This window comes from Hyperoodon ampullatus (genome assembly GCF_949752795.1).
Source record: "Hyperoodon ampullatus genome assembly, chromosome: 8".
NCBI lineage: Eukaryota > Metazoa > Chordata > Mammalia > Artiodactyla > Ziphiidae > Hyperoodon > Hyperoodon ampullatus.
This window is the reverse complement of record NC_136921.1, coordinates 35,980,817-36,098,219: the sequence shown is the minus strand read 5'-3', so window position 1 is coordinate 36,098,219 and position 117,403 is coordinate 35,980,817. Positions and strand designations below refer to the sequence as shown.

Genomic DNA, 117,403 nt, shown 5'->3' with positions numbered 1-117,403 from the left:
AAAATAAGTGAGGGAAAGAAATATAGATGTAAATAGCATAATTAATAAGGTAGATCTTATGGATATTTTTACTTTGGACCCTGAAAGCAGAGAATACAGTAGTAACAGAAGATAAAATGTTTTAGAATTAAGTTATCAAGAAATGTGCAAATCTTATATGAGAAAAATTTTATAGCACTCCTGAAAGATAAAAAAACAGACTTGAAACAAATGAAAGACATTCCTTAATGTCATAAAGATACCAGTTTTATCTAAGTTATTTTATAAATTTAACAAGTACCAATAAGATTTTTATGGAGTTAGACAAGTTGTTATTAAAGTTTATATGGAAAAATAAGCATGAAAAAATAGCCAGGAAAACATTGAAAAAGAAAAGTTTATGAGGGATACTAGCCCTACCAGTTGTTAAAATACACTATAAATCTGGTTTGTTTATCTACTCATGGTGCTAGTGCATAAATTGACAAATAGACCACTGTAATAAAATAGGATGTCCCAGAAATATTCAAATACATATGGAAATTTAGTATGTGACAAACATGGTATCTCAAATCACTTGGGAAAAGATGGACATTTTAATAAATACTGGTAGGACAACTGGTTTGCTATTTGGAGAAAGATAAAATTAGAACCAAGTCTCACATTATAATCAAGAATAAACTCCAAATGGACCAGGGATATAAATGTCAAAGATGAAACCTTGTAAGTACTAGAAGAAACCATGTATGATTTTCTCTATAGCCTGGATGTAGGAAAAGACTTTCTAACTATGACTTGAAATTCAGATGCAATAAAAAATAAAACTGATACATTTGACTATGTTAAAAAAAACTTTTGAACAACAAAAAATAAACAATGATAAGAGACAAATTACTAACAGGGAGACAATTTGCACATACACATTTCTCAAAAATATGAAAATATCTTCAAAAATCACTCATTATAAGTGAAATGCCAATTAAATCTACCCCGATGCTACAACTCCAACAGTATGAAAATTCTATACACAAAGTTAGTCATTGTAGTATTATTTGTAATTACAAAATATCAGAAAAAACCTAAATCCCTATACATAGGAGAGTGTGTGGATAAACTGTGGTACATCCATACAACAGAGTACTCTGAAGGTGTAAAAAGAATGAGGTCATTTTCTGTGAACTAATGTAGAGTGATTTCCAGGATATTTTGTTAAGTGAAAAAGACAAAATGCAAGCGTTTTTATACTATGTCACCTTTTGTGTAAGAAAGAATGGGAAATGAGAAAACATACATGTATCTAATCATTTGTACAAATAGAAACACAGGAAGCATAAACAAGAAACTATTAAGATTAGATACCTATAGTTGGCTAAGTAGTGGCCACCAAAAATGGCTACCCTGGAACCTGTGAATGTTTACCTTATATGGAAAAAGGGTCTTTGTAGATATCATTAAATGAGGTATCTTGAGGCAATTCCCTGGCAGTCCAGTGGTTAGGGCTCCACACTTCCAGTGCAGGGTGCAAGGGTTCATTCCCTGGTAGGGGAACTAAGGTCCCGCATGCCCTGCGGCACGGCCAAAAAATAAATAAATAAACAAATAAATAAGGTATCTTGAGATGGAGACATTATCTGGGATTATTGAGGTAGGTCCTAAATGTAATCACAAGTATCCTTATAAGAGGCAGGCAGAGGGAGACTTGACTACAGGCAGATGAGAAAGTCTTGTGATGGAAACAGAGGGAAGCAGAGTCAGAAGATGTTATGCTGTTGGTTCTGAAAATGGAGTTGCGGAATGTAAGGAATGCAGCTCTAGACACTGGAAAAGGCAAGGAAACAGATTCTCCCCTAGAGCTTCCGTGGGAGCTTGCTCCTGCTGTCACCTTGATTTTAGCCCCATAAGACTCCTTACAAACTTCTGGCCTCCAGAACTATCAAAGAATAAATTTCTGTTATTTTAAACCACTAAGTTTGTGGTAATTTGTTACAGCAGCAATAGGAAACTAACACAGGTGGTAAGGAATTAGGAGTGAGAAACAGAAAGAAGAAAGGAAGAGAGTGACACTTTTGAATACACCTATTTATAAACTTCTGGCTTTTGAAACTAGTTAATGTTTCGCATACTAAAACATAAGAAAATAAACGTACATGCACATAAAGATAGGGAAAAACTCTAAAACTATATACAAGTAGACCTAAGTAAACCTAACCGTAATTCAAATGAATAGCGTAGTTACGCTGAAGCGAGGGGGAAAACTTGGGAATCCAAGTAACTTTAGATCACTGTATTTGATGACATACCCGTAAACTTAAGATTTTAAAAAGAAGAGTAAATAAATTTTGAAGTCTACTTAAGTTTTCACAGAGGTACGGGGTAGCAACTCTGAAGTTGCTTTGTATGTATTCTAGGACTGAGCAAAAAGTAAATATATTGTAAATAATAGGAACCAAATTTCTCACTGTTAGAAAAGTAGTTATATACATTAAAAAGGAAAATGCTAGAATGAACCCTACGGTTTTTATTTGGAATGGAAAGTATTGGTGTGAATGCATGGGTTTTAAAATAGATGATGGATAGGTGGATCGATAGATAGGAAGAAAGAAATGTGGATATGCTTATATTCATGCATGTATGTATATACAAATGTATATAGATTTTCAAGCTCTGTCCCCTGAGTGAACCTAGAACCAATGGCACCCCAGTAGCAATGGGCATATCGAGTGCCTAGATTTTGGTTTCTAAACTCATTCTGCCCCATTCTCCAGGAAAAGGAAACAGAGCTTCTTGGTGAAATGGTTGATTGACTGAGGCTGGGACTGAGAAAGTACAAAATGAGGCAGAAATATCCTGCTGTTTCAGAAAGTAAGAGTGTTCAGTGAATGATGGGGACTGTCAAAGGGACACAGGAATCATCTTGAAGGGCTACTGGCCAAATATGGGACCATTGGCTTGTGAAAATTAATTATGATAGTAATAGATTATAATCTATTGAATAAAATAAGAATTCATGAGTCCATACTGATAAATACTGATAGGTGGTGATAAATACTGATAGATGAGCCCATATTGTTTGATGGATATGTATACAGACAGATAGGGGTGGAGAGGAAATCTCTTGCCAATCAGTAAAAGAAATAATAAAATTAGAAAAATCACCATTTGGCAACTATCACAGAAATACCTGATTCAGGCAAGATACATCAGTAGAGGTTAAAACTACTGAGTGAAAATTTTGATTAGTAGCAGAATAGTTATATACACTCAACATGTCTCCCTACCAGATTCTTATTAATCATAAAGGAAATAATAGCAAATCGACAGTGGAGAAACCTGGCAGACGGTACTTAAATCAAGTGATCAAGGTCACGTTGCAAACCAACATTATGTGCTCTTGATATATACCGAGAACTCAACATCACTTCCATGCTACTTTTGCCCAATAAGAACCTGAATTTAATCCTGAGGAAATATCAGACAATCCCAAATAGAATGACAGTATAATTTAGTTGGCCTGTACTCTTAAAAATGTCAAGGTCGTGAAAGACAAAATAAGAATTTGTAACTTTTCCAGATTAAAGGAGTCTATAGAGTAAAATTGTCAGAATAAAAAGTATCATAATAAAAATACAAGTTTATTTCAAAATAAAAGGTTAAAAAATGTAAATATAATTCCATGTTATATAGACTGTCTGTAAATTATTCCAACAAGTCCAGAAACCTTTCTGCAAGCTGATAGAAGTATATCTTCTGCATAGGACTGATTATGTCCTTTTTCTGCTCAAAAAATGTACCTGTGTCCTTATTGCAAAATAACTGCCCCATCTTTCTTTTCCTACCTAGCCCTCTATATTTACATCATACCTGAGCTGAACTATTCGTTAGAAAATATACTCATTTTTGTCCATATTATTGCCTTTATCCTACCCTTCTCTCAAAATAAACTGCCCCTTTCCACATGCTGTAGTTCTCATCTGGTGAAACCCTCCTCATCCTTCAAGACCCCCGTATTAGTTTCCTGTGGCTACTATAACAGATTCCCACAAACGGGGTGGCTTAGAGCAACAGAAATTTATTCTCTCACAATTCTGGCAGCCAAGAGTCCAAAATCAAGGGGTCAGCATATCTGCACTCTCTCTGAAGGCTCTAGGGGAATCTGTTTCTTGCCTCTTCCAGCTTCTGGTGACTGTTGGCATTGCTGAGATTGTGACTGCAGCTCTTTCTGTTCCATCCTTCTCTGCATGTGAGTTTGTGTGTCAAATTTCTCTCTGCCTGTCTCTCATAAGGACACTTGTGGTGAGATTTAGGGCTCATCTGATAATCCAGGATAATCTCCTCATCTCAAAATCCTTAAATCTTCAAGGACTCTTTTGCAAAATAAGGTAACATCCATGATTTTGCCTTATAAGGTAACATTCACAAGTTCCAAGGATTAGGAAGTCAATATATCTTTGGGGGGGCATTTTTTCAACCTACCACAACCCCCAGGGCACATGAACTGTCCCCTGTGTGGCTTCCTGGATCTACAACCAAGTAGGAATCATTCTTTCCTTTGCTACTGTCGTGGCAATGAACCTGGACCACCTTGTGTTGTTATCATTGTATGTGTCAGATCTCGTTGTCTCTAAAATTCTTTGACAGCTCAGACTTTCCATCATTATAACCTCATAGGACCTAGCACCTATTAGCCGTTTATCCTTTTTTCTAACTTCTACCGCTATTTATATAGTGCATTACTTACACATTAAAATGGCAAATATGATCGTAAGAAAACCACCTATGTCATCAACCCTAATAAAATTAGGATGATAGAGAAGATACATGATGTTTTGTGAGTTTAAAAAATTGAGTTGTCCTTTAATTGAGAAAAGTACTTCATATTTGCTTTAACGGCGAATGTAGCAAAGTTTTCTACAGCCAACTGTTACGATAAATATTTAGCTACTTATAGGCTCTCGCCTTGGCTGAGAAAAATTTGATTTGATGACCCTATTTGTTTGAGTTTATTTATACTCATTGTCTAAATTTTTACTTTGGGAGAAATCTGCAATCTAGTGTATTTATCTTTTCCCTCTCAAATTCCACAGTGTTTTAGTCAGCAGGCAACCGAGTTTGAACCCAGTGCTTTTTATATTTCTTTCCATGACTAACTGTATCTTAAGAGATCCTAACCTTGTATAGTGGTTGATATGATAGCAGCTGAGAGTTTTAGGTGCAAACTAATTATTTCCTTTCATTCTGTTAGAGAAACTGTTTACAGAGATGGGGAAGTTTTGGTTCTTATCTAAATAATGTCCCTGACCTTAGTTTTTACTAAATTAAAGCATCAAAATGTTTTAAATGTAGAGATGGCTTTTTAAGGAAGCAACTGTTTTAAATAAAATGATAGGTAATAGTCTTATATTCATATGACTTTGAAAGCTTACAAAGCACTTTTGTTTTTAAACTCATCTATGTCTACATCTGGTCTTTCATCTTTTCTTCCTGCCCCAGAGGAAGAGGCAACCCTTCAGCCCATGGCTTAGCCCTTGTTCCAACCTCTGCATCCATGGAACTCTGCTCCACCATCCTGTATCATCCAGTCTCCTTTTCTACCAACCCTTCCTCCAGCCTATGCAAAGAATACAAACCCTCCTTCCAACTGGATGCCCCAGAGCTATTGTCAGTTCTCTTTTCATCTTCAACGAATTGTCTGCTCCCTCATCTTTGCATCCTCTCTGCTGCATCCTAACTGTTGACCCCGGAGCTGTTTGTGCTCACATCTCCAGCTGCATAAGACAAAGTTGGCTGTCTCCTCATTGAAATGAGCTCCTCTCTTGGTCTCTTTCACTGCCTTTCTTGCTGCCCTTTCATCTTTCCTCCTTGCACTGATGCTTACCAGGGTTCTACCTTCTACTCTCCCTGGGCTTCTAAACACTCTCCCTCCTTAACTTAATCGATTCCACTGATTTCTGTTACTGTTCACTGCCGACTCCCAAGCCCAGACATCTCTTTTGAGCTCCACGTTTTATACCTATGTGTCTGCTGGACGTTACCTCCTACACATCCCAAAGGGACTTCAAAACAGCAGAATTCATTATTATCCACAGCTGCTATTCCTTTGCATTTGCAGTGAGGGGTAGAAGGGAGATGGGATATGTGATAAGGAAGGGTGTGGACGGAGACCTCTTGGGACCCTCTCCAACAGCCAGGGGAATGTCCTCATGGAGAGAACTCTGGAGATGTGGGCTTCAGGGTCCTGCATTGTTGGATGGTGCATGTAAATGTAAGCCCCTTAGTAAAGCTAGTGAGCCCAACAGCTGACTTTGCAATCCCTCCCCAAGTTTCCAGCTTGTATGGTTTGCATTTTATCACTGGAAATCTTGAGGAAAGAAATGCTTAAGTCTTTTTGGAATTCCCTGTGGAGGCACAGAGTAGAGGTTGGGAAGTAGACACTGCCCCCACCCCCTCCCTCTCTCTCAATATAGTCCAGCACGTGGACTAGTGTTGTGTAGGTGAAACAGCTGCAGTGAGAACTACTGCTAGAGGTTATGCGGCCAGAAATGATAGACCAAGACCCCTGATTATTTTATCCTTCCCCAGAGAAGCCTCCTTCCACACATACATATACCTCGAGCAGAGAGAAGAATGCTTGGTGTCCCTATTACATCTTCCCTGTCCTTGCCTAAATCAAAGAAACGGTCTCAAATCACCTCCAGTCTCTACTTAATAGAAATGTATGGGAATGGATAGTTTGCCTATCAGCCTCACTGATCTTCACCTCTAGCATAATGCCAAAAGGGACTCCCCAAAAATGTATACTGAAGAAAAAGAGGAGGCTGGCAAGCAGGCAGCCTGATGAAATTCACATGATGGACACCATGCCTCGAAACCGAAGTGGCAGATGACAAGTCACTTATCCTCTTTCAAAGAGGCCCAGGCCAGACTGCCTGGGTTTAAATCCCAGCCTATGCTGCTTACTAAACTTTGCAGAAGTTACTCAAATATTCTGTGCCTCAGTTTCCTCAACCATAAAAAGGAAATAATAGTACCTACCACATAGGATCGTTGTGACAACTTAAAAGCCATATAAAGGGCCTGACACAGGGCTTAGGAAATGGTAAGCACTTGATAAATGTTGTCTGTTGCAATTATAATTATTACCTGTCCCTCACCGGGCATAGCAGGAAGTCTTCTCATCAATGAGAATAGAAATAATGGTTGTAGTAAGGTAGCATCAAATACTGAAACAAACCTTTGTCATTCTTTTGGTTGCCCAGCTCAAAATGCCCTTCCTGAGTCTAGGTGGGAGGCAGAGATGGCCTCTCACTAAGAATCTGATAAAGCCAGATACAGGCTGAATGTTCAGGACTCCCTTGCAGCTAGGGTTTGTAGTCTGTGATCCAGACTTGACCAGTCAGGCACACCCAACCCAGGCCTAGCAACAGGAGCTAGTGATGCCAAGTGGCAGGGGTGGAGGGCACTGCCATACAGTATGCCCACTTTTCCCAGACATAGCAGCAGTGATGGTCCCAACAGCAGCATTCAAAGCCACTTCTGGCTGTGCAGTGACAGCAGCATTCAAAGCCACTGCTGGCTTCACAGGCTGTGACTGTGGCTGGGTCCTTGTCCGCTGCCAGAGCCCCTGTTCCTGCCTGTTTTCCAAGCCTGTATCTCTATACTCTCCAGAAATGCTTTAAATAACCCAGTGTCCTTTTCTGCTTCTATCAGATTAGGTTAATTTTTCTTGGGCTAATTTTCAACCTGCCAGACTGATATGGATTATCGGATCAGATGGTTTAATAAAATACACGTACACTATTTCTACTTTGTTTTATTGGCTTATTGATTTGCAGTGTGCTTCTGTGTGGCTCCTGTTCAGGGACTGTTTTTCCTGGATGATTTTTGTTTTAGTAGTGCTGAGATGGTAAACAGGATTGTTCATTCTTATTGTTGTTTGGCAGGAAGCTTTCCTCTTCTCCCTTTCCCTCCTTCCTCTTTTTTGGTGTGTGTTTGGGGTATGGGTCAGGACAATCAAATTTTAATTGACTGGAATCTACTTCTAGGTATAACTAATGAGTACGAAAATTAAGGAGATGGAAAGGAGCAAAATCAGTGCCCTGTGCAAGAGAGTATCCCAACACAACTGTGAGCTCATTTAATTTATAGATAAGGAGCTTGGAACAAAGAACCCAAAGGTAATGTGTATTCAAGATTACAGCTAACTGTATCTTCAAACTCCTAGCCCAGGGCTTCTGGCTCTATCCACTTACCTCCACCCAAGAGGCAAATGACCTAAAAGCAAGCTGAGGTCAGGTTAAATTCAGCCCAGTCAATTACACTTTTTAGGTTTATGATTTTGTATGATAAGAATTTACATTTTCAAGAGCTTTTTATAATTCACAGGCATTTGGTTCATGAAATTCCCTGAACTGCTCTGAAATAAGGTACATATAATATATATTGAGCATTTAATGTGTCAGGCTGGGTACACACGATAGAGAGCTAGTTAACCCCTTGATAACCAGAAATTTCTATAATCGATATATTTCATTTTAAACCACTATTATTGAAGTTTTTACTGTAGTATAGACTTATTATAGCAGGCGGCCAATCAATAAAAACTGTTCTACTTACACAAGACTCACGTAGCTAGATCTCTATGGAGACCAATCTTGAAATATATTTAAGATCTAACTCAAAACCATGTTTTGCATCATTTGTCTAGATTCTGTAAAGTAAAATGGAAAGTTGTGATTCTCAAATGTCCCCAAATGAACAAAATATTGACAAGAATATGAAGTTGACTGCATCACTGTATAATTAATTATTAAAATCTAGATTTAACAAGCTATTTTCGTTTTCAGTCTAATGGCATACAAAGAGGAAATTTTATTCTCTGTATAGTTTTTCTAAATTCTTTGTATGGATTATGAAAGTCACTTGTGAAAGGAAACTAAGCTAATTGACCTGTAACATAAAGTGAGTAATATATATTTTTGTGTAGCTCTGAATCACAGAAAATGCCATTCTTGTACATTTAGCTAAAACAAACCCTTAGTATAAGACCTAAGTATTAATGAGATCCAGGATTTTCAACGAAATTTCATTGCCGCTCTCCCCTCGAAAAGTTAAAAGAAAAATGGAGAGGGCTTTTAAGTGTAAACTAAATGACGCTGCTGGCATCATAGTGCAAAGATGCAGAAGAACTGGTAAAATGTGGGCGGGCAGTCTCACAGTAACGTCAGAAACAACAAAAACTTTCCAACAGGCTTCAGGTGGCTGTCAAGCCTTTTAAACATCTGACTGACAAAGGTAGCTTTGTCAAAGGAGCGTTTTCTTTTTCAAAAACATTAGGAGACAGCGCAACAGAACCTGTTCAAGGCCTAGCACCCAAGGTGAGTCGCCCCTGGCTTGCCTGGCTACGCCCCCTTCCATCGCCCGTTGCGAGATCCCGCCCCTTCCACCTCCCACTTCCTGGTAACCAAGCTGCTTTGCGCCGCCTTCTCGGGACCTGATTGGCTGACGAGGCAACCGCTAACGGCTACGGAGTTTAAACCCAAGCCCTGGCCCCGAGCGCCGGGCTCCGGGAGTTGAGTGGCGGTCCCACCACGCTGAAAAAGCGGTAAGTCCATGACCTGTGACATTTGGCGTGGCCTTGCCCTGTCTGGCGGGACCCATGCCCTTCCCGAGCCGAACCTCCGGCGCTGCCCTCCCGGGTCTCTGGTCCGCCGAGCCGCGGGCGGCCCGCGGCCCCGCCCACTCCGCCTCGGGTATCCCGGCCCCCGGGCCCAGTGCTGGCTCGGAGGGGCTTCTTGAGGAAGGCCCTGGTTTGGATCTAAGTCACTGCTTCTTGCCCCTGGGATTTGAGCTCTCGGCTCCGTGAGGGGGGCCAGCCGCCAGGCAGAAACCCAGCTCCTGTAGGAAGGGATTTCTGTCTATATGACTGCTCTACTGCTTTTAGAACAGTATCTGGCTCACTGTGAGCGCTCAGTAAATAGGCTGAATGAATGTTAGAGACTGCTTACTCAAGTTCTTGGAGGAGCCCTTTCCTTTGGAGTGCTCGATTAAAAGGGAGACTGACTGAAGGCGAAGCGGTGATAGACGACTGCGAAGAACTTAGAACCAGAACTGGGTCTTGACGCACAGGTAGGATTTCGGTAGGCAAATAGGGACTATGATTTTTCTAGATGAGGAATCCAATTCAGGAGAATTGGATGTGGGATTGAGTAGTTCTGCTTTAGCCGAGTTGCTAGCCAGACAAGAGCTACAGAGTAATAATACATAGGTAATGTTAGTGAGCGCTCTGTGCTATGTCCAGTACTAGGCACTGTATATGCGTTGGCTCATTAAGTCCCTACAATGAGATGCTCTGACTTTTTATAATTTTCTAAGTGTGGAAATTGAGACTTGGAGATGCTAGGATCACGTAGCTATGAAATATTAGGACTGGGGCACCAAAGCAGTCTAACCACCATTTATAATACAGTCAGCTCTCCTGTCCGACTCTCGGGTTCCGAATCATCTCCTTCAACCAACCGAATCACTGAAGAAAAAAATTGGGGGAAATTCCAGAAAGTTCCAAAAAGCAAAGTTTGATTTGCTAATTGCCGAGCAACTATTTACATAACATTTATATTGCATTTACAACTATTTACATTGTATTAGGTACTATAAGTAATCTAAACTATGCAGAAGGATGTGCCCAGGTTATACGTAAATACTATGCCATTTTATATAACGGACCTGAGCTTGGTGGATTTGTGTATCTGTGGGAATCCTGCAACTAGTACCCTGCAGATACCAAGGAATGACTGTACCTCAATCTCTGTGTGGTAAGTCACCCTGGAATGGGTACTCCAATACAAAGGACCTGAAGCTGAAGAATGCCTGGCATATGTCAGGAGCAGTTAGATCTTGGTGGCCACTGTGGCTTGAGAGGAATGGACTAGGGGGGAGAGAAGGAGGAGTTTAAAGTTATAGAAATGGGAAGAAGAGCAGATGGTGGAGAGTTTTAGATAGTATAGATTAATACACTGTAGTGAGGGCAGGAGTGGAAGTAGGGAGGTAAGAGGCTATTGAAATAATTCAGGTGAGACATGTTAGTGCCTTAGTCTAGGTTGGTAGCAATGGAGATACTGAGAAGTCGTCAGATTCTAAATGCATTGTGAAGGTAAATTGGGATGTGAGAGATTTTTGACTAGAGCAACTGGAAGGATGGAGTTGCCATTAACTGAAGTGGGGAAGGCTCTGAGTGAAGCAGGTTTGGGCAGGTTAAGTTTGATGTGCTATTTTAGTTATCCAAGTGGAATTGTGGAGTAGACAGCTATATGAATCCAGGGAAGTTCAGGAGAGAGATCCAGACAGAGGACATAAATTTTGGGGCTCTTGATATCTAGGTAGTATTTTAAGCCACTACTTAAATACATAAAATACACCAAAAGATTGAGGGTAGATAAAGAGAAGAAATCCAAGGAGAGAACTTATGGAAGAATCTGTAAAAGAGACTGGAAAGAAGCAGCTAGTTAGCTAGGGAAAAAAAAAAAAAAAAAACACCCAGGAGTTTGGTGTTCTGGTAGCTGAGGAAATATCGTTTTTGAGGAGGAAAGAGAAATTAACCACATTAAATGCTGCTCTTAGATCAAGTTAGATGCGGACTGAGAACTGACCATTAGATTAGCAGTGTGGAGGTCATTAGAAACCTTGGCAAAAGCAGTTTGGTTGGAATTGAGTGAAAGCCTGAGTGAAATAGGGTTACAAAAAGATTGGAAACTGAGTATAGGCAATTTTTTAAAGGAGTTTTGCTGTAAAGGCTGCAGAGAAATGGAGTGTATGTCCGAGGATGAAGTGGGAACAGTCCCCATAGGATTAGGTATATCTCTTCTGTGCATGTCTCTAAGGTTACACTTCTTACGTTGCATCACAATTGAGTCTTTGCCCACACTGGATGTGCATTCCATGACTGTGCATTCCTATGCAGCTGTATCCTGTTTTTTGTCCCCAGTGCCTAGCCTAACTCCTGGCAGGCAGAAATAATGATATAGGTTTGAACGAAAAAACAAAGTCATTTACCTTTTTAGGATTCTACTTTTAAACCACTTTTGATTATATTCATACTCTCAGATTTTATATGAAGGGTTCTGCAAATACTTATGTACAAAGTATATTATTTAAGTCATGATTTACTTCTTAGAATGTATTTATCAGTTATCCTTTTTCCCTTTATTAATCAATACTATGATTTCCTGCTTTTTTTCTTTTTTTACTTCAGTGATGGAGTACCCAGTGATGGAAACTGGTTCACTTTTTACCTCAGGAATTAAAAGACATGTGAAAGAGAAAAGAATGTCAAAGGCTGCTAAGTTGAATGTTTCTCTTGCTTCAAAAATCAAAACAAAAATAATAAGTAAGTGTTACTAGTCTTAAAGTATACTCACATTTTTACTTTTTTCTGGAGAATTGATATAGTATTTGATACTTTTTCAAGTATAGAAAATGACTATTTTGTTAAATGAGACTTTCTCTATTCAATTCTTCCTGTCTCCTTCAACTCCTGTTGGGTGGTTATGATGATTTACTGTCAATGGTGACAGCTGAATTTTCAGCAGTGAGGCTGGGGTGGCCCAAGGCAGCTACCTCCTACACTGCAAAGAAAATACCAACGTGACATTTCTGAAAAAGAGCTGAAAAAAAAGTGACGGATTGTCCTTCTGACATGTTGCAGCATTTGGATGATGGGTAATCTAGAGGTGGTTGGCCCAGTTAGTGTGCTGTAGTGGGTGATTTTATGTAACCAAAGCTCATCATGAGGGCACTGAGCTCTTTGGAGATGGTGTTTCATGGATTCTGGAGCTAAGATGTCAGAAGGCAAAGAGAAAAAAAAAGGGAAATGCCCCAAGATAAATTTTCATTACTTCTGAAAATTATCTCAATGGTTCATTTCCATCGTAGCAGGATTGGGGGAGGTTTCCTGTTGATCAACACGTGTGAAAAGTAATTGTGCCTTGTGAAATAGCCCAACCTCCTGAGTATCTTTAAATCGTAATGTTGCTCCTACCCAGGTCTCTAGGACCATCTTTTGTATTAGACCACTTTCTATAGTGGCAGTTTCCTATTCTCTTTGGCAGGACCATTGCACGCCCACTGCTATGAAGGAATACACTGAGTCTGAGGAGTGCAACAGGAAAATGTTATTAACCCTTAGCTTCTGGAAGTCCTAAACTGGTTCTAGTCTATTTCCACTTGATATGTCAAAGGTGGCTGTCTGAATCTACTTTCTTTGTGCTAAAAATAAAGTACTTTTTGCACTCTGTTTTTTTTAGACGCCCAAGCTTTCCCTGAGTATTTAAAAAAATATTATTAGTATTATAAACTATTACTACCATTACTATTACTATAACTATTAATACTATTGCATAAAAATATATATTACTATTATAAAACATATTACATATACTATAACTTTAAATCCACGGGATGTGTTATTGAAAAGTGGCATGTAAATCAAAACTATGAAAATATAATTATGCTTTAGGTGTACTAAGGGAACACTATATGTAAGGTGAGTGTTACCAAGGAATTCACAATTAAATTTCTTTTGCTAACAACGGGAAAGCATTCTGATTTAAATTATATTTACATAGTACTTGTAAAGAGAAGAGGTCAAGTTTAGATTGCAATAGATGCCTAGAAATAAGAGATAGGATATCTAAGGTGGAGGTAGAAGGTCCCCCAGGGTTTAGATGATCTGTCCAACATTACAGTAAGTATGCTGCCTTTCTACTTGAGGTTTTGAAAAATGGACTTTGGGAGCATTAATTCAGTTCTGGAGCCACAGAAACTGGCTCTAAAATTTTCACAGATTGGCTACCCTAATTCCTCTAGGACATCTTTAGTTAGAGCTGTGGGATCAGCTTCTCCATTTTACCTCCTAGTCAAAGGTAGGAAGGAAGGCAGAGCAACAAGTATCAAGATTTAGTTTTTGTGACTGATCTAATTATCTAGAGTACTGTGTCTATATTAGAGTCCTCTTTTTTTTTTTTCTTTTTTCTTTTTTTTTGTGGTACGCGGGCCTCTCACTGTTGTGGCCTCTCCCGTTGCGGAGCACAGGCTCCAGACACGCAGGCTCAGCGGCCATGGCTCACGGGCCCAGCCGCTCCGCGGCATGTGGGATATTCCCGGACCAGGGCTCAAACCCGTGTCCCCTGCATCGGCAGGCGGACTCTCAACCACTGCGCCACCAGGGAAGCCTTGTATTAGAGTCCTCTTATTCCTAACTCTGTATTCACAAACATTCTGCATTTCTCACAACTCTTATTCACCTTCTATCTAGCTTTTATTTCTTCAGCTCCAAACTCTGGGTACATTTTTTTCAAAATTCCATCTGTGTTGTCATGCTCTTCTTTTCTAACTTCAGCTAAAACTTACAAACTGAAATATGTTTTGTCCAAAGTAGTTTTATTAAGGAATATGAAAATGAATTAAGATGTTCAATATTAACTCTTACAATTTTTTTACAGACAATTCTTCTATTTTCAAAATTTCTTTAAAACACAACAACAGGGCATTAGCTCAGGCTCTTAGCAGAGAGAAAGAGAATTCTCGAAGAATTACAACTGAAAAGATGCTATTGCAAAAAGAAGTGGAAAAATTGAATTTTGAGAACACATTTCTTCGTCTAAAGCTAAATAATTTGGTATGGAAACTATATTGTGTTTGAATTCTAACACTGTATTATTTTAGAAGCTCTAAATGTTTTTCAAACCTGTAATTAATGTAAAAAAATTATTGAAAGAGTGTGCCATGTTAATGGACAAACTGTTAATGGGTAATAAAATAGGTGTCTTGAATCTACATTCTAAATGTGTACTTGTGGCTCTGCAAACTAATATAATACCTTGATCAACATTTGATTGCTTATCATAAGCAAGACTTGATACATTAATTTTTTTTTTTTTGCGGTACGCGGGCCTCTCACCGTTGTGGCCTCTCCTGCTGCGGAGCACAGGCTCTGGACGCACAGGCTCAACGGCCATGGCTCACGGGCCCAGCCGCTCCGCGGCATGTGGGATCCTCCCGGGCCGGGGCACAAACCTGCGACCCCTGCATCGGCAGGCGGACTCTCAACCACTGCACCACCAGGGGAGCCCTACATTAATATGTTTTAAGAAGATGGGCATAATTCCTCCAGTGAATTGAAAGGAGGGAAGTTCCCTGAGTATTTGTATTCTCTCTTAATGGCAACATTCCACTGGCTACAAGCCAAATAGAAAGAAGATTGTAGTCCTTGCTTTTCCTTCCAACTTCCAACTCTGTCCACAGCAGGGCAGTTAGAGCCAGTGCTTAGCTAGGTTACAGCTACAGCTATAGCTCTAACTCCAAAATGAGTAGAAATTAATTTAAAATGGAAAAATGACTTACTCTGCTTCTTGGAGGTTAAATTCCTGTGGCTGACTAACTGTGTTCAGTTGCCACATGATGTATTATTATTATGAGAAGATTAAAAACTGTAGGAAGGGACTTCCTTGGCCGTTCAGTGGCTAAGACATTGTGCTTCCAATGCAGGGAGCTCGAGTTTGATCCCTGGTCAGGGAACTAAGATCCCACATACCGCGTGGTGCTGCCAAAAAAAAAAAGTAGGAAAATTTATGACTGATAGCTCAAAAGCATTCAAAACGTGTGCGTATGTGTCTGTGTCTGTGTCTCTTTGAACTATGCAGTGTAGCACCTTTTTAGCCTAATGTGATTTTTTAAGTCTTCTCAACTGATGGTATTTGTAAATGTATGGTATAATAAACTCCAAATCTTAGTTAATTAGAAGGCTCTTTATTTCAGAATAAGAAGCTTATAGAAATAGAAGCACTCATGAACAATAACTTGATAACTGCAATTGAAATGAGCACGCTTTCTGAGGTAAGTAGAATTTGTGTCTAAATAGTGTAATATTTTTAGCATTACTGAGGATAATTGAGATTAGTTAAGTAGCATCAAGGTTAGAGATGCATATCTTAAACTTTGTACCAAGGAATGGAGATAATATTAATTTTAATTGGCTAACAGCACATTATTATTTGATATAATTAGTTATTGAAATTTTTATATAAAAATTAGCTTTCGATTAAAAGTAACACAGGATTAGACAGCTCATGGAACACAAGACAAAACAGATTCAAAAACATAAAAGATATTAGTAGAAAAGTCATATTTCAAATTAGGGACGAATTTGTATTATTTTTAAAAAGATGTACACAATCGAAAAACTATTGGGGAAAAAAATAGAGGTAGATCCTAGATCCCCATGTTCTTCAAGGGTCAAATGTATATGTAGAAATATTGTATATGCATGAGTATAGACATGTGTATTTATTCATAGGCATAGAATAAGGTTTGGGAGGTTATATACCAAAATATTAGTAGTGATTATCTTTGTATAGCATGATTAAGGATGAACTGTGTTTAACCTTATCATCACATTATTCTTATTAAACTATTGAAGGCTACACGTAAGAATTGTTCTATTACTGTTAGTATCCTTGTATAATTTGGTACTTTAATGACAAACATGATCTAATGAGATTAGAAATTTCATTCATTTTCATTTTCTTTGTCCTTTTCAAAAATAGTTCCATCAGAGTCCCTTTCTTCTGCCAAGTAGCAAGAAGAAACGGGTTAGTAAACAGTGCAAATTGATGCGTCTTCCATTTGCAAGGTAATTGCTTCAAAACTTGGTTAAATACTGACTGGTGCACTTTTACCTGAATTGGACTTCGAAAAGTTTTTATTTGGTTTGCTTCCTTGAAACAGAAAAACATTTAAAAATAAATAATGAAATACTTGTCAATATTGTACCAGTGAAAGAAATTGAAGATATAATCTAATAGAATTCAGTTTTAAACTTTGAAATAATATCCAGCTTTCCCATAGTTTCTAGAGAAGAAAGAGGCACAGGTAGACCTTGAGTTACATAGGTTTGAATTACACTGTTTCAGAATACTTAGATTTTCATACAACATAATCTGTGTGTGTTATGCAATGTTCAGGTTTCATCAACCTGTAGTTGCCTGTTAAGGTAGAAATGAGATGGTTTGTGGTATCTTGCTACAGGTTGTATTTCCAGGGCTCCAAGGAAACTTACCCATCAATTCAATAACCAAGGTCATCTATAGAACCCTGCTACTCTTCAGTTCTTTCTTTTCCTCCAGGTCACCACTGGCCTCATGTTTTCTGCTGGGTAAATCTGATAACTATTTCTACCTTTATTATCTTGCATACTACTCAGACTTTAAAATAAACGTTCATCATTACTATTCTCCTGACCAAAATTCCCATTTCTTGATTAATTTGATTATAATCTTAGTAAATACCCTATTTCAAACCTATCACTTTTAAAGGCAGTTGCTGAGGTCCAGAGAGGTAAAATGACTCATTGAATTAATAGCATTGATCAGAATTGTCTCTTTTAGACAGTATTCTTTCTGTTACATAAATTATAGGTTTAATGCATTTTTAAGTGTACAAAGTGCACTTATGTATTGAAGTGGTATCTGTACTATAGTAAAAATTCTTTTATCCACTTTGTCATTTTCTATTCATTCCCGTTTGTTCCATTGTTTTTTCTATTCTGTACTGGCGCCACATTGCACCTGTACATTTTAATTAATATAGTTTTAAAATAGTACATTTTGTTGTCTTGTAGGTGCTCAGTTCTTTTTCAAGAAAATCTTGGCCGTCATTATGCATGCATTATTTCATCTAAATGTATAAATCAAGTGTTAACTTGCCCTCCAGAAAATTTTATTTTGTTTTCTTAAGTAAACTTTTTTTTCTTTTTTTTTTTTTTTGCGGTATGCGGGCCTCTCACTGTTGTGGCCTCTCCCGTTGCGGAGCAGGCTCTGGACGTGCAGCCTCAGCGGCCATGGCTCACGGGCCCAGCCGCTCTGCGGCATGTGGGATCTTCCCGGACTGGGGCACGAACCTGTGTCCCCTGCATCGGCAGGCGGACGTCAACCACTGTGCCACCAGAGAAGCCCTTAAGTAAACTTTTGTTTGAAGTATAATGTACATTTTAGAAAAGTGCAAAAATCTTTAGAGAATGGTGAATTTTCACAGTGAACACTATATGGTATAGCCAATACCCAGACCAAGAAACAGGTTATTACCAGTACCTAAGATAGCCTTGTGCCCCTTGCCAGTCACTACTCATCACCCACCCAAGGATAAATATTATCCTGACTACTGACATTGTAGATTAATTAATTTTGCCTAGTTTTGAATTTCCTATAATGAAATCATACAGGATGTATGATTTTGGTCTCTGGCTTCTGTAACTCAACGTTGTGTTCATGAGATTTCATCCGTATTGTCCTATGTAGTTGTAGATCAGTCATTCTCATTGCTGTGTAGTGTTCCACTGTATGATTATTCCATAATTTATCCATCCTTCTGTTATTAGTTTTTTTGCTAGGTTTGGTCTATTATAAATAATTCTACCTTGTATCAGCTTTTTGATTAATATATGTATACATTTCTGTTGGGTATATACTTAGGAGTAGAATTGCTGGGTTTACATGTATTTGGCTTTGGAAGGAACTGCTAAACAGTTTTCTAAAGGGATTATGCCAGTTTTCCTTTCTAACAGCGATATATGAGAATTCCTGTTGTTATGTATCTCCAGCAACACATGTTATTGTCTGTCTTTTTCATTTTAGCCATATGGGGTGTAGAGGTATTACGCTGAAGTTTTAACTTCCCGATACTTAATAAAGTTAGGCATCTGTTTATATGTTTATTTTCTTTCTATCAGGTTATCTTTTCTTTTTTTGCAGATATGTAGGAGTTCTTTCTATACATTGTGTATAAATTCTTTGTGCATACAAATGTCTGTTACTCTGTGGCTTGCCTCTTTGCTCTCTTAATGGTATCTTTGGATGAACCCAATTTATGTATCTACATCTATTTGTCCCCCTCCCTCTTATGGTTATGCTTTCTGTGTCTTTTAAGAAAGCCTTTACCAATTGCAAGGTCATGACGTGTTCTCCTATGTATGTTTTCTTTTAAAAGCTTTATTATTTTCCCTTTCATGTTTAGATCTTCAGTCTACCTAGAATTTTGGGTATGATGTGAGAGAAGAGTCATTTATTTTTTTAGTGTGGAAATCCTGTTGACCTTGAACCATTTATTGAAAAGACCATCCTTTCCCCATCTCATTGCAGTGTCATCTGTATAAAAACTCAAGTGACTGGATATGTATGGGTCTATTTCTGGACTCACTATTCCATTACATGAGTCTTTTTGTCAAAACCACTATCTTAATTACTAACTTTATAATAAGTCTCGATATTTGATAGTTTGAATCTCTATTTTAGTTACTTATGCTTTAAAAAATATATTAATTGGCCATTCTTGGCCTTTTGCATTTCCATGTGAATTTTAGAATCAGCTTGTCAGTTTACATACACACACACCTGGAATTTTGATTGGGATTACGTAGAATATAGTTCAGTTTGGGAAAAATTGACAGTTTATAAAATTGAGTATTTCATCCATGACCATGGTATATCACTCTGTTTTTTAGATATTATGTATGTAGTTTCAGAGCTTTTAGAATACAGTTATTGCACATCTTACATTTATTCCTACTTATTTGATGTTTTTAGTGCTATTCTTGATAGTTTTCAAATTTTCTTTTTCTTTTTGATGATAGTATATAGAAATACAACTAATTTTTGAGTATTAACCTTGTTTACATTGACATTGCTATTTTAATAGTTTATCCATAGTTTTTTTAAAATTTTCTATTGATAGAATTTTATTATTTGTAAATAAGAACAGTTTTCCCTTCACCTGCCTCTCCAGTTTATAGGCCTTTTATCTTTTGTTTCTTACCTTGTTGGACTGATTATTTCTTGTTCAGTAATGAATAAAAGTACTAACAGTGGGTATTCTTATTGTATTCCCATTATTTAATATGTTTTCTCTCAGATTTTTATAGATTCTCCTTATCAGATTAAAGTAGTTCCATTGTACTCCTAGTTTGCTGAGAGTTTTTTCATCAATGGCTGTTGGGTTTTATCAAATGCTTTTTCTGTCACTATTGAGAAGATAATATTTTTCTCTGTTTTTTCTATTAATGTAATGAATTTTTTATATTTTTTCTACTAAGGTAATGAATTATAATTGATATTTTTAATGTTAAATCACTTACAATCCTGAAATAAATTGCTCCTGATGATATATCCCTTTGATATATATCACTAAATTTATTTTGCTAATCCTTTAAAGGATTTTTGCATATATTTTAATAATGAAGATGATGTATAATTTCCTTTATTATAATATATTTTGTCAAGTTTTGATATTTATATTATGCTGGTCACAGTAAGTGAATTGATAAATACCCCTCTTTCTAGTTTCTGGAAGTATTTGTGTAAAAAAATTTTTTTTCTTTAAATATTTGGGAGAAGTTATCTGGACCTGAAGTTTTTTTGTGGAAACATTTTTGATAACATCCCATTTTAATAGATGTAAGAATATTCAGCTTTTCTATTTCTTCTTTTGTCAGGTTTGTTAATTTTTAAAAAGATTTGTCCATTTCATTAAAAATATCAAATTATTGGCATATAATCATTCAGAATAGCTTTAGTTACACGTTTAATGTCTGCTGTAGGGTACAGAATGATGTTCTCTTTCAATATTGGCTATTTGTTTTTTCTCACTTTTTTCTTGATTAGTTTTGCCCTAGAGATTTATCAGTGTTATCATCTTTGCAAAGATGATTAATCTTTGCAAAGATGAATCATTTTTGGGGTTATGTTGATCCTTCTTTTAGCATATTTATTTTCTATTGCGTTTATTCTGCTTCTTATTATCTCTTTTCTTTTTTAAATTTTATTGAAGTATAGTTGATTTACAGTGTTGTGTTTATCTTTTCAATTTAAAAGTTTTACTATTACTGTAATTATTTGTTTCTTAAAATGGTTTAGATTATTGTTTTTAAGCCTTTTCAAAAATATGAAGTTGTTGGGGCATAGCTGCCTACATTTAAGGCTATATTTCTTTAGCTGCATCCCACATTTTTTGATAAGCTGTATCCTTATTATCATTTATTTCAAAGTATTTATTACCTTCGGTTCAGACACATTGTTTGACTCATGGATCATTTACAAGATTATTTAATCTCCAAGCAGCTGGGTATTTTCTTCTAATTACTTTTTCTTGGTTTCTAATTTAATTCCTTTGTGATTACAGAATATAGTTCAAGTGATTTTAGTCGTTTTAAATTTATTGAGACTTGCATTAGAACACAGCTTGGTCTAATTTGGTAAATATTTTTGGTACACATGGAAAGAATGTGTATTTTGTGGCTGTTGGATGCAGTATTTTTTTATACGTCAATTATGTCAGGTTTGTTGATTATATTGTTCAGACTTTCCATATCCTTCCTGCTTCTCTTGTCTGTTTATCAGCTGTTGAGAGAAGTGCATTAAAGTCTACCACTGTGATTATGGATTTATCTATTTCTCCTTGTAGTTCTGTCAGTTTTCTGCTTTATATATTTTAAAATTGTTACTAGATGCATATAAATTTAGGATTGATTTGTTTTCCTGATAAATTGTTTTATCAATATGAAATATTTCTGGAAATGATACTGCTTTAAAGTCTACTTGTCTGATATAACATTGCCATGGTATGTCCTTTTCTATACTTTCAAACTCTCTGTTATATTTTAAATGCATGTAGGTTTACCTTTTTAAAAAAATGACTTTAATGTAATATCATCTCTTAATTAGAATAGCTGTTATGTTTACATTTAATATAATTCCTTAGAGAGTTGGATTTATATCTGCCATCTAGTTATTTTCTATCTGAACCACCTGTTTTATGTTCCTTTTTTGTCTTTTCTTTATTTCATTTGAAATAAAATATTTTTCATAATTTAATTTTCCTTGTCTATTAACTTCTCTTCCTTTATGATGACCCTAATGATAGTAACACTCATCCTTCATTTATTATACTCTAATACTGATTATTATATTAACATTCCTCAGTAATGCTATCACCTTCGAACACTTCAACTCGACATTCCTGTGTCCTGCCTTTATGTCATTATTGTGTATTTTCATTTTGCATATATTTTAATCCCACAAATTAACTACTTTCACTGTTTTGTGTAGTCAATATTCATTTCCAATTTCTTCATATTGCTTCCTGCATTTTTTAATTGTATGCTCCTTTTTAATTGTATTTTATTTTTTGTTTTTCCAGCTTTATTGAGGTAAAATTCACAAATAAGCTTCTTGCATTTTATTTCCTTCTGAGATAATTTTCCTTCCACCTGAAGAAATCCTTTATTATTTAGTGCAGGTACTAGCAATGCATCCACTCAGCTTTTATTTTTCTGGAAACATATTTATATCACCTTCATTTTTAAAGATTATGTTTGCAATTATAAAACTTCAGGTTATTAAATTTTAGCAATTTAAAGGTATCATTTCATTGTCTTCTGTCTTTACTGTTGAAAAGTTGGCACCGTTTCTGCAAGCTGAGGAAGTTCCTTTTTATTCTGGTTTGCTGAGAGTTTTAATAATGAATTTGTATTGAATTTTGTCAAATTTGTTTTTTCTGTATCTGTGGAGAGAATCATAACTTTTCTCCTTTGTTCTATTAATGTGACTTTGATTTTTTTAATGTTAAACCAACTTTACATTCCTAGAATAAATTCCACTTGGTCATGGTGTATAATAATGGTGTATTATTCTTTCTGTGTGTTGATGGATTTGATTTGCTAATATTTACTTAAAGAATTTTGTACTTATTTTCATAAGGAATATTGGTCTATAATTTTCTTATTATATATTTGATAGGTTTTGATAATGGTTATGCTCGCTTTGTAAAATGAGATAAGAAGCGTTCCCTCTTCCTCCATTTTCTGAAAAAAATTGTACAATTGGTATTTCTTCCTTAAGTATTTGAGGGAATTCATAAGAGAAGTGGGTCTGGAGTTTTTAATTATTAATTTCATTTCTTAGATAGATATGGAGGGCTTTTCAGATTTTCTGTTCTTTTCAGGTCAACTTAGAAAATATTTGTCTTTTTAGAAAATTATCCATTTCATCTAGACAGTAAAGTTTGATCAAACTAGTTAGAGTATTGTCAATTTTACGGATCTCTTAAAAAAACTCAGCTTTTGGTTTCTTTGATTTTTTTTCCTCAATTTTTTTCGGTTTCATATTTCTTTGGTGTCTGCACCTTATTATTTCCTTTTTTCTACTTATTTTTTAAAAATTGAGATATAGTTCACATAACATAAAATTTCTCATAATATGAAGTTTATTTTTTAAAGTATACAATGCAGTGGTTTTTAATATATTCACAAAGTTGTGCAACATTCACCACTCTCCAATTCCAGAATATTTTCATCACTCCAAAAAGAAAACCTATATCCATTAGTGGTCATTTCTCATCTCTTCTTCCCCAGCCCCCAGCAACCACTAATCACTTTCTGTCTCTATGGATTGCCTATTTTGGACATTTCATATGAATGGAATCACACAATATGTTGCCTTTTGTTTCTGGCTTCTTTCACTTGGCATAACATTTTCAAGTTTCATCCATATTATAGCACGTATTAGTATTTCATTCCTTTTAATGACTGGTTAATATTCTATGGTACGGATAAACTACGTTTTGTTTATCCATTTATCTGTTAATGAGCATTTGTGCTCTTTCCACTTTTAGGCTGTAAATGAGTAATGGTAGTATGAATATCCATATAAAAGTTGTTGAGTGGACATATTTTTCACTTTCTTGGGTGTACCCTTACCAGTGGAATTGCTGGATCATATAACTCTATGTTTAACTTTTGGAAGAATTGGCAGACTGTTTTCCAAAGGTGCTGTACTGTGTTACATTCCCACCAGCAAAGTATTTGGGTTCCAGTTTCTCCATATCCTCACTAACACTTGTTATTACCTATCCTTTTGATTATAGCCATGCTGGTGGATATGAAGTGGTATCTCACTGTGGTTTTGATTTGGATTTTTTGGGTGACTAATGATACTGAGCATGTTTTCATGTGCTTATTGGCCATTTATTTTTGGATCATTCTCTGTTGATTATCTTTTTCTCTTGAGTTTGAATCATGTTTTTCTGTTGCTTCATATATTGAATAATATTGGATTGTACCCCCAGCATTGTGACTCCTGTGTTGTAGAAAATCTGGATTCAGGTATATTCCTCCCAACAAGTTTCATGTTTTATTTTAGTAGATAGTTACCTTATCTAAACTCAGTCTTGTTATTACTTCCCTGTGATGAACAACATATGAAATCTCAGTTCAGTTCTATAATCCTTAGCTGGGCTGCTTGGAATCTTTCTCATATATGTGATTCAGGAATGAGCTAGAGATTTGGAGAGAGTTTATGCACAAAATTTGGGGCTTCCCTGTCTACTTTCCCTGTTATTTCTCCCATCACACACACTTTACAGCAGTTGTAGTTGCCCTGAATTCTGACCTTGAACTAATAATAATAAGACTGGATTTCTAACTTCTAGAAAATGTGGCACTGACTGAGGTTTGTAAACAGTGAGAAGCTCACCCTTTTTCTAAGTGCCAACCCCTCTTCTGTATCTAGTTGCTTTTTATTCACTCTCCAGTGACTTCGGGTAGTTGTTTTTTTTATATTTTGTCCAGAATTTACATTCATTATGTTTGATAAGGTTGATTCAATAGTACCTATTTGGCCATTACCTGAAGCAGAACCTCTCCTCTGTAAAATAAACAATTTTTGCTAACCTGTTTCTTCAAGTGGTATAGACATTTCCTCCCAATGGCTATTCTACTAATAGGTGCCTTTAAATTTTTAACAAATATTTTCTAGTATTTATTTTTATCATTATCAAAAATTTTGAAATATCTATGATTTGTGTGGCATACAAAGCAAAATCCTTATCATTGGAGCATATTACTCTTTCTTCTTTGAATTCAAAAAGGTCATTTTGTCTATCTCCATAGATTTCTTTTTACCCCCATAGATTTAACTACTCTAGGAATATGGCTTTAGTTTACATGGATACCTTTTGGAAACATAGCAGACTTTATTACACACAAAACTTTACATACAAGTTGTACTTGTTTGAAACCAGAGGAAGAGTTTTGGCTTTTCCATAGAATTAATTACAGGAAAATTATAAATATTATACATGAATATTTATAAGTATGTTTGAACTTTATTCATTTCATTAATATTATTGTCCTAATAGCTCAACCAGTGATTATATCATTTATCTCCTTTTGAAGTCACTGGAGTTAAGGGGATAAGAAGCATTCCTGTTTTACTCCTCTGTACTATTAGAAACTACCATTTTCTACCTTCATTGAACACAAAATGGTATAATTGCCTTCACTGAACACAAAATGGTATCAGGGTGGGTTTGTGGTTGGATCTTAAATAAATGGAATATAGAAAGAACTATCCATGTAATTTTCTAAATAATTTTTGTAAAATACAAAATTCCTCATTCATTCTTACTTGCTCTTAGGGTACCATTAACTTCAAATGATGATGATGATGAAGATAAAGAGAAAATGCAGTGTGACAATATCATGTCAAAGACATCACCTGATAGCCCCTCTTTGGTATCAACTCAGCATAACTTGGAATTGTTATTTCTTAAAGAAAATGATACGAATGTTTGTGGTGTAAATGATTCAAAACACATTTCTTCTATTGTTGATACACTTCCCAAAGGTGAGATTTTTTTTTTAATTCATTTTGAGTGTCAGTATTAAATAGTTAACATTCATTGGATTTTCTTCTTGGGATCCATCATGTATAAACAGTTAATAAGTTAGACTTCTTATGTTACAGATTTCCTAACTTCTACTATTTAAAATTTCTGGTGAAAAAATTAGTTTAAAAGTATATATACCAGGACTTCCCTGGTGGTACAGTGGTTAAGAATCTGCCTGCCAATGCAGGGGACATGGGTTCAATCCCTGGTCCAGGAAGATCCCACATGCCATGGAGCAACTAAGCCTATGCGCCACAACTACTGAGCCTGCGCTCTAGAGCCCGTGAGCCACAACTACTGAGCCCGTGTGCCACAGCTACTGAAGCCTGTGTGCCTAGAGCCTGTGCTCCATAACAAGAGAAGCCACTGCAGTGAGAAACCCATGCACCGCAATGAAGAGTAGCCCCCACTCGCCGCAACTAGAGAAAGCCCACGCGCAGCAACGAAGACCCAATGCAGCCAGAGAAAAGTAAATATGCCAACAAATGTCAGGTCTACAGTGGCCTAATACTACTACTCTGGAAACAGTATTTAGAAGTGAGCTGGCCTAAAGAGCTTTTCTTGGTATCTTAGCTTATGACTTGAAAGACATGATATATTATTTAGTTATATCTTCTCTTTTTCATAGATATAAAAATAGAGGTTCTAGATACGTGTAATGACTTTTTCAAGATCATAACCAATTGGTGGTAAAGCAAGAACTTGAGCCTAGGTGATGGTTGAGTAAGAAAAAATGATGACACTTACATTTTAATTATATGGTATTTTAAAATAATAATCCTGTGGTGTAGTCTGGTTTATATATTTGACATAGAATTTCAGATTGGGATATGGAACCATAACTATATTGAATTTGGAGTTTGAATTATTTTTCCTTTCTAAAAGGTATATGACTGTGTGTATATAATTTTTATAAACTTTAGCTACCTGCTAATAACATTTTGATAGTAATCCTTATCAGAGTTATCACTGTTACTTGGGTTCATTTCCCAGACTCCTCTCACTTAGAAACATATGTTAATGTTAATGGCTCTATTGTTGGCTATTCTCCACTCTACTGCTGAGGCCAAGACAGAGTGAATTCCCAGTATATATTTTCTGTAGATAGAAATGTAAAATGTGACTTATGACTACTCCATTCAGTTCTGCTTTATTTATTTGTTAAATATTTATTTATTTATTATTTTTGGCTGTGTTGGGCCTTAGTTGTGGCACGCGGGATCTTCATTGCGACATGTGGGATCCTCTGCTGTGGCACGCGGGCTTCTCTCTAGTTGTGGCACACAGGCTCCAGAGCACGTGGGCTGTGTAGTTGTGGCGTGTGGGCTCCAGAGTGTGTGGGCTCTGTAGTTGCAGCACGTGGGCTCTCTAGTTGTGGCCCACTTGCTCAGTAGTTGCAGCATGCGGGGTTAGTTGCTCCACAGCATGTGGGATCTTAGTTCTCTGACCAGGGATTGAACTCTCATCCCCTGCATTGAAGGCAGATTCTTAACCACTGGACCACCAGGGAAGTCCCCTAATATTTATCAACATAGATTCTTCATAATATTAGTGTCTGAAGAGAACACATTGTCAGAAATCCTTTCTCTGAAACAGTTTGATTCCTAATCTCATTTGTTTAAAATAATAAATTCCTTGTTACTACTTATTTCTGAATTTTGTTTCCCTTTATTTTATAGAAAGCCATTCCCACTCAGACCAAAGTTCCAGGAGTTCTCTAATGAGTGAGATGAAAAATGCCCAGTCGATGAGCCACAGAGAAAAGTCATCTCCGAGTAATGTGACTAAAAGGAAAAAACGTGTATCATCTTGGGAATCAAATAATCCAGCAGACACTCCCTGTGTAACAGATTTGGATCAACAACAGATTTCAAGTCCAATATTAAATTGGAATAATGAAATAAAAGATTGTACTAACGAAGCAAATATTAAAATGCAAAGAAACATAATGTGCCTTCCTGCCTCATCTGAGTCTGCAAGTGAACCTATTGCAGAGGGCATGAATCCAGTTCAGGGTACTGATGACTTTCAGTTGCAAAAAACTGTGTATGATGATGACATGGATTTAACTGCTAGTGAAGTAAGCAAAATTGTTACAGTTTCAACAGGCACTAAAAATAAAAGAGATAATAAAAACCCAAATGATTGTGGAATGAAAACTTTCAGAAAAGTGAAAGATCCAAGCTCTGAAAAAAGAGAAAGATCAAAGAGACAATTTAAAAATAGCTCAGATGTGAATATTGAGGAAAAGATCAAAAATGGACCAGAAAGATCTGTTGTCCTGGATGGCAAAGGGGATTCAGAAGAACCAAATTTTATTTTCAGTACTGAACAGCTGACTCAGTTGAACATGCTGAAGAAAATAACCCTTCATAATGGCTTTGATCAGGATGACAGACAAAGTACACAGTATAACAAAAAGAGGAAAAGAATTCATGTAACAGATGATCAAGAGGAAACATACTCTTTCTCCCAAAGTTCAGATAAATTCCAGCAGGACAGTAAATTTGATATGGGTCCAAGTTCTCTAGCTTATAAGAAAAGTAAAACTTCTAGACAGACATTTGTGATTCATACATTAGAAAAAGATAACTTATTCCCAAACCAAAAGGTTAAAGAAACCACCTCTGAAAACCTAGGAGTCACAAGTGAATTTCAAACAGCTTATCTTTCCAACAAAGATAATGGAAAGTTATGTGATTATGAGACCCAAAATATGTTAGATTTGAAAAAGCATGTCACTGATATGCAACCCACTCAGCAAAATGAATCAAAAATAAATAAGAAGCTTAGGCAGAAAATAAATCGGAAGACAGAAATAATTTCTGAAATGAACCACATACTTAGGGATAATGCCAAAGATGTGCAAGGCCCAGAAAAAGGTAACTTTTCCTTCCAAACCCGAGAGGATAAAGAAATCATCTCTGGAAACCTAGAAGTTTCAAATGACTTTCAAAAATCTGGTCTTTCCACTAGCAATAATGGAAACCTGTGTGATTGTGAGACCCAGAATGTATTGGGTCTGCAAAAGCAGATCACCGACGTGTACCCTGTTCAGCAAAATGAATCAAAAATTAATAAGAATCTCAGGCAGAAAGTAAATAGGAAGACAGAAATAATTTCCAAAGTGAATCTTTTAGATAATAACAAAAGTGGGTATTGCCCAGAAAAGGGTAACTCTTTCTTCCTAACCCAGGATAAAGAACTTATCTCTGAAAACCTAGAAGGCACAAGTGAGTTTCACACACCTGCTCTTGCTTCCAAAGATAGTAGAAACCTATATGATTATGACACTCAAAATGTTTTGGGGGTGAAAAAGCATGTTTATGATATACAACCTGCTTGTCAAAATGAATCAAAAATAGATAAGAAGCTTAGGCAAAAGGTATGTCGGAAGACAGAAATCATTTCTGAAATCAACCAAATATATGAGAATGATGACAAAGGAATGCATAACCCAGAAAAAGGTAACTTATTTTCTCTAACCCAAAAAGATAAAGAAATCGTCCCTGAAAACCTAGAAGATGCAAATGAGTTTCAGATAGCTGATCCTTCCCTCAGAGCTAATAGGAATCCATGTGATTATGAGACTCAAAACCTTTTAGGGGTGAAAAAGCATGCTACTGATACTGGGAAGCAAAATGAATCAAAAATAAATAAGAGTCTCAGGCAGAAAGTAAGTCGGAAAACAGAAATAATTTTGGAAATGAACCAAAAAAATGAATTTAACGACAAAGGTGTACATGACACAGTAAAAGGTGCCTTCTTTTCCCTAACCCCAAAGGATAAAGAAACCATTTCTGAAAACCTAGAAGTCACAAATGAATGTCAAACGATTTATCTTCCCACCAAAAATAATGGAAATTTGTATAAGACCCAGAATATGTTGGATTTGAAAAAGCATGTCACTGATAAGCAACCCGCTCAGCAGAATAAATCAAAAACGAATAAGAAGCTTAGGCAGAAAGTAAATCGGAAGACAGAAATAATTTCTGAAATGTACCAGATATATGAGGATAACGATAAAGATGTGCATGGCCAAGAAAGCTATACAAAAGATCTTAATTTTAAAATAAATAAATCTAAACAAAGACTTGAAGGCCAAGGTATTAGTGGATACTGTATGGAAATCAACAATAATGAAAAAGAAAATTGTGGTCAAATTTCAAATCCTTACAAACCAGTTAAAAAACATGGGAAAGAATCATCAGGCAAGGCAAAGAACATTTTGGCAAAAGGTAACAACAAACCTATTTTGCACTTAACAGGTTCTTCACAGACGTCTGTTTCCTTAGAAGCAGGTTTAAAACACAGTACTGATGAGACAGATTCTGACCCTGGAAACCAAATGGAACTACATAAGAATCCAAAGCAAAGCACTACAACCCTGAATAAAAAGAGAGATATCCCCTTCATGGAAGTGACAAAGGAAGGAGAGTGCCAGGTCAAAAAAGTAAATAAAATGACATCCAAATCAAAGAAAAGGAAGACCTTCGCAGATCCTTCTCCAGATAGTCATGAACTAATGGAGATAATATCTGACACCGTTCAGGGAATATCAGTTGAATCTGAATATGCTGTTAAGGAAAAAAATTTGGAAAATGAGGAAATTGTCAAAATTAAGCCAGACTTCCACACAAAAACGTTGAAATCTTTATCTCAGATGAATTCACCTAACAGACAAGATTCTTCCTTTAACAGTATTCCTGAGGGTTCAAAACCTATGAGTATTTCTTCTAGTAAAAATCTGAAAGAAAATTTTGCTCTGGAGAGCTCACCCATCTTTCAAATAAGTGATGATGTGCATGAGAAGATGAAATTTAAAGTCAACCAGAGAACACAAAGATCAGAAATAGGTATGTCCATACCTGAAGTGATCAAGTTTTAAAATTCTATATATTTTTTCATTTAACCAGTAAAGCATTTCCTGTTACAACTGATTTTTATGGAATTTTAAAACAATGTATAATTGTGTAGCCTGATCTGTAGAAGCAATATGGAGGAATTTAAAGAAAGTTTAATACTTTGAGAAGATAACAATGAGAGTGGCTTGGACATTTATACACTAAAAAATGTATTTGGCCTTTAGCACAAAGTTGTCTGATAATGGCATTAGGCAGATAATTTCCTTTTTCATATTTTTGAAGGAAATTGGGTGTTTTAAATGCATATAATAATGAATTGCCCTGGTTTGATTTTACCAAAGACAATTGCAAATTTCTTAAGGTTGGGACTCTCTCCAATAGCATATATTTAATACGATCAACACTTATTCTAGGTATTTTAGAAGATTAAAAAATAAACAATACCAACTCCCTTTCCTCAGAGTACATGTATGGAAAAGTAACACGTACAGTGTTTAAATATGGCAAATGCTTTAATAAAACCACACATGTTAAGGGATGTAATGACGGGGAATAATTTTGGCTAGAGGAATCTGCAGAGGCATCATCAAATAGATAGCATTTTAAGCCCTAAAGCATAGGTAGGATTTTTACCTTTAGTGTTTATTTCTTATTTTCCCCAGTTATTAAAATAATGCTCATTGCAGAAAATTGAAAGTAGAGAATCAGAAAATAGTAGAAAAAACAATCACCCAGAAGAACTGCAGTCAACATTTTGGCATATGCATGCAGGCTTGAATCTATGCATTTTAAAATATATACTTGAAATCATACTATATATAACATACCTCACTTTTTCCCCTTAACATTGACGTTCTTTTGTTGTTAGCAATTTTGCAACATTAGACATTCCCGTATCAATTAAAGTTTTCTACTGGGAGCCTAACATTTCAATGTATGTATATAGAACACTAGGATTTTTATGGATAAGACTTCAGGTAAAAGGAATACTGACGCAAAAGAAGTGCCAAGGTCTAGAGTTGCAGGACATTTTAGAGACTGGTGAGCCGTCTTTCATCTCTGTTCCTCATGGTGCCTTTCATAGCGTGAGCAATCGATGACAAATGTTGAATGAATGTGCAGTAATTTGCGTGATTCGGTGACTAGAGTTGAATTCATGAAGAATTTCTGTCAGCCTAAATGTGATTTCAGTTTAAAAATATTGCAGGCTACTACTTGCTAGTTTGTCTTAAATGGTAGGTCTCTTTTCCTCTCATTATTGCTAAAAAAAAAAAAACTGATTTACAGATAATTTCAGTGCTACTTTTGTAAAATTTAACATTATAACTTGATTATTAAGTTTAAAAATTTGCTACCAATAATTTACAAACCAGTAAATATCCTATATGTAGTTCCATATCTCTATATATACTGTTAAAAATATTTTTGAAAACAATACTCTTTTCAGGTGTTAGAATGCTACAGGACTTGACAAATACCAGTTTTGTTTCAAATAACACTGCTAAATCTGAAAACAAGTTAGAAGATCTGTCTTCAGAGCTGTCAAGCCGAAGAAGAAGATGTACTCCTCTCTCTTTAAAAGAGCCAAGTCTCAAAGGGTGAGTATTTCAATGACATAAAAGCGATTTCAGTGCGGTACTGTAAAATACGTGCTTTCAAAAAGATTCCTGCCTGAATTAGTATTTGAACACTTCTGAGTATCAGTGAAGCATGTATTGTTGACATGTAACAACCACAGTATGACCTGGGTAAGATTTGAAGAAACGTCTTCTTTTATTCTTTGAACAGGCTTAAAAAATTTTTTTTGTTGCCTATAATTTGTAAACCTCATTATTTGTTACCCCCATTTATTGATTTTCCACCTTGTCCTTAGGAGAATTCAGCGTGTTTATATGTCCTTTGGTCTCAAAGAATAATAGTCCTTTTTCTTTTTTTTTTTAAACCTCAAACATATACCCCAAAAGAGGGAATAGTACTCCCCCCACCATTTATCCATCCCTCAACTTTGAGAGTTATCAATATTTTGCCATATTTACTTCTGCTATCCATTTTTTGTTGTTGTATCTTTAAAGCAAATCCCTAATATTGAGTCATTTAATTCCTAAAACACTTCTGTATATATCTCTAGAGTATAAAAACTTAACAAAACTGGACAACAATGATCACAGCTAACAAAATTATCAATAATTCCTCACTATCATCTAATAGCAAATCCCAATTCACATTTCCTTGATTATCTCAAAAAATGTCCAAATGCCTTTTACATATGTTTTATTCAGAATCTTATTTTTCCAAGGATAAATGAAGTTACTATTTCAGAGAACCTGATCATATTTGGGATGGTATTTCCAAAAGGATAGAGAGAAGTATCCTCAAATTTTCTCTTTGCATTTGTTTCAGTGTTTGCTTTTATAAAATTAAAGACATTGATCGTTTTTGACAGGTATTTTAGAACAATAACCAGCAGGTGGCAGCAATGCAAGAGAGGGTACAAGAGAAGCCAGTTAACCAAGGGCTTTTTTAAAAAACAGCTTTATTGAGCTATAGTTCACATATCATATGTTTCACCCGTTTAAATTGTACAATTCAGTGGGTTTTAGTAGAGTCACAGATACGCACACCATCACCACAGTCAATTTAAGAACGTTTCTTCATTTCAAAAAGAAACCCCATGCCCTTTAGCTGTCATTGCTGTATCCCCCAGCCCTAGACAAGCAACCAATCACCTACTTTCTGTCTCTATAGACATCCTCTTCAGACATTTCATATGAATGAAATCATATAATATGTGGTCTTTGTGACTGGCTTCTTTCACTTAGCATAATGTTTTCAAGGTTCATCCCTGTTGTAACATGTACATGTAACATGTATTTCATTCCTTTTTATGACTAAATAAAATATTCTATTGTATATATACACCACATTTTATTTATCCATTTGTCTTTTGATGATCATTTAGTTGTTTCCACCTTTTGGCTATTATAAATAATGCTCCTATAAACATTTGTGAGTTTTTTTGTGTACATATGTTTTCATTTCTCTTGGGTATTTGCCTAGTTGTGGAACTGCTGAGTCATATGTTAGCTATGTTTAATCGTTTGAGGAACTGCGAGACAGTTTTCCAAAGCTGCCGTACCATCTTATGGTCCCACCAACAGTGGGACTCTGTTGGGTTCTGATTTCTCTATATCCTCACCAGCACACTTGTTATTATTTGACTTTTTGATGATTCTAGCCATACTAGTGAGTGTGAAGTGGTATCTTATTATGGTTTTGATTTTCAGTTCCCTAATGACTCATGATTGAGCATCTTTTCATGTGCTTATTGGCCATTTTTATATCTTCTTTGGAGAAATGTCTGTTCAGATCCTTTGCCCTTTTTTCAGTTGGGTTATCTTTTTCCTATTGAGTTGTAAGTTAAACTTTTTATTTTGAACTAATTTTATACTTACCAAAAAGTTGTAAAAATAGTAAGAGGTTTCTCATATGTTCCTTACCCAGCTTTTCCCAATTCTAACATCTTACATACCTGTAGTACAATTATCAAAGCTAGAAAATTAGCATTGGTACAATACAAGATCTGGGCACTAAGTATTCTCACTGCTTATGTTGTGTTGTATTATCTGTTGTTGCATAACAATATTATCATAAACCTGGTGGCTTAAAACAACACACATTTATTTTCTTTTGGTTTCTGTGGACCAGGAATCTGCACTTAGCTAAGTTGGGTGCTCTGCTTAGTGTCTCACAAACCTGCAATCACAGTGTCATCCAGGCTGATTCTCGTCCGGAGGCTCTCCTGGGGGAAAATCTGCCTCCAAGGTCACACAGATTGTTGGCAGAATTCATTTCCTTGTGGTTATAGGACAGAGGGCCCCAGCTTTTTTGCTGTTGGCTGGAGGCTATCCTCAGCTCCTAGAAGCCACCATTAGCTCCTTGCCCCATGGGCCTCCCAACATGGCCACTTACTTCAAAACCAGAGAGAGTCTCTAGAGCAAATCCTCTGGCAAGATGGAGTGCTATATAATGAAACATATACTCAAAAGGGAGACACCCCATCACCGTTGCCATTTCTCTTCGTCAGATCCAACTCACAGCTCCTGTCCATACTCAAGGAAAGGGTATAATACAAGGGCATGAACACCAGTAGGCAGGGATCGTGGCGGGGTCCTCCACAGAGTCTGTCTACCACAGGGGCAATTGATATTAGGCCCCATCAGCAGACAGAGCTAGGAAATGTATGTATTACACTAATCCATGAATATGCATACTTTTATATTTATCTATCTGTGTGTATAGTGAAAACCTTGAGTTTAGACTGATACCTCTGATTCCTGTTCAACATCACAGGGTTCATTTTAGCTTTGCTTATTTGTAATTTCTTTCGCTATTGGTAAGTAGCCTGGCTCTCATTATCTATGATATATTTATTTATTTATTTATTTGTTCAATTCTAGCATACACATAAAGTAGTTTCAGAATTGCTGACCCATATCCCTATGAGAAACATACTAACTAGATCATAACATTTAGGTACAGTTCTTTTTGTCTTAGGTTAGTTCTTTTCTTACCACCCACCTTCAACATAATTATGTTATTCATTTGTTATTGTTTGTATTCCATTTTCTTCTCCCACATCTTGGTAGGTTTAGTTGTTTACTTTTGGAGTATGTGAGTTATTTCTTGGGTTGTACAAGTCAGAGCTATACAAAGTGGCATATGCTGAGAAGTGTCAACTATATTCATTCCTGCTACCCCATTCCCATTACTCCTCCTTTCTATCCTATTTTCACCACCTCCTGTGGATAATCAGTTCCTTTAGTTTCTGGCTTATTGTCCCTGTGTTTCTTTTGCACAAATAAGCAGATATATGTATATCACCCTTTTTCTTACATAAAGGTAGCATACTTAACTACTTTTTTGGGCTTTGCTTCTTATCATTTAACAGTATGTTCTGGAAATCACTCCATATCAATCTGTAGAGACTTTTCTCATTCCTTTTTACTGCTGAATAACACTTAATTTAATTAATTCTTTTAAAAGAGCTACCTATTCTAAACTAAATATAGCAAAATGCTGTAATGAAATAGTATTCTATTTTAGTTTAGATCTTCTGGGCATGCAGATTATCTGGTAATCAGTTTAGTTGGCAAATTTTTTAAAACCAAATATCACAATGTACATTAGTATAAATACTAAGAGTAATAACAATCCAGCTGCTGTTTTTTTCCTTTTGGATTGGGAATGGCATGCAGCAGGTATATCACAGCTTTTGATAGGCCCCCACTGAGAATAAATACTGATGGAAACTGCTTACAGTATATTATGGAGTGGTCATCATAGGCGTTGAGAGTAGGAGCAGCAGGAGTTACCAGGAAGGTAATACAAATATATTTTTTAAAGTCTTTATCTCTTAAGTCCCAAAGTACTGAACGTAACAAAAGGGGACATTTTAAATAGTAAAAGCCCTAATCCACAAAGAGTATGTAATAGTTATGATATTTATGTACCAAATAGCAGAACAACTACTTTTATGAAGCAAAAACTACAGGAGATACATGGAGACAGATAGGAACACACTAATAGATTTTAATATACTCAGTATAAAACAAATAAAGTGGGCAAAAAATAAGTAAGGAGATGGAAGGTCTAAACAACATAATGAATAGGGTAAATCTTATGTATACATATCAAACTCCACACTCTGATAAGAGAGAATACATATTCCTCTCAAGTGTTCATGGCACAGTTACAAAAGCATATCCACACCATGCTATGAAAAACATATACCATGACCGAGTAAGGTTATTCCAGGAATGCAAGGTTGGTTCAGTATTAGAAAACCTATCCTCATATACCATATTAATAAATCTAAGAAACTAAAGCATATGATTTTTTCATAGATGCTGATAAAAGCCTTTGACGAAATTCAAGTCACTCATGATTAAAACACTCGATAGACATTGAGGGATACTTTCTTATAATGATAAATTGTATATACATACCTTAATCCTAAAGGCAGTATCTTGTTTAATGAGGAGACAATGGAGGTATTTCCACTTAAATTAGGAACAAGGCAAGAATGCCCACTATTTCTGCTACTATTCAACAAGGGATTGATGAACTCAATTCAAAATGGTGGTTACTTCTTGGGAGATGAGAGAACTGTGATCTCGTCTTGCAAAAAGGAGCACACTGGAAAGGGGCACACTGGAGGCTTGTGAGGTGTGGTAAGAGTTTATTTCTTAACCTGGGTGTAGGTGTATCAGCATTTATTTGAGTTTTTAAATTGTACATTTTTATATATTCTTATATGTATGCTAAAGTTCATAATAAAAAGGAAATATATAGTAAATCATGAAATGTGTAAAATCTATGTTGATTAATTTCTCTTAAACCTTATTTATAATTCCCACTATCACAGAGTATTTTAAATATATGACAAAGCTTTGTGGTTTGAGGAAACTGCTTTCTACTGGTATGATGCAGCAATTTTCCTCTCCATACTTTGCAGCAAAAGCATTAGCTTTAGGTTGTTATTATTGTTAATCTTCCTTTTTTTTCTACTTTGCAGGAAGATGAGAAGATGAGTGAATTTATACATTCTGGTTTTTCTGAATTCTCAAACCATAAGAAGTCAAAACAAGGGTATAACTAAGATCAAGAAGATGAAACATATGACAAAAAGTTTTGGGTTTTTTTTTCTTTTTCATTTTCTGCCTTTTCATGGAGTGTTTATTCTTATGTATAGATAATATGCATAAAATAGCTATTTTGTAATACTAACCTTTTAAAATTATTTTGGTTATCCTATAACATCTTCCTGCTCATTTAAGCTCCTTTCAACCAACCTTTAACTACACAATAGCTATTAGTCTTTTAACCAAATAAAATGTATTATAAATACTTTTGCATTGGTTACCTTGTTGTACACCAAGCTATCTTGTTTTGTTTTGTTTTTAAAACCATTCAGTAAACGTGAACACCTGTAAGATTTTAAAAGTCACCTTCTGCCCTGGCCAGTTGTCTTTCACCCTTCGTTCTTCAACTTTCAAAATTACTTCTTCAATTGCAGCTTCTGTATTACTTCCATTATGTGTAATCTGATGACTTGTCTGAGGGGTTAACCTCTCAGGCTCTTTTGAATTTGGTTTTTATAACTTTACGTAGTAAATCCTATTCCTATCTGAGATTAATGAACATAGCTTACTGTATTCAGATGACTAGTCAAATTCTATTCTGCCTATATGGAAAAGTTTTCCTAAGACAATATCCGACAACGAAAAGGGTGGGCCCAGAAATCTGCATTTTTAACAAACACCGCAGATAATTCTGGGGCAGATTGTCCTAGGACCAAGCTTTGAGAAACTGCTGTAGGACTACAGAGTCCCACAGAACTTACTCATTATCACCAGTGTTGGCTGAATGGAGGCTAGAGGCTTTATTAAAGGAACAGTTTACACAGTGGTTAAGAGCTTGGCATCCTGACAGTCTGTTCCTTTCCTGTACTCCTATTACTTTAAGGCTTCGGACCTCCTAGAGTCATTCTCTGGTATTATGTTTCCTATTGTTTAGTTCTATTTTTTTCTCCTTTCCATGAGGTTTGTCTTTTCTTTTTTTCTGTTCCCATGCAAATTATTTTTCATTGTATGTATCACACTTATAAACCTTTTCTTTTATTGTTGGCGGAATTTGGTCACAGCAAGAAACAAATTTCCTATTCCCATATTATAAAGACATCTACCCATGGTTTCATTTTGTTTTTACATTTAAATTTCTGATTCACGTGGATTTTGTTTCATGGTGTGAGATACGAATGCAATTTTGACCTTTTTCCAAATGATTCCCCATTAATTAAAAAGTCCGTGTTTTCCACTACTGATTTGCAGTGCCACATTTTTCAATGTTGTATTTCCATGTACACTTAAATTTATTTCTCAATTTTCTGTTCCCTTTACTTGTCTGTGTTTCTTTTGATGCCCCCCTACCATCCTCTTTAAATTATAGAGACTTTGTGGGAGTTTCAAAGTCTCCCTCATGGAGGTTTTCCACATTTCTTGATGCCTAGGCATTCTCTCTTTTTTCCTGGTAATATAAATGGGAAATAAACTCTCTTATTGTTTGCAGTATTTTCTAGATCTATCTCCTGAAAACCAAGCTATCTTTACTCCCTTTTTCTCCCCAATTCTTAATGCCTCTTGTTGCTTTCTCTTGTCTAATTGCATGGCTGCTACCTTATGTTAAATGTTAAATAGCAGTGACAATAGTGGGTATCCTTGTCTTATTCCTGATTTTCATGGGAATGCCTCTGGTTTTATCCCATTAAGTAAGATGCTGTGGTTTGAGCTGGTTATGTATGTTTATAATCACATTAAACTATTATCTATTGATTATTATTTTATTGAGTGCTTTTTAAAAAAATTATGAATGAATGTTGAATTTTGTCAAGTGACTTTTGGTGCTGATGGAGACTATTAGTTAGGGTCCAGCCAAGAGATAAAAACCACAGATATAAATTGTTAACCATATTCTAGAGAACTGAACAAGAACTGAAAGGGCAAAAGGGACTAGGGGAGTATCATAGAGGAAGTAACTATGGGAAGCACCCACCATCTCTGGGGCTGAGGGAACACAGAAAAGGATGGAAGTATTGAAACTTAAAGGCTTAGAGGAAGACTTTAAAGGCTTAGAGGACTCTAGGGGGAGGGTGTGCAACTGGTTGGTGCTGTTTCCCTGAAGGGCCACACAAGACTGGTCCGATAATGTGGAGAAGCTGCGAACTGGAGCCAGCTGTGGCTGCTGAAGTCAGTTGTTCCCGCCGCGTGAACCACTCTGTGGTGACGCTGACAGGAACAGGAAGCAAACAGGAACAGCAAATGTCTCTCTCCTCCATCCTTCCAGTTCCCCTCTATCACCTATCGCCAGAGACCGGAAGGGAACCTGGCAAAGGAGAAACGTGGTTTGCCAAGGCTTAGCCTTAAAGTGGAGTAGAGAAGTGTGGATTTGAAGTCAAAACACAATAGCTTAATATGAATCAGCACAAAAAAGATATATGATTATCCTCCTTTGATATATTCACATAGTGAACTATATTCATTAATTTGTTGATCCTGAAACAAATTCTTGCTCTCGTGGAATAAACCCCCCTTTTGAATGTGTGCCAACTCTTGTCTCAACTCTAAGTCCATCTCTCTATACTTTGCTGTGTGATGCCAGAACTCTACAAATCACGTTTCTTCTTTGCTGGCTGACTTTTAAGCTTCTGTCAATAGGGGGCGATAGAAGGAGATGGAAAGTCAGAAAGAGGGAAGAGGGACTTGCTCCTTCCTGCTGGCCTGCTCTTCCCCTCAGCATTGGTGCTTCACGCGGGGGGCGGGGGCTGGGAGTGGCGTGACACGTGGTCCCAGTCACCAGCTGGTTTAGCACTCCTAGAGCCCACACTGCTTGGGCTGTACCCCCTCCCGGGCCTCAGGCCTAGCTCGTCAGGGAGCCGCCTCCAGGCTCCTGAGAGAGCAGCACCCTCCTTGCCACACGCCATCATTTGAAATCTGAGTGCCCACTGACCCCCGGAAGCCCTTTTCCTACCTCCTGAGGTATTAACAGCAGCTGAGCAGTGCCCTCCCCTCAGAGGTCTCCTCTTAAGTTTCCAAGTTCTAATAATCCCAGCCTCTTCCTTTTTTCCCTGGGAAGGTTCCTGTTCATTGCTGGAGGGAATGCAAAATGATACAACATTTATAGAAAAGGTTTTGACAGTATCTAGCAAAATTATTCAATACATATGCGTATAAAATCATTTGATGCAGCAATCCCACTTTTAGGTAACTATACCAAAAATTCTCTTGAAAAGAATACAAAAATTTCTGGTATGGTTTGTAATAACAACAACAAAAAAGGAACAACATAAGCAGCAATAGGGAGCAGCTAACTTGAAAAACAAGTGAAAATGAAAAGTATCAAGATGGTGACAAACAGAGATAACTGACCTTAGAAAAAGAATTTTAAATGTGTATCTTTATTAGGGTATACTCTAAGAATAAAAGAACTGTAAAGAAATCTTAAACTTTTATTTACTAACCTTATTGCAGCCATAGTATTGATGTGGTTGTTTTGAAATCGATCTAAGGACAAGATAAAGCAATTATGTTGAAGTTTTAGAACCAAGATTTTTGGCATAAGCGAAAAGAGATACAATTGTAAAACCCAAGATGGTTAAAAAAAATTGAACCTGAATTAAATCAAAGCTTTAGATCCGTAAGCAGGGTTCAAGAAGTCAGTAGCATGGAAGAACAAAGAACACCAGGGAGAAGCAACCAGTCATATTCAAAATGTGGTTCATTCTATAGGACAGCTGACCTAGGTTTCTTCTTCAACGTGTTGATAGCTTTAAAAAGGAGGAGTGGATGAGGAGACTATTCTAGATTTAAAAAGACTGAAGAGACAACAAGGACGTACATCAAGTAGAAATCAAATGTAAAAAGACATTTTTTAAGACACTGGGAAATTTGAAGATATTAAAATACTTATTTTGTTATATTTGATAATGGCATTTTCCTTTGTAAGAAAAAAATTTTTAATGTATACTGAAGTATTTAGGGGTAAAATAATGTGCTTGACATTGGCTTTAAAATACTCCAGAAGAGACATGGGAGTGTGGCAAAATGTTGCGAATTTTTAAAGCTCAGTGAGTCAGGTGTATGGGAATGCTAGTTGTACTCTTTTATGTACAAATTTTAGAAATTTTCACAATAACGTATACGTTTACATAAATGAGATGGCAAATGTTCTAGGTATGATAAGAGAAGTCTGGAAAAGAGTGTGAGTCCATTTGAGCTTTTAAAAGGTGTTATACTGCAGATTTCAAAAACGTAAAAATAGACTCAGAAAGTTAACAGGGGTAAGTTCTAAGTTGTGGACACAGGTGACTTTTCTTTTTATGCTTTTCAGTATTTTCCAAGTTTTATTTTTAAAAAGTTTTTCGAGATGTTTTACATCACTATTGACACTCATCAGATAAACTTTATAGTGATTTACTGGATAAACTGAATAATGATAAAACTTTTAAAAAGTTTATATCAAGGTAGCTCTTGATATAAAAAACTGGAATAATTGTTTGTAAAACTGTGAGGTAAAGTTGTAAAACCATCCATTGTCCTTAAGTTCCTCTCCTGCAAAGCTGGAATGAATGTGATTGTTTATCAACTATTAAAAGTACAGGATGAGGCAGCCGTGGTGGCAGGAAAGGTACAAAAAAAAACCCTACTGTTCCCGGACTTCAAATCTAGCTGGAAAGCCATTAAAATATGTACTAATATAAGACGACCGAAGAGAGTCACAGGACCCGCCCTACCTGCTAAGAGGCGGGGGAGTGGGGCGCAGACGCCCACCGCCGCAGGCGGGGGAACGAGGGTCTCAGCCAATGGTCTCAGGCCGGAGGGAGCGCGGCGGTGACGTCCCGATGTCCGTGGGAGAGCTTTCCTGGCCGGGCGCTCACCGCACTTTGGATCTGAATTGGGAGTTTATCCCTCGGGGGTGGCTGGACTTTAGGCCTCTGCAGCCCGGTCTGCGTCGTCGGGTCCCAGGTGCCGGCGACTCTTCCTCGGGATCCTCGGACCGCGGGCCCGCGCGGTGGGACCGCGGGCCGCCACCATGGACGGGACGGCCGAGCTGCTCTTCTACGTGAATGGCCGCAAGGTGAGCGCGCCCCGGGGCTGCCCGGCCGGCCCCGCCGGGCCTCCCCGGTGCTGGAGCGCTGCTCACGCGCCGGGCCCTGGGCTGCACGCGGGTTTGCCTGCGCGTCGGGGCAGGGAAAGGATGCGTCTTCAGGGACTGCCAGGATCTTTGGGTCCCGCCTTCCTCATGTTCCTTTCTCCTCTCCTTCCAAGACGCATAGGCTGAGTATGAACCGCACCCCACCCCATAAACAGGAAGAGAAATGATTGTCCTTATTCGGCAGAGTCAGCACTCCCAAATCCTCCCTCCGTCAAACCCACCCCCAAACGGGAAGGTCTTTCATTAGGCCTCAGCTCTTGGGTGTGTTTGGATGAGCAGAGACCGGTTTGGAGTCAGGACAGGACCATAGAGATGAATTCATTGAGACCTCTCCCTCCCATCGTTTCCAAAGTCACAGCTAGTTCCTGGCAGCGCTGAGCCGACACCCTCCTCTGGGGACTCGAAGGTCCTTAGTGGGTCCACTGCTGGCGCGGCAGCTGCCCTCTCAGAAGCCGTGCTGGCTCTGCAGATCCTCTGGGGCAGTTCCAGCTATTGTCCGATGTTTGGAGGCAGCAAAGCGCCCGGGGAATCCTTTAAAACACTCCCACGGACGTGACCATAGACTGCTCACTCTTCATGTTCTCCCAGCACTTTGCAAGGGAGAAACCGAGGCAGGAGTGTTAAAGGGCTTCCTTAAGAGCAGACAAGGGAGCAAGGGCCGTGATAGCGGCCTTTCCACGCGCCGGGGCCTTCAGAGCCCCCCTGTGATCCCTGCTTCTGGGCCAGGATAGCCCGACTTTCCCTGACTGGCACAGGGACTCACCAGAAAGCTAAGGAAGGTCAAGCATCAGGGCCTCTCACTTGTGAGGCCTCTTCTAAAGCCCTGAGCCTAATTTCGAATTTGGATTTTGTATTATTTTTCTTAAAGAGGATTCCCTCCCCCAAACTGTGCAAGTTCTAGACCCTATAAAATCTTCCTCTGTTCCTGCTGCCTGGATTCCACCCTGGGTAAGATGAGCCTGTTTTTCCTGAACCGCGTTGGGGGCCGTTAGGACCCCCTTGCAGGACTGCTATGAGCGTGATCCATGATAAGGGTGAGGATGGCAGATGGGAGTTGGGTTTGAAGTGATCACGTGATGTCATTTCTTTTTTTCTTTTGCATAACTTTTGAATGGTATAGTAGACACAGCTCTGGCCTTTATATTTGGACAAACAAGTATTCATTTCCAGCTCCAGTTCTTAGGGAGACAACCTAACCTAGCCTCAGTTCCTCTGTTAAACAGAGATAATACTGCCTACTTCACAAAGAGTGAGAGTGAGTTTTTAATCCGTTTATTTAAGGGCCTGCTCTATGCCAGTGTTCCAATGCCCTCAGGGGACACAACAGAGCACAGAAATGACCAAGTCCCTGTCTGCACGGAGTTTATGTTGTGCTGGGGAGACAGACGACAAGCATATAAATAAATAGAAATGTATCAAGCCAGGCAGTGATAAATGCCAGGATAAAAAATAAAGCAGAGTGAGGGGCCGGAGAGGGGTGAGAGCTGGTTCTTCAGGCGGGATGGATGCTTAAGACTTTCTGAGAGGCTGACATTTGAGTGGTGGCCAGTATGAAGTGAGGAACAGACGTCTGAGGGAAAAGCATTCCAGACCGAGGGAGCGGAGGTGCAAAGATCCTCAGACACGAGGATTTCTTCGTGCTCGGGGGGTTAGCAAGGAGGCCGGTGGGGCTGGAGATGTGGCCAGGGGCTCTGGAGGAGATGGTAAGGGTTTTGGTTAAAGGAGGAAACAGGTGTTTGAGTCTAGCTGCTTCTCCCCCTCCTCCCTCCCCTGCTCCCAAACAAACTGTAGTGGAACTTTTAACAGAATGGCTAATAATAGTTTGTGCTCTGTTGATTTTTTTTTTTTTTTTTTTTTTTTTTTTTGTGGTACACGGGCCTCTCACTGTTGTGGCTTCTCCCGTTGCGGAGCACAGGCTCCGGACGCGCAGGCTCAGCGGCCATGGCTCACGGGCCCAGCCGCTCCGCGGCATGTGGGATCTTCCCGGACTGGGTCATGAACCCGTGTTCCCTGCACTGGCAGGCGGACCCTCAACCACTGCGCCACCAGGAAAGCCCGTGCTCTGTTGATTTTTAAAAATAGATAAGCTGGTCCTTATGTGTGGGCTTGTTTTATCTATGGGCCAAAAGCCCTGTGATCATTTGGAAAGTGCATTCTAGAAATATTGATTTAGTTTTTGCAATTACCCTGTTAAAAGAAATTATGTCACCCTTTTCCATTCCTGCCCCTCCCTTCCAAATTCTGTTAGGTGTGTGCTTCAATCCCAGAAATCAAGCCTGATTGCCACATGGATAGAATTAGAATAAAGTCTCTGGTTCAGAGGGTGAGTGGCTGTCGAGAAAAGTGAGAGAAGAAAGCCACCAGGAGAGGGGGTCTTGAAGTCAAACATAACCTCTGGGATTAAAATCCTGCCCTTGAAAGGAAGCTTTGAAGCCAGTTAGGAGACTCTGGGTGATGTGATTGGCCTCCAGTCTGGGTTTTTTGCAGAATCCCCCCAAGTCACCAAAAGGTGTCATTGGGTAGGGGCTAAGGCCATGCACGTTGGTCAGAGATGTAGCTGCGGAGAGATTTCTGAAATCTTACTCGCTTCACCAGCAGCCTCCAAAGCAGGTGACCCAGTTAACATGGAGTTTGCCGGAGGCAGAGCCCGGGAATAAATTACATCCTCGAGGCCACTCTCAACACATCTCAGGAACCGTAGCAACTCGTTTTATGAAGCAGTGAGGCGTAGAGATCAAAGGTGTGGGCTTTGGAAATGGTGAGGCGTGGATCTGAGTCCTGTGCTGTCTGCTCTAACACTCAGCAGCTTGAGGGCCTCCTCACTGGTTGTCCCCTCAGGCCTCTTTCCCTCTTTCTCTCCTCACCATGTCCCACAATACACACCTCTTTCTGCTCTCTTCTTCCTCTCAGCTTTCCTTATTTTCTGTTCTTTTACCCCTTTCTCTCTCCTCCTGATCTCTTTCTCTTCTTTCTGCCTCTGTCTTGTATCTGGCAAGGCCCCCTTCATGCACTAGTCACAAGCCCTGCACAGAGGAAAGTGATTTGTCAGCCTTGTGCAATGTGAACTTATCTCCCAAAGGGCCAGTGGAGATACAGAGGGACACATGCCACCCTTGCAACATGCAAGGCTTTACTGAGACAAAAACATGCAATGACCCTGAGCTGAGAGCTGGCATCATTTCTCCCAACCAGAGTCAGTGAGAATAACTCCGTCCCCCATTCCCTCCCTCCCTCCCTGCCCCCTGCCAGCTACCATCTGAGTCCTGACCTCCCTGTTTCACTCCAAGACCTGCCGGGACAGGGTACATGCCAGATCCCTGCCCCACTTCCCTCCTCCAAATGTGCCATCCACCAAGTCAAGAAAAGTAAACACATTTCAAGCCAGTGGCACTTTGAGCCAAAGCCCACTCTTGAGACATCTCCGGGAACAAATCTCTTGAGACATCTCCGGGAACAAATACCCAAGCAAGCAAGGCCTGCTCTGCCATTAATTCCTTATGAAAATACAAATATCTCTCAAGCCTAAAGTGCTCTTTATTACCCAGATCCTGTCTCTCCATTAAGATGGGGCTTCTGAGGATTCATCATCATATGTATGAATTAGAATTAGTTTCACCTGCAAATGGCACAAATTCAAAACTAAGTAGTTCAAAAAAGATATAATTCATGTTTACTTTTACATAAAGGATACTGTATCTGGGGATAGACATTGCAGAGCTGGTCTAGAAGCTTCTTGGTGTCATCTGAGACCCAAGTTTCTTTTCTTTTTTTCCCCTGTTGCCATTAATATGTTGCCTTATGGTCTAAAATGGTTGCTGGCATTCTAGCCACGTCATCTTTATTACAGACAGCAGGAAGGAAGAAAGGGAGAAAGCATGCTGAGACAGACAATCAGTAGTTTCTGCCACCATTACTGGTTCTTCTGTTTTTCTTTCTTTTCTTCTGTTCATAAGTCCCAGCCTGTGAGAAATCATCCCTCCTTCCTTAGTGTTCTCATAGCAAATTGTACATATCAAGTCATTCATTTAGATTAACATTTATTATGTCCTTATCATATATCCCCAGCACCTAGTTCAGTGTTTGACCTAAAGAGTAATGGAAGGTGGTTTCTCTCAGGATCAAGAGAGGCTTATACATACACAACTAATTATGCTGCCGAGTAACACGTTCTGTGAAAGATGTGTAGATGTTGACCATGGGAGCACAGAGGAGGACTGTTTCTTGGAGCAGAGAGTGGGAAGCATATATTAAATGGCAGCACATCCCACAGGAGAGAACATTTGAGCAGGGCTTTGAGTGGCATACAAACTTCGGCCAAGTAGAGAAGAGAGGAAGGACTTTCAGGACAGAGGGAATCCTATAAGCAAGTGTAGTTAAGGGTAAAAGTCCCTGCACTGCTGGGACCAGCCAGTTCTCCCACGTGACCAGAGTTCAAGATGCATTGGTTGAATGACAAATGATGGAAAGTTTCTCAAAGAGGCCTCGTAGGCTATGCTCAGGAGTTTGAATTTCTTCTTGTGTTCCAGGAGCTCTTGAGTAGAAATTCACCTAAGACCCGCTCAGTGTATTCATTAAAGATGCACATTTTCTGGTTCCCTGTCCCAGAAATCCTGATTCGATAGGGGTTTCATTTTAACAAGCACCCTGAGTGATTCAGGAATTCCCAGCAGAGCAGTTTGGCATCCAGGAGCCAGTGTTGGATTTAGGCAGATACAGGACATGATCAGACTTGGATTTTAGAGAGGTTGCTCCAGTGGTGGTATAGAGGGTGGCATTGCAGGTGCCCGGAATGGAGGCAGGAGACCTGTTAGGCAGCTGTTATCATTGTTCAGGCTGGAGGTGATAAGGGTGGATTTCAGGGAGTGACAGTAGAAGTGAAGGGTGTTTAGAGAACTGTTTTGGAAGTGTAAATGACAGGACTTGATGATGCTGACTGTGGTGGATTGAAGGAAAGAAAATGTCAAAGGTAGCGCAGTTTTTTAAGCTTAGGTGACCTAGCAGATGGTAAGGCTATTAAACAAGTTAGGGAAAAGAAAGGAAGAAGTAAGTTTGGGAAATAAAGAGTTCCATTTGAGGACCAATTTAGTTGGGGATGCCTGGGGACATCCCACAGTTTTCCTTGTATTCTAGTATGTGTACACACACACACACACACACACATAATCACTTTTCTCTTACCATATTGCACATTCCTCTAGGGCACAGATCTGACCTTGGTAATTGACACGTGCCTCACTTTGCCCGGACTATGGCCACTTAGAATTAAGGGTGAGGAAGCATGTGTCCCCTCGTCACCTACTTTCCAGAAGGGAAAATTAGTATAACATGGTGAAGGATGATTTCTAGTTCTGAAATTGTGAAGCAAATCATGCTTCTGTTTGTGAACCTAAAGGAAATCCAAATTTGTCATCAAAAAAGAGAAAACACGATCACTTTGGAAAACATAACCAATTGTGACATTTCAGTCATGCCATCCATTAGGTGCTGCTGTTCTAACTGCCATGCTACTAGGCTGCCCACACAAACTTACTTCTTAAGTGTGTCTTTGCTTACACATCTTTGTATCATTTTATCTTCTCCTTTGGCTCTTAGATTTGGGAGCCATGGTTGGTTGTGATCTCTTTCTGGAAACTAATTCTTTGAACATGGTGAACAAACAAGTCTTTAAAAAAAACAAAAACTATATCAATTTCTCAGAGACTGTTCTGGTCCAGGAGACCTCCCCCACCTCTCTCTTTCTCTTCCTCCCTCTCCTATATTCAGTTCTACTGTTATCTTTACCCTCACTTGCTTCAGACTTTCTAGGAGAAGTTGGACAGGAGTCACTAATGTTTTGTTAGTAGAAACACCCACCGCCTTAGAGAACAGTGATAATTCAGGACCAAGGACAGTGGCAAAGTAGTGGCCGGGCTCAAGATGTAGACTTCACACTTCAGAGAGGTGATTTGTATATCACAGGTGTTCCGTAAACATTAAATCAAGTTTAGAATATGAGTAGAAGAGTGCATGAAATTAGCATGAGCCCCCCAATGTAAATATTCTAGTTCTCTCAGCTTTGTGAGTTAAACTCTTTCTTTTGGTACAGGTGATAGAAAAAAATGTCGATCCTGAAACAATGCTGTTACCATATCTGAGGAAGAAGCGTATCCTTTGCTTTGAGTGTGTATATGTGTGTATGTGTGTATATCCCTGATATCCTCATCAAATGATATTTCAAATATCTTTTTAGAGCCACACTGAGTCATATTCCCTACTACGGTTTTATGTTCATCTTTAAGAAAGTCCTAGATCGGAGTTTTGTAGGCAGTGAACAATTGTGCTTATCAGAGAACCAAGTTCTTTCTAATCTCTGTTTTGGCATTAAATACATTGAATAAAATGGAGAAGCTAACAATGGGAATTAAAGCAATGGGTGCTAAAATGGCTTAATTAAACATCCTTTAGAATTAAGAGCCACAATATTGATATTCTACCTTCAAGGACTAATCATCATGCCCATTAGAAAAAAACGAGCACAGGAACTTCCCTGGTGGTCCAGTGGTTAAGAATTCACCTTCCAGTGCAGGGGTCGCGGTTTGATCCCTGGTTGGGGAACTAAGATCCCACATGCGGCAGGGCAACTAAGCCCACAAGCTGCAGCTACTGAGCATGTGAGCCACAACTAGAGAGAGAAGACCACACACTGCAGTGAAGAGCCTGCACGCCACAATGAAAGATCCCGCATGCTGCAGCTAAGACCTGATGCAGCCAAAAATAAAAAATAAAATAATAAAATAATAAACAAATAATAAAAGTTATTAAAAAAAAGAAAAAGAAAAAGAGAGCACAGAAATCTCCTGAAATGAAAGTGAAAGAACAATAGAGAAATTAAACCTGAAAATGTTACCTTGGAAACACTTTCTCAATAAAAGTCATCTAAGGAATGGATTCTTATCCTGCTACACATGAACTCCAGTGGGCTTCCAGAGGTCTGTGGGCCCCACTACATTATATGCAAACTTGTGTGACAATAGGAATTTGTACATTTTTCCCCCAGAGAGAGTGAAATTCCCAAAAGAGCACACAACTCAGAAAATATCAATAGCTATCTTCTGAAAGTCATTCAAGGTTTTTTTTTATTATTATTCTATTAATTTAATTTATTTTCGGATGCATTGGGTCTTCATTGCTGTGCACGGGCTTTCTCTAGTTGTGGCGAGCAGGGGCTACTCTTTGTCGAGGTGCACAGGCTTCTCATTCTGCAGTGGCTTCTCTTGTTGAGGAGCACGGGCTCTAGGCGCACAGGCTTCAGTAGCTGCAGCACGTGGGCTCAGTAGTTGTGGCACACAGGCTTAGTTGCTCCGTGGCATGTGGGATCTTCCCAGACCAGGGATCGAACCCATGTGCCCTGCATTGGCAGGCGGATTCTTAACCACCGTGCCACCAGGGAAGTCCTCAAGGTTTTTGGACATAAAAGTAATTAATACTAATTTCCTGGTTATCCATGGTACCAATGTGATATTTAAGATTTGGTTCACTTGTGAGTGACAGAAAATCCCAATAGCAGTAAACAAGATAGAAGTTTATTTCTTTCTCATTGTGTTATTTCAGGTTCTCTGGGAAGCACACACCAAAAAATGAGATTAAATATGCAAGGGTTTTATTAGGAAAAATGCCTGAGTGAAATAGGGAGACAGCCATAGAAGACTGAGACCTGTAAGGAAGAGAGGGGGAGAAGGCTGAGTTGAAGGGTCTCAGACTGCTGTGCAGTCTAAGGCACATTCATCAAAACCACTGAGAATGGTTGACAAGGACTCCCATACTTCTGCATAGCACTGAGCTATTGGTGGGAAGCAGCCCATGCGAGGCATGGCCTTGATGAAAAGTGGGGTGATGGATATCAAAGTGCAGCAGTTGGGTCTCTTGGTCAGTTACCCTCTATGTTGAAGGAAATCTCTGAGGCACATTCTCATGGTTGTCATACTCACACAAAGGAATTCCAAAGGTAGGTAGATCCAGGCTAGCAAAGCATTGTCACGACACTATCAGGAACCAAGCTCTTTCTGTCTTGCTGCTTCACCCTCCCCAGCATGAAGCTTTCTCATGGTCAGAGATGACTAACTGAGGTCCAGCCATCATATCTGAATTCCAGCAAATAGGAAGAAGTAAGGGATGAAGGAGGGGCACCCCTCTCCCTTTGAGGACATTTCCCTCCTGGACGTCAAAAACAGCCTTTATGCTTACATCCATTGGCCAGCATTGTTAATGACCCCACCAAGCATCAGAGGAGGCTGTGAAAATGTATTTTTTTAAATTCTGGGCAACCATGTGTGTAGCTCAAAAATTAGGATTTCTATTACCAAGAAAGAATGAGGGAAAAGATACTGGGAAACAACTAGCAGTTTCTGCCACTGAGAAGCAGAGAAATATGGCACACTTGTATAACATGACACAAATATTCTAAGAATTATTTACAATTTGACATTCCACTTTGTATGTCATCAAAGACACAGATAAGGATAAGAACAGATATGCAGTGTACTCATACCTTCAAATCCTCAAGGCCTTATATGTGTAGACTCTTCCTTTTTTTAAGTTTGGCCTTATTTTTGGCAACCTGGGGTCCAGTTGTTTTAAAAAGGAAGAGACTAGATATAACACGCAAATGGAAAACAAGAATTTACAAGATTATAAATAATAGCAGCTAAGACATACATACATTATTTGATAAATAAGTATTAAACTTAACTGTACATTGAAGAGTCTTTGATGGTGTTGTCCCCTAAGGTCAGAGCTATTTCACAGAATTATGGAAAACACATTATCTTTAACTGTGCTTTTTCCAGTCCGACTCACAGGAACTAAATATGGCTGTGGAGCGGGAGGCTGTGGTGCCTGCACGGTGATGATATCACGATGTAACCCCATTACCAAGAGGATAAGGTACCTTGCTGCAAAGTCCAGATATGGCTGAATTTTTGTAGCTTTGAACTTTGTTTTTCTTCTTCCTTTGGTAAATATGCATTGAGCACCTACTATGTGACAGGAACTGTGATAGGCATTGGGGATACGTTGATGGGCATCAAATCATTCCGGTTCCAGCAAAAATGTTACATTCTCAGCCCTCCCTGACCACCTTCTCCATAGCAGTGCCCCATCTCACCTCGGCAACTCCCTACTCCCTTCGCCTATATTAAGGTACTCATAGCACTTCTCACCGTATGTTTGTGTATGTATGTATTGTCTATGTACCTATGTATTGTCTATCTTCCCTCAACTAGAATATATACTCTACAAAGGCAGGGATTTTATCTGTCTTGTTCACCAATGAATCCTAGTGCCTGGTACTCCACCTGGCACACAGTAGGCACTCAATAAATATTTACATTTATTTAATAAATGAAAAATATTCTTCCAGTCTTTCTTTTGTGTGTATACTTAAGGAAGCATACTGCCTATACAGCTTAGAAACCTCTATTTTTTGCTGAACTTCTCATGAATATCTTTTCAAAATAATAAATATAATTTTAATGGCTGTATATGTTCTGTTGTTTGGGCGTATCAAAACCAACCCCCAAATAGTGATCACTTAGATTATTTTTTGGTTTTCACTATTATAAGGAGTGTGAGCATTCATGTGTATATATATGTTTATATTTATGTTTGTGATGATTTCCTTATGATAGATCCATGGAGATGGAATTACAGGATAAAAGAGTGAGTGCGTCTTTAAGTTTTTATGCCTTCCAGCAAAATGTCTCTCAGAAGAGCTCTATCAGTTTACATTCTTTTCAGCAGTATGTGAATTCCATTTTCCCAAACCTTTGCTTATAATGCATATTACAATTTTTTTAAATCTTTGTCATTTTCTTTGATAAAAATGATTTTTCATTGCTTAATTTGAATCTTGATTGCTTTTGAGGTTGAACGTTCATTTCATGTATTTATTGGCCATCTGTAATTTTGTTTGGTAAATAGAACATTTTAGGAGTCGTTTTGAGTTAGACATTTTCTAGCAGTAGATTTGTGGGATTGAGGAGTTCTGTATCCACACCCTATTTCTTCTTCTGAGGCACAATATCAATTTAACTTTATTGCCCAACTAACCCCTTGCCCAGCATCTGCTTGGAGGATGAAATATGCTCTAGGTGATTGTCACATGTGACTGGAGAGGAGAATGTCAGCCCCTCAATCAAAAGAAAAAAACAAAGTTAGTGGAAACTGTTCTGGAGTTAGAATTAGGAGGCCTGATTTGAATCCTATCTGACACTCCAGCTGTGACCCTGAGCAACTCACTCTGACCCTCAGAGTCTTATTCTGTAAAATGGCCATGAGCTAAGGACAAAATGTATATGCAAAACCTGGGACATTATACAAAACCTGCCACGTTGGTGGTGCTCCTTTCCCACCGGATACAGTGTAGTTTGTGCTTCTCTTTTTCATTCTGAAGACATTATCCAGCCAACGCCTGTCTGATTCCCATCTGTTCTCTGTATGGGGCTGCTGTCACCACAGTGGAAGGCATAGGAAGCACCAAGACCAGGATTCATCCTGTTCAGGTGAGGATGCACCTCTTCTTCATAGGGTTTCTGTGCTTCGAAAACCATTAATGACATGATGAGTTCTTGAAATTAATACAGTAGAGCAATGAGCCCTGCTGCTTGATCACAGCCAACAGATGACACCAAGCTGCGGGCCAGGAGTGAAACCTGGGACATGTGACTGACTTCTTAGAAAAATACTTTTGAAAGACTAGAGAACTTTCTCTTTAAAAAAAAAAAATCACTAGCATTGTTTTCTATATTCTAATTAGATGGGACCTGTCCATTTCACATTTTCCAAACTTATAAAAAAATGAGAGCCAAGTGCCTTGGGGGATATAATCTTAATATTTTTTTTCTATAAAGAGGAAAATAACATGATTTTAAAGCTGAGTGAAAATCTCAGCTACCACAAAGATTTGTTAAATTTAGGGCTTGTTTGGAAGATATATAATAGGAGTTGTTAATGAATTTTGAGGCTTTTCTCCTAAGGAGGCACCTTGTTAGAACTTTGCCTTAATGAAAGGGCACCTCAGACTCCTGACTCTTTCAATTATTTATACATTGCCCAGAAAAATGCAGTTGCTACTTGTTTTTATCTAAGTTAATGAGTACTGCTTAAGAGGAGAGGGTGGAAGAGGAAAAAGATAGGGGCAACATAGAAAATGGCCAAAGTTCAAATTCTCTGTGCTTGAAGGAATCTGGGGTTCTGTTTATTTTCTATGAAACCTCTTTACCTAGAAGGAGCAGATTCTGCCTGGGTATGCTTGTGGGACTCGCTGTTCGGAGGCATGAAGACACCCTTTCACTTAGTACCTGCCGCCCATCTCCTGGCTGCAGTGTAGACAGATGACGGCTTCCGAAATGGGGTTGCACCTTTGAAGTTAGACTCCAAAGAGAACAGGCTGGGGGCTAGGGGGAGATTTGGAAGAGAAATCAAGGCAATGTTTCCTTCTTGATTGTTTTTTGGATTAATGATGGCACTTTGTAAAAGAATTCCTGTGTGCTGAAATGTTAGGGCAATAGTGGGCCGATAAAGGCACTTGGGAAATAAAAGGTTTTTTTTCCCTCAACCTGAATATAATTCAGTTCATTTCTTTGAAGGACTTCCTTTATCTCGGTGATTTCCCATTCTGGACTACAGATTGAAACACCTGGGAATCTTTAAAAAATATATGTCTGTGCCCCATCCCCAGAGATTCTCAGTCAAATGGTCTGGGGTACTGCTTGGACCTTGGAAATTTTAAAGCTCCCCTGGTGATTCTGAAAGCTGAGAACCTTCAGTGAAGCTCAAAAACTGTTGAGGACCAGTCATCATGGCCACCCCAGCCCAAGAAAGGGAGACACCAAGGCTGAGAAGGATTTTCCAGGGCTTCTTCTCCAACTTTAATGTGCATGTGAACTGCCCAGGGATCTTGTCAGAGTGCAGGTTCTGATTCATTAGGTCTGGGATCAGGCCCAAGATTCTGCCTTTCAACCTTTCTGTGCTTCCAGGAGAGGATTGCCAAGTGTCATGGCACACAGTGTGGCTTCTGCACCCCTGGGATGGTGATGTCCATCTACACGCTGCTGAGGAACCACCCAGAGCCCACCCTGAGTCAGTTAACTGATGCTCTTGGTGGTAGGTTATATGTGTGTGTGCTTTAATTTTTAAATGATGTTGACAATGATAGCTAACATTAGACATTTATCAGGTGCCACGCACTACATTAAGTGCTATATAAAAAGTACCTCATTTACTCTTTATGATAACTTTATAAGGTAGGCATTATTATTATCCCCCATTTCATAGATGGAGAAACTGAGGTTTAAAGAGAGTAATTTACTAAAAATGATGCCACCAATAAGTGGAGGAGTTAGTTTGTTCAAATCAGGATTCAAACACGATCCACACATTGCACTTGGCTGATATATTTCTCAAGTCTCTCTTAATCTATAAGAGTCTCCTCCCTTTTTTATTATTTGCTTATTTTAATAATAATTACAAAGCCAGTTTATTCATTTACCCTTGGAAAGGGTCCAGTTATCTCCACATGCTGCTCTCTCCTATCGGGTGTGTGCTTTCAGGGCAATATGAAGTTATCAGAGGGCTCCTGATGAGTGCAACATGAAATCAAAGAGACTGACATCTTCTGGTGATACTTATTTCAAAGAACTGCCTTTATCTGGAGCTAGTTTATCAAGTTCAGGAACTCAGTGTGTGTGTGTGTGTGTGTGTGTGTGTGTGTGTGTGTGTGTGTAGCGGGGGATAGGGGGAGGCCTTCATTAACAAGACTCTGAACAATTCTAAAGAATAAGTGCCTCCCAAATCCTATTTCTGGTGAAATTCTCCATGGCTCTACTTGTCTGCTGTCTCCCAGGGACCTTATTTCTCTGCCATGTTACATGGGCCTAAAGCTCATGTGTTCAGCTCCTCTGCGAAAGTGTTCCAGGGAAGACAAGACTAAACAGAAGTAGAAAGGGGAGGTGCATAAGACACAAACTGTCTTCTGCCTTATTTCCCTTAAGTCTTATTAGGCATTTGATCTCGTGGCCATTTGTGATGTGAACAAGTGACATGGGGTTCTCAAATTTTCAGGTACTTAAGACTTACATAGGCGTTTGTAAAGAGTGAAGATTCCTGGGACCGAACCCCAGACAGCTGGCTTCAGTGGCTTTGTGTTTTAAATAGATGCCAGATTTGGGGGTTGGAGGAGAACATGGGATATGGACCACTGTGGAGGAACACTGGCCTAATGGTTTACTGTAAATAAATTGTGTGCCCAATTGCTTCCAGAGTTTGAAAATTATCTTTGCTGCTATATAATGCCTTTGATCTTTCTATCGACTGCAGCTTAGCTCTTTTTTTTAAATATCAAAAAAAAAATGATGTACAATGTAGCTTTATTTCCATTGTCTTTTACTACATATGGAAAATAAAAATTTTTATTGAAGTATAGTTGATTTACAATATTGTGTTAGTTGCAGGTGTACAGCATAGTAATTCAGTATTTTTGCAGATTATATTCCATTGTAGGTTATTACAAGATAATGGGTAAAATTCCCTGTGTTATACAGTAAATCCTTGTTGTTTATTTTATATATAATAGTTTGTATCTGTTAATCCCATACTTCTAATTTGCCTTTCCTGCTTCCTTCTCCCCTATGGTAACCAAAGTTTGTTTTCTATGTCTGTGGGTCTGTCTCTGTTTTGTATATTTGTATTATTTTTTTAATTCCACATATAAATGATATCATACAGTATTTGTCTTTGTCTGACTTATTTCACTTAGCATAACATTCTCTGGGTCCATCCACATTGCTGAAAATGGCAGTATTTTATTCTTTTTTGATGGCTCAGTAACATTCCATTATATGTATATGCACCATATCTTCTTAACCCAGTCATCTGTTGATGGGCATTTGGGTTGTGAAGCTTAGCTCTTGAATGTGCCTGTAGACCAAGAGTTCTTGGCTTGAAATCATTGTATTCTTTGAGCACCTATCACAAGCAGAGGATATAAAAACTGTTTACAGAGAGAAAGTACAAATAGCTGAGTTGTTAGACTACCTCAAGACTATCAACCAGGTATCCCAAGTAGCTGACAAAAAAAAATCCGACTTTGTGGATTTGGGGACCAAAATGTCAAACAGGGCTTCCTTCTTGGACGGGGTCCTTATTTCCAGCATGCATTTGGCAGACGGTGCCTCTCTCTAGGTTCCTTGATTAACAGAGTTGGGTTTTTCCCTTTCAGGTAACTTGTGCCGTTGCACTGGATACAGGCCCATAATCGATGCATGCAAGACTTTCTGTAAAGTGAGTAGAAAGGAACACATTTCTGAGTATATTTTTTCCTCAATGAAACAAAATGGTGCGGGTTGGCAGGTGTGATTAGGAAAATAGCCCATTGTCACTAATGCAGGGCTACTTCTTATCTCAAGGTCCATAATTGCTGTTTGTTACTTGATCTTGAGCAGGGCGCCTACCCTGGTTCATTGAGCTTGCCCTGGTAGCCACAAAGGCAGCACGTGAGCACTTCGACATTGGCTGTGGGTCATTGTTCCAAGGGGTCTTAACTGACCTGCTTGTCTGGGTTGGTTACCCTGCCCCGCTGCTCCCGCAGCCCTCTGAGCACACCCCTATCACAGCGCTGGGCACACGGTGGTGTAATTGCCCATTTGCTCTTCCGTCTCTTCACCAGAAGGTGGTCTGCTTGACGCAGAGGCTGAGTCACTGTGCACCAACGGAATAGGCACTCAATCGATGCTTGTTGAATGAATAGATGAACAATGTTGAAATGAGGGACATAAGACGGCCCTTTGGAATTTAAATGATGAAAGCAGTGTATCATAAGAACAGAGTGATAATAAAAATATTTGTTATTAATATTAATAAATTATTAATAATAAATTAATAAATTATTTCTTGTTAATTAAATATTAAACCATTGTTAATATTTATGGCCATGTGCCAGACTTTGTTATAAGATCTTTACAGCCTGATGACTGTAGTAATAATACTGTGTTGTGTACTTGAAATTTGTGAAGAGAGTAGACCTAAGGTGTTCTCACCACACACACACACACACACACACCCCCAAATGGTTAACTATGTGAGGTGATGGATGTGTTAATTAACCTGGTTGTGGTCATCATTTCACAAAGTATACGCATGTCAAATAGTCATGTTGTACACTTTAAATATACACAATTTTATTTGTTAATTATATCTCAATAAAGCTGAAAAAATATTTAGTAGAATCAACAATAAATTCTTGGTTATTTGTTTTTTTCACCCACTAGACTTCTGGCTGCTGTCAAAGTAAAGAAAATGGGGTTTGCTGTTTGGATCAAGGAATAAATGGATTACCAGAGTTTGAGGAAGGAAATGAGGTCAGTGAAATGTAAATTTTTTATAAGATTTTCTCAGGACATGAGCAGAGACCAACTTACCTTTAGGAAGACTAAATGGCTGCGTAAGGTAACTAATTTGAGGTGTGTCAGCATGTCCCCTCCCCCATCTCTATCAAAAAAAAAAGAAAAATCTAACCTAACAACTTCATCCCTCACTCCTGATGTTACTCTCGGTCACGTCCAGCTACATATAGGAGGGAGAACACATTGATCCCTTATTGTCTCTTAGTTTTAAAAAAGCCTTCTTCAAGTCTTTTTTCTAGTGGAGATGTTAGGGAAATGGAAGGGCAGGGAGTGATAAGAGAGGTGGCAATTCAGGGGAGTGTTCTGGTTCTCAGTTGTGTCTCACGCTGCTGCCTCCTGTGCTCCCCCCAGGCTCCAAGGAGCATGTGCAGGGTCTGAGGGCTTTGGAGGCCCACCAGCATCTGTGCTGAGATGCTGGTGACCTGGTCTGTGTTAGAGCCTTTGGCTTAAAGCCCAGGTACCATAGCTGACCAGTGGGGTTTTTTGTCTGTCTGTCTCTTCTATGCCTACCTTCATCTGACCTTATTCCACAAAGGATTTAAAGTAGGGAAAATTGCCTGATGACAATAACTTCTGGTACTTTCTCTCTTTAAGACAAATCTAAAATTCTTCTCAGAAGAGGAGTTTCTGCCATTGGATCCAACTCAGGAATTGATATTTCCTCCTGAGCTAATGGTAAGTAAGACAAAGTTGAGCTCATCCTAGAGGAATTCACAGTGAAATGCCAGGAAGGATATTTGCTTATGGATCCTCTCGAAAGCTGATTGGCAAATAGGTAATATCCACCTGCCATTCTCAGTCCAAGGTCTAAAGGGTATGGGACCAGGGCAGAGATGGGGGAATGAGGGTGGAGTCACCACCAGGGGACAGTTGAATGTAAGAAGCAGCATATAGTATGTATTAAAAAATGTCCTGAAAAGACATCACAGCATCTGTAGATTTAGACGTGTTTTCTATTTCCGGTTTTGCTGAGTTTTATTCTTCCATTAAATGTTTTGACGAAATTAAGCATGTAAAGTATTTTTAAGCATTGAAATGGATTCTTTTGAGATATAAAAGCACCAAAGGGAGCTGTATTGGAATAGTCTCCAGAAGGAGTAAAATATTGTCACATTTTATCTTGTACTCTGATTCCTAGTAAAGCTCTACTTTTAGGTGACTTATTTTATTTTATTTTGTTTTGTTTTTTCCAATGATGTTTTTTTAAAATATTTATTTATTTGGTTGAGCTGGGTCTTACTTGCAGCCCATGGTCTCCTTAGTTGTGGCATGCGAACTCTTACTTGTGGCATGTGAGATCTAGTTCCCTGACCAGGGATCGAACCTGGACCCCCTGCATTGGGAGCGCCGAGTCTTAGCCACTGCGCCACCAGGGAAGTCCCACTTTTATTTTATTTTTTAAAAAGATCTCTATCTCCTTTCTCTGTTCCTGTAAAGACAGAGAAGAAACAGGTGGAAATATTATCATGAGACGATCTTGAATCTTTATTGCTTTTTCAATAGACAATGGCTGAGAAACAACCACAAAGGACCAGGATTTTTGGTGGTGATAGAATGACATGGATTTCTCCAGTGACCCTGAACGAACTTCTAGAAGCCAAAGTCAAGTATCCCCAGGCCCCAGTTGTCATGGGGAACACCTCTGTGGGTATGTAGATCCCCAGGGACTTCTTATGAGGAAACTGAGGAAAAGGGCTTTGGGGAGGAGAAAGCCTCATATATGCATGTTCTCAGAAAAAGCAGTCTGAAATAACATTTTAAATCATTTATACTTGACTTCCCTTGAGCACTGCTCAAGAGACTTTTACAACTTCCATCACATAAGTGAATTCCTGTTGCCCTAACCAGAGCAGTGCACAGAGCTGTACCCAAGAGGCCTGCTCCGTAACAAATTAGCAGCAGCAGCTCCAGTGACAGCTGTCCTGTCTTTCCATGTAGAGACTGATCTGGAGCTTGTATTTGAAATTGCTGTTTCCTCTCTCAGTGGTGTCTCAATGGCCATAATAGGTTTTCTTAAACTGCAGTGACAGGCTCTTTCTGTAGTGTCCATTGTAAACTCTGTTTGACTGCCTACTTCTTTGAGGAGTCTCCTAGAGTCTTCCCAAGGTGAATTTTGAGTATGCCACAAGTGGTCTTGGACGTGTCTGCCAAGTTTTAAGGCTGACAAGTCCAAAGTGTTCCCCAAGTTTAGTGAAAATCCACCCGTCGGTTCTCTGTTTGTGCGATTTGGCAATGAACAGACCAATAGATATGTAATTTTTATATATTTAAAGACATCAGTTTTAATCACAATTTCAAAATCTAAAAGGCAGTTAACCCCCCTTCATCTCAGTCTGCTTATTTTTTTTCCCTAATCCTTCAGGGCCTGACGTGAAATTTAAAGGCATCTTTCACCCAGTTGTAATTTCTCCTGATAGAATTGAAGAACTGAGTGTTGTAAACTATACAGATAATGGTGAGTTCTTAAGGTCCCTATTTTCTTAGTTAAAATGCATTAATCAGCTTATTTGTTTTGCTCAGCAGACAAGCAAAAAAAGTCTTATTCATAATTGTAATGTACAGAGAGACTCCCTTGTAAGGTGATAACACTCTGGAGGAGGCTCAGGGAAGAATTCTCTCTGATTATACGAGATACTGATTGTCTGAAGAGTCAGATTTTCACTGAAGAACTTTTATGTCTGCTGTGTGAGGGAAATGTAACAGCTCTTCAGTGAAGGGTACTGTGCTAAGTGCTGGGTAGAAGATAAAGATGGAGTCTTTGCCCTCCAGAAGCACAGTAGTAACCAAACAAGTTTACGTATTAAGCAGCTTACAAACTGGCTTTTCCATTTCAATAAAGGAAATTGATTTAATGACGATGATGAGAAGCAATGAAATGTGGGTTTGGAGTCTGGCTCTGGAGTCCAATTCCTGACCATGTCATATATTAGCTGAAAAACTTAGTCAGGTTACTTAAGTGAATCTCAGTGCGTGTGGGGCTATTAATACTTCAAAGCTTTGTTAGAATCCAAGAAGATTCTGTGAAGCATTCAGCATAGTGCTTGACACAGTGAGTATTCAGAAAATTTAACCTCCATGACAACCATCACTCTCACCCCCTCCTCTGTCACCAACACCATCACCTCCTTCACCATCATCATGAACACCTCCATTACCAACCACTATTCCCACCGTCACCACCATGACCACCAGTAAGCAGGGTAGCATGTATCTAGCATAAAGATCCCATATCTGTAGTCTGAAATCTAATGGACATTTCCAGGTCAGCAGTGATCACATTGCGTTATCTACAAATGATTTCATTTCAGGACTGACCTTAGGTGCCGCCCTCAGCCTGGCTCAGGTGAAGGACATCCTGGCTAATGTGATCCTGAAGCTCCCGGAGGAGAAGACACAGATGTACCGTGCTCTCTTGAAGCATTTGGGAACGCTGGCTGGATCCCAGATCAGGAACATGGCTGTATGTATCTGACGACAGTAACATCTAGTATGTGTCCCATGAATGACTGTCCCTGATAAATCATGACATTTTCATTCTTTTGGAACAGACAAAAAGAATAGTTTTCCAAAGTCTTGCTTGATTCTTATTTTACCACTTGTGTCTTTATAATTACATAAGTGGAGTGAAAATAACCCATTATTTTAAAAAGTCTTTAGGGGGCCACATAGTGAGCAGGCATCCAGATTCAGATCTGAACCCCCTCCTGGCCGTGGGCAACTGTACCCTCAACTTGCTATCAAAAGGTAAGTGACAGCTCCTTCTTAGGGATTATTAAACCCTGTTCCTCCTACCCTTTTGCCTCTCTAGGGATGCAGGAAGTCCAGTTTTGAAAATTACTATCCTTTATAATATTAATAATTCCTCTGCCTTTCTGGATGCTTGGAAAGTTGGTCAGTCTGGTCCTAAATGCACACACACCCAATGTCTTCATCTCTTTCTTTTTGAGGACTTGTGCTAGATGTTTTCCCATACTGGTCACCTGACATCGACCAGTGTTGGTTAGTGTCCCGGTGTGATCTGAACAGTGGAGAGAACTCTAGGCTATTGACAACGATTGGGCCCCTTTGTCAAAGACTTTCTCCAGGTGGTACAGGAGTGTGTGACACCCACGTCATGCTATGTGCTCATGCTCAAGCTGCCATTGATGGAAGCCTGCAGACCTTTTTCTATTGAACAGTGGTTGGGCTTCATTCTATATTTATTTACTTGAGTTTTGTTTTTTGAAACTAAGTCCAGGACTTTTCATTTATTTCTTTTATTTTAACTTTGTCGACAATTATTAGGAAGTTTTCATTGGTCCTCTATACATCCGTTGCTTTTTTTTTCATTTAGAAATATGTACTAACTTTCTGTTACCTGCATTGTTAAATGCCCACTCTTCATGTCATCTAAACCACAAAATTATCTTAAGGAAGAAGATATACATTCAGTTATCAATTTAAGTAACATCCTTTAAAAAAATCATTTATTGAGAAATAGGTTTTGTGATGTAAATATGAACCTCAAAAGCTTCTTAGCTTTATCCCAAAGTCCTATTTCATTATAGCTTTAAACAGTTCCTCCCCCCAATATACTGATTAAAGAACAGAAATTCTTTTGGTGCTGAGAAAAGATATAAACAAATAAGACTGCATCCCACTAGTATAAAAATTCATTAAAGGCAATTTATTTATTCACTACTGTATCAAGTAGGGTTCATGGTTATAAATAAATGTTTGTTGAATGACTTTATTAGAATATCAAAAGGGATATTAATGTCCTATCCCTTCTTACAAAGCTCAAAATGAATCATGCTGCTCAGAAAGAGTGCTAAGGTCCAATTCTACCTGACCTCTGGTCTACTCTGCTAGACATTTTTATTTATAATCAAGCAAGGAAGGCAAAAAAAAAAGGTGGGCCCTAGATGGGAAGAAACATTGCAAGATGCCATTTCATGGTGAAAGATTTTTAAACATAGGAAGAGCCCTTTTTTCCTCAAACAATAAATTTCCTGTGATATTTGGTAGAATTATTTCCCAAGTTTTGGGAGTTTGATTGTTTAATAGAACAGATTCCAGGGAAAGTGTCATTTCTTTCCACAGAAGGAAAACGACAGATTCCTTTAAATGAGCAGTTTCTCAGGAAGTGCCCCAGTGCTGACCTTCGGCCTGAAGAAATCTTGACCTCAGTCAACATCCCTTATTTGAGGAAGGTGAGAACGTCCTTTCAATTTCTTGGTTTTACTTGTGAGTGCACAGCTTGTTAATTCCAACATAGGGTGGGTTAAGAAAAGGTGTTGAGTGTTTGCAGTGGAGAATATGAGGATTTGTGACTAGGTATGTTTCACTTGTGTTACATACCCCCCATCATTGCTAGAATCTGGAGACCTTAGACTCTGCCTTCCTCCCCAGCCCTGCCCACCACCTCTCTCTCCCTCTCTGTGTCTCTTTCTCCCTCCCCACCTTCCCGCCACCCAAACCAAACTCTAAAGTTACTTTCTTACAGATTTTTAAAAATTCTTTGTCCCGTGAGGCTTTTTCCTAAGTAAGACTTAAAACGATACTTCTACTTACACCTTGAGGTTTTGAAGAGGCTATACATTGGCAATAGGACTTAATGGTAAGAAGAAGGGCTTTGGAGTCAGACTCAAGAGTGAATCCTAGTTTTAGACCTACTTTGACCCTGAGCTCATTACTGAATCACTCCTAATTACAGATGCCTCATCTGTAAATGCGAATAATCAAGCTTGCCTTGGAGGGTGTATGAATTTGCTAGGGCTGCCATAATAAAGAACCACAGGGGCTTCCCTGGTGGCGCAATGGTTGAGAGTCCGCCTGCCGATGCAGGGGACACGGGTTCGTGCCCCGGTCTGGGAAGATCCCACATGCCGCGGAGCGGCTGGGCCCGTGAGCCATGGCCGCTGAGCCTGCGCATCCGGAGCCTGTGCTCCGCAACGGGAGAGGCCACAACAGTGAGAGGCCTGCGTACTGCAAAAAGAAAAAAAAAAAAAAAGAACCACAGCCTGGGTGACTTAACTACACCCTCACTTGTGGAGGCTGGAAGTGTGATATCCAGGTGCTGCAGGGTTGGTTTTCCGTTGGCTTTTCTCCTTGGCTTTTTGATAACTATCTTCTCCCTGTGTCTCCGTGTGCTTTCCCTCTGTTTGTGTCCGTGTCCAAATTTCCTCTTCTTGGGAGGACACCACCATGCTACATCATCGCCCACCCTGATTATCTCATTTTAACTTAATCACCTCTTTAAAGACCCTGTCTCCTGATACAGTCACATCCTGAGATACTGGGAGCTAGGACTTCAACTTATCGATTTTGAGGGGGACACAATTTGGCCCATAACAGAGAGTGTGACAAGGGTCAAATGAGGCAACATAAACAAACTGCCTTGTGCACAGTTGTCCCTCAGTGTGTTTCTACAGGTGCCACTTCACTTTTGCTTTCAGTGGGAGTTTGTGTCAGCCTTCCGACAAGCCCAGCGGCAACAGAATGCGCTAGCGATAGTCAATTCGGGAATGAGAGTTTATTTTGGAGGAGGAGATGGCATCATTAGAGAGTTATCCATTGCATATGGAGGCGTTGGTCCAACCACCATCTGTGCAAAGAATTCCTGCCAGAAACTCATCGGAAGGTACGGATTCATGTCCTTAGTCTCCAAGTAATAGAGCAGCTCTTTTTGTGGTATCATGTAATTACAAGAAGAAAAATGCTTACTACCTTTCTGTTTAACGACATGGAATTCCAATAAGATCTCATGATTATTCCCATGTGTCTTAGTGAATTCTGAAGTGGACACCATATAGTGTGTGTGTGTGTGTGTGTGTGTGTGTGTGTGTGTGAACCCATCTCCCAATAGTATATAGACACAGTAAGCAAAATGAGTAAATCTGCATTCTTTATTGTAAGAGAATAATTTACCATTATGAAAGATAGATTATGGGAGTTTGTTTTATAATAACTTGCTAAATGCACATGCATACCTAACTTTTTTATTTCTATACGTAATACTAGTCGCCAATATTTCTTGAGCATTTACTAGGTGCCAGTTAACATTTCAGAAGTAATAGACTAACGGTTAAAACCACGATCTTGATTGAACCACACTGCCTGGGTCCAAATCTCAGTTCAACTCCTATAAATTATGTGATCTCTGTCAGCTTACTTAATCTTATAGTACCTCAGTTTCCTTATCAGTCAGGGAGATAATCACACCTCATAGGATAGTTGAGAGGATGAAATGAATGGATACATATAAGGTACGTAAAACAGAACCTGGCATGCAGTAAACGTTCTAGTGATATAGGGAGCAGTTACTCCTGGGCTGAGGACTTAACATGAGTTGTCATTTCTTTCTCACGACCATTCCAGGAGCTGTGTTCTACCATTACTGCCCTTTTACAGATGATGAACTGGTGGGCCCAGGCCAGACACCTTGAGAGTGGTGGACTGTGATTTGAACTTGGGTTGCCTGACTCTGGAGTTTGTACTCTTTTTCTCCTGCATTAAACTGTCGCTATTTGTCTTACAAGCTCACTGAGCCTGTGAGGTAGTGAGTCCTGTTGGGCTAGGAGTCTTCTCTTTTGACGCCCATAGGCGCTGGAATGAAGAGATGCTGGACGCAGCTTGCAGGCTGATTCTGGATGAAGTCTCCCTCCCAGGCTCAGCCCCAGGTGGGAGGGTGGAGTACAAGAGGACTCTCATCATCAGCTTCCTCTTCAAGTTCTACCTGGAAGTGTCACAGATTTTGAAGAGGATGGTAAGTGGACCTGACCATGCGTTACCTTTCCCAGTCTTGGGGGCTCTGGGGATACACAAAGTGGCGGCAACAACGCCCTGCCAAATAGCTGTAGAATAGAATAGAAAAGACAACCCAAATCGGAGACTCACGGGCTTGCTGGGCATATGGCAGGCCGTCTGTCGATGGGGTGAGTGTTTGGGGAAGAATGGCGAGTAGAGCACAGAGTTGTGTGGGATTTGGTTTAATACCACTCAGTTATTTTGTTTCTGACCTGTTGTATGTCTCCATGGTGTTCAGAAACTTGTTAATGATTTGAATATATTTTCCCTTAGGAAAGCGTTTCTTCCACCTGTCGAGGTTTACCTTTGTACGTTTGGCTTTCTTCTCTGGGTTCAGCTTTGTTTTCTCTCACTTGTAAGATGGCAATGGCAGCCACTCCACAAAGTTATTGAGAAATGGGTCATCATAGGAAAAGGCTTCATATGGTCCCTAATGCTTCAGAGAACCATGGTGAAGACTGCCTACTGGTAGTCATAATCACAGTAGTAAGCATCCGGGCATTCTTTCACTTGGCCTCCCTTATGACAAACAATTAGAGTTACAAGACTTGGCTAGGGAGGATACAACTGAAAAAAGTTTGGAATAAATTTACTAGACCCAAAGGGAACTTCAACCATATTGGTTCATTAATCCCAAGCTACAATCAGCGGACCAAACTGGACTAGAAGCCAAGAACATTCCTCATGTGGTATAGAAATTAGTATGATCACTTTTTTTTTTTTAATAAATTTATTTATTTATTTATTTTTGGCTGTGTTGGGTCTTCGTTGCTGCACGCGGGCTTTCTCTAGTTGTGGTGAGTGGGAGCTACTCTTCACTGTGATGCGTGGGCTTCTCACTGTGGAGGCTTCTCTTGTTGCGGAGCACAGGCTCTCGGCATGCGGGCTTCAGTAATTGTGGCATGCGGGCTCATCAGCAGTTGTGGCTTGTGGGCTCTAGAGCACAGGCTCAGTAGTTGTGGCGCACAGGCTTAGTTGCTCCGCGGCATGTGGGATCTTCCAGACCAGGGCTCGAACCCGTGTCCCCCTACATTGGCAGGTAGATTCTTAACCACTGCACCACCAGGGAAGCCCTAGTATGATCACTTTAAATTAGAGGCAGAGTTCTCTCTTATCATTGCTTCTGAAGGTATCTTCTCATTATATATGAGAACTAAGAACCAGAACAGTTGTATCAAAGTTTTTAGAATAGAAGCTTGAAATCATATATATGTGACATATTGTCACTAGGTAATCAAAAGAGAAAAAGTAATAAAGCCAACTATATACTCCTCCAATTAATAGCAAACTAATACAATTTATTGGATGAATCAAATGATATAAATTACAGCTTCCATCTTGTAGTCTTTTACCTTCTATTCAATTTCCTCTGTTAATATTCCTCTGCTATTAAAAATAATAGCCTTTGTTGGCTTTAATTTTCTGTTAAAAATTTTAAATTGTAAAAAATAACCATTAGGTGCACTGTTTAAAGTCTTGCCTAAGGACCAAATGACCCACTTTTCCTCAGCTCTAGGAAGTGTTCCTCCTGGGGCCCCAGAATGCTTACTGCTGTGAGGTTGTGGCAGAGATGCAGCCCGCCGCATTTTCTCTTCTTCCTGATTGGCCAGGTGGTACAAAGCAGAGCTTGATGCTCATTTGCAGTGGTGTACCTTGGCTCTGACTTTTTCCTGGTTTAACTACTCTCTTCCTTTCCAATTACTTACTTAGCTTCTGCTTCCCTGTTTTATTGGTTTGTAAGCCCTCAAATCATTTAGGAAGGCATGTGAAAGTATCATAAGAAACATAAAGATATTGGGAGTCAGTAATCTACTGTTTTCACGTGGCTCTTCATAATATGTGGTCATATGTGTGGACCTTCCAGAGTGTGTGTCCTGGAGGTCAGGGAGAACCCTGCTTCTACTTCCAGGATTCTGAATTAGGCAAGTACTTAACAAATGTTAGACTTCACAGTAGAGCTGCTTGCTAAGAGCCATGCTAGCCTCCCTCCCAAGACCATTCTGGCATATTTTAAATATCTACAGTGGTTCTACTTTTCAGGACCCTGTTCACTATCCTGGCCTTACAGACAAGTATGAGAGTGCTCTAGAAGAGCTTCATTTCAGACATCACTGGAGAACATTAAAGTACCAGGTTAGTGGCTTTTTTTCTTCTTTTTAATTCAGAGGTCCTGGGCTAAAGCTTCTTCACTTACTTCTCAGTGATTGTCAAGATGTATTAGCCCGAGCTCCCCTTCTGGTGAACCCACAGCCTTCTTTACTGTTAATTAAACTTTCAAAATCAATGCAGTATTGTGATTAAAAATAAAGCTAGCAGTGGTAATTTTTTTAAATGTCTGTTTTCAACTTGAGGGCTGTGTGTTTTGTTCTGTGGCCTTGTACCACTGACATGAACAAGCTGCCTAGTTTGCCATATGCTCTTGCCCTTGGCATTGTGGAAGTCAGAACACAACCAAAGTCAGAGCTGCTGATTTATTTCGTTTGAACGTGGAGATACTCGGCTCCCCCAGTCCCCATTCTCCAAGTGTTTTCTCTGTGAGTTAGTTTTAGAGTTGAATCAAACGTTAGGTTCTAAGAGCTAATTTCAAGGTCTCCTAATGAAAGCTGCCTGTTAGAACACAATTCCTCATGACCTTCAAACAGAATTTTCAGCTACAACATCATAAGAGTATCGCCTGAAGTCCTCCTGTCGGTAAACTGGATAAGATTCAGTGCTTCTCCTTGAAATTGTTATCAAGAAACTTTACCTTGAGAGTTTGATTAAGTCAAGAGCATGAAAAGGCTTTTTAAAGATTCTTTTAAAATAGATTCAGTTCATTGGCTCTATTGTTGAATTCAGTTGTAAAAGCTTACAGTATGTCATAACAAACAGTTCCCTGTTGGTATATATCTCTTCAGTTTTTAGGTTCAATATATTCAAAATTCAAATATGCCAAACTCCATTGAAAGTGTTGAAAGTGATCATTTTGAAAGTCAAAAATAGCTTCCCTCTTCCCCGGTATAAAATACGACCACTGCAACGTTTGGCTTATTTATAAATACCCTAACACTGCCTTGACCATGGAATAAACTTCAACAACCACAGGAACAACAACAAATTAATGGGCTTTCAAATCGTCCAAAGAAAAGTGATAATCTTCACATAGTTTGTTATTATAGATTTCAAGACCAAGTTTTGGAAGTAGTGTATCTCTCATATTTATGTTTTATTTTTGTTTTTCCTCTGGGTTTTCACACATACACACATGCGCGCGGGCACACACACACACAAATACCCACATTGCTAGAGGAACTTCAGCAGTCATGACCAACTTTTTTTTTCCCCAAATCAGTTAATTTGCTTAAAAGCCTTTTGACAGAGGTCACCAGTTAGAGGAGACAACAGTCTTTCCTCCATGGTATCTTTAGCCATATAACAAGCACAAGCAAGTAATCAAATACAACCTCTTTCATTAGTAGATTCATCACAACTGACTTTTTTTTAAAAAAGTTATAGCTTCAGCTAAATTAATCAATTTTATATCTATAGATATATATATGAAAGATATATTTTGGGATTTATCTTCAACCTTTTGGCAGGCAGGGCTCACAGCAAGGTTCCAAAATGCTTTTTTCCCAAAGCAGTGATGTGTTTCAGTATTTATAGTAAAAAGTATTATGTCATAGGAAACTCCCAGAGCCTATGTAGAGACCTATGAATGTGTTTCCTTAGTGTCTAAGCTTATGGATTACCTGGAATTTTGCTCTTCAGGATAGAAAAAATCTCTTTGGATTAAAAAAAAAAAGATGTGGGTGATTTTTCATTCAAATGTTGTTCAAATGGAGAACTCAACACAGCATTATAGGTAGCACTTTGGGGGCATGTCACAGCTGGCATCAGTCCCTACCATCTGAAACAAACCAGACCTGATACATGTTTTTATTTGGATCACCACCTCAACTTCTCAGAGAATGGGGAGAAGAAGCCTGCTGAGAGCACTTGGCCGTGAGGATGGGGCTGGTGTGCATTGGGGCTGATTCAAATGCCTGTTCATATTGCCTGAACCCCAACATGTAAAATTTTCTCTCATTTCCCCCCTTGCCCTACATTTGTGGCCTAATGTCCACCTTTATTTAACGGTGCCTAGGCCAAGTTCTAAATTATTTTTCTTCATAATCTTCTGCTTTCTAGTTTATAAAGTCAGGATGAACACAACCACCACAAAACAAAACACAAAGACTTAGCCAATACTCCTTTTTTGGTGCATTGTCTTGTACTAACTACAGAATTGAAGTTTACATTTAAGTGAAGCAAATATGGTCTTTAAAACAATAAATGTTTATCAGTAAGTATATATTTTACTGTAAAACAGTAAATTTTATATGAAATAGGAGTAAGTTCAGAGCATCCTACACATATGTCTTATGCCAAATTCATTTGAGAAATGACTCTACTTTCTACATATAATTGTCAGGGAAAATTTGGCTGATATCTTACTTGTTGTCATTTATAGTATAAAAACAATAGGGTTTTTTTCCTCATTTCTCTAATAACCAATAAAAATGCTGAACGCGTTTTCGGATTACATGTGCCACTCTCCTTTTCCCTCTTGACAGATCAGAGGTTTCTCCAGGTTCCTGCCTAGAGAACCTCTGATCTATCTCAAGCTGAAGGTTTATTTTTTGAGTCCCTCAAGTAGGCTGGCAGTGACTGACAAACATTCTTCTCGGGTCTCGTGAGCAGCAGAGGGGCTTGGGGAGGTGTCTTTTCACAGATACCTTTATGTAAAGTTCCCAATCGTAACCATGCTGACTTTCCTCCATTCATAGTATTTGGTAAATGGAATCCAAACATTCAGAAAGGCAAAGAAAGCAAAACACCTGCATGAGAAGAAAACATGACAGTTGATCAGTGGGATCCCAGACAGCTAGGGTCTTTCCCTTCCATGCTGTGGAGCAAGAACCTCAGAGCACTTTCGTTGAACCAAGGGAAGCTCTGACTCTGCAAAATCTGCAGCTATGATGGACATGAGCTACCACTCTAGGTGGAATCAAACATCTCATGTATTGTCAATATGTAATAAGTAGGCTTTCTCAAACTGCACATTCTGGGAATCAAATACAAATGTATTTACTTTTTAAAAATTTCTCAGATGCCTTACATGATGCTGAGCTGGAAACAGGTCAGCTTCTATGGCTTCTTTTCCTCTCAGTAGAGGTGCTGACCAGCATGTGTTCTGTTGGTGCCTTTGCTTTTTTTTTTTTTTTGCGGTACACGGCCCTCTCACTGTTGTGGCCTCTCCCGTTGCGGAGCACAGGCTCCGGACGCGCAGGCTCAGCGGCCATGGCTCACGGGCCCAGCCGCTCCGCGGCACGTGGGATCTTCCCGGACCGGGGCGCGAACCCATGTCCCCTGCATCGGCAGGCGGACCCTCAACCACTGCGCCACCAGGGAAGCCCTGTTGGTGCCTTTTCTGTCTTCCCTCCTGCTGTGTGATGCAGTGGAGCACTGTGAGCCTCATCTCAAAGAAAGAGTCCATGCCTCCCCCGGCTCAGGGTGACCCGTGAACAGCAGTGTGGAGCAGCAGATGGGGTGGGAAAGGGAACCTCCATAGCTTTTTCCGGGCCTTACCTTGGCCGACCCTCCTCCTGCCCGGGTCTTCCTGAGAAAGCCTAGGGGGTCTGGCTTCAGCCCTGGTGCCGGATGCAGTGCTGACCCCGCGAGGTGTGGACGGGGCAGCTCGGCGCTGCTGCAGAGCTCCAGGCCCCAGAGCTGCCTTCTCCTTTGAGAGGAGCCTTTGGGGAGTGGCCGCTTGGCTGGCAACTTTCCTGGAATTTCCACCTCCCACAGTCCCATCACCGGACCCCTCGGCAGCCTCAGCCTTGCCCCTGGTCTCCGAGCTTGGTCTATACCATGTCTCTTAACCCTTCTTTCTTTATACCTCCAATTCTTCTTCTCCCAACCCAGAAAGCTAACAACTCTCTCATATTTAAAATACTGGAGGAGATGTTATGTTTCTTAATTTCGACTTTGGTTAATGAAGCATATTTAAGGTATTTATAAAATCAGTGGCAAGACATTTTACTCCGTGGGTCTCTAAGAAAAAGTAATATTAGTGAATCATTACTCAAAATGCAGCTTCCTTTGTCTTCATTCTTTATCAGGATTGTCTGAGTTATGAGTCTTACCAATTATTTCTTAGACTTCCTCACTCAAAATAGAAAATAAAAAAAGCTCTTGTGGTTGAATGCACGCACTCATTTTCTATAAACATGGTCATCAGGCTTTTCTGCAAAATAGTACATGTGCCGTACTTAGCTACAACAGTAAAATAATTTTGATAATACAAGTTAAAGAAATACATGAGCATTTGCAAAAGGACATCATTTTATATTGTCAGGAAGAAAGATTTATATTCATTTACTTACACAAATAGAATTTGCATTCGAGATGTTTGTGGTCTATATCAAAATAGTGGGGAAAAAAATAAGAACAACATCATGGCTATACATCCCAGTTTGCCTACTGAATTATTGAAATAGGCTGACTGTCCTGGTGTTATTAATAGTGATGTTTTTATTTTCGAAAGTGTTCTGGTTTGGATGTAAATTATATAGCTCCCCTCTCATGAGAGATGTGCATAATATGATTATAAAAATGATATGTTGATTATTGATTAAACAGAATGCAGACCCAAAGCAGCTTCCTCAAGAACCAGTTGGCCATCCCATCATGCATCTGTCTGGTATTAAGCATGCCACAGGTGAAGCCATCTACTGTGATGACATGCCTGCAGTGGACCGGGAGCTGTTCTTGACTTTTGTAACAAGCTCAAGAGCTCACGCTAAGATTGTGTAAGTGATAAGGTTTTTACCCAGTAGACAGAAATGATTGCCTTTTTGGCCAAGTCACATTAGTTAAAAGTAACGGTTTGAAGAGGATAAGCTATTTGTTGGCAATGTCCAGTGTATTAGATTTGAAGTGAAATGGGATCAAAGTGTAGGCTTCACCACAGTTTGTCCCTCCATATAATAACTTCATTGTCCCAGGAATTTTTTCCCAATTGTCTGGCATAGAACTATTGGAGGTTATTTTTTTATTTTATTTTATTTTTGCGGTACGCGGGCCTCTCACTGTTGTGGCCTCTCCCATTGCGGAGCACAGGCTCCGGACGCACAGGCTCAGCAGCCATGGCTCACGGGCCCAGCCGCTCCGCGGCATGTGGGATCTTCCCGGACCGGGGCACGAACCCGTGTCCCCTGCATCGGCAGGCAGACTCTCAACCACTGCACCACCAGGGAAGCCTTATTGGAGGGGGTTTTGGACATATCTTCCCTCTCTTGTATCTTATTCTCCGATTAAGCACTTTCTCTGTGGTCTGCAGGCTGCGGGGCCACTCTGAGTAGCCCTGTTCTGTGTGTTCTCATCTAGGTCTGTGGATCTGTCAGAAGCTCTCAGCCTGCCAGGTGTGGTGGACATCCTGACTGAGGAACATCTTCATGGCATCAACTCCTTCTGCCTTTTAACCAAACCTGAGAAACTTCTATCGACAGATGAGGTACTGCATTTTTGCTTTCTGTTTTAAAAGTAACTTCCTCAGTTTATGACACTTCGTATTTTCTTAAAAGATAGCATTGAACTTGGCACATCATAAAGGATTCCAGTATTCTTTGAAGGCTTATTATAAATCACTATATTCTAATAGTGAATTAGTTCAAAAATATTCATTTTCCACGTAAGTAAAGAAGTTGACTAGTTATATAAAATATACTTGAGTGTTTTATATTTTCTAGTAGTAAGATCATGTGTTGCTTTCATACTTATGAAAGGATATATGAGAAGAGAATAATGACTTTTGTTTTCTGATACTTTCCCTGAGAATCCCTTGCCATTGCCCCAGTCTCAGTCCAACGTCCAAGTTCAAGTGGTAGCTCCACCATGAAGTCTTTCCTTATCCTTTAATCCAGGAGTTCTCTCTCCCTCTCGGAACTCACTCTCTCTCATTCATTCATAGGCCATGTGTTCAACAGGCATCTTTTAAGATAAGTGAGCACCTACCGCCGTAGGTGAACAAGACCCCCGTGGTTCTTGCCCTTGCAGAACTTAAGGTCTGGAGGAGAAGGCAACGTGGACCTTTATTGCACTTTCTATCTTATATTGAGCTTATGTATTTATGTCTATGTCTTACCTATTTCTCCTACCTAGTAAAATGCCTTGAGTGAGGGTCTGATTCATCAGCATATTCCATACACTGCTTCCTACAAAGCAGAGTAAATGAGCAGAGGAACAGTGATAGCATTGTTGCCATTTGAACGTTTCAAATGATTAAAACATTGACTACTGTATCTCAGGTTATCAGAAAATGCAGCAAGGGCAGTGTCCAGAAGGTTTTCTGCATAACTCCAGATTCTCAGTTCAGTGTTTACCCAAAAGAGCTTTATCATTTGGAAGAGTCCCTGCCTCTGGCTCTCACTAGCAGACTTAGTTGATAAAAATGAGAGTTCGATGGCTGAGAGTCTGAAGTCAAGGTTGAACCTCCCCCAAGGCAAGGACAATGAGGACTATGGCCTTTGCGTAAATGTTAATTAACCAAGCAAAGCCCTCCTGGGCCCTGAGGTGTGTGCGCACGTCTGTGGAGAGCGGAGAACAGAGCTGTTGCGAATGATTGCCTTCGTTAGTTTCATTCCTTTTTTTAGCATTTGTCCTTAGCACGCTATATCTTTAAAAAATCGTTTCATTGCAGAAATTTTAAACACACACAAAAATAGAGACTAGTACAATGAATCCCCATAGGCCCATCACCCAGCTCCAACCATTATTAACACTTGCCATTTTTGTTTCATGTGTCTCCCCACTGCCCCCGCCCACCCGTACCCAACACACTTTTGTGTGTGTGTGCTGGATTTAACTTTTCTTTAACTCCCATTTTTGTTTGGTGATAAAACTACTATATGGTAATAGTAGAAAAGACCTAATAATCTAATGTCGTTCTTAAAAATGAGTGATTATGTTTTGATTTGGATCACAGTAAAAGGTGGGAAAGAGAATCAAAAGGTCGTACGACTTCTTCCATTCCTGACAATTTTACCTCTCTGGAGCCTTAGTTTTGTTGTTCCCCATCCGCTTTCTACCCTGGTCCCTGGGTGACCTCCTTAGGCCGCCTACCTACGCCACCTGCTGGTGAACCGAAGAATGCTCCGGGCTCGCTCTTGGCTCCTGTAGTCACTTCTCTCTGTGAGAAGCCTGTGCTCCACCACAGTTCAGGGCAGAGATGTGCTCACCAGCAGTGCTGCGTTATCACTCTCTCCCTCCTTCCTCTCTGGGTGAGATGGTCTGTGACCTTCTGGTGCTCCCGGTTCATGAAGGAGAAGCCACTTCTCGGAATGGCCCAGCTCGTGGTGTGGCAACCCGAGGTCGAACCACGGGACTGACTCTTCTGCTGTACATGAGGCAGCCTCAGACCTGTCCCTCTTCAGCCACTGCTGCCAATGATGCAGCGCAAAGACCTGCACTCTCCCAATGCCTGAGGTCAGCACGCCAACTCTGACAGATGTGCTTCCCTACCGAAGCCTTCGTTAACCACAGCGCTGCGGTTAAGTCACACGTTAAGGGGTCATTTACTGTGTGTCTAGCTCTGTGCTAGCAGGGAGGGGGGAAATGAACGAAAGGAGAGGCCCTGGTGCCTGCCCTCCTTGGAAACAGAGGTCTTTTCTGTGTTGTAGGTATTTTGCGTGGGTGAGCTTGTCTGTGCCGTGATTGCTGATTCCGAGGTTCAGGCAAAGCGAGCTGCACAGCAAGTGAAGATTGTCTACCGAGATTTGGAGCCACTGATCCTGACCATCGAGGTAATGAGTTCAAAGGTTGGGCCAGAAAAACAGATTTCAGTGGCATATCACTTAAAATGCTTTTGACTGCAGAAACAGGAAAGAAAATCCAACTCAAAGTGGCTTCCAAAAAACGGGCTTTGTTGGCCTCAAACTCCATCAGTGTTAGCAAGAAAGATGATCTTCTGCCTCTCCTCCTTGCTGCCCATGGTACAGGCTTTATCTCCTGTGGTGACAGGTTGGCAGCCAGGAGCTTCCAGTTCACGTCCAGTAAGCAAGAAAGAATGCCATTGTCCCAACATCCCACGAGTCCTGGGATCCGGCCTCATCAGGCACTTAGGTCACATCCCTCTCTGGATTCATGACTGGCAACAACTGGTGGTTACTGCTGGCGGGGGGGTCAGATTTCTTGGCGGTTTATGGGCTGTATGGGGGAGTGATGGAGACCTAAACAGAAATCTGAGCACTATTTGGAAGGGGACAGGTGAAAAGAATGCTGGATGGGTAACCAACAATGTTCAGGAGAGGGGACACACCCTAGGACTCCATATACACCTTCACCCAGACTCTTTCAGGTACACGGTGAGAACCAACAAGATGCTCTATGAAGCATATATTGGAGACACTAGTTTTAGATCCTTTAATGCATATCTTAAGTAAGTATGAGAAATAGATCCTATGATGCCTACAGCTATTTTGGCAATGTAAACAAATTGGGGAACTGCTTTTCCTATCCTGTTTTTTAAAAAGGATTTTGAAATTTATAAAGGTTTTCAGACTCATCTCCATGAAATGAGTATTCTTCTGCATATATTTCATTGGTTCTTATAATTTACTAAGTAATAAAAGCATGAAAGTTGGGAAAGCATCATGAATAGATAAGATTCAGCACATACAGACTCAGTGTAATCTCAGAATACAATATTATCTCCACAACATAATAAATAAGTTGGGCTCTAGGTGACTAGCATGCTCTGAGGCAGAAAATAAGGAAATGAGTTGGCCAAGATTAGTGTCTCCAGGAGAACTTGGCCTTGGGTATGTTTCCTATCATGCTGCTTTATGCCAAGGAACATAGAGTTTGTTTCTGGACAGTGTCCTCTGTGTTCTGAAATTAAAATAAAATCATGTCAAGGAGACAAAAATATAAAAGTTTAGTTGGAGTCAAAGAGTGATTATGCCTTCCAAATTTTCCTGGCCAGTTTCAAATTCAACATTCTGTTCCCTTCTTAAACCCTTTTCATTCATATGTTGCCTGCTCTGCTTGCTTACTTTATACATTCCTTCCTCAACATTTTGTTTTAGAGTTAGGCTTACTTCTTAGTAAGAAATTATGTCCGTAACACTTTATCAAAAAATCTTGTTTGTAATTCTTTGCCCAATCCCAGTAGCTAAATATCTTCCCTTCCCCCTCACCCCGCTTTCCAGCCAAATAAAACTCCAAATAAGCAAATAGATACCACTCTCTTCCCACCCCTTCCCCCCCAACTTGGACCGGCACATCTCTAATTGTCTGCCAGAGAATCCCAGCATCAAATACCAAACTTTGACATCGTGGAAAAGAACTACCTCATGTTTATATCAGAGGTTAAGCTCTCCAAGGTTAATCAACTAGATCAAGTAGATTTAATCAAACTGTATAGCAAGGAAATATGCCCTCCTCCCTACACATTACAGTTCTTTTTATCACTTTGCTGACTAAGAACTATTCAGGAAATTAGCTCCAAGTTACTCAAAGAGCAAGCAGCAAGGGAAGTGGAAAAAGATTAAACTTTAAAAAAAAATTGGATTTATAAAACTTAATTTCTGTTTTGAACCTAGAATATCTGAGTCTTAGATTAATAAGAAAATCATATGAATTGATTCCATTAGGAAGTGTGTTATCAATCAAAATAGGATAAAAACAAATGGATCTCCATCACTATCACTACTGTTTAACCTAGCCTATGCTTTTTTGAATTTTTAATAGTTTGGATGGGGAAATGCTATCAAAACTCTTGGCTCACGGGGTCAGGCTGATGACCATGGTGAGAAAACTATGCTCTCGACCAGAATCTCTCATCAATCGTCATGGTCAACAACGTGACCATAGCTAATACCTAGAGTTCTCTGTGTGTTTACCTTGTTCTAAGCAGGTTTCCTTCATGAACTCACTAAACGCTCACAACAATCCTATGAGGTAAAAACTGTTATTATCCCCATTCTGATGCAGAAGCTGAAAGACACAGTTACCCAAGGTCCAGCAGCTGGTTAGCAATAGAAGCGATCAACAGACACTCTATCAAAGACCCTTGGCCCCATGGTAGTAGAAAAAAACCAACCCACTTTTTGAATGGAGGAAATGGCAGGATCACAATAGAACATCCCGTAAGGTATACTGATAGGTCTAGACACCGATTGGTGGCCAGAGGGAACCAGAGTTAGGAGAATCCCTAGCCGCCAGCAGGCTGGAATTTCATAGATGGACAATAATCCATTGTAGAAATGCTGGCAGGAGCTGGCATGTCACGTTTGCCAAGGACCCAGGGATTACAGCAAGATGAATTACTAAGGATAGGTAAGAAAACCAACCTAGATTATTATAGCTACATCCCTGATTATGTGTACCTACTACTGTACCCCTTCAGTAGGCATCTGGGAGAAGCCATTAGGAACCAGAATATAAGTGGATTTGTGGTACCCACTCTGGACTTGTAATGGAATCTTTCTTCCAGGGCTGGAGGTCCCAGGTGCAAATGCTGTACTCATACCCCCAGAGGAGCTTGGGGCTGGCAGGCAAGGCCACCATGTCCTTATCACTAGAGTGTCTTCAGCTAACACTGACAGAGCACTTATTATATGCCATGTAAGCTCTTTCATGCCTCATTTCATTCTTTTCTTTCCACAACCCTATTGGAGCTATGTGCACAACTCTACCTTCATTTTACAGATGAGGCTCAAAGAGGTGAAGTAATAGACCCACAGTCAAACAGCTGGTAAATGGAGAAAATGGACACAACTCCGACTGGGTCCAGAGCCCAAGATCTAAACCCCTGTGCCTTGTTACATTGGCTGCATAACATGGGCTGTGGAATGAAAAGAATAATCTGCCTGGAAATATTCATTCTGTAATGGGACCACCTGGTGCTAGGTGTTTTCTGAGCATACTTTTTTTTTTTTTGATGCGGACATTTGCATTTGCTCCATGGGGAGTCTTTCTGCAGCCTGATTCTCAGCTCAGCTCATGCGATTCCAGAGCAAGAGAAGCGCTGCGCAGACTCAGACGATGCAGCATCACATGTGGCTACTGCTGTCGGGCTGGGTCTCTTGCCCCGGGGGCCTCACTTTTCTGTTCTCTTTCTAGGATGCTGTACAACACGAGTCCTTCTTTGAGAAAGAAAGGAAACTGGAGTATGGAAATATTGATGAAGCATTTAAAATGGTGGATCAAATTCTTGAAGGTAAAACTATCTGAAAAGAATGATGAGAGCGGAAGCAACCCCGGCCTGCCCAGTTGTTATACAGAGGGTGTTTTCCTGAAGGTCTGGAAACTGAGGCTCAGAGTGGTGAAGGAGCACTGTCATACAACAGCCACTAAGCCACGAAGCATTGTGGATTGGTAGCTTTTTTAAGGATTTCCAAAGCCCATCTTTCTTTCTGTTTCATCCTTTCTGACTTCTCCCTCCCCCCTCCATCTCTGCTTTCTCCTTCCTTTCTTCTTTCCTTCCTGTCTCCTTCCCCCACTTCCTTGCAGACTTCCTTTAGTTATGTATATATGTAACGAAAATTAAATTTCCCTCTTGGAAATCAGTTGATTTGAACTTTCCAATAAAATGTTTGTAACTTTTTATTTTGAAATAGTTTTGAATTTCAGAAAAGTTGCAGAAACATTAAAGAAACTCCTAATTACCCAGATTCCCCAATAGACATTTCATGACACTTGCTTTATCATTCTCTGTGTGTGTGTGTCTCTGTCTCTGTCTCTCTGCCTGTCTCTGTCTCTCTCTCTATATATAGAGAGAGACATATACACACACACATACACACACACACATTTTTTTCTGAGCCATTTGAGAGTAAGTTACTGACTTGATGCCTCTCTCCTCCTAAATACCAGTGTCCATTTTCTAAGAACAAGGATATTATCTTACATAAACATACAGTTTTTAAAATCAGAACATTAACACTGACATAATACTATCATTTAATCTACATACTTTATTTGAATTTTGCCATTTGTCTTAGTGATGTCCTTTATAGCAGGAAAAAAAGTGATTTACCGTGGGTCTTAGATATGCCCTGCTGTCATACTGCTGTGCTGTAAAATCTATCCCTAATGCCTGTCATGCAAGATCTGATTAACCCAGATGTGTTGCTGGGTGGGTATGGACTGTCTGTACCATATCTCAGGGCAGAGAATAAGCCATTTGCATCTCCTGTCTTCAAGTGAATTTCCAGGATATTAGCCTCAAGTGCATGCTAGATGCTACCATCTCCTTAATTTTTCTCTCCAACCCTGATCAAGCACAGGAAGAGTCCTAAAACATAGCATCCCAGAGCTGTGCCATATATAATCAGTAAGTTCAGCCACTGAGCTGAAAGCCTGTCATGTCTCTTCACTCCATGGCTGTATAAAACCTGAAGCTGGTCGGAGCTGAGTGGATAATGTCACCTGGAAGCTGTAGCAAAGACACCTTGTACTGTCACCCTGCCAGTATTCCTTGGCATCCTGTCTTACTAGCTGTGTGACTTTGCAGGGCACTTCTCTGGGCTCAGTCTCCTTGTTTCAAAACCACATGGATAGGGGCTTCCCTGGTGGCACAGTGGTTGAGAGTCCACCTGCCGATGCAGGGGACACGGGTTCGTGCCCCGGTCCGGGAAGATCCCACATGCCGCAGAGCGGCTGGGCCCGTGAGCCATGGCCGCTGAGCCTGCACGTCCGGAGCCTGTGCTCCGCAGCGGGAGAGGCCACAACAGTGAGAGGCCCGCGTAACGCAAAAAAAAAAAAAAAAAAAAAAAAAAATCACATGGATAAAATAATACCTCAGTGACCCATTATGAAAATTATAAGAGATAATAAATGTGTGCTTGGCACAAAGCTTGGGGCATAGTAAGAGAGCCATAACTGTGAACAATAATTATTATTAGGTTTGGATATTTTTGTTGTTCTGTAGAAAAGGTTGTCTATTATTGAGGGAACACACTGGCAGGTGTTCATCTATCAAACTCAGTGTTTCCCAGTTTTTCACACTAGAAGATGCTTCTAAGACCTGCCTGGAGATTCCTGTGGGCTTTTCTTGGAATTCTGGAGTTGAAAGATCCAGGGTAGCCCAGGAATTTGTTTTTGATAAATTTTAATTGTGCTCCAGGTGATTCTTAGGGTTAGTAAAATCTAGCAAACATTCATAGGGTGAGTTTGTTTTGTGGGAGAACAGAAGGAAGGAGCATTTTTGCACAGAGTCCCTGGCGAGAGCATCTTGGAAATATCGATATTTAGGGAAGTTCTTCCACTTGTGCCATAAAATGTCCTTGCTCTGTTCTTTCCATAATATGTTTGTGTGAGGATTCAGTTATTGTATTTTTACTCAACATCTTATTTAATTATTTGATTTAGTTAGGTGAAAGTTGTTCAATCTGTCTCTTACTTGAATTTTAACTTCCCATACCCTATCGACAAGTATAAAAGTGAACAGGAAGCTCTAAAAGGGACATTTATACTACTTTTAAGTTTTCATCCTCTTGACTCACTGGTTTGAGGGGTTTTATTCTTACTCTGCAGTTGTCATTTGGATGAAGAATTTTTGACTACTTGTTTCAATGAGAGATAACTGGAGGTCCTGATCATAACAGCACTTAATTGCCCCTTAGGAAAATAGATGCTCCAAGGAAAAGCATATTTAAAAGATTAAATATGTCGAGCATCACATCAAGTCTTAGACCGTGTTCTTGAAGGGAATGATATTATTGTTGGCTTTTTACCAACTGTGCAGATGTATCTCAGCCCTACGTAACACTGGTGTTGTAGCCCCAGAGGGGCATTAAAGAACACAGTTTACAGATGAGCCCGCTAAGTCTAGAGAGACAGACAGTTGACCAGGAATCAAATCTATCTACGTTTCCCACCTCTGAAGTTAGCGTTCTCTCCTCTGCATTACACCGCTTCTCATTCATCTCTTTAAAGTTCTGTGATCTTGGTTGAGCTTTACACTGACAATTTCGTAGCAGGATTTGCAGGAGATCTCGAAGCCCTGAAACTGGGATTGTCTTCCCCACACCCTGTCCTGTTGGGCATAGTACAGAGAGACTCCTTCTTATCTTAATGGCTTTTCATCTTTAAGGAACTCCTTAAAATGTAAATACGCCTAAAGGAATCACTCCTAAACCCATACTGGGGTAACATTTTATCTCAGGGGTTAGTTGAACAAATTGGTTTCCAACCGAGAGAGTTGAGAGCAACACTGTGGGGTGAGGAGAGGGCACCGTGGGTCCAGGGCTACTGGGCTGGGCAGCGCAATGTGCCAGGGCCCTAAAACATTGCCTACCTTACAGGTTTAAGTAGAAACAGCTCTGTCTAATACTTCTTAGCTCTGTATTTTTTTCAATGAAGTAGATACTTAACCAAATTAATTCTGAGTGGATAGGTGAAATCACTAATATTGCAAACCATGGATTTTAGCCTCCTGACAAATGGGTTTTTCAATGTACATTTTTGAAAAGAGCTTAGATTGAAATTGAGATCTGGGTTCTTGATATTTTAATTTTTATGTTTTATAAAAGAAAGTAGAATCTGTTTGTTCTTCTGTACTCTTTCTTTACTCAGATTTTGGATGAGATAGGAAGTCCAGATTCTAATACAAAAAATTTCCTTGGGAATCTCCCTCAAATAATTTACAAATCATTCTTATTGGGTACGTTTTTAATTTTTAAAAGTCCTGCCTTCCACCTAACATGATGACTGACGTTGTCGTATTGTGTTGTTTTTTCTTCTGTTTTTCACACAGTTTTTAGAATTCCACTTTGATTTATGAATAGTGGTTTGAGTGTATTTCTTTGTGAATTTTTTTAGTGGTAGTTCTAGAAGTGAAATTTAAATTACAGTATATCTGGTGGCAACACGTTATCAATTTGAGTAAAGTATAGAAACCTTACCTCCCTTTACATCCTTTTCCTCTCCCTTATTTAAATACAATTGTCTTTAAAAATTTATTCTTCATGCATTGAAAATCACATGAAGCAATGTTATAATTTTGTTTCAAATACAATTTAGAAAACTCAAGAGGAGAAGGAAAGTCTATTGTGTTTGCCCGTTGTTGTCTGCTTACCATTTCTCTCTCACCTTCCTGATGTTCCAAGATTCCTTTAAAAAAAAAAACTTTCCTGTTTGTTTCAAGAACTCTTAGCCAGTCATTCGTTTTGATAGGTCTGTTGAAGACAAACCCTCTCAGCTTTCCTTCATCTGAGAATGTCTTTTTTTTTTTTTTTTGCAGTACGTGGGCCTCTCACTGTTGCGGCCCCTCCCATTGCGGAGCACAGGCTCCGGACACACAGGCTCAGCGGCCATGGCTCATGGGCCCAGCTGCTCTGCAGCATGTGGGTTCCCGGACTGGGGCATGAACCCGTGTCCCCTGCATCGGCAGGCGGACCCTCAACCACTGTGCCACCAGGGAAGCCCCCATCTGAGAATGTCTTTTTAATTTATTTTTTATCCTTGAAAGATATTTTCACTGAATATAGAATTCTGAGTTGACAGGTCTTTTAGCACTTGAAGAAAGATGTTGTACCAGTTTTTCTGGCCTCCATGGTGTCTGATGAGAAATCTGCTGTCTTTTGAAGTATTTTTCCCCAGTAGGAGAGGCAGTGTTTTTCTCTCTCTTCTTTCAACATATTTTGTTTTTAGTTTTCAGAAGTTTGACTGTGATGTGTCTTGGCATGAGTTTCTTTGGTTTATCTTCTTTGGGATTTACTCAGCTTCTTAAATCTGTAAGTTGGTGTCTTTTACCAAGTTTGGGAAATTTTCACATATTACATCTTCAAATACTCGACTTTAATGACACAAATGTTCAGACTTTAATTTTAATCACAAATGTTTCTGAGGCTCTGCTCATTTTCTTTTCAGTCTATTCTCTCTATTGCTCAGGTTGAGCAATTTCTATTGTTCTGTATTCTTGTTCCCTGATGATTCCCACTGTTCTCTCTATTCTGTTGTTGAGCTCATCCACTGAGCTCCTTATATTTTGAGTGTTGTATTTCTTAGTTCTAAAATTTCCATTTTGTTCTTTTATATCTTCTGTTTCTTTGCTGAGATTTTCTATTTTTTTCATTTGTTCTGAGTGTTTATGTAAATTAAAGCATTTTTATGATGGCTGCTTTAAAATCCTTGACAGATAGTTCCGACATCTGTGTCATCTCACTGTTGGCATCTGTTGATTGTCTTTTCTCATTCAAGTTGAGTTCTTGGTATGAATTATTTCTGATTTTATCCGGTTCACTTTGGATATTATGTTGTAAGACTTTGGATCTTATTTAAATCATCTGTTTTACCAGAACTCCTCTGACCCTGTGTTGGAACGAATGGGGGGTGATGTCTTGTTATTGCCAGGTGGAGCATGGAAGTCCAGGTTCCCTGTAGGGTCCCCATTAACACCACCCCAGTGGAAGGTTTGGGGTACCTCATCACATCTTGATAAGGGTGGAAGTCTAAGCTCCCCACTCAACTTTTGCAGACAGAGATAGGTCCGCAGTTTTTTCTGTAGTGTTTGGCTAGAGCAGAGTAGGTATTACATAAAAGTTTTCTGTCTTGATAGGCTTCCGCTTTCCTCGTCCTTTGGCTAGAGAAAGTAGGCTTTTCTTGGGGGATTTTTTTTCTCTTTGCCTGTTGGTGTTTCTGGATTTCTGCTTCCCTGGCACCAAGTCTGGGATATATGAAGCAAAAAATAACAAAACCCACTGAACTCAACATTGTGTCTTTCCTTAGGTCCCAAAGTTCCTAGCTGGTTTGCCTTCTCCTCTACTTTTCAGAACCTTCTTATGTTTCTTTTATTACATATAATGTCCAGAATTGTTAGCTGTACTTAGAAGAAGGAACAGGGAGAAATGCATCTACTCCATCTTGTCTTGGAACTGGAATTCTCCTTGCTGTAGTATTTTGACTCTGAAAAGTCACACATCTTTCTCTATCACTCTGAGACCTACCATGCTGGCAGACATGACACATTCCCCTGCAGAACTCTACTTCAAATATGCAGGTGTAATAAAAGCTAAATATTGTTGTTTGTGGCTCTTTACCATGTAACCCACTGCCCCAGCAGAAGCACTGTCAGTGGAATTTCTCTGTAATGAGATAACATCTGAGGGATGCTACCTGTCCTATCTGACTGCCTCCTTGATTCTGGAATATTTTCATCTAACAGGTGAAATACACTTGGGAGGTCAAGAACATTTTTATATGGAAACCCAAAGCATGCTTGTTGTTCCCAAAGGAGAGGATCAAGAAATTGATGTCTACGTGTCCACACAGTTTCCCAAATACATACAGGTAATGTGGGGACCATTATGGAGGGGACATGGCTAAGTGGTTTCTGTCAATAAGATATACCAAGAACAATTTAGAACATTTTAGAAACTGAAGGAGTTTGGAATACTAATAGCCATATCCATTTGGGTATTAATAACCATACAACTTTAAAACTTTTAAGATAGTATTATGAAAGTAATGGCCTTCTGTTTGTGGATCTGTAACTTTAAAATCAGTTATGGGATCAGCCGGTCTCTTTTTCTATACTCTTGGCACTGTTAAGAACATGAAAGAAATGATGACTGTAGTCAACACTGCTGTATTATATATGAAAGTTGTTAAGAAACAGATCCTAAGAGTTCTTGTCACAAGGAGAAATTTTTTTCTTTTAATTGTATCTATATGAGATGGTGGATGTTAACTAGACCTATTGTGGTAATCAATATGTAAATCAAACCATCATGCTGTGTACCTTAAACTTATATAGTGATGTATGTCAATTATTGCTCAACAAAACTGAAAAAAAACCCCAAAATTTAATAAAGGAAGGCCTGCCCTCCAAAACTTACAGTCACCTAACTCACACGAAGCAATTAGGAAATAGTACTGGGCAGAATGCAAGCAACAAACTCAGAATTTACATAGGTGGAAGAATTAAGGGAATGGAGGTTTGTGAAGCCCGAGAATCATCCAGGAAGTCTCATGAAGATGAAGTCTTAAGCTGGGATTTACAGTGGGAATGAGGTTTGTCTAGATGGTGAGAGGAGAAGCCATTTCCAGGGAGTTCCACACCAAGATCAAATGCCACTCATTCGTTCATTCATTCATTCACTTGTCCCTTCTGCAAACCCTTTTTGCCTGTGTCCTATATGCCAGGCAGCATGCGTGTAAAGAAGGAGGAATAATACGAAGACTGCCCAAGCTGGATGTGCCTGGGGTGGCTGGTTTAAGCATCAGGGTGAAAGTAAGGGGAACAAACACTGGGGTCTTGATTCAGTAGGTCACAAGGAGCCAGTGTCATTACCAGAGCAAGTAGGAATGTGGGAATGTGGAGAATGAGGCCTCTTAGAAGGTGGAACACTAAGAAGGATCAGGCGAACTCCATTCCATTCCTGTTCTGCCTCTCACTCCCTGTGTGACGTTGGTCCCATCACTTCATTCCTCTTGGGCTCCCCACGTATAAAAATGAGTTATTAAGACTTAATGACCTGGACTTCCCTGGTGGTGCAGTGGTTAAGAATCCACCTGCCAATGCAGTGGACATGGCTTCAAGCCCTGGTCCAGGAAGATCCCACATGCCACGGAGCAACTAAGCCCGTGCACCACAACTACTGAGCCTGCGCTCTAGAGCCCATGTGCCACAACTACTGAGCCCGCGCGCCTAGAGCCCATGCTCCGCAATGAGAGAAGCCACCGCAATGAGAAGCCCGCACACCGTAACGAAGAGTAGCCCCCACTTGCCGCAACTAGAGAAAGCCCGCGCGCAGCAACAAAGACCCAGTGCAGGCAAAAATAAAAAATAAAAGTAAGAACAAATAAATAAATAAATAAATTTATAACAGCAACAACAAAAAAGACTTAATGACCTCAAACATTAGGATGGCAAGGAACAGCAAGGCCTACATCCAGGAAAGACCCACCAGCCAACTGAATCCAAATGGAAGGTGAGGAGTGCTCATTCTCCAGTGGAGACAGTGGTGTGCAGGGAAAAGACCCAGTCTGAGAGAGGCTTGGAAGGCCACAAAATCTCACTGCTGCAGGAAACATATCCCTAGGGGTTAGTCTGAAAAGGATACCTTGGGTGTAGTTCATGGGGAAAATTTTTTTTTAATTTTATTATCACAAAAATATCTCGTTGATATTGGAAGGACTACTTAATATTAATGATAGTGTTGGTGCTGTCATTTCAGCTAAATACTACTGAGATCAGCATGGATGCATGCTTAGGTTACTGGAAATCATCCCATTATTTAGTATAACCACACAATTTGTGTATCATGTACAACATTAAGGGATCAAAATGTGTAAGGACTATTCCCACTCCCTTGCTGCAGATGGGTCAGATTAATGAGAACTGTTATCATTCACAGGACATAGTTGCTTCAACCTTGAAGCTCCCAGCTAACAAGGTCATGTGTCATGTAAAGCGTGTTGGCGGGGCTTTCGGGGGGAAGGTGATGAAAACTGGCATCATGGCAGCCATCACCGCATTTGCTGCAAACAAGTAAGTGGAGAAAATCTGTTAAGTAGACTAAAAATAAAATGAGGTCACATTGAATATTTTCAATATTGCGGTTAAGGAGGAAGAATCTGGGTCAAGGTTATTTAAAATCACATAATATACAAATATACAGACAAGCTGCCAGCTTGTTATCACTTCTTTATTTTATATTGTCAAACTACATACTATAAAAACAAAAATGAGAATCAATTACTGAAAAGAGTAAAAACCACAGTAAAATATATAATACCTGGAGAGTAGACAGAAGCAGATCCTGAAAGGGTGGGGTTACTTGTCCTTAGCACCTGTATATCTACATAGGTCAGCTCAACCTTTTGAGGTAGACATTTATATCTATCTATGTATCTACACCTGTACATATCTCAAAAGGTTTATATACATATAGATAGATATAAATATGTGTATCTCAAAAGGTGTGTGTGTGTGTATATATTTTTCCCCTTAATTTAAGTGGAAAATTTGCTTCTGTTTTGCTTACCTTTATTTATAGTACCATTTTCCTTTAAGGGTGTCAGAATATAACCATAAGAAATTGTCTTTGGAACAGGCACACCTTTATTTCTTAGCTTAATTTCTTTGCTAAGTAATGTACGTCAGTTCCTCTGCCCCATGACACAAAAAGACCTTCATTCCAGACCTGTCTTATCAGGGAATACTTGGCAGTCAGACACCACTTGAGTTCCTCCATTTGTAACCACCTATAATGTGGCCTTGGGACTGTTTGCCTATCATGGAGGGGATTATCACAGTGGGAAATAACCCCAAAGCAATACCCTGGAGCCTTGGGCCCGACAGCCCTCTTGTATAAGTAGTGAGTGCCAGGCACTGTGCCCTGACCCAAAGGAAGAGGAGGTCACTGGTGTATGCCTGAGAGCAGCACAGCCTGGGCTCAGGGAGTCACTCTGCTGTTCTGCAGTGTGTGTGGACGCCACCAGGCTCTCACTAGGAGTTACATAAACCCCAGATAATACCTGTTAGGTAAAAGAGTTTACCTCTCCCGATTTTTTTTTTTTCCTGTTTTAGGCATGGTCGTGCAGTCCGCTGCATTCTGGAACGAGGAGAAGACATGTTAATAACTGGAGGCCGCCACCCTTACCTTGGAAAGTATAAAGTGAGTAGAAGGATGGGGGATTTATGTTGTAAATATAACATTACAGAAATGCAGAGGGCAGCATCTGGCTACTCTCTACTGGGGAATAACAGTGAGCAGATCAACAAATTGTGCGTCACACTTTCTCTTCCTCGTGCTAACTGATTACTGGCTGGTTCAGTGAAGCTTTTCTGCTTCCCTCAAAGATATCAGTTTGTGGAAAAAGTACGAGCTGGTATTGGCTGCTACAGAGAGCATAGCTGGAAAACATGTGAGTATATACATACGTCCATGAAAGTGGATCTGATAACCACACTATGCCCACAGTTTTGTACGTGGGAGGTAAAAACAGAATAATTTCTGTAACAATAATGTTATGCGAAGTTGCAAATGCTTGCCAACAGCTTTCTCATTTATCAATATGTCAAAGGTATTTTGGTAAAACTCTGTACCAGAAATTCCTAATTCGTAGAAAAGTTTACATAGCAGAAAATAAGTATTCTTTTGCTTTATAAGAAATAAGTTTACTTGTCAGAATGGACTAACTGCTCTAACAACTAAAAACTCTCTGGGGGGCTTACCTGGTGGCGCAGTGGTTTGGAGTCTACCTGCCAATGCAGGGGACACGCTGAGCCTGCGCGTCCGGAGCCTGTGCTCCGCAACGGGAGAGGCCACAACAGTGAGAGGCCTGCGTACCGCAAAACAAAACAGAACAAAACAAAAAAAAACTCTCTGGGACTTAGACCTTTTTTGTGTTAATTCTTGCTCAAGTAACAGCCCAGTGTAATCAGAGGAGGGTGGGAGGTGGGCGGAGAACAGGAGAAAACCCTGCTGCACAGAATCGCTCATGGACTCAAGCTTTTTCCATCTAGTAACACCACCATCCTCCCCTCAGACCGCACTGTTGAATACGGAAGCCACTAGGTACATACGGCTATTTAAATTTAAATCTACTAAGTTAAATGAAAGTTAAAATTCAGTTCCAGGGCTTCCCTGGTGGCGCAGTGGTTGAGAGTCCGCCTGCCGATGCAGGGGACACGGGTTCATGCCCCGGTCCAGGAAGATCCCACGTGCCGCGGAGCGGCTGGGCCCGTGAGCCATGGCCGCTGAGCCTGCGCGTCCGGAGCCTGTGCTCCGCAACGGGAGAGGCCACGACAGTGAGAGGCCCGTGTACCGCAAAAAAAAAAAAAAAAAAAAAATTCAGTTCCACAGTTGCATTAACTATATTTCAAGTGCTCAATAACCACCTGTGGCTAGTGGCTGCCATATAGGACATGCAAATAGAGAACATTGCCATCATCACAGGAAGTTCCATTCGTTAGCACTGCCCTAAAGACTCTTTGTCCTCCAGTGGATTTTCTGCAGAGGGCAGCAGACAAGGGAAGGGAAGAGAGGGAGCAGAGTGTTCTGTGGGAAATGTTTTGAGCACCAGGCCTGAAAGTGGTGGCCCTTGCTTTAATCGCCACATTATTGGCCAGAACTTTGCCACCTAACTGCAAGGGAGCATGGGAAATGTAGTCTTCCTGCATGCCCAGGATGAACGACAACAGGATTTGTTGAACACATCACATCGTTTCTACCACAACTGATGTACCTGCATACATATTGTTAGAAGATAACGAATGTATCTATTTCAACTTACACTCACCCTAAGCTATATTTTGAATTGGGTTTAATGCAACATAGATTTATTAGAGCAAACTTTGTCCTGAAGGAGACCACATTTTAGCCGTTGAGGGGGAAATAAGACTTACACATATGAAGTCATTATGAAAACATAATAATCTCAGGTTAAAGGAGGAGGTGCACATAGTAAAACTATGGGGAGAGATGAATATGAGTTGGAGTGTGTACAGGAAACTTCTTAGAGAAGGTGAAACGTAAATGACCTTCAAGAATGGATTGGCAGAAAGGAGGCATACCAGGTGGTGGGAATAGTAGCAGCATAAATGCAGAGGTGGGATACACGTGGCCTGTTTGATAGGGGCAGGAATAAGGGGAGAAGGGGAATTAGAGCACAGAGCGCTTACTGGAAAGTAATGGGAAATAAGGTGGGTTGGGTTAGGTGATGCCAGACTCAGAGTGACCTGAGAATCCCAGAATGGGGGATTAAACTTGATCTCATAAGATACAGTGAGACTGAGTAGATGCTTGACCAGTCAAGTGTCATAACCAAACATGGGTGCTTTGAGGGGGAGAATATGATGGCACTGGGCAGGACGGCCTAGCAAGGAGGGAGGACGCACACCACCTGGGGGCAGCTGATGCTTTCAGACATGAAGCAGTTGGGGTCTGGCTACGATAGGAAGATGTAGAAAAAGAGATGGGTCCAAGAGCTATTATAAAATAAAATAGAATTCGGTGACAAACTTAGCAAAATATAATGGAGAATAAAAACCACAAACATGCCTTGGAGGTTTCTGATAGAGCCAAGTTGGAAGGAGGAAACAGTCTAGACGGACAGGGATGAGTTTATTTGTGTGTTTGGAGAAGAAGTGACAGTGGGACATTTAAAAGTGGAAATGTCCTTCATCGATATGGGACTTTATTGAAAAGACTGGATTATAAGTTACAGAAACCATCAGCGTAGTGATGATTAAAACCTTGAGAAAATAATGTGTTCTGATGGAGGGTAGTATGAAGACAGGAGATGATATTAATAATATTTACAGTAGTATTATTTAGGATACTTGCTAGGTTTCAGTCACTGGCTTATGATTTTCCCTGCATTACCTTACTTATTGCCAGGTCACAGATAGTCAGAGAGGTTATATGACTTGCCCGAGATCACAGAGTGGGTTAAGTGGCAGAACCAGGACTCAGACTTAAACTGCTGAATTCATAGTTCATGCCCTTGACTTCGGTTTGAATTTGGTTCCAGTCAACAAAAATCATTAAAATAAACTTTACTTTTATTATTATTATTATTATTATTTTTTTTTTGGCTACGCCACATGGCTTGCGGGATCTTAGTTCCCCGATCAGGGATCGAACCCAGGCCCCGGCAATGAAAGCACAGAGTCCTAACCACTGGAGCACCAGGGAATTCCCAAAATGAACTTTAATAAGTTCAGAAATATTGAATACATCTTAAAAGCAAGGAAGATATTTATTTAAAAGACCTCCAGCAACACCAAATGCTGCTGAGAATTGTGATGAAATTGGGCCCTATGAGAAAAATGTGCAGAGTCCATTACGTGCAGGCCACCAGATTTGGAGATTAGAAGATCGCTGGCTTTAGGGGAAAAGGTTTTGGTGGAAATATGAGGATGGGAGTCAGAATTCAAGAGCTTATGGCGAGAAAAAGAGGTCAAGAAATATGCAGTTGATTTGCTTTAGGAGGAGAAAAAAGATTGAACAGTAGTGACAGATTAAACAGGAGGGGTTTTTTGTGTGTTTGTTTTGCTTTTATATCTTTATCCTTCCTTTTTTATTGTTTTTATTTGTGGCAAAATACACATAACATAAAATTTACTATCTTAACCTTTTTTGTGTGTGTGTGTGGTAACGGGCCTCTCACTGTTGTGGCCTCTCCCGTTGTGGAGCACAGGCTCCGGATGCGCAGGCTCAGTGGCCATGGCTCACGGGCCCAGCCGCTCCATGGCATGTGGGATCCTCCTGGACCGGGGCACAAACCCATGTCCCCTGCATCAGCAGGAGGACTCTCAACCACTGAGCCACCAGGGAAGCCCAATCTTAACCATTTTTAAGTGTACAGTTCAGTGGCATTATTAAGTACAGGCACATTGTTGTGCAGTCATCACCATCCATCTCTGGAATTCTTTTCACCTTGCAAAAGTGAAACTCTGTACCCATTAAGCAATAACTCCCCATTCCTTCCTCTCCCAACAGCCCCAGGAAACCACCATTCTACTGTCTGTCTCTGTGCATTTGAGTACTTTGGGTGCCTCACATAAACAGAACCATACAGTGTTTGTCCTTTTGTGACTGACTTATTTCACTTAGCATAATGTCCACAAAGTTCATCCATGTTGTAGCATGTGTCAGAATTTTTCCTTCCTTTTTTTGGCTGAATAATATTCCATCGTATGTATATGTCATATTTTGTTTCTCCACTCATTTATTGATGGACACTTGAGTTGCTTCTACCCCTTGTGAATAATGCTGCTGTGAACATAGGTATACATATATCTCCCTGATATCCTGCCTTCAATTCCTTTGGCTAAATACCCAGTTGCACCATTTTACCTTCCCACCAAGAGTGCACAAGGGTTCCAGTTTCTCCACATCTGCACCAACACATTGTTTTGTTTCTGTTTTGGGTTTTGTTTGGTTTTTTTTTTTTGCTATAGTAGCTATTCTAATGGATGTGAGGTGGTATCTTATGGTTTTGATTGGCATTTCCCTAATTATTAGTGATGCCGAGCATCTTTTCATGTGCTTGTTACCCATTTTGTATATTTTCATTGGAGAAGTGTCTATTCAAGTCCTTTGTCTACTTTTTAATCAGGTTGTTTGGGGCTTTTTGTTGTTGAGTTGTAGGAGTTCTTTATACATCCCAGATATTAACCCCTTATCAGGTATATGGTTTGCAAATATTTTCTCCCATTCTCTGGATTGCCTTTTCACTCTGTTGATTGTATCCTTTGATACTGGGAAGTTTTAAATTTTGATATAGTCCAGTTGATCTGTTTTTTCTTTTGTTGCTTATGCTTTTGGTGTCTTATCCAAGAAATTGTCAAATCTAATGTCATAAAATTTTTCATCTATATGTAGAGGGTTCACAAGTGACAGAGTAAACTTTAGAGAGACTTGGTCCCCAGAACCAGTATCAAAGGTCCATTCTCTTTCCCCAGGCTGGATTCATGCACGATGGCAGAATCCTGGCCCTGGATGTGGAGCATTATGGCAATGGAGGCGCCTCCCTGGATGAGTCGTTACTTGTAAGTGTTTTAATGAGCAAATTCACATTCTGGAAAGTGTTACATAAAATTATTTAATTCAGAAAAAATGTTCAATAGTTAAATAATATTTCATTATAAAAGCATAAAGATTCGCAATGCAGGGAGCAAGTAGACTCATGTTACTTACTGGTGCCCCCAGGGTGAGCCCAGAGATACTGGCTAAGTCTGCATCTGTGTGTTATCTCCGTGTTTCCCAAACTTAGAGCTCTTTTCCCAGATGCAAGCATTAGACCTTCACCTTGACCCCACTGATGTTTTGAAATGGATACTTCTTTGCTGTAGGGCCACCCTGTGCACTATAAGATGTCCCTCAGTATCATTGGCTTCTATCCAGTATGTGTCAGTGGCGCAGCTACCCTCCAGACCTAACAACCCAAAATATCTCCAGACATTGGCAAATGTCCCAGGAAGGAAGAGGGGAAAATTGCCCCTGGTTGAGAACAAATGCATTAGGCCAAATACCAACATTTTTTTCCCTGTTTTTCAGGATATTTTATTCTGTAAACAGAGAGAGACTCTACATTCTGTAGACTGAGAGGGCCTATGAATACTTCAAAGGCTTTTGGAAACTTTTAAAACCTGGGGGAAAATGCATTAGCCCTAATGTGAAAATGTAAAAGTAATGATTTCAAAAAAAATTATTCAAATCTTTAAAAATCATTTTACAGTAAAAATGCATTTAATTTGAGACATGGGTCAAGGTTAGCATGTTTGATGTGACGTAGGTCATTTCTGGCCTGATTTTGGTCTGAAGTCTCAGGATGGTAAAACAGGTGCAGAAGGATGAGGTCTCATCACATCAACTCTGGATTTCCCCAGATGATAGAGATGGGACTTCTGAAAATGGAAAATGCCTACAAGTTTCCCAACCTGCGCTGTCGGGCGTGGGCGTGCAGAACCAACCTTCCATCCAACACGGCTTTGCGAGGGTTTGGCTTTCCTCAGACAGGGCTGATCACTGAATCCTGTATCACGGAAGTTGCAGCCAAATGCGGGTTGTCTCCTGAGAAGGTAAAACTGAATTAGTTTCACAGACGAAAGATAGTGAATTTTAGAGGTGGGAGGGCCACTGGGAGCCTTCATGTTGAGGAATTTGTGGTCCATAGGGGCTACATGATTTGCTGGAGGTAACCCAGCTAACTAGTTAATACAGAGCAGGACTCCAGACTTCAGGGGTCCTTGTCTTACTCGGGCTCCTCAAAAATCCTGGGGCAGAGGGTGTTGAGAAGTGAACTCTGGATTCATTGTTAGTGAGAAGTCTCCATGGGTTAGAAGCATAACTGCTACTAATAAGTTCTGTCAAACCCTTCTTTCCTCTGCTTCCTTAACATCTTAGGGAGCTGTCATCTGAGTCATTTCAGTTACTAAAATGGCCTCCTTCTGTTCTTTAAGTCTTGGTCCCAATTTCATTCATTAACAAGCTCGGTTCCCTTCCCAGGATCCTGGAGTAGAGTTGGGGTGGGCAGAAGGTGTGCCCTCTGCCCCCTTCTCCCTCCCGTGAGGACCAGGGAAAACAGACAGCATCTCCCCAGCTGACTTCTCCCAGCAAGCTCTCTGTCCTCTTCTTGGTTAGATGAAGCCACTTTTCAAGTATGTTGTCTCTGGGCTCCATTTCTGCCAGCCCTCTCAGAAATCGACAGTCCCCTGCAAGCATTAAGTCTCCTACTGACCCTCAGCTGGCCCCTCACGCAGCATCCCCTGAAGCCCACGCCTCTTGGCCCCATGCTGCAGCCATCCATGGAAAGCCCCAGTCCCTGATTCATCTACCTCCTTCCCCCCCAGCACTAGAATTTGTGACCATAGGCAGGAGCCATCATCTTTATGTCTCTTGAACTTGGGGGGGGGCCCTTGCCCCTCCCTTCCTGGCTGTCTCACCATGGCCTCTTTCCCAGATGTGCTGTCACATTGGTAGCACTAGGAGGAGGATCAGCTAATGACCTCCCTTCATCCCCAGAGAAGATGGAGGAGAGAGTAGCCGTCCTTCAAAACACCACAGCAGGGATTTCCCTGATGGTCCAGTGGTTAAGATCCGCACTCCCAACGGAGGGGGTCTGGGTTAGATCCCTGGTCAGGGAACTAGGTACCACATGCCGCAACTAAAGATCCCACGTGCTGCAACTAAAGATCCCATGTGCTGCAACTTAAGATCCTGTGTGCCACAACTAAGACCCAGCACAGCCAAATAAATAAATAAAATTTTTTAAACCCCAAAAAAAACAACAAAAAAAACCACATTCCCCAAAATGGCACAGCTCACTAATTTCCAGTCATCCTTTTATAATAATCTGAGACTTTTTGGAGGGGGAGATGGGAAGAAGATATGTCTATAATGGCCCCTGTCAGCTTGGGGAGAGGGCTGGCCTCAACTGCTGAGAGTTTTCTCAGCTGAGAATGTGAAGTACTTGACCTTTTGTTCTCAGCTGGGCGCCTTAGTCACCAATTTCTGGGAATTCAGGAAGAATTCTACTCTGCTTCAGACATCCTGGGATAGAATCTCTTAATTGGCTTTTCATCCTAGTTATGGGCTATATTTAAACAAACTTTCATAGTTTCCTGTTTGGAAGTGAGTGGTCTTCTCTTGCCTCAGCATCTGAAAATTGAAATCACACGGATCATGTAGCCTGGAATTAAATTCAGCATTACCTTTCAACAGATACTCACAAGTACAACTGGAATTAAGAGTCCACGGTGTACCTAGACTGCACTGTTGAGTTATATAAGGAATATGAGGCAAGGAGTCCTTCCTCTGAACTCACACAAGAGCGGCATCGAAGGCATATAAGTGCTAACACATTTGATAGAGGCTCTGAGTAGAGGAAGAGGAAGATGTTATGTGTTGGAAAAGGCTTCAGCAAGGAGTAGATTGAACTCAGTTTGGGTTTTCTATGATGAGCAGAATTTGACGAGGAGGACAGTGGGTGGGAGAGACTACGTCTGCCTCGTGCCCCCCCAACCCTTTTGATCTCCTTCTCTTTTGTAGGTCCGAACGATAAACATGTATAAGGAAATTGATCAAACACCCTACAAACAAGAGATTAATGCCAAGAACCTGATCCAGTGTTGGAAAGAATGCATGGCCATGTCTTCCTACGCCCTAAGGAAAGCAGCTGTAGAAAAATTCAACTCGGAGAATTGCTGGAAGAAGAAGGGGTTGGCAATGGTCCCCCTCAAGTTTCCTGTCGGCCTTGGATCAGTTGCTGCTGGTCAGGTCAGTTCTCCAAACAGACAAATCAAAAGGTGTTGAGGAAACTTTCCATTAAGGTGGATTAGCCATATGGTTGCAATATCTAATTGTTCAACTTCCCCAAAGCTGTGCTCTGTCCAACTAGTTTTTCTCCAGAGGAGACGAGAGCTACTTTGCCCACTTCCCCAGGGTGGGTGACAAGCATTCTTGCTGGGAAATTGGGAGACCCAGCACCTATTCCTGGCCTTGGAATTGAACAGCTGAGTTAGCTCACTGTGGGCCCATATCACTTAAGTATAAAATAAGGGTGGGGACCAATGACCCCCAAGACTCCTCTTCAGCTACTCTGATTCTGTGAGATAGAAACAGGAAATGAAATAGTAACAAGAAGCTGCAAGGCAGTCAGTGTTCCTCCCCTTTTTGGTGGGTTGGGGAAAATTACATCCAGAAAAATAAATCATTTAAATAGCTTTTCAAACACAATCGTAGAAGTTTGTTTTCACTTTATAGCCGTTAAAGGTATCATGGGGAGGACTGAAAATCTATTCTTTTTTTTTTTTAAATAAATTTATTTATTTATTTTTGGTTGCTTTGGGTCTTCATTGCTGCGCACAGGCTTTCTCTAGTTGGGGCGAGCAGAGGCTACTCTTTGTTGCGGTGCGCGGGCTTCTCATTGCGGTGGCTTCTCTTGTTGCAGAGTATGGCCTCTAGGTACACAGGCTCCAGTAGTTGCAGCACGCGGGCTCGGTAGTTGTGGCTCACGGGCCCAGCTGCTCCACGGCATGTGGGACCTTCCAAGCCCAGGGCTCGAACCCGTGTCCCCTGCATTGGCAGGCAGATTCTTAACCACTGCGCCACCAGGGAAGTCCTGAAAAATCTATTCTTGTTGTTTACTTTCTTTAATTGATTAAATGAATTCCCTGCTTGGTTGCTAAACCTCACTTGCAGGTTCCACCTCTTCATTCTTGAGTGGAACTTACCCCGGACAGTTGGTGGTCTTTATTGTCACTCATTGTACAGCAGGGACGTGGGAACCCTGTTCCCTATGTTCTTACGTGTCCGTGTGTGTATCTATACATACATGTGGATGAGGCGGCAGAGCCCTCAAAACTGTAGTCACTCCCCTTCGCAGAGTTCACACCTTTGGCTGAACCGTGAAGAAGGTACGGCAGGTGTGTGTGTTGAGTGCTGACAGAATAGGGATAAGTGGGGGTGGGGCTGTGAGGAGCACTAGTGTGTAGGCCGTGTGATGGGGAGGCCAGGAAAAGCAGGCAGGAAGGCCCTTCCCCCATTTCCACACCCATCATCCACCCATCTATCCTGACTCAGCCTCGATGAAATCACCAGAACGTTTTCATGCAGCTTTGATTGTGGTGGGTTAACGCAGAGGGGTGTCTAACAGCACAGTGGTGATCTGAGTGCAGCCTTCCTATGCCTCTCCTGTTTACGACGGCAAAACAGCACAGATGTTGTTTAGTCATCTGCCTACGATTTCCTCAGATGAGAGAGTCAAGAAGCTCTGGTTGAGGAATAAAGGCAAAAACAAGGTTATTTATTTATTTATTTATTTATTTTTACAGTTTGAATTTCTTTTTTTTTTATTAGTTTCTGCTTTATAACAAAGTGAATCAGTCATACATATACATCTGTTCCCCCATCCCTTCCCTCTTGCATCTCCCTCCCTCCCACCCTCCCTATCCCACCCCTCCAGGCGGTCACAAAGCACCGAGCTGATCTCCCTGTGCTATGCGGCTGCTTCCCACTGCCTATCTACCTTACGTTTGGTAGTGTATATATGTCCATGCCTCTCTTTCGCTTTGTCACAGCTTACCCTTCCCCCTCCCCATATCCTCAAGTCCATTCTCAAGTAGGTCTGTGTCTTTATTCCTGTTTTACCCCTAGGTTCTTCATGACATTTTTTTTCTTAATTTCCATATATATGTAAAAACAAGGTTATTAAAAAGGAAAGGAAGGGGGAAAACTATCCCTAGAAAAGGGTTAGTGAGCAGTGACTCTTTGTATATAGTTCTGGGGCAAACTGATTAGCCAGCTGGCAGCAAAGAGGTCAGTCTGGGCTAGCTGTCCTTGAGTACACCGACCAGGATCATGCAGAAAACAATTTCCATTGTATATGAATCTTCTGGAAATTTGGGGGCGTTAGGCTGTGGGTAGACATGGCAGGCTGTCTCTATTCAATGGTTGCCATTACTTAATACCTGGCCTCCACAGGAAACTAGGTCTGTCCCATTTCTCTCATCAGAAATTTCTCAAAAAGTAGATAAAAATTAACGATAATTACTGAGCGCCTACTATGTTGTAAGCTCTTTTAGATTTCATCTCATTCAGCCCTCAGGGCAACCTATAAGATTTGTAACCTTATGTTAATGATGAGAAACTGAGGCTCAGAGAGCTTAAATAACTTGTCCAGAGTCCCACAGCTGGTGAGAGGCGGGGCTGGTGCTAGAACTCAGGTCTCAGAGGCTCCAGAAGCTGTGCTTTGTCAGCTACATCAAGCTGCTTCCCCACAGCACCTTCTGGAGGGAACTGAGGTGGGATTCAGCTCAGCTGGGAAGAATCTAGACAACAGCCAGCAGCACAAATTCATTCTCAAAGGCTCCTGAGACGCTCTCCCCACCACCACCATCCCCTCCCATCCTTCCCTGGAAACCAGCTTCTGTGCTTAAAACATTTGCTTAAGGCTGAATTGCAGAGTTGAATTGAGGAGTTTGAGATCAGTCAGGCTGCTTCCTGGAAGCCACACGCTGAAAGCCTCTGTTCTGAAGCAAACCAGATAGAGGGGGAACTAGAGCACCTTCTGTGTCTACAGCCCTAGGCTGGGTGATTTGCAATTTCCCACTTGATTTAAGCCCCATCTCCCCTCTGTTGGCTGGTGTGATTCTGTTTCATAGAAGGGGGAGCTGAAGCCCACAGAGGTCCGCTCTCCTACAGAAGGACATCCAGCTAGTGAGTGGTAGAAAAAGGACTTGACTTCAGGACTGTGCTCCCAACAGCTGAGGGTGTCAGACATGCCTCACCTGCATTACATTTAATTCCTAGACAGAGCACTGAAGTGCACACAGTATCTAATGAACCTCTGTATTCCCAGTGCCTTCATACGGTGCCTGGCACAGAAGAGGAACTCAACTGTTTGAATGGCTGTGACATTTTGGGAATCTGTTGGGTCAAAGCTCATGTCTCACCAACACCAGCAGTCATTGTTTGAGGACTTAAATTTCACAGCCTAAGTTCCAGGTTTATATTGGAGAACTATCTGTTCCCACGTGCCAGTTGTGCTGATTTCGTAGATGCAGCTTTTTTTTTTGCGGTACACAGGCCTCTCACTGTTGTGGCCTCTCCCGTTGCGGAGCACAGGCTCTGGACGCACAGGCTTAGTGGCCATGGCTCACAGGCCTAGCCGCTCTGTGGCATGTGGGATCCTCCCGGACCGGGGCACGAACCCCTGTCCCCTGCATCGGCAGGCGGACTCTCAACCACTGCGCCACCCAGGAAGGCCGTAGATGCAGCTTTGCAGAATTATCTTTTGTGGCGCTAACAGTGGGCCATCCGGTGGTGCCACTTAACTGAACCAAATTCGACATTTTAAGTGGCCCAAGAAGACTGCAGCAGCACATGGGACAAGTTACTCAGCAGTCTAGGACAGAAATGCTGCCCTGGACACACAGGCAGAGCGCTGCTGCCAGCGGGGTCACACATGAAGGAAATGCACAATCCACTGTACTTGTAGTTCAGTCACATGTGTCAGCTACACATTTCACCCACAAGCAACTTCTGAATTGCTGGCAGAGCCAAGGAGGCCAAATATAGTGTCTACAAGCTTAAGGAACGGATTAAATGGCTATGCTGTTGCCAGTTCATTTATCAAACTTTTATTGAGTACTTACTGCTCATGAGGTACTATGTTGCTTTGCAAAGGATCCCTTAGGACACAGACTTTCCTTTCAGGGGGCTTACATTCCAGCAGAGTACAAAGAGGTGCCGTAGAATGGAGCCCAGGAGCAGCCGCTGCAGCTGGCATCCCCTGCCGTCTGGTGCATAACCCCTGGGCAGCCCGCCCCGGGTGCTTTGTAGAGGATGTCACTCCTTATCTTTATTGTTTAGAGAATAAATGACCAGGAGCACAAGACAGTGTTTCCAGGACTGATATGTCAACAGACAGTAAAACATGCTCTGCTGGATCTCCCCAAGGCACTTGGATATGATTATTATGGCAACGATGCCTCTCCTAAGGTTCTAAGATTCTCCCTTGGGCTGTGAGTGTATGTGCCTTTGTCCTCAGAGAAAGTGCTCCTATGTCCCCATTTTCTCAATACATCCCTAGTTTATACCAGCTGACCAGGTAAATAGAGCGCATTTTCACTGTCAAAGTGCCTGATTTGGAATGCTAGAGGCTTCTGCTTGTCATTTGCTAGAGTAGTGTGAACCTTTGGATGCCAGTAAAGAGACAGCTCTTCAAGTGTGGCCCATGGCCCACAGGTGGCTATAAAGGTCCTTCTGGTGGGCAAAGAATCGATCTAGGAATGCACTCCTTTCCTTGGGCATATCTGGTGATTGACATGCCGTTCCTTTGACTTTCACTTCTGACCAGGGTTGTTTATAAGTAATCTAAGTGAGTAAAGCAAGGCTTAAAAATTTTAGCTTCATTAAATGGAAATTAGCTTGTTACCAGAATTTTCTGAAGACCTGCCTTTACAAATCCTGGATTATTATGCCACTCTGCATAGAAGCTTAGATATTAAGAAACCTAGCCGATAGCTTTTAGTGACCCCTGGCTGGCCTAGACTACATCTAAGAGGCTGGCATTTCCCAGTTGAGCAGCAGTAAAGGTGTGTGCCTTGCAGGCCCCCTGAACCACAGTGGAAGCACTAGAAGCATTTTTCTCTAGGCCCATATGCTGTTAATATTGCTCGTATACTGGAGACTCAAAGTGAAGACGCCGTTCACATTTTCTGCCGTCTCCTGGGATATCTCAGTCTCCTGGCCCATCTCCATACCCCCTAGTTTAGCACAAGCAGACTTGGCAAGAAGGCACATTCCTATTGACTGTAAAACATGCTTAGCTTAGAGCCTGGGTGTTTCTGACCACAGCAGCCTTTTATTCTATGTTAGCTGTTTGGTTCCTTCTGTATTCCTGTGGGAGCTGTGCAGTTAGATAAGATTACTTCCAAGTTCTCTTCGAACTCTAAAGCCCTATAACTCTGGGCCAAGATGATTGAGGGTGGGCTTAGCTCATTTTGCAGCAAAAAAGTAATGTCTATCTGCCCCATCTTATTTGGATTTTTATTTTTGCTTCTCTATAACATACCTACAACTATGGGGATAAGTGTTCATGTAAACAAGTCTTCCTTCTTCCCCGAACTATCTATACTCAACTTTGCATTTAAAACTGACACCCTCTCCCCCCAAAAATCCAAATCCAGATTATTGTTCCACCCTGGGTAGGGGGGATCCTTGAAGGTACCAGTGCGCTCAGCTGTTCTACTGAGGAAATAGTAGCATAAGCAGCATAATCCTGCCCCAGACTCACAGCCATCCAGCGACAAGCTGGCCTCTTGTGGGACGATCATGAGGCAACACCTGTCCCTGCCTTGCCCTGGCTCTGCTCAGTGCTCTCAGGGCGATGGGGAAAGGGTCTGTGTTTATTTTAGCAGATGTGGAAAGGAGGGAGGGGATGCTTTACAGGGAAAAGGTTTTCTCATTGACAAGATATGTGATAATGTCAATCAAACAGATCGTGGCAACTGTTTTCATCTTTTTTGCTTAGGCTGCTGCCCTGGTTCACGTTTATCTAGATGGGTCTGTGCTGGTGACTCATGGTGGAATTGAAATGGGGCAGGGGGTCCACACTAAAATGATTCAGGTAAGAATGCAGATAATTGGATTAAGTCGGATGTGTGCTTGTAGATATGTGTATGAGAGAGAAACTTGGAGTGTACATTTTCTGTTCCAAAATAAAAAGGGTAGGAGACTTTAGCTTTGACTACTTCAACTGCTAAGCTATTCACAGAAACTGGGTAAACAAGCCAGTTTTGTAACTGACCCTCCTAAAAGAATGTGGTAGAATAGCCTCTGGTTGTCTCACTGCTAAAGAAGGTTGTATGGTCATTTGCTGCTTTCCTTTGGATATATTAACAAGTGAGTTGTCTTTTTTGAACCTTTGCTGCGCAATAAAAAGATTTAGAAATTCTGATGTATTGCATTATTTCTTGCCCTTTTTATAGTAAGGACTCTGAACAACTGATAGTATAAAACACATTTGATATTTCTAACCAAACTACCAGTTTTCTTTTCGCTCAATTATTTTAGAATAATTTTTACCTACTGTTTCTATTTTGCTAATTATTGTAATATTACAGATTATAAAACATTTGAAAGGCAAACATTATTTTAGAAAACGCTGCACAATTCTACCACTTAGCAATAATCACTGTTTTGGGGTCTCTCTATTTTGACTTTTATACTTTTTCAAAAAATCACTAGCATTCTGTTTATATAATTTTATATCCTGGATTTTCACCTATCCTTATATAGAGTGACCATTTCCTCCTGTCATTAAGAATTCTTTACAATCATGATTTTTAATGCTGCATGTATATGTCTGTATAATTTATTTAGCCATCCCCAATTGTTGAACACTTCAGTGAACATTTTTGTCCATAAACCTGTGATCAAACCAACGATTTTTTAAAATAAATTCCAGGAATGGAATTACTAGGTCACAGAATATATCTTAAGTCACTTGACACATGTTACCAAATTGTTTTCCAGAAAGTATCCATCACATTACACCACTACCCAACATTGTACGTTATGGATTGTTTAAAAAAAAAAATCTTAGATAATTTAATAGAGGAAGGTATCTCATTATTGCTTTATTTGCACTTTTCTGATCATAGAGGTGCTGAATATATGTTTTATTTCATGTTATCACTCGCTTGAGAATTGTGTGGTCATACCTGTCCCCCTTTCTGGGGTGAGATTTCCGTGTTTTCCTTACTGGGCCGCCAGAAACCTTTCTGTTCTAAGCCTATGCACTTTGTGTAGGCAGTCTTCTGAAAGCCAGTGATGGGGAGGGCTCTGTATGCCTTATGCCCCTGTCGTAATTGTGGACAAACTCAACTAAGCCATACTGCTAGCAGGAAAGAGAATGTGGAACCAGCTGAGATTAGTAGTATGATTTTGCCCCATCATTAAACACAAAGGAAGAACCTAGCAGCCAGCTAAGTCCTTATGTTGGCCAGTGGCACTGGCACCATGTACTTCTGGGATCTCCGGTTGGTGCAGCTGCTTTAACAAAACCATTGTCCTTTCTCAGAAACGCTCTCTTCCTGGAGCATCTCCAGAAATGTGGATAAGGCATCTCTCTGATGAAGTCAGATTTGCTAGAATTTTTCAGAGTGCAGAGGTAGGAGAGGCCTTGAAGGTGTTGATTTCATGATGATGAAAACATGAAACATTTCTTCCTGCCTTGGCTTGGGGCCTGACTCACCTCCTCTTCCTGGTGCACAAAAGAAAGTCAAAGAATAAGAAAGTGTGCTCAGGGCTGGGGGGCTAGACTAACTACAGGGTCTTAGACAAGAGGAACTTCTTGTGGCTGGAAGAATTCGTGGTCCTGGCCGCTTGTTCCAGTTGGGCATGGGGGTGTTCCACACACATGCTACCATGTGCTAAGTGCACGGGTCTATGACTAACCAAAGAAAAGTGAAAGAAGATCTCTTCCAAAATCCAGGTGGCCAGTCGTGAATTAAGGATGCCATTGTCCAACATCCACCTTCGGGGAACAAGCACAGAAACCGTCCCTAATGCAAATATCTCTGGAGGTTCCGTGGTGGCCGATCTCAATGGGTTGGCAGTAAAGGTAAAAATCGTTGCAGTGGCACCCAAATCATGAACCCCGTCAAGGCTGGAGCTCAGAAGATGTTGCAAATCAACCCAGCTCTTGTCTCTTTCCCACACCCTCTTGGGGAAAACTGTGCCTTCCCCCAGCCTGGGGCTCAGTCAGTGTCCAGGACTGGCCACTCTCCCGAGCGGGAGATGCCACCTCCTTTCTCCCTCACTCCTGACAGCTTACTGGTCCCCAAGCCCTCTCAGTTCTACTCAGAAATGTCTCTTTCCAGTTCCAGGTTTCAGTACCACGGCTGCTTTGGTTCAAACTCGCGCCTCTTGTCAGGGCCATCGCAAGGCTCTGTCTGTCCACCCCAGTTTCATTGCCTTTCACTCTGGCTTCCTGCAGCCAGGGAAAGCTTTCCCACAAAATAAATCTGACCATGCTGAGCTTAAAAACAGTGACCGGTGGTTTATCAACAGTTTTTCTGTTAAGTCCTGACCACTTAGCAGGGCTTACAAGGCCCCCATCCCAGGCGGTCTGTCTTTAAAACCAGCTCATGCTTCACCCCCAACCCCATGAGACCTTTCACACCACCTCTTACGGGGTTGGTGTCTTCCTTCTCCGTGTACCATGGGCCTCTTAAATAAGCCTATATAACAGCACATAATAGTGTGTTTTTGAAATTGTTGTTCACGTGACATTATGGTCATAATTTTAACTAAAAAATAATCCCTAGGACGCTTGTCAGACTCTTCTAAAACGCCTTGAACCCATCATCAACAAGAATCCTGGAGGCACTTGGAAGGACTGGGTGAGAATCACTGTTACTTTGTGTTGTATGTTAGGAGGAAAAAGGAGAGAGGAGAGTGAGATGTGTGAATCAAATATCAGTAGAAAGGGCATATTAAAAGGTACTGCAGTTACATCATGATCACTAGAGGCCTTTGGCTCTCGGCCTGTGGAAATATTGTCACAGCATGATGGAGGAACTCCTACATCTGGGACAATTCTTTATTAGAGAAAAGATGGTTCTTGTGTCCAGAACTCTTGTTTCAATCAAGAATTAATTAATGTTTCTTCCTAAGGAATCTAGGTATTTTCTAGATAATAGCAGTTCATCTATTTGTTCTTTTTTGGGGGCTCCCCTGTTCCTAAAATTGGAAGATAACACTAGAATCCTTTTATAAAAGTAAAAATCATATAAGCACTCTTTTAGACAGAGGAAACCAAGCCATTTGGGTATCTATTCAGCAAATAGTAGGCACTAAATGGAATGGAAATATTCAACTGCTTCCTTTCATCTACCTAAAATCTAATTGGATGAGAAGACACACATTCTAAAGTCAACTAGGAAACTTTTCAGAGTAACAGGTTCTAAAGTACCAGATGGTGTGGAATGGATACCCACTGAAGGCTGACAGTTCTAGGATGTCAAGTCATATTAAAGCACTGGTCTGGAGGAAATAACATTGGAGAGTCTTACTTAGAAATGGTTCCTGCTATTCCATAGAGTTAGGATTCATTCTATAATTCATATTTATAGGAGCTCTCAATCCTTTCTGGGCATATTTATTTCTGCCCTTTTCCCAGTGCTTCCTGGGAGAGTCTGGTTGGAGAAAGATGGAGAGAGATGCAGTGCAAGGGAGTCGGTCCTCCACCATCAAAAAATGCTGCCATTCAGCCCACTTTCCTCTGTAATGGTTGCGCTTCTCACATTTTTCTTTCTCAGACTTGGGGGCATCATTTTGTATCTTAGTCAACTGTGTACACTGCAGAGTCAGGAGAACCTTTGGTGTAAATGGTACAATTTAGTAAGATTGTACCCCTGTCCTAAGTCTGTTATGGATACATGATATTAAAATTAAATGTCTGGGCTTCCCTGGTGGCGCAGTGGTTGGGAGTCCGCCTGCCGATGCAGGGGACAAGGGTTCGTGCCCCGGTCTGGGAAGATCCCACGTGCTGCAGAGCGGCTAGGCCCGTGAGCCATGGCGCTGAGCCTGCGCATCTGGAGCCTGTGCTCCGCAAGGGGAGAGGCCACAACAGTGAGAGGCCCGCCTACCGCAAAAAAAATAAAAAATAAATAAATAAATAAATAAAATTAAATGTCTGACCACCCATTTTTTCCTGAAATGTTCTGTGTTAATAGGCTAAGTCTTTCCAGGTGACTGAGTGAAATTCTTCATAAGCAGAACATGTGTTGCCCACAATAGTCCAATCTATAAGTGTAACATACCATGGGAGTCATTTATTATGATGATATGCATTGAACAAATGCTGTTCCTACAAGCAGTGAACCATAAATGCCTATAGAGATGGAAAATGCTGAAAGGAATAAATTAAACTTGGTCCTTCCTAGTTATTACTACTGATCACTTTACTTAACACAGAGTAAAATTAATATTGAAGTCTCATGTGATTCTTACTTTAAACATCTTTATTGCATCATGTTGTATTCTTCTTTCCCAGGCACAGGCTGCTTTTAATGAAAGCATTAGTCTTTCAGCTACTGGATACTTCAGGTAAATAGTCCTTTCAATTGCATGCTATGGAAAATAGCAGCGGTATCTTGAGGAGAAGTTTCATTTCAGTTTGCCAGTTTGGCAAAAAATGATTTTGTACCTTGTGTTAACCCACTGTTATAAAGAACATTTAGGTGCTACTTAATCCAAATTTCCAGAAAGCCTGGGAAAAAATAGACACACAAATAAAATACAGCTGAATCGATGATTCAAATCATACTGGGAAGTACTAGAGGGTTCCCTGGGGGTTAGTGCTTGGGACCCACAACAGTGGTTGACCTTTTGTTGAAAACTCAGTGTGTCCCTTAAGTTAGGAAATGAAGGGAAAGGGATGCAAATTAAACCCATAATAAGATAAATACCATTTCACACCTTCTAGATTGGCAAAATACAAGAATTTGACAATACCTATGTGTTGTCAAGATGTGGCACAACTAGAACTCAGACACTTTGGAAAAGAATCTATCAATTTATCGAGTTATTTTAATGGAGAGTGGAAGCCATCAGAGAATAGAGTGACATAGAGAGTCATACCTGATTTTGTCTCTTTGTCACTTGTCATGGGTGTCCCAGGCTATCAGGAATTGGCTATCAGGAATAAGCCCCTCCAGACTGGGCGGAGCAGAGGAGAGGAGGGTAGAAAGTACTGGCAAGCTGCTGGCCTATGCTTCTCTTCCACCATGGCATTCGTTTGGTGTTCTTAAAGAATAGTTAGGAACAGAGCAGGCCATGGTGCCTGATGGAGCAACCAGAGTAGTGGCACAGAATGAGATCCAAGGGGCCTGATCCCTCGCACAGAAGGCTGAATCCTAGAGCCAGCATGACGGGTGAACAGGCAAGCGTGCACCTTTGAAGGAGTGTTTGGTGTAAAATCCAGGTGGAATCCCCCAAATCTGATGACGATAGGATTACATGACCCAATATTAGCCAAAAGCAATAGGATGAATATCCATACAGTCAGCAGTTAACTTCCAAGCATAAGGAGTCAGTGGTAGGGAGTGGTTTCATGTTTTTATCAGGCAAAGCAAGGTTAATAAGAAAGAAGTAAATATTTATTTATTCAGCAGACTTATTGCATGTATTATGTGCTACACATCATTGTACCTGTGCACTCCTCTGGTTTGCTGTGCATACAAATTGAGCACAGCTCTTAACGGGTCTGTTTAACCATTGTGGTCTGCAATTAGGGGACTTGATCACTTAACGCTCCTCAAGAATTCTATTTCCTCCAGGGGTTATGAGTCGAACATGAACTGGGAGACAGGCGAAGGCCGTCCTTTTGAATACTTTGTTTATGGAGCTGCCTGTTCCGAGGTTGAGATAGACTGTCTGACAGGTGCTCATAAGGTCAGTACCAATTGGGAAGGTCTTCAAGTTGAACTCTAGATACATCTATTTTCCACGTATTCCATCTGTCTGAGCACCAGAGAGGCACCATGTAACCGGCCTAAGGATAATTTGTCTGTTTTACCAAGGAAAATAGAAGCTCAGCAAACGCCTCGGTGTTTTATGTGGAAAACAGCTGGCAGCCTGTCTTCTTTATTTCCCCTGCTCTTTCAAATAGAATCAGGAAAAAAAATCACTTCAAGGAAGAAACACAGCCTACAGGGGGCTTCAAGGAAGAAACAGCCTACAGGGGGCTTCAATGTAGAAACACAGCCTACAGGGGGCTTCCTCTTGCATGAAATGCCATCATATGGCATTCTTTTTTTTTTTTTTAAAGAAGATGTTGGGGGTAGGAGTTTATTAATTAATTTATTTATTTTTGCTGTGTTGGGTCTTCGTTTCTGTGAGAGGGCTTTCTCTAGTTGTGGCAAGCGGGGGCCACTCTTCATCACGGTGCATGGGCCTCTCACTATCCTGGTCTCTCTTGTTATGGAGCACAGGCTCCAGACGTGCAGGCTCAGTAGTTGTGGCTCACAGTCTCAGTTGCTCCACGGCATGTGGGATCCTCCCAGACCAGGGCTCGAACCCGTGTCCCCTGCATTAGCAGGCAGATTCTCAACCCCTGTGTCACCAGGGAAGCCCCATATGGCGTTCTTGAAGGATTTCATAAGCATCCACAATCTGCTAAGAAGCACCAAGGGCCAGCCCAGGGGAGCTAGTGGCCAGCTTTTGATATCTTTTGTCCAGCTAGGTCCTGCTTTTTAGATAGTTTAAGAGCATCCTTATGCTTTTAAGAAATGCTATGGGGCTTCCCTGGTGGCGCAGTGGTTGAGAGTCCGCCTGCCGATGCAGGGGACACGGGTTCGGGCCCCGGTCCGGGAGGATCCCACATGCCGCGGAGCAGCTGGGCCCGTGAGCCATGGCCGCTGAGCCTGCGCGTCCAGAGCCTGTGCTCCGCAACGGGAGAGGCCACAACGGTGAGAGGCCCGTGTACCACAAAAAATATATATATATAATAATTATTATTATTATTATAATAAGTAGAATCTGTCATGTCAAATACCATATGTCACAGAAAAGAAGGTACAGACCTGCTGAGGAGCAAAGGTGTCACCACCAGCCTGGCTGGGCCTGCTGTCCTTCTCCTCATTTGTAGGTTATCAGAGAACTTTTGGTCACCAAAATGGTAATGTTAGATTTAATCTCTGCTCTGTTCTAAAAATGAAAAATGTTGCTGATGTACCCTGAGTTCTTGATTCAGTAACTATCACCCAGCCAGTTGGACTCTGAATGTGGGGTTGTGTGGTAGCCACAAAATTTTGCAACAAGGATCAAGAGGGCCATAGACATTTTCTCTTTTCTGTGGCATATGTTCTATTTGTTATAGTGGATTAAATTGAATATGTTACATCACTCAGCTGGAATCAAAGTCAAGTAAATATTTTTCTCTCCTATTTTTTCCAAGAAAAAAAAATCACTGATTAAGCTGGTTGAGTATTTATATAACTTTGAAAGTTATACATAATAACTTTGTTGCTTCTTTCTCCTGAAATATAATGTGGCCCAAAGATAGGTTCTTTTCCAATGCCATCCTGACAGGAACTGCTTCTCGACTTTGTCTCCCCAAGTTGTATTCATTAAACTAAACATTTTTACTTTTTTTTAATTACTAGAACATCAGAACAGACATTGTCATGGATGTTGGCTGCAGTATAAATCCGGCCCTTGACATAGGCCAGGTATGTGGAAATGACTTTCCTGACTCCCTATTTGTAAAAGTCAAAACTTCTGGGGGATCTGCCAGGAACACATCCTGTTGGCTTATTCATCATCTTCTTATTCTATCCCTTTATTCAGAATCTTTCCGTTCAGGACAGCCACAGAACTCAAATCTCTTACTGTTTAAAAAAGGGAAGGGAACAAAGGTGTTTCAGGTAGTTTTTGAAGAAACATACAGTCTGTGACTGGGGAGCTTGAATGAGCAGGACTAAGCCTAGAGGTGAAAAGTGAGCCCCATACCGGTGGGCTGGAAGTAGAATGCAGTGCTTAGTGCTGAATCCTGAGGAGATGATGGGCTCTGGTTTCAGGGAGTTTAATGTTGGGTTGAGATAACAAACGTCAAATAGTTAACAGCAGCAGCTGTTGATGGGTAGCCTATTTTGCCCACAGACATTTTAAAATTTATATTTGAAATAATTAACAAGATTGAAAAATCACAAGCTATTTTACATGAATTTTCAAATGGCTAGCACCTCTTGGAAACACAGAAAATTTGCCAACACCGGAGCTACATTTCCACGAGGAAAAGTTGATTGGCTGCTTCTTTAGAGAGTCACATGCTCTCTGGAAGCTTCACTCACTTTCTTTACCTGCCTCAGCCCCAGTGGGCCATTCAGCTCCCTACTTGCAATGGAGCGTATAGTCTGAGGGACTCTCCAATTAGGACATTGACTGGAGAATGGGAAGAATGTATGGGTTGGAGAAGTCAAAGCAGGCTTCCGGGAGGAAGTGGTGCGGACCAGGTAGTCAAAGAATGATCGGGAAGAGGTGTTCCGGGTGGGAGGAGAGTGGAGGAAATCAACCTAAAGAAAGAGCTAAGATTCTGCACACCTTGTGTTCATGGCTGGCAGTGAGGAGAGGCTGGTGGCAGCGCTCACCCATGTCCCAGGAGCAAGATGTGAGGCTGGAGGTAGGGAGCAGAAGAGGGCCGGGCTGGTGGAAGCCTCCAAAGACAGGCACCTCACTTAGCAGGGGGAGGGGAGTTGGCCCAGGGAGCAGTCTGGAGTGTTAGGAAGCTTCTTCTAACATCGGGGTAGAGAAGAACGTCTCTGCTAATAGATAGAAGTGAGGAAAATATGGACACAGGAAGGAAAGAAAGGAAGAAGAGACTCAGAAATCAGAAGTCTGTGTGGAAAGGTAATTCTGTCCACGTGCTGACATCTAAGAACTGGAGCATTTTAAAGCTGTAAAGGAAGCTAAGCAAGCACACGGTTCAAACCCTTCATGTTACAAGCGAGGAAACTGAGTCCAGAGATGTGAGGCCGGCAGGCTTGTGAGTGAGGAGCTGCTAAGGTTCCAGAGCCCCGAGAGCCTTTCCTGGGGTGCTGGGGTCTGTGGCCAACCAGCTGCCTTGTAGGCAGAAAAAGTCAGGGCATTTGGGCTACAGGCTCCGTGAGGGTTCTTCCAGAGCTGCAATTTTAATGCCAGGCTGAGATTCGAACTCAAGTCCTTTGAGTGAACTTAGCACTCGCTAAGATGTTCAGACATGCTTCAAGGTGAACTTGTAAGTAAACATTTGGAAACGTACTCCAAGACATGCTGCAAACCCCCTTCAACTGCATTTTTAAAATCCAGACTAACAGCAAGAAGGTGAAATGTTACTGTTGAGTGTCTTTTCTCATATATGGAAATTTTTTTTTTTTGCCTCAGATTGAAGGTGCATTTATTCAAGGCATGGGACTTTATACAATAGAGGAACTGAATTATTCTCCTCAGGGGGTCCTGTACACTCGAGGCCCAAACCAATATAAGATCCCTGCCATCTGTGACATCCCCATGGAGTTGCACGTTTCTTTGTTGCCTCCATCTCAAAACTCAAATACCCTGTATTCGTCTAAGGTAAGCTGTGCTCTATGAATAAATGCATGTTTATGTGATATCTGTGCCAGCAGGGAGGGGCTACATTCATCTCTTGGTTGTTTGGGGGTTTTGCCAGGATTGTAGGGGAAAAAAAGCCCTATTAAACATTTTGTTTGTTTGTTTGGCCGCCATGCAGCTTACAGGATCTCAGTTCCCCAACCAGGGATTGAACCCGTGCCCCCCGCAGTGGAACACGGAGTACTAAACACTGGACCACCAGGGAATTCCCAAAACACTTTAATTTTAAAGTAATTTAACAACATTATACAATTTTAAAAAAATACTCCAAATCTGGGCTTCCCTGGTGGCTCAGTGGTTGAGAGTCCACCTGCCGATGCAGGGGACATGGGTTTGTGCCCAGGTCCGGGAAGATCCCACGTGCCGCGGAGTGGCTGGGCCCGTGAGCCATGGCCGCTGGGCCTGCGCATCCGGAGCCTGTGCTCCACAACAGGGGAGGCCACAACAGTGAGAGGCCCGCGTACCGCAAAAAAAAAAAAAAAAAACATACTCCAAATCGTGGAGACTAACACAAACTACTATTACCATCAGGTTGTCTGATTTTTCATCTTAATGCCTATATCTGCTTTCTCCATTTGGGATCATTTCCTTAGGCTGGAATCCTAAGAATGGGAATACTGGGTTAAAATAGTGAATTCGCTTTTTAAAGGAAAAAGTTGTACATGTAATATTTAATATTTTATGTACCCATACATGCACATATGTACCTACAGATGCACATATACATAATACACATACATATGTACATATATATACAGAGAGAGAAAGAGAGAGTCATAATCTAGTTGACTTGTTTCCCTTCCAGGGTCTGGGAGAGTCTGGGGTATTCCTGGGGTGTTCGGTGTTTTTCGCCATCCAGGACGCGGTTAGCGCAGCACGACAGGAGAGAGGGCTGCTTGGACCGTTGAAGCTCAATAGTCCACTGACCCCAGAGAAGATTAGGATGGCCTGTGAAGACAAGTTCACAAAAATGGTATGTTCTGCTCATACAAGTCTGAATTGTTTTTTCCCTGTCCTTGTGGTTAAGTTTCATTAACCCACCATGGTGGTTTTCCACGGAGGAAGAGGTGACAGGAGTCTTGAAGACATCTGAGCAGGACAGCAGCCTGCCTGCAGTGGGGCTCAGTTCTGCACCACTAAACAAGAAAGGTTCATTCTTCATTTCTTCATTCATCAATCGTATATTCCTCCTTATTAGTTTTGTTCCCTTCCCAGGACACATTAGTCAGGGATAAAGTTCAGGAACCGTGCCCTGAACCCAAGAATCCCAGGCCAAGAATCTGGGCCACCTCCGCAATCTCACTTCCTCGGAAGGAAGTTTAGAGGACAGACTAAACTTCCTTCCAAACCACTGGGAGTATGTGCCATTCCTCATTTGAACCACAGAGTAGGAGGTGCCCTTTCCCAACCCCCAGCAGCAGGAATCCCTCCTGCAAGCCAACCCCACCTCCCGCCCCACCCCCCTCCGGCTGAGCAAACATCTCAGCTCTCCTCGGGCGCTTCCAGTGGGATTTTTCATTGTAGGAGGAGGTCATGCCATTGACAGTGACTCCTCTGACCGTAAACAAGTTATTCCTTATACTGAGGGGAGAGCCCCGTCCTATACCTCCTCTCATGAGGGCCCTTCATGGTACCCCTCATAGCTCTTCCTAAACCCCACGAATCGCCGCTTCACTCTGGAGAAGCACAGAGGCTGATTCCACCTTTCCTTTGTCCCTCTTCAAGCATGAGATGACTCTCATAGCTGTCCTGCCCCGCCTGACCCTTGGTCTTCTCCTGGATTCCTCCACATTTCTCATACTGTCATGGCCAGACCTCTCATTGTCCTGGTCACCCTCTGGGTGATTTTTATCCTATTTTATAGTCTGCTATTTGTCACACATCACAAACATTTTCCAAGTTGCAAACATCCAAACTTGTCCTTTTATTCCAGATTCCAAGAGATAAACCTGGATCCTATGTTCCTTGGAGTGTACCCATATGAATCAAATACAAACCTCTGGCGAAGATGGGGTGGCTCTTCCAACAAAGCAATCTATCCAGTCTCAGTGCTCTAGGATGATGGGTCTGAAAGACAAATTTTCACAGTTCAGAAATCATTTCACAGAGTATTGCTTTTATAGGATGCTGATTTTAAATGCTCCATTTGGAATTTGATAGATATGCTTAAGCAATTTAGAAATCATATTTTAAATGGCATAAATGATAACTGGTTTCCTCTAGAATGGTATTCTTTATTATTCTGTCCGTTAAATCCATCCAGCTGAATGGAATGGAAGATGATGGTTTGTATGTGATTCATAGTTGGCTTGTATTCACCAACAGAAATTATACTGTCTAGTGAAAGGTGGTTTTCTAAATAATTTTATTAGTATGAACTGTAAAGTTGTCATTTTCACATTTGTCCCCATCTGCTATCACCCTCTTTTTCTTGTCAGAATGGATCTAGGCACTATGTCTAAAGAGTCTAGGATGAAAGAAAAAACCAGATAAATTGAACTTAATCAAAACTAAAAACTTTTGTGCTTCAAAAGACACTATGAGAAATTGAAAAGACACACCACAGAACAGGAGAAAGTATTGAAAATATTTGCAAATCATATGTCTGATAAAGATCTAGTGTGCAGGATATATTTTAAAACTCTTACAACTCAACAATAAAAAGATAAATGACCCAGTTTTTAAATGGGCAAAGGAATTAAATAGACATTTCTCCAAAGACATCTAGGTGGCCAATAGGCACATGAAAAGATGCTCAAACTCATTAGTCGTGAAGAAAATGCAAATCAAAACCACAATGAGATATCATTTCACACCCACTAGGACGGCTGTAATCAAAATGATGGACAATAGTAAGTGCTGGCAAGAACGTGAAGCAATTGGAACGCTTATCCATTGCTGGGGAGAATGAAAATGGTGCAGGCCTTCTGGCAAACAGTTTGGCAGTTCCTCAGAAAGTTAAACATGTAGTTAGCATATGACCACTCTTACATATATACCCAAGAGAATTGAAAACGTATGTTCACACAAAAACTTGTACAAAAAGGTTCATAGCATTATTTATGGGCTTCCTTGGTGGCGCAGTGGTTGGGAGTCCACCTGCCGATGCAGGGGACGCAGGTTCATGCCCCGGTCCAGGAGGATCCCACGTGCCGTGGAGCAGCTGGGCCCATGAGCCATGGCCACTGAGCCTGCGTGTCCGGAGCCTGCGCTCCGCAACGGGAGAGGCCACAACAGTGAGAGGTCCGTGTACCGCAAAAAAAAACCAAAAACAAACAAACAAAAAAACTCGTACACAAAGGTTCATAGCATTATTTATAATAGCCCAAACTGGAAACAGCCCAACTCTATAAACTGATATATGTGGTATATCTATATAAGGGAATATTATTGAGCCATACAACGAATGAGATACTGATACACGCTACAACATGGATGGACCTTGACAATATTACCTGAGTGAAAGTAGCCAGGCACAAAAGGCCACATATTAATAGTATGATTCCATCTATGAAATGTCCAGAATAGGCAAATTCATAGAAACAGAAAGTAGATTAATGGTTGCCAGGCCCTGAGGGGAAAAGGGAATGGGACAGTGATAGCTAATGGGTGCGGGGTTTCTTTTCAGGCTGTTGACAATGTTTTGGAATTGAATAGTGATGATGGGTGAACAACCTGTGTATATACTAAAAGCCACTGAATTATACACACTTTAAAAGAGCGAATTTTATGGTATGTGAGAAACAGAAAACATGGAAGAGTGAGAAGTTGTGAGATTCATAAGAAATTTATCCCAATGGCCTTTAGTGACAGGAAACCTCAAAGTGTATTAAGCAGCAAGACAAAATCGCTGAAAACCTCCGTGTCCATTAATGGCAGAGAGAAACATCGGCACTGATGTATAAAGGACTAGAGACTAGAGTATAATATCTTCTCCCTGTCACACTTTCAACTCTTGACTCTTGTCCCAGAGCCAGGTAAGATGGCAAAACTTCTTCAGTGGCCTAGGACTAAAGACTAAGGTCATTCTTATTATGGTTACACATGGTTACATTAAAACCCTTTAAAGAGCATGCTTTCTCATTCATACCACAAATGATTATGGAACACCTACTATGTGCCAGGCACTGTTCTAGTCACTTAGGACATAACAGTAAACCAGATCAACAAAGATCCCTGCCCTTGTGAAGATTATAATCTAGTCAGGGGAGACAGACAGAAAATAATAAATATAATTGAATTACAGAGTGTGATCGATGGAGCCGAGTGCTGAGGGAACAATGCAAGTAGAGCAGGTTAAGGCGATGGAGAGTGAGGGAGGCCTGGAGCTGGTTGCAGCTGGTAGGTCTGGGGATGAGGATGGTGAGGGTCTGAGCCAAGAAGGTACCTGGAGGAAGAGCACGTCAGAGCATTTGGGGGCAGCGTGCCTGCCTCTCTGTGGACAGAAATGGTGCTTGTGAGCCTGAAACAGGCCTGGGGAGGGGCAGACAAGCAGAGCCTTGAGACCACTGGGAGGACGTGGGCTTTTAATCTGAGTGAAATGCAGAGCAGAGAAGTAACATGAACGGACGCATTTTAAAGTCTCACCCTGGATGCTGTGGTGACACAGATCAAAGGAGGGCACATTCTTAGGCTCCTCACAACTTGGCTCCCCCAGGTTTCCTGTGTCTTCTGCTTTCTCCCCCTCTCTTTTCCTCCCTTTGCCAACCCTTCCTCCAGCCCACGTCTATAAATGCTGGGATCTCCCAGGGAGCCGTGGGTCCTCATCTCTCATCTCACTCCCTCTCCCTGGCGGGTGCCTTCACTCCTGTGGCTTCTCTGCCTGCAGCCTGGGCTTCTCTCACTCCAGGTCCAGCTCTGGAAACCCAACTTCTCTGTCACTGCCACTTGGATGTCTCAAAGGCACCTCCATCTTAATGGGTCCCAAAGAGATCTTGTCAGTGCAGCCGTCCACAAGATGCTGAGCCAAAGCCCGGGGTTGGGGGGAAGGGGGGAGTGATCCGAGATGCTCCGTCCTCCAGGTGCGCAGGTCCTGTTACTCCCACCTCAGAGAAGGGTCTTACCTCTGCCTCTCACCCTCTTTGTTCCCATGTTGTTCCAAGCCATCATTATTTCTAACTTGACTATTGCGGTAGCCTCCTCATCTTTGCCTGTGTTCATTTTGCTTCCCTTCCAAACCATTCTCCAGATTAAAGCCAAAGTTACGTGTAGAAGTATGGACACACACACACACACACACACACACACAATATGATCATGTTACGATCTTGCCTCAAGTCCTGCCATGGCTTCCTATTCATCCCACCAGAATACTGTTCCAAGTCCCTAAGGTGGTGTGTGTACCCTCAGTGATCTGGCTCCTGCCTACCTCTCCAGCATTCTCTCACAACCCCCTCTCTTTTACCGTGAGCACTTCCCGTTCTGATTCTCACTTTGGAACCTTTGCCTGTGTCCTCTGCCTGGAAGACACTATCACTTCGACCTATCCTTTTGTCTGTCTGATACTGTGTAGTGCTTCTCTCATTTTAAAATGCACACAAATAACTTGAGGATCTTGTTAAAATGCAATTAAGCAAGCCCAGAAGCAATAAGGTAAGTTGGAAGTGGCACATCCAAAATCAAACACAAGTAGGAATTGGAGGAACAAGCAAGC

General features: G+C 40.6%; 2 protein-coding genes across 2 annotated transcripts; both read left to right on the top strand.

Annotated features, from left to right (window-relative positions):
- Positions 1 to 12,228: 12,228 nt before the first annotated feature.
- Positions 12,229 to 32,213, top strand: SGO2 (shugoshin 2; the record flags this gene model as incomplete). Its single annotated transcript, XM_079710556.1, has 8 exons — positions 12,229 to 12,361; positions 14,475 to 14,650; positions 15,790 to 15,867; positions 16,578 to 16,663; positions 25,495 to 25,703; positions 27,426 to 29,213; positions 29,505 to 30,602; positions 32,059 to 32,213. 8 exons carry the CDS (start codon positions 12,229 to 12,231, stop codon positions 32,211 to 32,213), a joined length of 3,723 nt encoding a protein of 1,240 aa, XP_079566682.1.
- Positions 32,214 to 42,257: 10,044 nt separating this feature from the next.
- LOC307057402 (aldehyde oxidase 1) lies at positions 42,258 to 113,734 on the top strand (the record flags this gene model as incomplete). The annotated part of the gene is made up of 35 exons (XM_079710601.1): positions 42,258 to 42,302; positions 48,466 to 48,523; positions 51,206 to 51,302; positions 52,810 to 52,918; positions 54,395 to 54,521; positions 56,635 to 56,696; positions 57,683 to 57,772; positions 58,412 to 58,492; positions 59,321 to 59,465; positions 60,180 to 60,272; positions 61,126 to 61,277; positions 61,468 to 61,561; positions 62,900 to 63,009; positions 64,255 to 64,439; positions 65,402 to 65,564; positions 67,646 to 67,738; positions 72,269 to 72,438; positions 73,016 to 73,142; positions 75,307 to 75,429; positions 78,752 to 78,848; positions 84,798 to 84,922; positions 86,992 to 87,125; positions 88,167 to 88,254; positions 93,051 to 93,137; positions 93,978 to 94,169; positions 96,139 to 96,366; positions 102,125 to 102,220; positions 104,090 to 104,218; positions 104,925 to 104,999; positions 106,655 to 106,707; positions 107,940 to 108,054; positions 109,767 to 109,832; positions 111,523 to 111,711; positions 112,556 to 112,723; positions 113,684 to 113,734. The coding sequence occupies 35 exons, from the start codon at positions 42,258 to 42,260 to the stop codon at positions 113,732 to 113,734; spliced, it is 4,017 nt and encodes a 1,338-aa protein (XP_079566727.1).
- Positions 113,735 to 117,403: the final 3,669 nt, after the last annotated feature.